Source organism: Tauraco erythrolophus, chromosome 19 (assembly GCF_009769465.1).
Source record: "Tauraco erythrolophus isolate bTauEry1 chromosome 19, bTauEry1.pri, whole genome shotgun sequence".
Classification (NCBI taxonomy): Eukaryota; Metazoa; Chordata; class Aves; order Musophagiformes; family Musophagidae; genus Tauraco; species Tauraco erythrolophus.
In genome coordinates, this window is record NC_141483.1 from 15,964,007 (window position 1) to 16,101,487 (window position 137,481).

General features: G+C 54.2%; 1 protein-coding gene across 2 annotated transcripts; it reads right to left on the reverse strand.

The window, feature by feature from the left end:
• Window positions 1-12,199: 12,199 nt before the first annotated feature.
• MN1 (MN1 proto-oncogene, transcriptional regulator) lies at window positions 12,200-117,225 on the reverse strand. 2 transcript variants are annotated; one of them, XM_086623627.1, is made up of 2 exons: window positions 113,790-117,225; window positions 12,200-12,387 (listed from the first exon to the last, which is right to left on the reverse strand). In XM_086623627.1, the coding sequence occupies exons 1-2, from the start codon at window positions 117,223-117,225 to the stop codon at window positions 12,200-12,202; spliced, it is 3,624 nt and encodes a 1,207-aa protein (XP_086479753.1). The 2 variants fall into 2 exon arrangements, with proteins under 2 accessions (XP_086479753.1, XP_086479754.1); XM_086623628.1 differs by lacking the exon at window positions 12,200-12,387 and adding an exon at window positions 82,485-82,906.
• Between the last annotated feature and the right edge of the window lie 20,256 nt (window positions 117,226-137,481).

Consider the following 137,481-nt stretch of genomic DNA (forward strand, 5'->3'; position numbering starts at 1 on the left):
CCAGCGCCCAAGCTGGTGTTTCATCCTTGCCTTTTAGAAATGACTCTGCTTTAAACTCTGCCCGAGAGCTGTGAGCTCTCTGTAACCAGCACGAAATGCCCTTTCTGTGCACGGTACCAGCTGCAGGAGCGTCTGCTGTCTGAGTGCTGACACGGACGGACGTGTTGACAAAGACAAACTTTCACCACGACTGGTTGTTAATACGACACAAACCTGTCTGCTGGACCTGCTGATAGGATGTAAAATATAAGGAGCACTTTCCACAGACAACTAACTTACAAGTGTACCGAAAGGAGGGAAAAAGCACCGTTCCGATGGAAATAGGAAGCAGGGGCCAAGCGCTGCAGTTTCCTCTTTCTGCCGGAGGAACCGGACCCGGAGAGCCTCCAGCCAGCAGCGCGTTCGCAGATACCTCCTGCTCCCGAATTGGCTCCTTGTCTGCGATCTCCCGCACGCTGCGAGGATGCGCATTAACGCGAGCGTTATCCCCGTGGTGGGGCTTAATGAGCTCCGTGTGCGGGGAGCGCAGGGCACCGTGCGGCAGAGCATGCCAGCCCCCGCCCGTGCTGTGCCCCCGTCTCCTCTGGCACCAGCTTTAACTTTCGCTGACAATTAATACCGCAGGAAGGAGCCCGCCACTGAGGCAGGGCAAAACCAGCGCTGTTTTACAGCACCATCGTTTAGATATTCATGGAACAACTACACGAAAATGCCAGCTTCTTGCAGATGCAAAAAAATGTTTGAGACTTTTCAACAGATCTGCTCCACGAGACTGCCCTGACCCAGCTTCACCGTCGCCAACGTTGCCTACGACCAAACTGCCGGGGAAGCCACCCTGCTCTCCCCGATCACAGTGGGCACCGAGACTCGAGAGACAGCTAACGCCTGCAAACACCCTGGCTGACTCCAAGGGGCTATTCCCTTGGCTGCACTTTTCCAGGATGTTTCTGGGTCACTTACTACCGTATGAGGCATTACCTGGACTCGTGTGAGCTGTGTCACCCCTAATCAGTCTCACACTGCGGCAACAAATAGAGTCCAGGCAGAGACAGAATTTTTTTCCATCCCGACGTCGGCGAGAGAAAGGGCTGCTGGAGTCGGAGATGGAGCATCACCTGCCTCTGGCTCCTGCGCAGCTCCCAGCCACGTGTAAAACTCCAGGCTGTAAGTTCACAACGCATATTAATCACGTAACAAGAAGTCACTGGGGATGTTAGAAAATAAAAGCAAGGACGGAAAAAATAAACTGGAAGTGGGGTGCAGATGCAAAAAGCCCACAGAAGGTGAAACAGAGGCATATGATCAGGCTCTATCACACTGTCCCGAAGTTTAGTAATGCCAGCCTTCAAAACGGCTTCACCTTTCCCTTGCAGCTGTTTTTCATCCTGCAGCTGCACAGGGATGTGGGGGCTGGCTGGCACGTGAGCCCCCCTCCCCGGGCAGCACAGCCCCGCGCTCAGCTGGGCTCTGCTGGCCCCGCAGTTTCCCGTGAGGGCATTCGGCATGCTCCAGCTCTGAATGGACAGATCCGGGGACAAGCGTGCTCCAGGGCTTTCCTCCCGCTCGCTCCTCACGTCACCGCTGGCACCGCTGCCCGGGCAGCCCGCTGCAGGTCTGGCTCCCCCAGACATCATCACTCCAGCAAGGCTCTAACCGGACGTCCTCGTCCTCACGCCAACACGTGCAGCATCTGCTCTTCTTTAGTGTCTTCGTGACGAGCCACGTTCCTCCCCCGTGCAGGCAGGTACCTCCCCAGCAGCAGAAACTGGCTCCTTGCGTGCCCCGGGGCCCGTGAAATCCCGCTCTCATCAGACCCTGTGAACCGTGCCCGTCTTCCCAGGGCTGCAGGAAACACGTCCTCTTTTCCTACGAGTTCCCATGAAATCACAAAAATGTTGGGGGCCTCGGGGGAGGAAGGACTGCCTTTCCCGGCCATTTGCTGTCTCCATGGAGGAGGCTTTAAAACAACTGTCCTTCTGTCCGTGCGCGACCCGCTGCCCGGCAGCCAGGGGACGGGTCCCCTCGCCGGGCTGTGCGGGGCCGCCGGCGCTCGTTCCGGGGGCGGCTGCGCAGAAGACCCCACGGTAAGTGGCAGGAGCCCCTTTCTGACGGGGCGACCCCAAGAAAGTCGGACGCGCTTCCCCGGGCACACGAGACGAGCCCAGCTCGGGCAGGAGCAGCACGGCGTGGCACCCGGCGTGCGCTCACTGGCATTTCTCCATGGCTTTCGCCGGCCAAAGCTCCATGACAAAAATGTCAAATCTGGAATTTTAACCCATAACAAACCCATGAAATTCAGCTGCGTTTCCATGAAAACATTCAGTCCCTTTCCTAGACACGCCTGGGCTCATGCCGCGGGGTGCCGGTGCCTTGGTGCCCACACCATCACCTCCAGCGGAGTCACAGAGTTGTAGCAACTGGTTCCAGAGGGGAAACTGGTCTTACTGGGCAGTCAGGTCCCAGGGAGGGGGGTACAGGTGGCACAGCCCTTCCCACCACTCAGAAGCCTTGCCAAGGGCCTTCTCCAGCCCTCCAACACACACGTGTGCATGTTGGTTCCTTTTTCCACAGAAGAATCATTTCTAATTCACACCAGCACAAAGGTGGGAAGCACTGGCCCTTGGAACAGCCCCTGTGGCAAACCCACCGCGGGGGACGGGCAGAGCCGCTGCAGCGCCCGGCAATGCCGTGCTGCAGATCACCCTCTGGCACTGCCAAGGAGCGATTTCAGCATGAAATCCAGCGTGTGAGACTACGCCGCAGACGGCCACGTAAATTAGGGAACAAAACCTCCAATAATTAATTTTCTTCTGTTAAAAATCACTCTTGCAATTGATTCAGAAAAAGCAAAGTTGTAATAACAAAAGAAAACATTAACCTATTTATTGTACCTCAGGCCCCTTAGAATAAAAGTGATTGCACGTAATGAGCGCCTGGAGAGCGGCGGTACCGGTGGGACAGCAGAAGAGACCCAGGTGAGCGAAGCAACAGCCTTTGAAAAGTTCCTGCTTTATTCAGGCTTCGAAGCGGCGAAAGCCGCTCTGCCCACTGTTCCCAGCCTCGGGAAGCAGCAGAGCTGTCGCCCATCACCGACAAGCCGCGGTTCCCCTCACTCCTGCCCAGCTCGCCCCGGTCCCCACGTGGGACACGGACCCACGGGCCCGACGGCAGCACCGAGCTGCAGTGCCAGCCGTGGGCTGCGGCCACAGACCCACAGAGAGACCCTTTGCTTGCAAAGTCCGGGGAAAAGAGCGAGTCTGTCCTGCGGGGTGGGCAGCACGTGGCCTCGCTCCCAGTCCTGCCCCAGGCGCGGGACTGACCTCACCTAATGGCACCGCTGGGCAGCAGCCGGAGAGCCTGGCGCGCTCGTCTCCCCATTCCAGAGCTGCTCTGCTTTTTTTATTTATTAGTTTCCTTAGGGAAGCTAAGCTCGACAGACACGGGAGCTGCAGCATGTCATCTCCGGCAGCATCCTGGGAAGCGGCGCAGAGCGTGGCCCTGGGAGGAGGCAGCTCTGCTGCGCGGCGGCGATGCTCTGATCTAACCGGGAGTGACACGGCGGCTCGGGGTGCTCGGTGGCGCCCGCCCCCCTTCTTCCCTGCTTCTGGACATTTTATTCGCAGCGCTGCAACGAGAAAGAAAGTCACAGCCTGAGCCCGGCTGCCGGGCAGCCCGGCAGGCTGCAGCAGGCTCCTTTGTTGCCGGAGCCCCACGGCACAAAGCAGGAGAGCGGGAACCCCAAAGATAATTTCCTTATTCTGATCGGGGATCAATTGACCGCTCGCTCCCGTTTGTTCCCCCTGGGACCGGCGGCCTCCAGCCCTGAATGCAAAGCAGTCGCTCCTTATTTCCAAATGCAAATGAGGGCTGGGAAAGGCCTCGCTTTGAAACCAGCATTATTCCCCAGGGTCCCGACCCTCCCCGCCACCGCCCTCACCCCAGCCTCTATCTCTGACTCCCCGCTCTGCCTTCCCAGAGCAACAAAGGTTACGGGAAATAAAAGCAGAGCCATCACCATCTGGGAATCATCAGGCAGGAGCCCAGAGGGAAGGAGGGGGCTGCAGAGACCCGGCTGACCCCGCTGCCCCCCACCCATGCATGCCTCAGCCCAGGCGAACCCCAGCAGCCTGGCAGGGGCTGCATGGACCCGGCCCTGGCAGCAGCTCTGCGGCATGGCATGAGGGGTGCTGAGCAGCACAGCAGGGGCACGACACCCTGCGTCCCGCTTAATGGGGCTGGGGGGATGCACGGCTGCCGCTCACCTCTGTGCGCCCCAGTGCAGCCGTCCTGCACACCCAGAGCCGGGCACAGGCAGCCTGGCATGGTGGCTTACAGAGATGGCGACAGCAGCACCGGAAAGTGCCCAGCATCTCCACCGTGCCCATTTCCATCACACGACCCGCTGCCAGCGCGGCTACAGACCTCACAGACGGACGCACCTCCACCAGTCCCAGCGCTGGGGGTCCCCTGGGCACAGGGCTGGAAATGGTGGCGATGGGGGTGGGAAGGGGACATGGGCAGGGCTGGCAGTGGGGATGGGGATGGGGATGGGGACAGGGACGAGACGGGAACGTCCCGCAGCTCCACCCATCCGTGTCCCCTTGCAGGCGGCCGCTCCTGCCGCTCATCAATCAATTCCTCCTCTGTCCCCTTCGGAGCCTGGAAATAAAACCGCCCTGTAAATCTCCGGCACAGCCGCTGTGTTTGGTGGCGGAGGGCCCCGCATTCCTGAGTTTCAGGCCGCAGCCACGTCTTCAAGAGCGGAGCCACAAGAGCTTTCTGATGGTTAATTGCTGGCACACTCTCACTGAAAACATGAAACACCCCCTGACAAGCCGTGTGATTTATTACTGCCCACTGCAAAACGGAACAAAATCAATTGGCTATTACCTCACTTAGCGAGGGCTTGTCACCGCCTGGGAGCCGGGCGTTAGGAATAAAAGCCAGGCACGGCCGCGGCAGCGAGCCCCGCGCCGGGGCTGCTCCACCTGCTCCGCCGCAGATAACACCGGGGCTGTGCCGGAGCCGGGCTCTGCTTTTCCTAATCGCTGGCACACTGGGCAACACCAGCTCGTTCCTGCTTTGCAGTTATTAATTACGCAGATGTCATCGCGAGCCCCGTGTACGGTAAATTGTGCGAGAGATGCAGAGCAATGACAGAAATCTATCCCATAATTAATCAGATTCATGCGACCCTGCCCTGCCCAGGCAGAGCAGACTCTCCGTGACCAGCAAGTCACCCCGCGCCAGCCGTGGCACCGGTGGCTGGAGCGGCACCAGCCCGGCAGGGGCAGGGTGCCGTTCCCGGCGGGCAGAAAGCGGCCAGTGCGCGTGCCAGGGAAAGGGACTGTCCGCCCGCGCGGCGGCCGCGGTTTTCCTTGGCTGTTGGCACGTCTCGGAGAAGACGACTTCGGCATGTCCAGCGGAGGCTGCTGCCCACCCACGCTGTGGCAATGCCGATGCAGCCAGCCTCCGCCTGGCATTTCCAACAAAAACTGGCGGCTTCCAGACACGCAGGGAAACCCACACATTGCCCTGGAAAACCCACCAGACAGAAAGCGGCTCGAACAGAAATCCACCTTTATTTCCCCACTGCCAGGTCTTTTCCTTAGCGGGAAAAGGGAGCGAGCCAGAAACGCACCACCGCAGGAGCGGCCGAGTCAGGAAGTGCCCGTGGTGGTCGCCGCCAGGAGGGCTCCGAGCTGCAGCTGGCACAGCCAGGGACGCTGCCACTCACTTGGCACTTGCAGTGGGTGCCAGTGGGAATGTGCCACAGCCAGGCAGCCCCGGTGCCATCGTAATTACAGATGAGAGGCAGAGCCGCGGAGGGGAGGCAGGGCCCCCACTCCTGCAGATGTTTTTATGGTCATTTAGTGCAGGGTCAGTGCCAGGGGATGTCCTGGTGCCCGTGGGCAGGGCGCATGGGGCACAGCGGCAGCGCCAGAGCTGGCCGTGAGTGGCTGAGGCACATCTGCGGGATATTTCAGACACCGAATGGTCTCTCTTTGCATTTCATCGCCTTTGTTTCATTCCCAAATCACTTACAGGCTCTTCCAGTCATAGCGGGGAGATGCTCCTCCCATGAAGCTCCGAACTGTGCAGAGCATAAAGAGGCTGCATTATTTATAGACTCCGGATAGATATTTCACACGCGGTCCGTCCCATTCCCAGCATTCCCTCCATTCACAGATCATTAAGTAGCACTTGCTGACATATAAGGCAATGCAAGTGGAGTGGTTAACTTTGAATATCGCCATCCAGCCCACTGCTCAGTGAGATTCAGGCAGCAATTGTCCGGAGAGAGGGGACAGCTTTTGCCCCGCCGAATGAAGCTCAGCTCACAGCACCCGCGAAGGTGCCCAGCAGTATCGTTATCACAGGGGCGCCGGGTCGCACGCCCCGAGTGCCGCCCTGCACCGCCGGGTCACCCACTGCGCCCGCCGCCGCGAGGCGACCCTCTTGGGCAGCAAGGCTGCAAACGCTCCGGCCGCGGGAGCAGCGCGGTGCAGAGCCCCAAAGAGCCGTGAGGGCAAAAGCAGATCCCGGTTGGCTCCGACGGAGTCCGCGGGCGCAGGAAGGGGTCTGCGACATGGGCAGCACGAGCAGACGGCTGCGTTCAGGGGCGTGTGCCGCGGCGGTGCAGCAGCACGGCTTGGGCGGTGCTGGGGGTTTGTGTCCCCACGACCACCCTGGCCCCTGCCCCAGCCAGGGTGCCGCAGCAGCCGGTGGCTCCGCTGCCGACCCCAGACCCCGCTCTGGGCAGGCGGACGCTCTCCCTGCCGAGAGCTCACGACAGCCACATCCCTGCCTGCGGCGGGGGGAAAAACCAGCGGCACGGCTGCCTCTGCCTCGGCGGGCAGCGTGGAGTGGCCGAGCAGAGACAATGGCAGGACGTGACTGTGGGGACATCTGTGTCTGATCCAGGAAATGTTTTGGCGTCAAAATAGAGGCAGTGGGTTGTCAAAAAGGAAAAAAAAAAAAAGACTTGCGAGCATGAAAAGATCTGGGATACATTCACAGACTGCAGCGGAGCATTTTAGAGGAGGACAAGGCTGAGATTTAGGTTCCCAGGTAGCCCGACACACCATTCCACAGACTGAGCCCACACCAGTCACTGGGCACTGTGTTGGCAGCTCGTGCCACCTCTCCAAGGCTCATCCCTTTGCTCGGGGGCTGCCCGGCAGGCAGAGGCAGAGCAGTGGCTCATGCTCCTCCCTGGCACCCAGCTGCTGTGCCGGCACCACAGGCTTGTGCCTTTCGGCAGGGACAACAGATTTGTGCCTCCCCTTTAGCCCCTGCTGCCACGGGCTTGCCAAGGAGCGGCACGGAGAGCTGTGAGCTTTGCAGCAGTGTCTGTGTCACCGTCCCCGGGGCCGGTGCCATCCAGTGCAGCCCAGGCACAAGGGTCAGCCGGGCAGAGCAGCCTCCCGCTGCCGGCACAGGGTGTGTTCCGTTTGCCTTCAGTTTGGGGACCAAACACGACCCCACAGCTCTGTACCCCGCTCTCATGCTCCAGTTTCCTCCACCGAGGCCACCGCTGCGCTCAGGGCCATCGAACCAGCCGCTGAGCGCAGAGCCCAGGGCTTGCTGGTGCACAAGAGGTTCGCAGCAGCTTTGCTCCGAGGAGAGCCACGGCTCGTCCGGCTCCCAGCCACCCCACACCACAGCACTTCCATTTCAGTCCATCACGCGGTGTGCTGCAGCGACGGGGACCGTGGGGCCAGTGGAAAATGGGGCTCTGAGCTCATGCATCTTATTTTAGCTCCCCATCCTCTCTGGAAGCTATCTCAGGCATGTTTTGGGAATACAGCAGGTATTTTTATGAGTGGGATTTGCAAGGGTATTTTCATCTTAGAGTTGGAGACAGCTGGGCCTGCTGCCAGGTTTAGGAAGCGCAGAGGCAGAGGCAAGAAACATAAAACCAGCAAGAGGCAGGCATCCTACTGGGGCTTATATTTAGCTGGGAGGAGCAGGAGCACTTGAGAATGTCCTGCTGGTGCTCTCTGTGCCAGGCGGTCCCTCAGCCAGTCCACGGAGGTCAACCTTGACCCAAGCTGGGAAAGGCAAAGGGAACGTGTCCCGGCCGACAGCACTTGTCCAGCCTGGCCCACCTGGCACCACCGAGACCCCGGCTGCCCTCCGGATCAACTGACACCGGTGCCGTGGGTGCGGCAGCGATCCAGCCGTCACCCGTGTGCGGGGGGAGAGCTGCTGCCAGGAAGCACTGAGCTGCGCTCGCCACACACTCCCGTGGACGAAGAAAACGTGGGACAGGGCACAGCGAGCGAACTGGTGTGCCGCAGGGGATGCTCACCACCACGCCAGTGCTTCAGGCATGCTCAGCCAGTGCTGGCACCGACGTGGTGCCGTGCTGCACGCCACACGTGGGTTGTCACACCGAGCTCACTGCACAGCTCCTGCGTGCCACGGGCACGTGCTGCGTTGCCCAAGGCCACCGTGAGCACCGGACTGACAGCAGCAGTGGGAGCCCTTCCAAGGGGCTTTCCAGGCGCACCCCGCATCGCACGCCAGCCTGGGGCCCCATCCCGCACCGCTGGCCTGGGCACAGCGTTGGCTAAGGGTGCTGGTGTGCCTGGGGAAGCAGAGCCGAGCTGTGCCGGGCTGAGGGATGGAGGGGCACGTTCGGCTCCGCACCAGCGCCCTTACCCAGGCTGAGCCGCAGGGCTGGCAGCCGGGCAGCACGGGCATGCAGCCCCGAGGCCGACCCAGCGCAGGATGAGCAGGGTCCCCGGGCGCCATGGCCGACAGCTGACAGCCGCGGCAGAGGGGCCGGGGGCCGCGCAGGCGGGAGCAGCACGACCTTGCAGTGACACGCGGAGCGCCACGCTGTGCCACGGCCGGGGAACATGAGCCCAGCAGCTGCGCGGGGCTCGGCCGGGGGGCACGGGCTGCCGGCGGCCAGCACAGAGCTGCTCTAAGCTGCCCCCAAAGACCCTTCCCGGCAAGCATGGCTGGCTCGCTCCGAAAACAAAATGCCTTCCCAGAGAAAAAAACAAATAAAAAGTCACAGCTTCAACCAAGAAATAGCCACAGGCAGGTTTTGTTTTTAAAGCATTTGTATTTTGTTCATTTTGAATTGAATTTTTATATGATTTGTTTCACTGAAAAGAGACACGTTTTGAAATACCGTGTGTCCCCTCCCCTCCGCCCGGGGGGCGGGTGGCCACCGACCCGGGGGACAGAGCTGGAGGGGCTGCGCTGCCGAGGAGGGACACGCCACAAACGCTCCATTTTCTGTACGAGCTTTGCACGTTTTCCAGAGTAAAGCCAGTCCTCGGCAAGGGGGAGCCTCAAGCACAACACCCACCCCTCTCCCGTACCTGGTATTGATGTTACTGCACCTGGCGAAGAGGAGAGACAAGAGCTGGGGGAGGCAGAGGAAGAAAAACAAGATTTCCTGCCACCTTTTTTTTTTTTTCCCAATAAAACTAAGTGCAATGTCATGCCCGCATCCAGTGCAGCCCATCACCCCGAGGGGTCTCAGGCTGCACTCGCTGTGTCTCCCCAAGGGCCTCCTGAACCACCACCACCTGCGAGAGCCCCGTTCGGGCCCCGGCGGCACCAGCAACGGGACCCCGCCGAGCCCCGGCTGCACTGTCGTGGCGCTGCTCCTGTGGCATCCCGCTGCCGCCGCCCTCCGTGGGCTGCAAACACGAACACCCACCTGCAGCGGGGGTCGCCCCGCGAGCCGGGTCTGCTCCGCCGCCCTGCGCCGCGCAGCACCGCGGGGCTCTGCCCCTCCAACGCCAGCGCGCCGCGCGCCACCATTTTGGCACCGTCCCTGCGCGAGATGGTGGCAGCCACAGCTGCGCCCGTCGGTGGCTGCCACCGCGCAGACCCACTGATTGCAGCTCAGTTGTCATGCCACTCAGCGAGAAGCGAAGCTAAATTAGAGCAACTAATTGCACCTCTCTCTGAAACAATCAGGATGACAAATCAGTGGTAATCTCTTCGGTTCTAGAGGGAAGCTGTTGCGGCTCCCTTACGAGGATTAATCAGCTTTTCATCAGTGTTATTATACCAACGTTGCCTCAGGAGGAGCCCCGAGGCCACGCTGGCTGGGCTCACACCACGGGGACACCAAGGCTCGTGGCCCTAGTGCAGAAGGCAAGCACCACGAGGCTGCCCTTCCTCCCAGCCCTCAGCCACGCCAGCGAGGCCGCCAGCTCGCCGGCTGTTGCATCCTTCGCTCAGCACAGAGGAGACCTTGCCCAGTGGGTGTTGGATGCTGCACCATGCTGGGCTCCACAAGCTAACGGAGCTCCGTGCTCGGCACAGGCAGCCCGCCCAACTGGCAGGGGACACGGGATGCAAAGGAACAGCAAGCAGGGTATCACTAGAGGGGCACCAAGGCCACCCTGCTGCCACTGAACCCATGCTGACCGTCCCTGTCAGCTCCGCCAAGGGCCCCAGGGCCACATGCTGCCAGGAGCTGGCAAGCACAGGATGAGCTGGGCCAGCAGAGGGACAGCGTGACAGCCACGGCAGGAAGGAAACCAGCACAGCCACAGGGCTGGTGTTATGCCCGGTGACTGCTTTGCTTCCCGTGGCCATTTAAGCTCTTTGCCAGATTTATGTGACCTAATGGGAAGCCTAAAGCCTCAAGTCTGGAGTGCCCCTCTATTCAAAGTGACTCAGTAATACACAAAACCATCTTAACTACTGCAGCAGCATGTTAGAGATCAGACAAGGAGAAATAACTATACAGTCTCTCTCCCTTCTACCTGACGAGTTTCAGGAGATACTTCCCCAGGGCACAGTGAAGGTTCGCTCCACGTGTCCCGCGGTTGGCACCACCAGCACTGCTCTGGGTCCACTGTTTGGGGCTGCTCCAGGGAAATCCCATGCACTCTGAGCCGGAGCTGTCAGCAAGCACTGTCGGCGCCCTTCTGCTCTTCACCACCTGCGGTCAGTGGAAAAGCACTCGGCAGCATCCCTCCTTGGCTGATGCTCAACACTCAGAGGACAGAGGCTGCTCGGGATGAAGGACCTCGGCTGGCTTCTCCCAGCCTTACTGCAGCTCCGTGGCATGACTATGCCCAAACAAGCCACATTCTGCTCAACAAAAGCTAAAAGAGCAGCTCTGCATTCTCACGGGAACCGATTCAACTTCTGCACTTCCACTGCACACTGTGGCAATCCCAGAGCACTCTGCATCCCACAGCTGTTAACGCCAACGGTGGCAGAGAGCTTTTGCTGAAAACGCCCGAGACCTGGTGCTGCATCAGGCAGTCGTGCCCCTCGGCCAAGGTCCAGGAGAGGACTCTCGAGGGAAGATAAACAATTCAGGATACAACTCCATGGACAAAACTAACCCACTTACTTTTTGTGGACTCATTTTGTTGCTATCAGAGGCCTACCCTGGTCCAGAAGGGTCCCTCTGCCAGCCAAGCAGGAACCAAACACACAGGCATGAGCACGGGGTGCATGCGGAGGAGACAGGAAGGCCACAGTGCTGCTGCAAAAGCCCCTGGAGACAAATTCTTGCTCTTTCATGCAGTCAGACGAACTGCCCCCAGAGTCCTGGAAGAGAGGGTTGAAGCCCTGCACATGGCTCTGCTCTGTCCTGGAAAACTCTCGCAGAGGGCATGTTCAGTCCCCATTTCAGTTTACGCAAGCGCAGGTCCCTCCGTTCCCCCCCCAGCACAGCCCTGCTCTCTCTGGCAACGGGGTCCGCGCAGGGCTGGGGAGAAGCCCTTGCCTGGCCCTTCTTGGGGGCGGATGTGCAGCTGGACCTTGCCCAGGCAGGTATCTGCCTCACAGACCCCAGCCCGCTCCTTCCCCGGAAGGTGAGCAGGGGCTTACAGAGACCTTCGCTGCTGCTGCCCCAGCTGCACCCCCTCTGCAGCCAAAGAGAGGGTCCCCCCTGCAGGAAGGGTGGTCAGTGCCTCCAGCCAGAGCCGAGTCCTGCGCTTCACTCCCTCGCTCCAGAAAACACCTTTGGGAGGCAACCGCTGGGAAAGCAGCTGGCCGGTGGCGTTCACGCAATTCCATCAGCCCTCCCGAAGCGGCGCCAGCCCCCGCACACCCCTACAAGCCCACGTGCACCCCACCTCGCACCCTCCACCAGCGTGACTGCGGTGCACCTGTCCATGGGCAAAGCACAGCTGAAGCTCATGTCCGTCCTGCCTCCCACCAGAGCCTGCCGGCTCTGCCAGGCCCGGGGCACGGTGCTCACTCAGGTGCAGGTCAGCGCCTCTGCCAGCGACCCTGCCCAGGGCAGCGGCTCCGAGAGGGAAGCTGCCCAGCCGTGCCATGGAAGACAGTCCTTGGAGTCCCGGAGGCAGTCGGCAACAAGGCTGGCGCGGTGCTGCGTGGGGGCACTCTCCAAGCGGGCGCCCGCATGGCTCTGGGATGAATCACCACCTGCGAGGGATGGAGAGCAGACAAGATCAGCAAAACGTGGCTGTGGTTATGGAAGCCCGGCTCCCGGCGGCTCTGTTCGGCTTCAGACCCTGTCCCTGCTCGGTCAGGAGAGACACCCTGCTAAGGGGTCCTGGACCAGGGTCTGCTGCAGCATATTCCACCGGAAAACTATCAGACTGCAGCCCACTGGCAGGGGCCGGTGAAGGGCCTCCGGGCCATGCCAGGATCCAAACGTGTGCATGCCAACGCACCAGTGCCCAGAGCAGTTCAGCACAGCTCTCCTGTTGCAATCTTGTGAACAACAGCTCTGTGCCAGCTCTGCTACGTTACAGCACTTGGGTTGCACCATAAAAATGCAACGATGCACTTGAGCTACATAAAGATCTAACTCTTGGAGGAGAAAGGGCTCTTGATGCTTCCCCACGGCGGGCTTTCCAAGATACATTATCAACGTTGAAACCACGGATGGAAAGTGCGCGGGAAGGTGAACAAGCCCGGGCCCTCCAAAACAGCTAAACTGAACCTGCTGGAAAATGTACAAGGAAATGGAAATCTGCAGCACATGCCTGCAACCAAAAGAACTCTAGAACATGTTTATATACTGTAAATGTACACTATATAGCATAATTATAATTTCACTTTCCCACTGGCATGTGTGTGGGCACACATCAAGTAGAACATGTACATAAAATACTACAGAGATATATTTAAGTCACCTTCTTGCGCACATACAGAAAGCATCCAGGCAACAAATTTCTCCTACTGAATTCAAAGCACCGAACCAGGAGCTATCCTCAAAAGCAGCAGAGCCCTCTTTAACTCATCGTCTCTCACACCAGAACGAGTACATCCGAATCCTTACTTTCTTTCCCTCTGAATGCCAAACTCTCTCCTACCTGAGTTATTGGAATCTGCCTTTCTGCTGCTGGGGCCTCGATGCGCACAGTTTACTCTTTGGCACGTTAAACTGCCCACAAAAGGCAGCGTGATAAAGCAGCCGGGTTACAAAGCTGTATCTGCTCCGCTCCAGATGGATTCTCTGCAGATCCCTGCTCGCAGCTCTGCTCAGGCCAAGTCAATTAGAAACGTCTGAAAGTCAAAGCATCGTTCCCGCGTGTGATCTCTGGGAGTTTCCCGGTGTGTTCCATAACTGGGGCTCACAAACACGATCCTTCCCTCACGCGCTGTGGTTATCGCCCCTAACAAAGACGTTTCAGATCAAAGGAAAGGGTTAACCCCCATGCAGTCATCGCGTTGAGTCTTGGAGGTCTGAGTGCTGCCAACTCCTGAAAAATGGCCACCAGGCAAGCTGCTGAGAATAATCAGAATAAGATTGGAAGGTGTCCACATCAATCAATCCCGTGTTGACAGATGACTGGAAGCCCCCGCTGTGACCGCGGACAGCTGACCAGCTCTCGGCTTCAGCTCAAGTCCCACATTCGCCTGTTTGTTTCGTGTGGGTGGCTTCTGCGTTATGACCTTAATAGTCAATCAATCTTGCAATGAGTGGTCTGTCTGGCAGAAACATTAATTATCCATACTATTCATGCATTGAAAAGCTTTATCTTCAAAAACTCAGCATCACTTAGGGAGGAATAACAGAACCCAGAGCAAGAAAATAAGCCCAGCCTCAGTTCCTAAGGGGGAATCCGACGGCAGGGACGAGCCCCTGGGGCTGCTGCAGCCCCGACCGCAGCCCAGGACTGGGGGCACTGGGGGCACAGCCTTGCTTTTATTCCTGGTACCTATTCAAGCAGCTCGGAGGCTGCTGCTCTTGCACCGGCAACTGCTGGAATCCGTGCCAAGAGGAAGAGGAGAGGGAGAGATATAAAAGGACAACAAACACACATCAATTAAACCTTGCAAGCTGTTAGTCACACTAGTTAATAAGTTCTTTCTATCTGTAAAGTGCTCTTGGTGACAAATCCTTTAACTGGCACTCAGAGCATTATTATGGCTTTCAAGATGCCTCTGTCTTTCATGTGCAGCTTCTTGTACACATGTGAGTGCTCCCCGTCGCGCAGTCTGTTTACACTAGTTGTGAGAAGACATCATCAAAGCAAACTGAAAGCAACACTAAATGCTTGAGAAAAACAGAATTCATTCACTGCTGCCTGCTCTGAAATCGCCTTTCAGCTTGTTTGGAGGCGGCGGCGGCGGCAAACCGCAGCGGCGTGGAGATGGGGGCCAGGCTGGCACAGCCGGCGTGCGGCCCTGCCGGGTCACTGCCACTGAACGTGGGTTCCCTGGCACCGGCAGAGCCCACAGCCCCTTCCCGTCGGCAGAGTCACGCCGCTCCTCTCCGCAGGCAAACCCTCCCCAGCGCTGGGCGGCTCTAACACAGGCCCCCGTGCACAACACCGCGCCATGGGTGCAGGCGGGGATCCCTCACCGACCCCTTGGAACCGAAGAGGAGCGACCCTTACAGGAACAGCACCGTGGGCTACAGATCTGCCCGTTCTGCCCGGATACGGGGATATGGAGACACTACTGCATGGGCGCACTGCACCCTACCCTGCTGCCGAACACTCTTGCGCTCAACGGCAAAGGCAGCCCCGGCTCCGCGCCTCGCGCTGGGTGGGCAATACATGGTGAAGGTCAACCCAGCACCCTACGGAGCACAAACCACAACCCGTGTCCCAGGAGAGCAACACGGGATGTGCCCCAGCAGGTGACCGCTGGCACGGGGGAGGCTGGGGACCCAACCCCAGCTGCCGTGCCCAGGGCAGCGGCCGCACCAGCACAGCGCCGCGGGACGCCCTTACAGAAACCATCTTCTCTTTAGTCAAAGTCAAAGCAATTAGGCCTCTGCAATGTTAGATTAAAAAAGAGACAGCTAATCGGAGACCGTCCATAATCTTTCACACCTGGGCTGCCAAGGCAGGCCGCAATTCAGCAGGCCTTGTCTGGACTGATTATATTTCCTGAAAAATGAACAGTAAGTCTTGTGTAGAAGCAAGTTATGTTTCTGCAAACTCTCTTCCGCACAAATTAAAGTATTAATCACCTTAATAAACATTAATGTGGAATGGTCATTCATTAAATTCAGGAAAACACACGCCCTCAAAGCAATCATTTCACGATTTCAGTGCCCAGCACGCTCACAACACAACACTTGACGCCCTGGGCCGGCGGGCACCTGACACCCACCCAGCTCCCCCCAGCACCCCCTCGCTGGTGAGCAGCACGGTCACATGCCGAGAGCTGCCGAGGGGGCCTGGAAAGCCGGTGTCCACGGCCGCCTTCGGGCAGCTCCACTCGTGCTGCACATGCAGAAGGAGCCACAGGGAAGGGAGGTTTCTCATGCCATAGGGCCCCCACACCTGCAGGAGCCAGGGCTGCCAACGGCTCTCCACCAAACATCCTCCACTGCTGTGTCACCTCTTTCCTGTATCACCACGTACCGCCACCGAGCCACCGCGCTTGGGGCAAACCCCTCGTGCCGCGTGGTGCCCGTCCCTGCTCCACATGGAGCAGCTGCTCCTGGACCAGAGCCCCCACCAACACGAACGCACAGCGTGAGCGAGGATCGCTCCAGAGAGCTCTGCCCGCGGACGAGCGACCTGCAGCACGGACCCAGGGCAGGACTCTGCCACGGCCGCAGACAGAGCCGGCAGCTCGGGCTGCGCCCCGGCCAGCTCTGCTTGGCCACAACGCACGGGCTCAGCACCTCACATCTGTATTTAAGCATCTGTATCGAGTGCCCACATCATCATCACGGCACCAGGTGACGGGTGAGTGGCACCGGTAAGGCCACGCTAACGGTGAACGTGGCCCGGAGTCTCCCAAAACATGGAACGCTGCCGGAGGCCCCCTCTCATCGAGCCTCCCTGTTTGCCGAGCGGCACGACTCGGAGCCTCCCTCGGCACAGCGCCTATCCGTGCGGCTGCTCCGGCGGCGTGCCCAGGGGCAGAGGGGGCCGCGCAGCCGAGATGGGGGCGGCAGCGGCAGCGTGCGGGGGCCTCCGGCTATCGGTTGCACGCGGCAGTGTTGGATCTCTGCCCCAAAAGGTCCTCGGTGCAACCTGGCCTCCTCCGGCCGGCTCAGGGCTGCACAGCCGGTGTCAAGTGGCAACTTTTTGGATTCTGACCTTGCTGGAATTTGCTCCTGGGGGGGAGCACGCCAGTCCATAAAGTTCCCATTAGCGTAAAAGCAGATGTAAGCACTTTGCTGGCAGAGTTCAGCAGCAGGGAAGCCTGCAGTTGATCAGTTCTGCCTCGCTGGTCACTGCAGTCAACAGGAATTACTACAGAGGATTTCTGTGCCCCCTCTCCCAAAGCCCACCCCTCTCCAAAAGAGAAGATTTAAAGAAACCAGCCAGGCTCAGGCACGGCTCCAATGTAACGCAATAAATCTGCGTGATGCATGCCGGGGAGAGTCGGCCCCATCCAGGAACAGGCAGCAGGAGAGCAGTGTGGATTTGTTTATTGTACAAAACAAATCGAACCACAGGGAGTGGGCACAGCTCAACGCAAGGGGCACACAGCTCCGGGGCGCTTGTGCCACGCAAATCCACGCCAACGGGGGCACAGGGGGTGGGAGCCGGGACTGGCCCTTAGTGCTGCCTCCCCCAGGGACATGTCCATCGCCAAGGAGTGTCACCTCCACCTTCCCACGGACACCAGGATGCCAGGGGATGACCAGGCAGCCCTGCCAGGAACTCAGCCACCCCGCGGGGTCTGCGGCCACAGTGCCAGGCCGGAGGGAGCAGGGAGGGTGGCAGTAACGACCACGCTGCTGCTGCTGCTGGCGGTTTGGGGTCACAGCGCTTCCTGCCACGGGCACAGCGGGATGGCTGGCACCGCGGGGTGTCGGGGCACGCAGCACCCCCTCTGCAGCTCCCGGCGCTCCCTCTCCATCACGTTGCACCGAGAACCAACACCGGCTGACCTGGTTTCAGCCAGTTTTCCTTCATGATTAACACTCTCTGGGCCCCCGCTCACTCTGTTATTCTCACCAAATTAAAGAGCAGCCCCGGATCCTCGTTAGATTTGCTCACATTTGAGCAGTGTCATGTGGTCAGTAGCCCATGGCAATACACTAAATTAAAGGCCTAATGCAGAATCCACCTACAAGCCTGACAACTAATGAATCGAGGGCTTCAGGCCCCAGAGGACCCGCGCGGGGATGAAGCCACTTCACGCCGAGCCGGAGCAGAAGTGCAGTCCCTGGGCTGTCATTCAGAAATAGAGGGTTGCTTAATTTTATTCACCGCAGGACACGGAAACAACAGCATCTCTGTAACTAACAGCTGGTTTGCCCGAGAGCCAGGCAGCAGCCACCCCTCTGAGTGTCGATCCCCAGAGCACCGCGGCTCCCGCCCGCGCGCCGAAGATGCCGACAAACTCCCACCTGGTTTCAGTGAGCTGGGTTTGAGTCCCCAGCACGGAGATGTCACCCACGGTCAAAATGAATACCTCGACCCATCCCTCCAAACCAATACTGGCTGCTCCAGAGCACACGACTCGGCCACCTCCCCGCACCGCCGGCCCCACACGGCCCTTCCTCTGCACCGGCACCCGCCACTCGCCGCACGAACGCGCAGCTGCCCCTGGCCCAGCACTCAGCCCTCAAGGTAAACATCGCTGCCCGCGGGCATCAGTCAACACCGACCCAGGCTACCCGTGAGAAAAACAGAGGCTACAGCTCCTGCTCCGGGCTTTTAGACCCTCTCCCACCCTCCAGCAGCGGCAGGCGAGCCCTGGATGTAAACACTGGGGCCAGTGCAGCGGCCATCAATTTTGCTCTGAAGCATTTCAGGTCGGAGCTGGAATCTGGAAAGGTTCAGCCTGTTGCATCAGACAGCTCCAGCCCTGCAAAGGTCAGGGCTGTTTCGGTAAGAAAATGTTTGCTGAAACCTTCCCCTCCCCCAGATCCCTGCTCTGGGCTTCACGCTTGCACACTCACACACACGCACTCGTGCTCTGCTCCAGCCTCCAGGAATGGAGACACCGCACAAACGACACAGCTCTTCGCGGAACACACACGCCGTGTCCCGGAGCCCCGAACGCCGCAGCAGCCGCGCAGCACTCCCACGGCACCGTGCGCAGAGCCGATGGCACGTTCGGGTTCGCGGTGTTTGTGCAGTCCCTCTCCCAGTGAGCAGCCGAGCGAGCTCAGGGCAAAACCAGCAGTGAAAGACAAACAGTGTTCCCAGCTGACCCTTTGGTCCCCTCTGCCCGTCAGCACCCCTGGGCACTGCCACTCCCCCAGCACCGTATCCGAGGGCTGCCACATCTCGGGGCAAATTCAAACCCCAGCAGACCAGACCCACTGTAGACCATATAAGAGGATGGGTAGAAATACCTGTCCAGAGGAGAACTCTCTCTTGTAACAGAGCCACATCCCTACAGGCAATCCATGATCTCTTCGGCGTTTCCTCGTGTCATCCCCAAGCCGGGAAGGCTTCACGGCACAAGGCATGCTGACTCCAGGCAGAGGGTTACCCCAGCACGCTTTGCCCACAGCTCACCCACGGCACTGCCACACAGGGCTGCTCCACTCTGCCTCTGGGAACAGCTGCCAGGGACAACCTCAGCATAACAACCATGAGGCAGAGAAGCTGAGAACAGTACAGCCCCCAGCAGTGGGTCAGACCGAGGAGGGAACCCCAAACAGGCAGCTCTCGGAGTAGGCATGACAGCGGCCGTGACGGCACACGCCTGCCTGGACAGGGCAGGCAGAAAAGGCAGCCACAGCAGCGGGCAGTGGGCTGCAGCCCAAGTGGGCACTGCCCAGCCCAGCTGGGTGTAACATTGGCTATTCAAGCCCATTCTGATTCAAATGCTTAAGTTGTTTTAAACGCTGACATTGCACATAAAACAACTTTGAGGAGCCCAGTCGCACCCCAGGTCCCCATCATGCCCCCAGTGCCAGACAGTCTTTGGAGGGCAGCGTCCCGCCAGCCCCAGCTCCTGCACTGGACCCACTCCTCTGGAAGCAGCTGCTGCTGGAAGTGGCTGTTTCCCAACTGCTGGGCAGTCTCTGATGCCCAAAGATCGAAACGCAACTTTCCAACAGGCAGCTCTCCTTCAGCTCCTCCCTGACAAACGCGGCTGCTTATGCGACGCTTGTAACTGCGCGTGCTGGACTCAGGAAAGCTCTGTGCCTAAATACTGTCAACACTGACAACATTTTTATTATACCAGTAAATAACTTGTTTTGTTGCTGCCTAATTGGGAATCAATACAGTGCCTATGTTTAATTACATTCTCTGTTTCAGGATGGTTGGGATCAGTCGGTCTTTTTTTCTCCCTACGGAGATTAGGGACTTTGTATTTAGGATTCAGAGAGCACAGTGACTGCCTATAGGAGTGAACAGCCCCCTTAAAGAAAGGGACACAGTTAGTAGGATCATTATTAACTATAAACAACCCAAGGTCAGAAGCACACTTACACTTTCCCATCTGTACACAACCACATATTCAGCTCATCAAACACAATAATGCACACGCGGTGTTTGTGCATGCACGTGCGTGTGATCAGGCGCATCTGGCATAGGAGAGGAAGCCCTGTGCTGGGACAGAAGCGTGTGCAAGACCTGGACAGTGTAACTCGGCACACAAGTGGCTGATGAACCCCCTTCCTCCGGTGGCAGACCCCCTCTCACCAAGGGGGGGAGGCAGCTGCCCTGCTGCACAGCTCGGCCGGGCACCTTAAACACAGTGGTGCTCACTGGGCAGCTCAGCCGGGTGCCATAACGCAGCGGTGCCCGCTGTGCGCTCAGCCGGGTGCCATAACACGGTGATGCTCGCTGAGCCCCGCTGCACAGCCCAGCAGGTGCCATAACACGGTGGTGCCCGCGGGCAGGCAGCCGCACTGCTGCTCTGCGCGGGGCAGGGACACACATTGGAGCAGCGTGCGAACGGCGGGGACATAAATAACAACACCCCGCGCTGCCTCAGAGACAGCTGCGTGGTAACTCCTGCAATTACTTGCTTGTAAATGGCAACCTTTACACGTGCTCGGCTCGTGACATCTTTACGCGCTCCATCTCCAGAGCGCTCCTGGTGTGGTGCGGCGGATCTGCCTCCCACGGCACTGCCGGTGGTCCTGCTGCCCAGCCAGGACGTGGGGCACGGCGGATCCCACCGCTGCGCTCTGCCATGGGGCAGCAGCTCTGCACCCACTCCTCCCAGCCCTGCTCCAGCCGGGCACCGAGGCGAGCCCCTGCCCAGCGAGCCGTGGTCTCCACTTGCCACCGCCACCGCCAGGTTCGGATGGGTGCGCTCACAGCCCAGACCATCCCTCCCCACCTCCGAAGCACAGGCAGACCCGTGGCATGCGGAGAAAGCCAGCACTGTCTGTGGCTGGTCCGAAACACCTCAGCGCATCCCTACAAGGAAGTGGCATCTGAAAACCCACCCCAGGAAGGAAAGTACCACACTGCAGACATGGGATACGGATCTACAGCCTTCGGGGGACAGAAGGCGGCTCCCAGTGACACCACACAGTGCCATAACAGGAGGGCTCTGCAGACGCGTGGCTCAGCTGCTCAGAGTGGGTGTGGGGCAGTGGGAGCAGCCAGAAACTGGGAAGGGAGAAGGCTGGGAAACAGCGATGGGCTGTGTCATGGCCACCCACCCCAGCCAGGGTGGGGGAAAGCTCCCCCCTCCTCTGCTGGCATCACCCCCCATACGCAAGGACAGCCGCGCACGGAGGAGCACTAGGGCTGAGCTGCGTTTATCCGACGCTGGCACCGCCTGCCCGCCCCACGCTTCTCCATCTGGACAAAGTGTGACCACTTCTGCAAAGCAATCCTTTCAGCCCTAATGCGAGAGCTGCGTTTCAGCATTAATTTTTTTTCCTAGACAGACTTCAATCTCATTAATTTTAAGACACTCTAAGCTCTCTTTAGCGGGCTCTAACATAATTCTCCTAACTTAAGATACACTAGATAGAAGCAGCCAATCCCGTTCATAATTGTATATATGGCCAGCAATTCAAATTCACTTCCCCTGATTTAATGTCCTATTTGTATTCTATCAATAAATGAAGTTCTCAGGACCATACTTAAATGGAAGCAGCACTATGCTCTGATAGCCAAAGCCAGCAAAAAAAATTTCATCACTAAACCAAAATGTCTTGTAGTGTATGATTCCTTGACTTATTGTTCTCTCCTCTTCACTGCACTTGAATATTAAATGTTGTATTAATAGCTCACTCTTAATTATCCATGAGTAATGTACTACAACCAGAAAATTAATGGAGGGAAGCACCACAAAAATGGAAAAAAATTCTCACTATCCCTGATATATTTTCAAACAGCCTATGAGAGGAAAGGAGACACACACACTGCCTTGGACACAGCCGGATAAAAGACCAGTGCTGAGGGGGGGATCCACTGCTGAACCCCTGTGAACGCAACTCCTCACCCCCCTGGACGTTGCTCACCGTCGGAAGGAGATTATGAGCAGGGGTACAATAATGATCGCATAAATCTGGGGGTGGCCTAGAGAGGGGAGGGCAGGGGCAACTGCAGCCTCTCTCCTGAAGCCCAGGATGGAGACAGGTGAGACCAGAGTGAGAAATTCAAGACTATTAAGGAAGATTTTTCCATAAACACGTAATTCAGCTCTGGACTTCACTGCTGCAGGAAGGTGTTGAAAAGACCAACAAAGGACTGGGTGTTTTTATGGACAACATGGATTCTGAGAGTTAAAGGTTACAGCTGATAAGTGTGGGAGGAATCACAGAATGGTTTGGGTTGGGAGGGACCTTCAAGATCATCCAGTTCTAATCCCTCCTGCCATGGGCAGGGACGCCCTCCACTACACCAGGTTGCTCAAAGTCTCATCCAACCTGGCCTTGAACACTTCCAGGGATGGGGCAGCCACAACTTCTCTGGGCAACCTGTTCCAGTGCCTCATCACCCTCATTGTAAAAAATTTCTTCCTATATTTAATCTGAATCTGCCCTCTTTCAGTTTAAAGCCATTGCCCCGTGTCCTGTCACTACATGCCCTTGTCAAAAGCCCCTCTCCAGGAGACACTACACCCCACATCTCATCACCATGGTTTAAAGTGGTCTCCAAAAGGGTACCCAAGAGGGAGGGCCTCTCATGTCTGCTGGGACATCTTCACCTCCCCAGGACCAAGGAGCCCAGCTCAGACCCTGAGCTCAGTGGGCAGCAGGACAGACCCATGGTGCTCACTGGTTCCCAGGGTTCGCATCCCATAGATGTGAGCTCATGGGCTGGATCAGCCGGGTGCATTTTGACCTGGTGATGCAGTTTGGTGCTCACCCACCTAAATCCCACCCTGGGTGCCTGGCTGCTATCAGCCTCCTGTCAACTCACCCATGCTTGGAGGCTGAGCCCTGTGAGATGCCACCACTGACACGCGCATAGGGCACGGACCGTATGTATCACCTCTCCCATTGTATTGCCCTACTTTGTCTTCATCTCCATAGGTCAAACCACAGCTGTCACATCAGCTGCACACCATGCAGAAGGCAACGCTCCTATTCCTCTCCCACCACCAGCACCATCTCCATTCACTGGAGCATCTCGGCTCTGTGGAAGCAGAACTGAGCTCTCTACATCGCACTCTTGGCAATACCGCTGCCGGTGACGGACACCACCAGGACAGACAGAGAGCAGGCAGACAGACAGACCGACCGACCCACAAGCAGGTGGTCTGCTTTGTAGGTAAAGCCACCAGCCTGCTGTCTGGAGAGCACTCTCTGGCTAGGCTGTGACGCAGCCTCCCAAGAGCAGACGACAATTGGCACCGACGAGGAAACAGGCAATAATATCCCTGTAACTCCATCACTAGAAATATCGCCTGAGGGAAGGAAACGCCTCAAGAGTTGTCTCTGCCCTAGCGTGAAGCACAAGAATCAAAGCTCTGCTACCCTGATCAGCTCCGAACTTTGTAAAGCTAATTTATTGAACTGTTCCGCACAGGGAAGGGAATTAGTTACTTTGTCTCTTACTCAATACAGGCATTAAAAAATTAACAGGCCATTACTAAGTTTTCTTTACGTTTCTGCCTATTGTGGTGTTATTTAACGACTCGGGGCTCTGCTCCGCACTCACCACTGTCGGCGGAAGGAACCCACTGCCGATGGCGCCGGCAGGGAGGAGGCAGAGCAGCAGCTCCAGGGAAACCCCCATCCGCTGCAGACCCTTTTGGTCTGAAACTGTGCCCACACTTGGTAGTCCCACACAGCACACGGCTCCCAGGGTCCCTCCCCACCAGCTGTGCGGCGGGCACCCAGCACAGGCTCCCTCCTGCCAGCTGTGCAGCAGGCACCCTGGCACAGGCTCCCTGGGACGTGCCACCCAGATCCTGGCAGAGGGCCAGCACGGACCCACTGGCCACAGCAGGACATTTCACTTTAGCTGATGGGCACATCAAGGTTTCTCCTGCACAGAGCACTGGCGTGGTCAGCCATGCAACAAGGGCCAGGCATCAGCTCCTGGTGCAATTCACAGGGATGGCACCAGGGCACCAAGTGCAATGGGCCCCTACAATGTCACCATGGCTTGGGGTGACTTGCTCTTCCCCAGCAGCATCCACAGACCATTCCTGAAAGCAGGCGTCCTTCAAGGACAGCATGGGCTGAACAGCTCTGCAGCGGGCTATGGCATCCTGCACCCTGACGTGGACCGTGCCACCCCAAGGGCTGAGCTGTCAGACGTCCCCGGGAAGTGCTGCACCACAAAGCCACAGCACAGTGCCTCTGCCACCGAGCCGGGACACTGGGGACACCCGCACAGCTTCTACAAGGCACGGGGGGCTGCGGCGGGCAGGGCCACCGCAGCAGCCACCTCCACGGGTATGATCCCGCGGCGGCTCAGAAGAGTGAAACGGTGAGGTGTCTAATTAAATATGTGCCTCCCATCGCCGGAGCCCTGCAGCAGCCATGAATTATGCAGCGGCTCACTTACGTGTCAGCAGGATCACAATATTGATGAGATATCCCGTGTGTAATCTGATAAAAACCAAGATAAACTCAGCAAAAATTGAGTGTAATATGATCCTTTCCTTTCAATAAACAATTTCCAGCCGAGCATCGGGAGCATCCCGCACTCTGCTCACCACGGGCGGCCCAACCCCGCAGCTCCTCAGTACGGCCCAACGCCGGCACCGACACACGCCGAGCCGCCGGCGCGAACCCACGGGCTGCACGGCAGCGCTGGGTGCCTGCGAGGTGCTACCTGGGGGATATTCCCGTGCCGTATGGAATTAGAGGCTGGTGCTCTCCGCAGCGCCGCTGCATTCCACAGGGTCTGCATTTTGGCATTTAGATTAATGCTGGAGACAGGGAGGAAGAAGTGGCCGTGTCTCACGCTGACTCCCTCCTCTCCGTCTGAGCGAGTGACGGATGGCAGAGTGCAACTCCCACTCAGGAATGCTTTCCAGTGCTCGCACAGACCCAGGTCCGACTCCGGCTCCCATGACAAGCCGACTACTTTATAACCCTGGTCCAGATGCTTTTGGTACCCTGGGAACAGCCGCTGGCACAGGCCCTCACCCCCGGCCAAAACACGTCCCGCAAGAAACACCACGAGGAGAGGGGAGATACTGGTGCTTCCAGCCATGTCTGGGCACCGGGCCCGGCAGAAGGCTGAGGGTGGCGAGATGAGGACCAGGGATGCTGCCCCTCACCCAGCACTCCCCTGGTGCAGCAGGGACTGGTGCTGCTCACCCCGAACTTGGCAAGACGTTCAGACCCTGAGCCCCCGAGGGAAGGCAGTGCCCACCCGCATGGCTGCTCCCCAAGTTGAGCCAAGCCCACTCCTCTTCCAGACAGAGACAGAGCTGACGAGAGCAAAGTGACTGTGCTCACCTCAGGGACACGCATCGGACACTCCTCCGCACGGTCTCGGTCACGCTGCCCTTGTGCTATCGGCTGCAGGAACGTAACGAAGCAACCACTTCATTAACAAGAAACAACAGATGAAGCATGGACACAGAAGTTATGCCAACTGCCAGGTTTGCCACCTTCAGAAGGTGGCACAGGAATACCACATGGCAAAGCATGAGCCAGAAGCAAAGGGGACTCTGGAGCCAGTTGGACACCACCAGTCCTGTGTCCACCCATAAACCCCACCACCAATAAGACAGGAAAACAAAGACAGGGAAAGAATCAAACTGGTGAGACAAGGGAAAGACAGGAGGAAGCAGGTCTGCCCAAGAGAACCAAGAAACTGCAGAAAGAGACCAGCAAACCTTAACGACTTCCATGAAGGCAAAAGCCCCAGTCTCAGAGCACGCACCCAGCTCTACCACTCTTCTCTCCAGACCTCTCTGGCACACAGGAGGGCATCGGCAGGGTGAAGCCCCGGCTGGAATACCTCCCGACAGTGGGGGGGTGACAATGCCGCACAGTCAGTACCACGTGCCGCCAACCGCAGGCGGCCCCTGGACTCTCCACGGTCACAAGCTCCACTGGCTCAGCCCTGGCCATTGCAGGAGGGGTCTGGATCCAGCCAGGTCCTCCCTGCCCCAAAGGCTCCTCTCCCCTTGTGCCTGGGGGGGGTCTCAGAGGCGTCAGGCTGATGCTGGCCCAGTGGGCATGGAGAACTGCGGCAAGTCAGGGGGCCTCGGGCTAGCCCAGCACCCTCACAGGGGTCCGCAGCCCCGCTGATAACCCTGCTGGGAGGGACAGGAACGCTGCTGCCTGGAGACGCTTCATTTCACAGATGTGTCTGTCTGTGTGCAAGAGAAACTTTCACAGTTTTACTGCTTTTCAAATATTTTAATGCAAGCCATTTGGTGTCATATTTTTAAAAAATGGATACCAGCATGAGCTACATGCGCGTTACCAAATGTCTCTATATTAGTATAAATACAAGGAGCAGAAAAGCACAGTCTGACTCCTAATCCATATGGTTATTCCAAATAGATTGCATGGTCTTAAACTTTGGCTTATTAGACTGGATCTTACATATGGAAAGAATCAAAACGCTGGATTTACAGTGCAGGCTAATCAGAACATGTTTAACTTACGATGCCTCAGAAGACCCAGAAGGTCACAGCCTCCCAGACACCTGGTGCAGAATCTGATTCTGCTCACACCGGTGTAAACCTCCCAAAACCCCAGCGTTACGCGGGCTTCACCGCGGCGTAAGGCAGGGCAGGATCCAATCTCCAGCGCTCTAACACAAGCGGGCTGCAAAAAGGAAATACCTCATTTCCCACTGACTAGTCCATACAAGCTCAGAGACAATAGGGCCAAGTGTGCGCTGCCGGCAGCGCTCCCACGTCGGAGTGCTGGCCAGCCTGCCGGCTGCCTTGCCACGACTCTTCGTATCTGAAAAAGCCATCAGCCTGCCTGTTCCTTCACTTAGAATGAAAGGTCACTTCAGGGCTTTTAGAGGTTTTTGTTTTTTTTTTTTTTTTAAAAAAAAAAAAACAAAAGCATTATCTTGATTATTTTATTTAAAAAAAAAATACTTTGCCCCAAAAGCTGTTAACAGCAAGGCATGATGCCACTGTTGAAGCCATAATGCATGGAAAGGTGGATGTACATTATTTACTTCTGCTAATTTATTTCTGGACAAGGCTAGACTCATCTTGGGTGCTTTAATACACACGTTTCCACCACCACAGATGTAAGCACACAACTTCCCCACCAAAGAGTCTCTCCTGCAGCAGCCTGAGCCTCATCCCTTTTGTTTTTGCATGGATTTATTCCACTGATGTTGTTTCCATGTGAGTCAGTTGCCTTTTTATTACTCCTCTAACTGTAACTTTCTCCAAAGTTGTTGGATTTCTGGACTTGGAGTGATGACAAAAGAATACACTGATTCCCCCATTTTCACACCGCTCTGTCTGCTCTCACTGTCTGACATCTCCCTACAGGGATCGTTTCATATGTTGTTTCCAGTTTGCTTGTTTTCCCAGTGTTGTTTTTTCTACAAAGAGCTAAATGGTTTGATTACGAGCACATTTTTAAGTAAAAGGCTTTGGGAGAAGCATTCTGCTTTAGCTTCGAACTGGCTCTCTTCCAAAAGCTACCTTTGCTTCATCTTTTACATGCAAGGGAATTGTTTGTTACCAGCTTGAACAAGCAGGCGCGCTGCTAAAACGCTTCAGCAAAGCTGTCCTAAAGCTGCGCAGCCTTTGTGACGAGGTATTAACAACTGATGGGGAAAAAAGTCCATTTTAACAACCCGTCTGCACACACACATCACACAGGGGCTGAGAAAAAGCAGAGAAACTTTCAGTCCAACAGGTCACTGTTTTCAAAGTCGGTACAAAACACGAAGCAGTCGGGCTTCGGAGGAGCTGCTGTGCTCGTGTCGGCGGCGGCTCTGCGGCAGCACTACAGAGCTCGAGTTCTGAAGAGGAAAGAGAAATTAGAAAAGAGAAAGTTTTCACTAAGCACCTCTTATCCTGGTGCTCTGGAATCTGCACAAAGCTGCCGAGTCCGGGAGCATTCGGCTCTGCCACATGAGGTTACTTTCATCATCCCACTAAAAAAATAAGACGTGGTTGCCAGTCCCTGGCGTTGCTTTGCTGAAGGAAAAAACGCAGACTGCGTTCAGAAGTATCACTGTGGAAATCTTAAAACTGTGTTTCTTTTTCTTACTCTGACCAAACTGAGGCACAACTGACCTGCCAGAGCATCCGAATAGAAGAGGAGAATTTATGGAGAAAAACCACTGTCAGTGATGTCACCCGAGTTCACAGCTCACCTGTGACCCGATGGCACAGCTCCAGTCTCAGCACATTTGCTGTCTGGTTTTAACCACCACACCTGCCAGTGACAGAAAACCCCTGGAAACAGCACGAGGCAAAGGGAAGCTCTGAAGGCAAAGCCAGGGCTGGCAGCGCCCGGGTGACCTGCCCTGCCCATGCTGCAGCTAGAAAACCACACCAGAAACTGCACCAAAGCAGCTCCCACCCCAACAGCAGGAGGAACAACCTGGCTTCTCCCCACAGTCTCCAGGCTCAGGCACTCTCACCACGGAGAGCTGGAGCAGACCGTGCCCAGAGCTGCTGGAGATGCCCCACCACCGGGAGGGTGGCCAGCATGAACCCGTACAAACCCAGTGAAGGAGAGGTGGGCTGGGGGACTGGCACAGCCCCACCCACGGGCAGCCTCAAGGGTACAAATTCTCCCGCACCCAGGCGCATCTCCAGCCCGCCTGGGTTCTGACCCTGACGATAAACCCCAGCCCCAGGGCTGGTCCCGCGGTGTGCCGCACTACCTGAGCTCAGCTCCATGTGCTGGAGTCGATGCCATCCACACAAGTCCAGCTCCCTCAGCTCCATCCCACGCCCAACATCATTAATCAACGGCGCTCCCTTTCCTGGAGGGTCACTGGAGGCTGTGCAGAGGCAGGAGGAGAGAAGGTTTTAGCAGCATAGCAGACCCCTCAGTGATTACGTCAAGTGCCAAGTCATTTATTAGTCTCCCTGACTGCCAGGAAACATCAGCTCCAAGAGATCAGAGTGCAGCGTTCAGTGTCTCCTCTCTCTGGTGCCAGGACACGCACAGCACACCAAAGGGCAGCTGAGGAGCAGGATGGCACCGCAGCCCACTCCTGTCCCCTAGCACCAGCACAGGCCGGGGGTGACAGCCTGGGCGCGCAGAAAGCCGTGTGCTGGGCTGAGCGCCTGATGAGCACCTGCAATTAGGCGCAGACAACAGCACCTCCGTGGAGCTGCACGGGGTGGCTCAGCAGCGGGAGCTGCGGCCGGGCCAGCTGGCAGCACCGCAGACGCTCCCGGGCACAGAGCATCGTCCTGCACAAGTCTGGAGAGTGCAACTGAAACCAGAACGGTTCCCCACATGGTCCGTACTGCCGGCTACGACAGGAGAACCTTATCTTTGCTGAAACCATCACCAGATCTCGCTGTCAAAAGATGCAGCGAATCTTGAAAAGGCTGTTGGATGAATAACCATGCTGGAGCCACCCGCTGCGGTGCTGAAAGTGGTTTTGCAAAAATACACATTACAGAATGACCCTGCACTAACTATGGCCCAACGGGCTCTTCCTCTCTCCAGCCTCGTTACTGAGAACCAGAAAAAGATAAGGAGCATGCTCTCCTTTCGGTTTTTAAGGAAATGATTAAATTGGGATCAACTTTTCATCTTTCCCACAAAAAAGTGCTCTGTCATCTCATGACCGTTCACCTACACAAAGATGAGATGACATCTCTGGCTAAAGGCCGACAGTTTTGCACCTCCTTGTCACTTTTAACAAGAAAATAATCCTGCAGAAACACTCGAAAAGCAAATCGGTGTTGACACTCCTCATCTGCTAGGTACATTTCACGAAAGGAAGGAAATACTGCATTAGTGTCTGACCTACTCACCTTTTTGACATTGGGAGAAAACAGAGAGAGAGGCTGAGAAAAGCCGATGCTGGAGTAACGAATTAAGCGGCTCTGAAGGCAGCAGCCCACCCGGCACGCGGGAGGCCAAGCGGGGCTGCAGCCAGCCTGGGCACAGGGAAGCTGTGAGCTGAGATCGGAGCAGCCAGCGGCACCACTGTGGACACCCTGCCAGCCTTGGGGCACCGAGAGCACTGTGAGGGGCACACAGGAGTGCCAGGGACTGGTGCTGACCCTCACATTCCATGCTCCCTGCCACTGCCAGCTCCTGGCTTGTACCAGCGGCACCTCGTAACCGGTGCCAAAGGCTGGTCCTGACTCAGATGAGAGCTGGAACCAGGGCATGACAAACAACCGCAGGGAGGTACCGCTGGGCACCACGTGGCTCCTTCCAAAGGAGCACAGTTCATTACAAAACAAGCTTGCCCCGCCAAGAGCTGCTTCTGCAGATGAGGGCATGAGGACCAGAGTCCCACTCCTTAGAAGAGGGTCATACAGGGCATCACCAAAAAGCTCCTCAATCCTGCAGAGCGCTGGGGCTCTGCACGCGGGCTGCAGTCCCCACATGCAAGTGACTTGATGTCCCCCAACCCCAACTCACCTTCCCCCGAGGAGCCCTGCTCCATCCTCACACCGTCACGTGGCTGTGCGAAGCCAAGGGGCTACTTGCACTCACAAGAGAAGGCTGCTCTGTCCTGCTCTAGATGTTCAAGAACCACCCAGCGTGCTTCCAGCTTCTGATCTCAGTAGCCTGTGGGCAGGAACAAGAAGGCTTCACTGGCTCCCAGCACTGCCAGCTGCTGCCTTCGGTCTGGGCACAGCAGACTTCACTAAGTCATACTAACCTCACCTCCTCTCCCTCGAGCAGAGGTTACCAAGAAATAAAACTGAGCTTTGTCTTCTGAACAGTCAGACGCTTTCTCCATGCATGTACTACCAGCACAGGCAGCTCTGCCCTTTGGACACAACACTCGGATGACTTTCCACGTACACGGGCACCAGATGGTCTCCCTGCTTCCCCAGGATGGCTGGGTACAGTGTTGCTGCTGCCTCGTCAGGCACAAGTCCTTGCCTGTACGAGGTGGGGGCACTCCGAGGAACTCGCAGAAATATTTTCCCACTGGTAGCTGTCGGCCTGAGCTAATGCAACATGACACGTACCTCGCCAGGAACAGCGCGCTGACATTCAGAGCCCGCTCGCCCTGTTCCAGACTGCACCAGCGTCACCGCAGCGCGATCGCGGGCAGGGGATGCGTTTTCCCTCTGAGCTCCTTTCCAGCACCCCTTTGAGGTGCGGGTGCCACGGAAGACCTGGCATTCCCTCTGTGAGACAGCTTTGTAACAGGTAGCACAGCGCCCGCGGTAATATCAGCTGGAAATGGGAGGGCAGAGCGCGGGGCAGCGCTGCCCGAACAAGGAGGCTCCTGCAAAGCCGCTCTCGTTGGCGCCCCCGCACATCAGCAGCTTCGCATCCTGCAGAGACAAACCTGGCCCCTACCACATCTACTGTCATCCCTAGAAAAGGCGCTGCTACACACGGGAGCAGGAGTCAGCCACGTGTGCCAACTGTCCCCAGCCTAAAGACAACCCTTCCACCAACACCACGTTCTGAGAAACGGCTTCGGTAGCCACCACCGCGATGCCGCCTGGAAAGCAGATGAGAAGTGAAGTCCCCAGGACAGATGCCCTCAGGCTGCAGGTGGGGAAATGCCAGGGGTACGATGGGGAGCATGGCTCTGGTGCCAAAACCCTGACACCCACCCGTGCCCTGCTTACACAACAGCGTTACACAACATGGCACTTCAGCAGATTGCATAAGGACGGGACGGGCACACCTCGAAACCCCAGAGCCAGCGGCGTGCTGGGATGGCAAACCCACCACTGGTCACCCGAGAGCACGTTACCCACCATGCTGCCTCCCCACCCACCCTTTCGGGCAGCTCTGGGGGGAAGCAGCATGGCACAGCACAGCATGGTACAGCATGGCACGGCACAGCCTGGTGGGCCTGAGCACCGGGAGGCAAGAAAAGGAGCTCCTCCTCCATGTGTTGGGAAGAGGCTGGTTTGACCCCAAATCACGGGACCAGGGGAACTCCTTGTTGGACAAAAAAATGTTTTACCTTCTAGAGAATTTAAAGTCGTTTTTGTCAGAGGCTGGCTGGAGGGACGGGCAGCAGTTTGAGGCAATCTGCAAATTTTGGCCCAGCGACAAAGGCAGCACCGTGCCCACCAGCAGTCGGTAAGTTTGAGCTGCTGCAAGAAGGAAAAGCCCTGCAAGGGGCTGCCATGCAGCAGCTGTGAAGTTCCAGTCTCTGCGCCAACAAGATTCACCCAGTACATCCCAGTGTGTAACAAACCGAGCATCCACCACACCACGCAGCACACGGAGAAGGCTGCTGGGAAGGATGAGGTTTGGGTTTTTCCCCAGCTGCTAAAGTTTCAATTTTCTGCACCCGAGAGATGCCTGCAGCCTGAGCAGGGATTTACGACCGGGTAGGCTCTGGAGTCCCTCTGCTTCTCAAGGAAGTATCAGGAAATAAAAGGGCAATTGCATTAGTCAGTCATCAGGACTTCAGGGTTTCTGCTTGGTTTCAGATGACAGCAGGTAAAAAAATGGCTTGGCTGCCTGACTGCAGCCAGCAGCACCCGCACGGGGCAGGACGGAGTCCCCATGGCACACACCACTTAACAGCTGAGCAGCACAGCACAGCAGCACCGCAGCAACACGCCTGCTTTCTGGTGCCCACCAGGGCCAAGCTGGGGTGATGAGGACAGGGCTCTCCCTCCTCCAGCAAGGCAGGGCAGGTCCTGGCAGTACCAGTGACTCACCCCGGGCTCCGCTCCAAGACTGCTGTCTGGGCAGAACGCAGCGCCTGAAGGGTGCCAGCATGCCCACGGAGGTACTCCCCATCTCGTGGGCTGGCGTGGGCACAGCTGCATCTCTACTGAAAACCCCACTAAGATCAGATTTGCCTCTTGCACAGCTGCATCCCACCAGTAGCTCTCGAGCCCGAGCCCTCGCCCTCTCCCCAGCCAGTGCAGCCAGCCCTCTTCTCCCTGGGCTCCTCGGTCCATGTTCTCAGCTATGGCCCAGGCACGCACCAGTGAGGCCGCGTGCTCCTGTGCCAGCCCCTGCCTGTTACCCTGTCGCCTGCTCACCAGGATGGCCATCCACGTCTGTCCAGAATGCTTTTCAAGGTCACATTACCAAATTTCATAATCAAATTCCAGTTTTTCTTCCAACACAGTTAACGAAACACTCTCTAGAGCCAAGAGTAATCCTTGAAAACCTCACTAGCATCCTCCCTTCATCTTCCTCGTGCCACCCTCCACACAGCTCTCAGTAGGTGACCACAGAGACAGTTTCACCCACCAAGCTGCCACCACTAATCTGCTTATCTCATGTAACAACTCCCAAAAGGCTACTGCAAACTCTTTCAACAAAAGCTGAGGTAGCCAAACCCAGCTCCTACTAGCCTCTTTTCCTCTCCTCCCCCCAGATATGAATTTTATACTTGAAACTACTAAAGTTGGCTGAAAATAATGATAACTGACAGATGCTGGGTTAAATAGGCCACAGTCTTTCCCTCGGGCCTAATTTAGACCGGATATCAAAATGATATAAAATATCATTGCTTGCCTTCACTCCATCAGGACATCTGCAGACAGACCGATATTAACTCTTTCCTAGGAGTGTTCTGTTTGCACTGTCACCTTGAAAGAAAAAGCATGTTTTATCCAAGCTCCTCCTGCCCTAAAACCCAAACTCCCAGGGAGTCCTCAGCAAAGACACTGAAGTTCAAGCTCAGTGCCAGGTGTTGGGCAAGTCACACAGGCCTGAACCTCCAAAAGTACCTGAGCACCTTGCCACGATGCTGTCAGGGCGAGATGTTCAGTGCACGTAGGGCTGCGTGCCAACAAATAGCCCACGGCAGGACTAACAGACCTTGAGAAGGGTTGCAAAATGATAAAACACAAGGAAGAGGAAAATAGGGTATTTTACACCCTTTTCCAGACAGACATTTCATCATTACATTTTAAAGTAAACATCTCCACCAGCGATTCCAGAGCTAAAACGTCACTATACTTCAGCAGGAGTGGGCACCGCTTCTGGGTAGGTACCACCCTGCGCCCCATCCACTCTCTGCGTGCCAACGTCAGTCCTGCACCGTGCACTGACCTCGAAAGCACGCTGGCTGTGAGCTGCTGCTGGACATGGGGCAATCTGGCAGCCTGCGACAGCCCAGAGCTGCTCTCGTCCCTATCAGCAAAGAGCTGATGCTCATGTCTGGCAGGACTCCTCTCAACTAACCACAATGAGACACCTAAAAGCTCTCCTCAGAAACAGGTAAATCACCTACCTCTCTGGCTGGAGTCTGTACCATTGGCTTTAACTGGTTTGAAGTTAATCAGGAAGAGGCCCCACCCATAACACCAAAATGCCAGCGCCATTAACTCTCTTACTTCTGGTCTCAGACTGGAGAAGCAAGAGAGCCATCACACAGCCATCCGCAGTTTGCTCTGAGTAATGTCTCATCCAGGCACTCCTGCAAGGAAGACCACCAGTGCCAGGGCTCACATGACAGATGTTCCTGTTCCAATTTTCAGTGTGTCTCCCCACATAGCAGGAGCTATCGTAACTTCTAAACCTAAGGAAAAGCCTCTTCATTGCACTGGTAAGTCCCCGAGCTGGTTGCACGTGTCACCTGCACAAGATGCTGACAGCATAGGAGCCAGACCTACCCGTGGGCACCACGGCAGAGCGGCACACGGCTCACCGCGAGGCACGCGCCTGGCCCGGCGGAGCTCACGCCACTGCAGCAGCCTCTAACTTGGCACCTCGTGCCCATCACCCAGCCGCAGCACCGCGGCGCACAGCACAGCAGAACTTTCGCTGCTGTACTTAAGGACACATGCAGCTCCGACAACTTACGACACGTAATTAGAGACTGTATTTTAATGAATATGCACAAGGGGGCAGAGTCAGAGTTGTGCACCTGAGGTTAAGTTTTGCATATTTTAACTTTTCGACACTCAGCAGTGCAGTCTTGCTTCATTAACTTGACCCTCTGCATCTTATTTCCTAGAAGGTTTGCTGGTTTTGTTTCTCTTAAAAGGAAAAAGAAACGTTACAGGAGAGTTTCCTCTGTTTCTACCAGGCACTCAGGATACAGCCCCCTGGACTTCCCTGGCACCCTGACCCAGCCTTCCCCAGCACTCAGGATACGGCCCCCTGGACTCCCCGGTGCCTCGACCCAGCTTTCTAGTAAGACAGTCTGAAACGTCTAACAAGAATGCCTCATTTTCAGTTGCTCAAATTTGCCAAGGGTTAACTGATCAGACTAATTTTTCATGGCAAATATATCAGCCAGATTGAATATATTGATCTGAAGATTTAATTCAGAGCTACTTGGTTATTTCTGAGATTTCTAACAAACGCCCCATCTCTCCCACTCTTTTCACTTTACTGGACAAAAGCACATTTCTGTGTTTTGAAAAAAGGTTCAAGATCCAAGAGGACTACGGATCCCTGGCAGGTTTAATACCTACAATGGCCTTTTTCTGTCATCCCATGAAAAACGGCACAAACTTGCCCACTTAGTCTTCCAAACACTTTTCCCTTCCTTGCCAGCTCTCAGATTTTAGCAGCTAAACTCCCCCAAGACCAATCCCGCTCTGAGATGCCCAAAGCAAAGGACAAGCAGGGCTCGCTCCATCCGAGCTGCTAGAACCATCCGGAGCACCATAGTCTGACACGTGATGGCTGGGGAAACACGGAGCAGTGCCAGTACCCAGTGCCCTGGCAAGGAAGCCATCCTGCTGCCACCAAGGGACAAAAGTCAGCCCAGAATCAGCCACCCCCAGGCAAGCTGCCCAGCTGAATTCCACCGCCTTGACCACTTGCAAGCACGTGCTGACTTTCTCAATCAGTCCGTCCTGGACTTGAGTGGTAAACCTGTGATATTGGCAGAGATTAAAAAGCTTTCTTCTTTCTTGGGGTACACTGAGCCAAAAAACAGGGAGGGGGAACTTTTGTCCCCTACAAACATAGCCATGGCATCTCAAACAAGACTTCGGTAAAGATGGTTGCAATGTAAGAGAAAAAAAAAAAAAGAGCTTTGGCCTGGGATCATTTTGAAAACAGGAGTTTGATTTACAAAGACATCACTGTTAGATAGTTACTGCACTAAAGATGCAGTAAAACATAGCTCAAGTCAAAGTGGCATCGTTACAGCCACCTCCACACCCACCTGCAGCTGGCTGCACACTTCCAGTCCTCGGCTCTCCTGCTCCAGCAGCTTGGAGCTCCTGAGGCCTCAGCGAAACCCGCAGAGCTGGCCAGGATCGAAGGAAACACAGTCAGTGCTTTAAAGTTAAGCTGAATTAAAAGAAAATCAGTTCATCGGTTTTAAAGTTATAAATGTTAAACTCAGCACGGGGACCGTTTGTGCTCCCGTAGACTCATAAAACTGTACTGCACAGTAAGTACTGTGTTAGAAGGACATCATGTCTGCGTTCGGATCCAACATCCGGAAGTTAAGAAACGCCAGAATTAGGGTTGTCCCTGCAACCTGAATTTGACCTTCTTGTTTGTTTGGATTGCAACAGACTTAGGTCATCCCAGTTTTCACCCCGAGAAGCCGGGTGCAGGCAGCACACGGGGTGCTGGAGCTGCTCTGTGAACGAGCTGCAGACGCCGAGTCGGGGACACTGCTGCTGTTAAATCCAGCTTTACGTTCTGGAGCTGGAAGGTGCATGTATGGGAGAAAAAATGGTTGGTTGGTCAAGGGAAGACCACGTGCCTCCCCAGAGCACGACCTGCCATACTCACCGCTGCTGGGTGGTGCGCATGTGGTGCCACTCAGGCACTGCTGCCAGGTTTCAAGAGCCCCACAGGGCTGGAGAGCAAGGGGCACCCCAAAGGCAGAAGGGGGGACGCGAGAGGCAGCACCCAGGGAAGCAGCTCGTTGCCCACGGAGCTTCCCTGGGAGGCAGACCGTGACAGCCCTGCAGCCCCAGCAGCTCTGCCCAGCCCTGCAGGAGCCCTGCCCCAGGCTGGGCACACCGCGCCGCGTCTGACCCACTCCAGAGCCGCAGGAAGAGGCAGCGCTGTGGGGCTGGCACTGAGCCCCGCCGGTGGGCAGCAGGCACGCAGGAGCAGCAGTGCTGGCAAACTGCACACCGAACCGGACACCGAACACGGCCGACCTGTCAGCACGGGGACTCCTAATCCCAGCCTGTGTCAGGGACGGCCAACAGCCTAAATATAATCACAGGGAGGCACATGCTCATGACCTGGCAGCAGAGATGCTGCTACTGATCTGACATGACGGAGCAGAGGAAAGCGGCAGCAGCCACCAGCACTGGGCACCAGACCATCCGACCCACGCACAGAGCGGAGACCCACAGCCCACAGAGCTGCCCCGTGTGCCCGCCAGCCCCCCACCAGCTCCAGCTGCCCCAGAACAGGCAGCTGGGGGCAGGTTGCACCCTGGCAGAGCCCCGGCACTCGCTGTAATTAAGCTGCTCTTCCAGAGGGCAGGGACACCAGTGATGCCACAGAGAGGGGACGGCCTCGGCCCGTGGGCAGCCAAGCAGTATTTATACCTATTTTGAAGCCACAGTGGGGTGTGCAGAACCCACCGCTCTGCCAGACGGAGCTCAAGGCTGCTCGTGCAGACATGTCATGTTAAAGAGCCAAAGCATGTCAGATCCCCCAACAGCAGCTATGGTGGTTTTACTCACATTATTAATAACTACACTTTGAGATTTGGAGAAGAAAACAGCACAGCTGTTTACTGGCACTGCCAGGCGATTGCACCGTGTCCCCTTGACAGAGTGCAAAACATACAAGACTGGGATCACCTCCACTCACAGCAGAACACAGCCTCCCCTGAGACGTCGTGTGGCAAACACCTCCCGCGGCCAGCTGCAACAGGAGGGAGAGGCAAGAGAGCAGAGATCAGAGCCCCAGGTTGTCCCAGCTCATGCAGATGGTTGCTGGGACTCCTAACACCCACAAAAGCAGGAACACAGTTTCATTGAATTGTTTGGGTTGGAAGGGACCTTAAAGATCATCTCGTTCCAGCCTCGCTGCCATGAGCAGGGACACGTGCCACCAGATCAGGTTGCTCAAAGCCTCATCCAACCTGGCCTTGAACACTTCCAGGGATGGGGCAGCCACAGCTTCTCTGGGCAACCTGGTCCAGTGCTTCACCACTCTCATGGTGAAGAATTTCTTCCTTATATTTAATCAAAATCTCCCCTCTTTCAGTTTAAAGCCATTGCCCCTTGCCTCGTCACTGCACACCCTTGTCCAAAGCCCCTCTCCAGCTTTCCTGTAGCCCCTTTAAGTACTGGCAGGCTGCTGGAAGGTCTCCCTGAAGCCTTCTCTTCTCCAGGCTGAACAGTCCCAACTCTCTCAGCCTGTCTTCACAGGAGAGGTGCTCCAGCCCTCAGATCATCTTCATAGCCCTCCTCTGGACCTGCTCCAAAAGGTCCATGTCTTTGTCATAAATTTGCCATCTTACCCTCCAAAAGAGAAACTCAGATTTCTGGAATTGATATTAACTGCAGCCAATTATTACAATGGGAAGTGCAGGGAAGAGGGTGCTCACCCCGCTCTCCAGCCTTGCATGGCAGAGCTCTGACCAGGGCGTGCTGAAGGGCGAACACAAAGCTGAAAAGACAGCCCATGGCCTTCAACCACACTGCTGCCAGGCACCTTCCCAGCAGGAGAGCTCGGGGCCGGGTCTGTGCTTCCTACCTGGTGTGGCAGAGGCTCAGGTTGCACTAGAGCACAAGGAATAAATCTCTCTTGCAAAATGAAGCACTGTGCATTGCACAGCAGGATGTGCCACTGAGCTGACACATCGCCACCAGCTCTCAGACAGCATGTCCATATGGCAGGCCGGCAGCACGCATGTTATTTCACTTACATTTCCCTAAAGTTTTGATATTACACCAGGAGCTGCAGCAAGGCAGTTTAATGCCTGGGCTGATCATGTAGCAGGATGACGGTGAGAGGGTTTTCCCCAACAGCAGTACCTGCAGTGTGAGACACGGCGTTACCCACAAACCGGGTTCCGTGAGGCTCATCCCAGAGGCACCTGAGCAAAGCCTCCTGCCTCGCTCCAGCCATGCACCAGGGGCACCCGCACACACCTTGCACGCTCCCACCAAAAGCAAATGCCAGCCCATCTCAAAGCCACAAGCGAGGCGGCTGTCTGTGCCAGCGGCTGCTCCTCCCTCTCCACCACAGCCCCGGGCATGGGCAGCTGGCGTGGGCTGCACAGCACATGGGTGCTCCCACCAACACCCAGGAACAGGCTCCCCACTGTCCAGAGGGGCAGCCCTGGAGCACAGCGGGCAGCAGCCCTTTCCCCAGACAGATGCCCACCAGCAGCCGGGCCCGTCTTGCCTCCGAGCACAGCACGGCTCCCTTGCTGTCTGCTTCCACCCAGCCCGAGCTGGGCAGCCCCATTCCTGGCTCCAGCCACACACCAGTGAGACTGAAGAGCCATCTCTTCTCCTGGGCTGAGTGGTCCCTCCTCTGTGAGCAGACAGAAGGCAACAAACTATTTCATTTTTACTATTTGTATTTGACCTTTTTATATTGTTTGCTTTTTCCAGCATAATCTCTTAAGAACATGACTCCGATGATTTATAACAAAAGAATATCTCTATAGTGGGTGCCTTGCAAGACCTCTCTCCTGCTGCTTTAGAGTGATTTACTCTTGGATTAGCCTCTGATAGAGAAGGGCTCGGCTGACGATTTGCCCTAGTATATCAAAAGGGAAATCCTTAAGACATCACTATAAAACAGCAGGAAAGAGCACCTGCCTGACTCATAAACTTATATGATGTGGTTTAGTCAGATAGGCCATCTGCTTCCTTACATACCCATATGTCCTTCGCTGCTCCCTGCTACCTCGCTGTTAACTTCAGTGATTTTCCTCTTCACTTCTGCAAAGCTAAAATAAAGAGAAATTAATCGAATGATAAACTTTCATGCAGATGGGAACAAGTGAAGTGGTCACTGTCTCTGCCTTCCAGTTAACACAATAAAGAACGACAGAGAAGTTGAGGAAACACACATCTTCTCTTAATTAGATCCACGTTATAAACTTAATGTGCCAAATCCTGCCCTGGCTTACACCCACGTAACTCAGCCAGCTCCGGTGAAGGGAGAGAAGACCCCATCCTTAAGCGTACCCTTGCAAACCCTGTGTGTCCCAGCACAGCCGTGCTCCTGCTCTGGAGCCTCTGCCCTGTGGCCGACGGAAGGTTCCCTGTCCAGGTGGGGTTTGCCTCAACCATGGCCCATCCCAACACTTAGGGAAAAAATACAAGAAACTGGACCCAGGAGATTTCTCCTTTGCCCAGGGCGGGATAACACCCCCCTGCCTCGTGATCACCTATTTAGGGATTGACTGAACCAAACCATGTATCAAACCACCATCACCAATAACCACAAATGGACTTTTATCCCATGAACTCACCTGTTTCCCTTTTGAATCCATTTCCGCTTTGGCTTCTACAACAATCCATAACCACAGCTTCAGCAGGACAGTTAAACACCACGTTACAAAAGGTACCTCAGTTCCAGAACTGCTGGCTAGCTTCACCACGTACCCCTAGCTCCTGCAATATAAGAAAGCAATGAATTGCTTTCTAATCCCCCTTTGCCTCCCACACACAACTCTGCATGGCCAGTATCCCCCCAGACCAGCATATCCCTCCTTTCCCAGCTGCACAGCCCTGCCCTTCCAGCCTTCCATGCACAGAAGATGTTTCATGCTGCCTTCTCCTCCTTTCACTCTCTTTAGAGATTTATTCTGCTGTTTTGCAAGATGCAGCTTGTCTAGGACAGTTCTCTATTTAAAATACATGTGCAAAGATCTCTGCAGCATCTTAACGGGATAATTAATTTTGCTGGTCCCCTATCCTCTTCGACCACGCATGGCTGTCAAACACTACAGTCCCTTTACACCTCTTAGGAGGAGACAATCAATAGATCCTGACCCCAGTCACCTCACCAAGGAGGATGCCAGTGTCCTTCCCCAGTCCTAGCTGGTCACTCACCAGCTAGACCAGCCTTGGGCTGAGAAAGGCACTGGTGGAGCAGGACAGGACCTCCAAGTCTTCCCCATGGATCAGCACTGGGGTCCACAGGCTTCCTGCAGAGAGGAAGCCCTGAAGAGCACACAGGAATCTGGGTAAAGACCACAGGGCTTGGACGATGAGCCCCACACAACGATGCAGAAGTTGATAAAAGGGCTGGAAACGAACGGTGCTGGCGCATATCGCTGGCCTGACTCATGCTGCACCCTGTGCAATAATTTCGAGTGATAAATGCACTTGAAGCGATCGGTCTGCTGGCACATACTGCGTGGCCAGCGAAAGAGGCAGATTCCCCCAGCAGGCTGCCTGCTCTGCCTGGCCCCTCGCCGAGGCAGGACCCGTCGAGCTTTTCAGCCCCTGTCTCCAGAGGGTCTGGGAGCAGAGCATCTGCAAACGGCTCCGGGAAGTTGGACGTGCCCTCCGCGGCAGCGGCGGGAGCTGCTGGCGAGCCCCGAGCAGGGCACTCGTTCTGCCAGGACGTGTCTGCACCCCCTGGCCTTGCAGGCTGCTGCAGCTCAGGGAGAAGGGGCTCCTGCAGACTGCCCCGGGGAAACCAACCCTCCGCGGCTCAGGGGAAAGGAAAAGCCTCCTGATATTTTTTGTTCCTTTTTAATGTTCATCTTGTTTTTTACTTTCCCAAGCCCAAGGCTTTGGGAGTTCGTTTTTCCCCCTCTGCAATAGGGTAAGGCAAGCAGAGGTTTTTCCGGCTCTCTGGAGAGCTGTCTACAGCCCACCACGGAGCGGATAAAAACCTGCAGAAAAGACCACCCAAGGGACTGGGGAAAGTGGTCCCCACAGGAAAGAAAGAGGCATTTTGTTTAGAAAGGCTGAAGCACAGACAATTACCCAGAGCAGAAAAACAACAGCATGAAATCCCCCGCTCAGCTTTCCCCTCCGAGAGCCCCGACGGGAGCACCAGCTGGTAAAGAGCCACTGGCACAGGAGCGGGTACCAGGGAGCGAACCTGGGTGCATACGTGCACACAGGTGTGTACTGGCACATGTCCCTATGGACAAACAGGAAGCGTCTCAGGCACAGGAAACACCTCCCTGCCCAAACACTTTACACCACTTTCCCCCTCAGAGACCCCAAATTATTGCTCATTAGCACTGTTGAGCAAACGACCCGGTCAAGCAGCTGATCTCTAAAGACACCCAGCTATTGCGACACTCCGAGCACGCTTCCCCAGGACACGTCCTCCCCGTCTGCTCCTCACACCCAGCAACAGTGGCCTTGCACAACTGCGAGGGCGAGAGCCCCCCCAGGCACCGCGAGCTGCTGGCCCATCCAGCCCACTGGCAACGTGGCTGTGGTGAGCGCCCAGCAGTCCTGCCCGGGCAGCGGGAGCGGGCAGAGCAAGGCTCAGGAAAGGACATCTCCTGCCCTACTCCCCACCAGCCTTCAAGGACATCCTGGAATTCAAAGAAATTAGAAGTGGAAAAGGCACCACATTAACCTCCTTAATTTTTCATTTCTGACACAGATTGTTTTCTCCTCATTTCAAAGAATTTCAAGTTAATGTCTGGAGGGCAGAAAAAAATCCATTTCCCAATACGCCTGCTGCAGCTTTTTCACCAATCGACTGCCCTTCCTGGTACAATCACTGGGACATTGATTTTTTTTTTTTTTTGCTAGAGCATCATCCAAAAATCTATCAATGCAAACAGCATCTTTGAAAAAAATACCAGCAATCCAAGACAAGCTGCTTTCTCCACCCCTTAACCCCCGTGCTACAGAAAACCCCTGCCCAGTACCCACCCTGGCAGCGCCAATCTCGGCATCACAGCGCAGCAGGGTCCGAGGCAGACCCCCGAAATGCACATCAGCATCAGACTGTGACCCGTGTTCCCTGCTCAGCAGGGATGTCCCACCTGGAGCGGTGGGCAAGGGAGACATGCCAGGGCCCTGGCTGGGAGCCACTGAGGCTGCTCGGTGCCCATCGGCTGCAAGGGGCAGCACTGATGGATGGCAACCAGGGAAGCCCACCGCAGGCAGCCCCCCACTCACAGACAGGCCAAGGGTGGCACTTGGCCATCACTCTCCGGGGGAGGGAGAGCTTCATCCTCCACCTCACTCAGGGAAGCAGCAGCAAGGTGGGCAGGAGGCTTTTCTGCCCATGCATGGCCCTCGACTGGGCAGAGCCCACAGCATACGCTGCCCAAGGTGGCACATGCAACAGAGACTGGGTTCAGGTGAGCCTGGCCAGAACTGCCTCCTATTACTATGCTAAATAAACACTTCACTCAACAGTCTTGGCACTTATTAAGCACCTGGGAGAGAGACTGCCTTGTGTTGTCCAAAACACTCTTAATTACTGTTTAATCAAGATCTCTTCCCCTCTAGAAAAAAAAAAGGCAGCTAAACATTTGCATGTATTTTCCACTGCAATCACATCACACATCTCTGTGACAAGCAAATTCTTGGCAGTGCTTCGGAAGGAGGCACTGCCTGTGCAGGAGCATCGCGGCACAGCGTGCTAATCCAAATAGCCTTAGGTCTCCCCTTCTTTAGGTAAGGAAAGCAACCAGGAGGATTTCCTGGCACATGGACTAATGCTATCAAATGCTTCTTTTATTTGTTGTTGACACATGTATAACAGTTGAAGAATCACTAAATAACCTTGTAATATCTTGATTTATGGATTATTCCTCCATACAAATAGCACACGGAAAGGACAACATGCATTGAGTCCTACGTTGTATCTCTGCTGGTACAGGAGCGTTTGATTCCTGCTTGAGCACCCGCAAATCCCGGGCAGCGCAGGGCTGAGCTGCAGCACTGCTCAGGCACCGAGTCCAACCGCCCGCCGCCGGAGTGGGTGGATGCACAGAACACCGTGTGGGCGTTTAGGCACAAATCTCCTTCCTTTTTGTAAACCAACTGCTGGAGCTGGATTTTCTGAGTGACTCCTGCACGCAGCTTCAGAAGCACGCCCAGCAACTTGCACCGGCGTTTTGCAGGGCCAAAGACCCGAGGAGTGCTCCATGGCACGGAGCAGGCAGAGCCAGCACCTCCGTCCTGACCTCTCCACACGGTGTGGCCACCGGGTGCGAGAACCCACACGGCAGAATCTCCCTTTTCTTCCACTTTACACCCAGCCCAGGCTCAGCTCTTAAGATAAAGGGGATTTGTCTCAACGGATTTAACTGGCAGTCACAGTGCTCAGACAACCCCGGCGAAAATGAACTCACATCCGAGTGCAGGCAGAGAGGAAGAGAAGGGCCTTAGAAACAGCATCACTGTGCTGCTTCGCACCGAGGGCCGGGCACCACCACCACCTCCATCACAGCCGGAAACGCACCGAGCGGCACGAGTCCGAACGCTCGGAAAAGCAGACACAGCGGGAAGGTGTCCAGGGCACGCTCCCTCCCAGCGGAGCCGCCGGTCGCACCCCGCGTTCTGCACCTGACGCGTGACATTGACCAAGTGACAATGACCCCGGCATCGCTGCTGGCGACGATTATCGACGGCGTGTGACTTTGCGTTTTAACAGCTGCTGATCCGCCTGCTAAACCCAGACTATCGGGTTAAATCACCCAACGTGATCTTTTGAGTGAGGCAAAGCAGAGCTCTATGTTGATAGTTACTCAAACATAGTTCCTGGTAAAATCACTCAAAAAAACGAGCTGCAACATTGATACAGATGTCCACGCTTTGTGCAAAGGGGACATCTGTACTGGAGAGACAGACAAACTGGCCCCCAGTGCCTTTGACACTGTGACTTCATTCCGAAGATCCAAAGCACTTCATAACAACAGGCTTTGGGAGAAAGGCAAGAGTTTTCAGAGGAGTGGGGCACAAAGGTTTGTTTCTCTGGGACACATTAGCAAGACACAGGTATAAGGATCCCAGAGTACACATTAAACACGAATTCATTTACCCATTTTTATGAATGACTGAATTTCTTTCATTTCTCCTCCCCCCATTCATGGCACAAGGGTCACCCGCACCCAAAGGCAGTCGGATGTGGCACATCCACGTGCACACGACAGCCATCCAACCAGGAGGAGCTGCACGACTGAACCCACCAGCAGACAGCTCCAAAGTAGTATCCAGATACAAACGGAGCCTGTCAGTCCTCGAGGGCAAACCAGACCAGTCTGAGGTTATCCCCGTTCTCAAGCCGTTTACCAAACAGGTCTCATGGTGAGCATGTGCTGACTCTTGATCTGGGGAAGGCATCCAAGGAAAACAGCTGCCAGAGGCTTCACTGCGAATGAACGCTGTGTGCTAAAGGAGTCCCTCGCCCGGCACGGAGCTGGAAAGCTGGCGAGGAGGTTTAAGTGGGGACAGACGAGGAGCCAAAGCTCACTCCCTCCTGTGCCATCTCTGAAGGAAGCCACACATGGACACACAGAACGGAGGCAGCAGCCTCAGAACCGTCCTCCGCAGTTTGCACAAACGTCTTCTGCTGCCCTGGAGCAGCCCCTCGGCCCAGCTGCACACACCTCCGTGCACCACGGCCTGCCCAGTCCCTGCTCTGCTGACCCTGGCCCTGCCAGGGCCATCCTCAGCTCCGAGGAAGGAGAGATCGCTCCCACCCACCGCCCCTCCGGCACCAAGCTGCCACCATCTTCCGGGCATCCTCCCACCTGGCACAGCTCAAGGACAGCACTGTCCCCTCTCCTGAATCAGCACTAACAGACCTACTAATTAAAAACCTCGGAAGGGCTTAAAATTAACTTTCCTGGGGATGGGGAACAATTTGAAAAACAAACTTAAATCTGTCTTTCATAACCAGGGAGCAGAGCCAGGATATTGGCATGCTGCAGCCTGGAAAGCCAACGCAGGGCAGGGGCGGATGCCCTGCCCGGCTCCGGCCCCCACCGATGCTCTGCAAAGCTGTATCACCACGGGCAGAAACACGCCAAGAGAAATGGGCCGGCTGCTGCTCTGCCATTTAAATGGGACATATTTCACATGTTTCCAGTTGTGAAATTAGCATCTGACTTCATTGATTTCTCCCTCTCTCACCCTCCAAAAGTCCATTTTTCTCCAAGATTTTGGGACCCTACCGCAAGGAAGACAGAAACTAGTTTGGAGTACGCAAAAGAAAGGCCAGCAAGTACATCTGGATAACTTTTAAAGTTTTCATATCCTCCTTCCATTCTTCTGGCTGGGAGCACCAGACACCATGCAAACAGCCTTTCTTGGAGTATTTTCTTGGCACACCAGGGTACCAAGGGTCTTCAAAAGAAGCTCTGAAAGCTTTCAGACCTGGGCTGCAATACCCTTGCATCTCATCAACATGCACGTCCCAGTCAAAAGCCAAAGTCTGGTGTAGAAGACATAACCCACAAGAGGATTACTCGAGGCCTGTTTAGTGAAGCCCTAGCACAATAGTGTTGTAAGGCCCTTCATCACGCTGTGCTTTAGCAGCATTCCTTGGCCCAGAAGAGTACACCAGCAGTATGAGACATGAACACCAGCCAAGCTTTGTTTCCATGCTCCTGTCTCCTGAGCCCATGAGGAACATCTGGTTGCCTTCCTTCCAGTGCAGAGGGTGGGCATGGGTGGGTCTCCACTGACAGCAGCAAGGCTACAGCTAGCAGCACACCCCGAGCAGCCTATTGATCAACACAAGATGAGGCAAGACAAAGGACGTGCTTGGAGAGGTGCCTGCAAGACTTTTGCCATGCTGGCAGCAGAAGCAAGGGACACAGAAATTAAGATCTGCATGAATGTCAGCACTGCAAAGAAAACCAGGACAATGCAAGAGAAAAGACATTTGACCATGGCCTGCAGAGAAAGCAGCCACCCATTCCCTTGTCTCCACAGACTAAAGCAGGAACCTCAGCACTTCGCTGCAAGACGCTTCCTGGTCCCTGCCAGGACATGAGCATCGCTCAGAGGGGCTTTAACCACATCAGAGGGTCAACTGCAGGAAGGCACTTGGGCTCACGGCTGATTTGAATGGGAAGGCAGGACCATAAACCAGGAGACAGCAACCCAACACCCCACAGTCTGTGCTTGGTCTTAGAAGGGTTCAGGAGGTCTCTTCCACAGAAGTTCCACAAACCGCCTGTGCGAACCAGAGACCCAGTCCTGTTTCTGAGGGACATTCACCATGTGGGATTCCCATCACCCAAGGCAGGTGAGGACACCACTGTCGCCCAGGAACACGGCAGCAGCCAGGACGCTCCCTGCTTCAAGTGAGTTTAAGCTCCAGCTTTACTCCTTCTCTTTGCGGGGTCAGGTAGGTGCTCCCTGGGACAGACAGACAGCAAGAGCACACACATTTCTGTCTCGGGGAAAAAAAAAGTCTTCTAGAAGATAAAAGATCTTGATCCTAGGTTGTTCTACAAGTAATTCATATAAAGTAACTCCATATAGTCAGCTTGTCTGATTTGAAAGCCAAGGCATAATTCACAGAGGTTTGGAGGCTACGAGATCTTGGCAGGAGACACCGAGTCCCAGAGATTCCAGACACAAGCCTGCTCCTCAGTTTTCTCCTGAGGAACTCCGGTGGCTCCCCTGCCATGCTGGCTTTTGCACGCCACACCTGCAGGGGCCCACAGCCACAGTGCCACTGGGGCTGGGACTGGGTATGCGAAGGCAAAAGCCTGTCCATGAGGTGTGACGTGCTCGGGGCAGAGACCTGGCCGCTGGCACAGGGTGGTGGAAAGGCACTGCCTTGGCACGCCTCCACTGATGCAACCAAGCAGTCTGTCCTGGGTGCTCGGGGCAAGTGACACGCTGGCTGCAGGCGCAGCAGCGCCGTGCAGCTGAGAGCCCAGCACAGAGGGAAGCCTGGATTAGCTGCTGGCACTGTAGGAAGCGCGATAATAGCAGAAGCAGAGCAGCAGGCAGCAATTGTGGAGCCTGAGCAAAATCCCTTGTTTTCACTGGCTAGTTCTGGTTTCATGTTTCTGATCTTTTAAACATCAGGCAGCCCCAGAGCCCAGCCAACAGCTCCCTAACGCAGCACTCCACTCTCTGCCAGTAGCCTGACCGGTGCCAGTAGGTTTCCTGCAAGCTGCCAGCTCTGGACTGGAGACGGAGCTCCAGCCCCACTGCGCACAGACCAGCAGCATCCCTTAACAGCAGGAGCAGCTGGGCTCAGCTCCCTGCAGGAAAGCAGCACCATCCCACTCCCCACTGGCCAAGGCTCACAACAGGCAAAGCTGCTTTTCCCAGCCTATCTCTGCGAGCGAACCCACAAGTATCCCAGACCGAAGCACAGGGAGCACTCTGCAGCAGCAAGACACAAGACCAGTATAAACCACTGCCAGCCACAGGCATTAACACATGCTCTGCTTTCAGCCCGGCCACTTAACCACACTTTTTCCTGGCTGTTAAGGCAGCCACTAACACAGACCTGCCTGTCGCCCCTTCCAAAGAAGGAACGGAGAAGGGAGCTTGTGGAAAATAAAACCACCCTCTACAGCCTGGAAAAAGCTGGGTGTTACAAGGCCACAGGAACGATGAGGGGTCATGCAGGTAGGCAAAGGGTTAACAGGTGGAAGTCAATGCCCCTCTACCAGGCAGCCAATATTTCTATCAATAAATTATGCATCAGCAACTAGTAATAATGACCGAGCAGCCAGAGCTATTTAAAACAAACCAATCAATGGTATTAACGTAATCCCCAGGAGGAAAACAAGACACCACACAGCACTGGGACAGGAGCAGATCAGGCCAAGGAGAAAGGGACCTTTGGCTGGGAGAGCTGTCGGCCGCAGAGGAAGGAGATGGCCCGGGGCGGAAAGGCCAGGCAGGGGCTCCAGCTGGGCCAAGAGCACAGAACAAACCACCTCCCGGCCCCTGCACCACAGCCACCATGGCCCCAGGAAAGGCTGGCACCAAGAGAGCAGCCCAGCTCGTGCACGCAGCAGCTGCTGCAGCCTGGCTCCATCTCCCAGGTCAGACCTTCCCTGAGCACGGAGGCAACGGCCACCCCACAGTGCTGGCTGCTGCCCGAGGGTCAGGGCCACCCCACATCCCAGGCATCCCGGCACATCAGCCACCCAGGTTTGGCCCCTTGGCGAGGACACGGAGCTCCCCTCAACACTGATGCTGCACCCTACACTCTCCATTCCATTTCTGTTCTTCCGAAACAGACTCAGGGTATCTCTGGTGCTCATCTGTGTGAGGATACGCTGATCAACAGCAGCCCGTGCCCTGCAGGCGCCAGCTTGTGCAGCGACATGTGCCAATGGGCAGGCAAAGGGCAGCAAGCTGCAGAGCTGCCCCGGGCAGGCAGGGGCCAGGCAGAGCCAAGCACAGCTCCCAGCTCTGCCTGCCCAGGACCAGCCCTGCGGCGATGGTGGGGAGTCCCAAGGGAGGGAGGACACCCACAGCTCCAACCAGCCTCAGCAGGGCACAGGGGCAGCGCCATGCTCACACTGTTCTCACCTGTCACTACATGCCATCCTGGCATAGAGGTGCTGAGAGGCAGCCCGGCAGGGTGACGAAGGCAGCTGAGCTAAAGAGGGCAGATCCAGGACCTTGCAAACACCCCTTCGGGTGCCACAAGGCAGGAAGAAGATTCACCATTTGCTCAGATTTGCACACACGTTCCCGACACTTACTGCCCCAAAACTAAAAAAAAATTACATTTTCCACATTCACTGTGTAAGTAAAAGCATTCTTGGCTGCTATTTGTTTGATCCTTTTCAGTAACTGGCCCAGATCTTTTCTCATCTGATCAGCAGATATGTATCACAGGGGATTCCTTTAAACACCTGAAAGAAATCCTTAGATAAGACCAGCACATAGGATTGCTTCCCACTTCCTTGCATCAGCGCTGTACTCTGTCCTGAGAGCACATCCCACGCGGGGACGCAGAGCGGATAGGCATCACGCTGCTAGCGCAGGGGTTGTGCTGCCTGGAGATAAGGCAAGGAGCTTGCTTGTAAACACCAAGAAGGTATCTAGAAATTGATATTCCAAGATTCTGACCTAGAATTCAAAAGGTGAAATAATTGGAGAAGTTACATTAGTTTGCACCATTTTCTTCAGCTCTCGAAAGCTGCCAAATCTTTTGCCGTAACTGCTCAGCAAGAGGACAGGTGGGCACCGAGTCTGCGTGCTGCTCATCTATAATGAGCATCTCTACCAGCAATTTGAAGCAAAAGCATTTAGTTTTTCTGTTGTAGCCCTTTTGAATACTGCCCAGCTCAGGAATTCAAGAACATCCTGAAGGAGGTGCCAACAGCATCAAGGCAGATAAAACGACAGCCATCCCACATGGGCCAGCACCAGCCCTGGGTGGAGGAGAGTCCCAGACGACAGGTCTGGCGCGTCCAGGCACAGAGCTAACTCGGAGGGACACGGTGGGGCCAGGGTGCTGGGTGTCTCCACGGCTTCTACTGACACTCGTAACTGGCTGTGAAGTCCCTGAAGCAGCTCTGGCAGAACTTTGCTTCGAACAACGGGTTCCTTCTCCCCTGGCATAATCACACTAAATAAGCTCCCACGTAACCCTACAGTAGGGAGACGAGGAGCACGGACGTACAGCCCGGTATAAGCAGGCACACGCAGCTCAGGGTCCAGAACACCGGCACATACCAGCAAGCGGTTCGCAGCCGAACTCCCACCTGCCACCGCACAGCACGTGTGCTCGCAAACAGCACATCTGCCAGGGCTGCGCCACGGAGAGCAGCAGGTGGCAGAGCCTGCCAGAGCACATGCCACCGGCCCCTGGGCCTGGGGCACGTTGGGGTCACCCTCCGGAGCAGACAGACACATTTCATCTCACTCCCTAGAAATACAGAATGTCTTGTCTTTTCCCTTCCTCTGGAACATGCATTTCTTCCCCCTCCAGGCCCACAGGGCACTGCCAGGGTGCACACTGAGCATCCCTCGTGCCGCACTGGCCCTCGCTGCAGGGCCGGGGCCGCAGTGCGCCCACGACAGGCACAGCCCATTTATTCCTGCTTGGCCTCAGTGCTGCTCGTCATGCAGAGACACCAGAACCTGGGGGGGCAACAGGGATGAAGGAGCCATGGCACCTTGACAGCCCCCACTGCTCACCTCCGCCAGGAGCACGGCACCCGTGCACGGACACAGGGGCTCACCAGCCCACGCTTGTAACACACTTCATGTGCATTCTCCATGTTAATAAATGGGGAAAGAAGGAACCATAAATCTATGAACTGCCAATTTGCACAGGACTAGCTCTTTTACTGGCTACGCACTAGCACCTTTTACAGCCCATTAATTACTTTCTCTAATAAAGTTTGACAAAATGATAACTTGCCCATGAAAAGTGTTGTAATAAATACATTTTCTCTAACTTCGGACCATTCTTGCATGTCTGGCTCATAAACCCCTCCCACGGTTCAGTAACTTATGGCCTACCTGTACTTTTCAGCCAAGGAGGGGGCCCCGGCATGACACCCCAGCATGCCGTCCGGCACGTCAGTGCCACGACTGGTGAGTGGGGTTCCTCCTGCAGACCAGCCAGAAGCCAGCCCTGGTCTGGTGAATACAGCCTCCACCAGCCTGGGCTGAGCACTGGAGACGCTTCCCAAGCTTCACGCTGCACTTCCACTGCACACTGGAGCCCCCACTTGCCTGGCAGGTCCCAAGTACCCCAACAAAGCCTGCGCCCAGAGCACCCCCTTCATTTTCTACTTCTCAGGTCACACAGAAAACCCCTCTCAGCTCAAACCCCAGCGCAGCAATCCCCACAGCAGGGTTAACCAGCCCCATCTCAGCCATGCCAACTCTGAGCTGAAGAGGGTCAGGGTCTCCAGAAGCCCAGAGTGCCATCACCACCTCCACGAGACCGCCGGGTACTAGGCTGCCACACACGCATAACACCTCACTGCATCTTTGTGCTCCCTCCATCCCACTTCTCGGACCAGGCACCAAGAGGTATCACACTTCTCAGCCTGACACTCACGGCTCGGGGTGCCCACTGCTCACAGCTTTTGTCTACGTAAAGCCACAGTTGAGCTCAGCAGAGAATACAGTGGCCAAAGCTGGTCCTGCCTATTACAGAAACAGGAAGCAATAGGTACGTGTTAGTCTAATAATTCCGAATTATAAACTGGTTAAAGACTTTCTCTTATTATGATTCAGAGGAGCACTAAGACTCAATTGACCTCTGGGCACAGAGATTCAGATCTCTTATCTTACCGAGTCAGCCCTGTGAATCTGAGCGTTGGAGACTGGCTCCAGAGCTAATGGTCAAAGCTGGGCATCGCTACACCACAGCACAAGGCACATCCGACTCTTGGTTCCTCAGCCTGCCTCTCACTCTCGCCCAAGGCTCACCAGCCACCAGCACCACTCTCAAGCCCCAGCACCGTGCTGCTCACTGCTGTCCGGGCACAGGCAGAGCTCACAGAGCCACCACCACCTCTGCAGAGGGCCAGAGCAAGAGCAGCAGCTTCTAACGAAGGCCCGAGCAGGCTCGTGCCACGCTGCCCCAGCACACCCTGGCACGCGTCCGCGCTGTGAGCCGGCTGCACGTACGCTGCGCTGCACCCCAGGCAGCCAAACGTTTCTTTCCCTGTTTAATTAGTTGAGTGACTCTGCTCTGCCCAATAAAATCATCACCCCCTCGGCAGTGCCATGCCATGGAAATTTATGATCATAATTTAGAGGCTGAATTACCACTGTCAGTACCTGTGCCATATGAATTACTCAGTCATATTAAATTCAACTGTTGATTTTGCAGGGTTATATGAAGCGGGAACACTTAGAGCCAATGAAATAATGGAGGAGAAAGAATTACGGTCAGGGAAGTTACGCTGGCTGTTCCAAGCGTCCTGCGCAGAGCCCACCTGCCTGGCCCCCGCCAGGGGCTGTGTGCCCACACCCACGTGCTGTGCCAGTGGCACAGGGGCTCCGCTGGCACTGCCCAAGCAGTGCTGGGACCCGCGGCGGACCCTCTCCCTGCTCCACCCTCCCGGCAACAGACCCTGCAGCCGGGTCCCAGCCACGCACGGCTGCTGCCACAGGATCGATCCTTAACAAAGAGTCAAGGAACTTTGGAGGCCTGCATTGGCATGAAGTCCTTCCCTCTTGGAAAACAGTGTTCTTTCCCCAGGGCACATGCTGTTAGAAGACTTCATGTCCATGTACACACAGGATTTGCCAGTCTGTAAGGCCCCAGCAGGCAGCTCCGGCACACGCGGCACAGTCCTGTCCGCACGACACCAGGGACCTCAGACCCCAACGTGACCATCTGAATCCAGCACAGACCTCACTTTCAGTCAGATACTTTTAGAAGAGTCACTCAGCCACTAGCCTACCCTACCAAATCAGATCAATTAACTTGAATTCCAGCCAGTCTAGACACACTTGGTCCAGAACTTCACATCCCAGCAGCCCACTGGCAGTACGGCTCGACTCGCATGTTGAAGACGACCAACCTCAAGCCCTGCAATGCCACAAACTGGAAGTTTGCATCAGACACAAACTAAAACCCTTGACTTGAAAGCCTAAATACAAAGCAAGCCGATTTGGGAGCGATGACTTTACCAGCACGTCCAGCCGGTGGGCAGGCAGGATTCCTAACGCACAGGCAAAGCCGGCAGTGTGCGCTTGTACACGGAGCATTAAGCAGCCACTGCAGAAAAAAGTCCAGCAACAAAAAAGGGAGCACAAACATTCTCACTTATCTCCACTCACAGGCAGCTGAAGCTCAGAAGGATGGAGAACGAGGGTGTTTTCTCTCTTGCTTAACTCACCCAGTTTACAGTGGGTAGTGCTGCAGGGGAAAGTAGCTGAGCCAACTGCCACAGAGCAAACGCGGCGTCGGAGCTCCCGCTAACCGAAGGCTGGGCACTCCGTCCAGCCTCTCCCAGGTCCTTACGCAGCCCAGCTCTCCAGCACTGTCCTCACCATTCCCAGCATGCTGAAGGATGCTGCTCTCCCACCCCACCACCAGCACTTGCCAGCCCCATGTGAAAGCACTGGAGCTGCTCTGCACAGGAAGCTGGCATTGTCCAGGCTGGCACGCTCACCCTCTGCCCTGCAGTCTCCCCAGGAAAGCTGTGGGATCTCAAACCTTTGCACTTGCAGGGCAAGAGGTGTGCACCTTCGGCAGCTCTGTGCAGTGGGAGCTCTGACCCGTGCAGAGGACCTCCTCTTCCTCCCACAGGCATGGTCCTGAGCCCGGGACTCTTCAGCGTAATCCTGAGGGTCTTGCTATTGGCAAAATAATGTCCTTAAGTAAAATCATCCAGGGCCTTCCCCTCAAGATTGCAAATTATATTTGTTATGAAGCCTCATTTTATACCGATCTAATGTCCATCCAAGACCTCTCTAATCCTGGAAAAAAGTGCATATAAAAATTCACATGCACGATTTCGATCAAGTGCATTTATCTGTATAGATGGCCCTTTTTTTGCCAAGATAATGTCATAAACTCTACACAAATCATCACAATTTACACTCTCCTCCTCTTTAGTATAAGGCAGACTCTGCCAAATCAAGGGCTAATATATCACATTATTTCTAGTAATCCAAGGGCTGCCTCCTGCCACACGCTTTATGAAATACCTATGTCTTTGATTCATTGATTCCTGCCTCACCTTGTGGGCAGAAAAGCTTTTCTCCCTTCTTGTACAACTTCCAGCTTAATGTGCTATGTACCGTGCTGCTTGGCTGACATCAGCCCTCTCCAGGATTAACCCCTCCCATGCTAACACAGGACCACATGTATTATGGAAAGAGCTCACCAAAGATTACTTTTCCCCCCCCCTCAAGAAAACGAATAGGGGTTTTCCACCTTCCAGAGGACAGCGTGAACACATTTCCTCACTGCCACAGCCAATGCGGTCAATCATGCACTTGAGGAAATTGCAGAGGCGAGCACAGCTGGAGGGTGTCCCACCACCACGGTGTCCCCCCTGCTGCCACAGCTTCCCTGCTGCAGCCCCAGCCAGCACCCCTCTCTTTGCCTAGCAAGAACGTACAGACGGCAGGACAGAAACACCTTCTGTTCTGGCCACGCAACACTGAGCGTGGTAACAGCAGCTGTCACTAGGAACCTGATTTTTTATAAACCTTCTTTTCCAGTTTATACATATGCAGTCATTGAAGTTGCCTCCATAAACCCAAAGAAAAACACTGAGCAAGAGCAACCTCCAGAGAGTCACACTGAAACCAAGAACCAAATCCAGCTGACCCCAGCACCCAAATCCCTGCTCTGGAAACTTCACAAGCAGTTCCCAGGACCCACAGCAATGCCTGGCAGAGCGCAAGCAGCAGCGCGGGCACGGCTGCAGTGGCACGCTGAGCTGAGCGCTGCCGGGCACCCCGCTTCTGTGCTCTCACCAGCCCCATCTCCAGCAGAGGGGAACCTCAGTCCCTCGGCCAGCGAGCCCCAGGCCTCCCACAGCCGCAGGATGGATGGTCACAGCCGAAAGCATTCGGGATTTAACAGGGCCTGCAGGAGTGGTGCTCATGCTGTTGTGACGTGGGGCCTCCTGCAAGAATCAGCCATGCTTTGTGATGGAGTCAACTTAGCATTCCAGCTGTGCATCTCAGCACCACACAGGAGACGGAATATGCATCGGTAAATACCGCTTCTGGTGCAGGAGTCCACAGAGAAGTCATCAAGAGGAAAAGCAAATGCGTTCAGCAAACAGTAAGCGCACTGGAGAACACAACTGCAATACAAAGCACGTCCTTTTCCTTCTGACGCCAGCTCCACGATGACTAATTCCATGCAAGGATGCCAGTCACTGAAAGACCTTAGACGCCCTTCTTCTGCAACTCTGGAAACCAAAATGAAACTATGAGACTGTCTTGTAAATGTGATGCCTGCAGACCCAGGTGCTCCTGTGTACCCTCTCCCCACGCAGACCTGTCACTGCTCTTCACACTAACTCAGCACTCGCCCACCTTCAGTACAAGCACCCACCAGCTCTCACCAATCCCCACTCCCCATCCCCTGCTGCACCTGGTGCCCCAGGTTTTCACAACAGCAGCAGATCTGGGCTCCTTGTCCAGACAGACTGGTCCTTCTCCTTGGGCTGCCACTTCATCCCCAGCTTTTGGGAAGAAAATCCAGATGCTGAGATCAGTTCCCAGCCAGGCATTTTGCACATTCTGTGTATTTGTCCAAGTTACCAATAGCAGCCTAAAGCTCTGTGGATGGAGAATAAAATCTCTGAGAACATCATGGAGATTACACCAGAACATAGACTAGCGATGTCTTGTAAGGAAGGACGGAGCTTTCAAAATCAACTTGGATGGAAAGCTTCCTCAGGTGCTGGCAAGCTCCCACTCCCTCCACCAGCTATGCTCATGGCTCCTAGAGATTTGCTGCCAAGAGCCCACATCAGGCTGGCAGTCAGATCAAGCTTTGTCAGTCCACCTTCCCCAGGGTCTCACTGGCCCTTGTGAGGACGTGGCCACACAGTTATCAGACCAGGCTGCCACAACCAGCAAGATTTGCAGCATGTTCAGATCTGGATTTCAGATGGCCCAGCACCTGGGAAGATCCCAATCACACAGGTTCCTTGGTGTCTCCTGGCTCCCTGTGGACTCATCATGCCTATGCTCAGCACCTGGGGTAGCCCAGAGAGTGGTCCCTGGCTATGACCACTGCTGTACAGCACACCTGCTCCCACCCCTTGCACTGACAGCATCTGCTTGCAGGGCTCTATCCAGCCACAGCCCGAGACCATCAGCCTTTTGGCATGCTGAGTGCCTGCGAGCCTACAAAGGGTCCTTTTACACATCAACAACAAAGTACATGACAATGTGAGCTGCAGGGAAAGGCTGTGAAGGCTGAGCATCTCCCAGCAGACAAGGGAGGCTATGGCCAAATCCTAAGGAGGTGGGAAATGAATCCTTCCCCTCCAGAACCAAGGCTGCCTCCGCACAGCCCTCCTGTCCAGGGAGGGCAACGGTGGCTTCCCCTCCAGAAGGGGCGAGGGCTCCTGGGTAAGAGACACGGAAGAGAGTCTCAGAGGACTTTCTGCCCATCCACAGAGAGGCCCTTCCTGTTGAAGAGCGTTTTCCATCTTCCCTGTCCCAAGTTCACCAGTCCAGCAGCACTGCCCCACACACAGCTGCCCCCCAGAAACCCCCATGCCGTGCTGGAGCTGGAGCTCAGCCCTCCCCAGTCGCTCCCCACACACCCCTGCACCCAGCTGGGATGTCCCAGCCACCCAAGGCTCCAGGCACAGCGTGCTCCTCCACCTTGCCAAGGCTGAAGCACCACTTGATCCTCCTTCAGCCTTCTAGCCCCTCTTCCTCCACAGATTGGGTTGCAACCTGGCGACAGGGCTCCTGAGCTAGCAGGGGAAGAACAGACAGCATACTTCATACGGTCATTTCCTCAGGAAACGAGGCTAAAAAACCCTCAGCAGCTTCCAAAAGCCTCTTCAACATCCCCCAGCAGGACCCTCCTTGCTGTTAAGAGCTTCAAAGGAAAGTAAGCCAGGCCCAAGCCCGGCCACCAAGAACCAGCTTTCTCACCTCCTGCTTTTTTACAGGTGTCTCAGGTCCCTTTCAGCTAAAACACTTTAAATGTGAGTCCCTCTCTGGTCTTCCTAAAAGGACCACAGCCCCTCGCCTAACAGCTTGCTGGCAAACTGCTTCCTTGTGCTGTCTGATGTAAAATGCACTCTGCCCACCCGCAGCCGGGCAGCACCCCGGGGGGCAAGGGTGGCTGGTCTCCTGCGAGCCCAGCGCGAAGGCACTCTGGGAACAGGAGAGCACACGAAGGATGCACTTTGTCCACTTACAGTCTTTATCAAGGGCATAATTTCAGATGATTTTTTCAGATTAGAGAAAAGAGAGTATTTATTTTACAGGAAGCAAGTCCAGGGCCAAAATTTTCCCTTGCATCTCATGTCCAGTAGCAAGGTCTCCTCTGTTCATTATAATCTTCAGTGTAACTTCTGCTCTGCAGCTCCTTTAATCACATCAGATATGGGAACAGAAAAATGTCATTGTTCCTTGGCCATGAACAATGCCATTCGTGGAGCCATGAGAAAGTGCAAGATGGATATAAAAAAGGCAGGCTCTTGTCTCCCCATAATCTCTTCTACAAACTGACAAAAGAGGGTTTTGTATGGAGAAAATTGTCACATACAGAAACAAAACAAAAATAGAGCATGCGAGCTGGGACCACTTTTATCTGGAGAGGCACCACAGGGAGACATGCCAAATGTGATTCATTTTAACAAGTTTAGCCCTTGAGAGACAAGAGCAGAGCCCCTGGTTAAGAACGGGGAGGTTGGCCAGGAGGGTCGGGGGCAGACAGCGCCTGGCACCGCCAGGGAAGGTAAGTGACCCTGGAGGCTGCTGCTTCCCTTTGCACAGGGGCAAGGGGCTCTGGCATGGGACAAGTGACTGGTCTGAGGTGGGGATAGGGGTGTTCAGGGTCTTTTTTACCACTGTTAATTTTGTTAGGTTAGCCTGCGCAGCGGCTCGTTATCAGCAGAGTAATTAAAGTACATGAACAGACACAGAGGTTCTCGCTGTCCCCTGCGCGACGGGCAGCAGCGATCAGCCACACAGCCCTTTGGGGAGCCTCTTCCCCTACAGGGGCACCCGAGCAAACACCCCAGAGCTGCTGGGCAGCTGTTTGCAAAGCACCAAGAGGCTTTGGTGAAACATCACACACGCTCACACGTGTTGGAACAGCCCCTCGGCTCCGCAGGTAGCGGAAGGACCCCGATCAATACAACCGCAAGACCCTTGAACAAAATCAATGCAGCTGAACACGCGTGTAAGTCTTGGTGTCATCACATTATTTATCCCCCAAAGTCCCCATCCCACTGCAGTCAGAGGAAGTGCTCAAGCACATTCCTGCCCTTTGCTCTACAGCATGCAAATAACTCGGGATCTGCTTCCCGACCCACAACAGGATCACGAGCCGCCGGCACCAAGCGCCCCACTAACCGCCATCAGCCCAGGACGAGCAGGGGTAAGCAGGGTGGTGGCACGGGCGCTCCCACCCAGAGAAGGTGAGGCCCTTCCCACGGGCTGCTCTGCACCTGCACTCCTCGCAGGTTCTGCTCCTCCAGCTCTCCACTGCCATCCTGGGATGTCGCTCTGTTCACTGCCTCCTTTCAAGCCATTGTTAGCTTTTTGAGTGATGGAATTTGTGCCCCAGGAGAACGAGCTGCAGAGAAAGAGCTCCCCAGTCCCAGTGGTCTCGCAGCACCAGGCAGCCGTCACACCCGGGCCCAGCGGGCAGCAGCATGGAAGCAGCCAGGGCCGTCCCCCACCGTGCCCCTGAAGAGGTGAGAAATGGGCACAGCCCCACCGCTGTGCTGCCCACCCTCCGTGGAGAAGCCAGCATCGAGCTGTGGCACCAACAGAACCGTGGGACAGGACAGGAGACAGCCACAGGGCCAGGGGGCCGAGCTGCCTCCGGAGCAGGATGGAGAGGTGCAGAGGTGCAGTGTGCCCAGCCCGGTGCGGGCACCGCCGCCCTCGAGCAGTGCTCCCCCCGCAGCCTGGCACCCTGACCCCAGCACATCACCACAGCCCTCCGCTTCACCCATGTCAGCTCAGACCTTCCTCGTTCACCCTCCCAGGACCCTGTGGGCCAGCAGCACCCCCAGACCTCAGAGGGAGGGAAGGCTCCCTGGAAATGGGTACTTGCTGCCAAGGATCACGATCGGCTCAAGAAGTCCACAAGCTTGCCCCATATAACCATGTGCTCTGCACACTTCCGTGCAGTTTTCAACTCATTGCCTGAAGGCTCTGGAGGTGACTCATGTCTCAAAGCCTCCCATACCAGGAGCATCTCATACACTTCACATGTGTTTGCTTTTTCCAGGTTAATCCGTATTCCCACCTATGAACAGCTGACAAGCCTCTCGCTTGCCACCTTCACCCCGACCGAGGCAGCCAAATCCCCAGTCAAAACCCACATCACAAATTAGGTTATTTAGGATTCCTAACCAACACTATTAGCTAAATCCCCAACACTGTTAATTATGTTTCCTATCACCAATTTACAAGGCGACTCTATTGATCTTGCCCCTACTCTGCAAATGACAAAGAAATGACCAGAATTAACAAACACACACCCAGGAGGGAGATGCCCCCCAGCAGAGGAGGGCTGCCTGGGTTCTCACAGGCAAAGCACCACGGACAGGTTTGTCTGCAGGCACCAGCTCCCACGGGAGGCTGTCCCACCAGTCGCCCCGGGGAGCTGCGACACAGCTAAGGAGGAGGCTATGAAAGCAAGTCAGGGCCAGCTGAGGAGGTAATTTCAAATAAAAGGATGCATCAGAAGAAACACAGAGACTATGCCCGCTCCATCAAGGTGCCAGCCATGTTCCCACAGTGCCCAGCCACTGCTGAAACCCAGCCAAGCTCCAGCTCTGGCTTACCTCCGCACTGCACTCCCCTGCCATAAGTCTCCCTGGAAGAAAGTCTGCATGTTGCCATTTTTTATTTGGGCAGTGAAGCAGAGGTCTAAGGAGCAATATATTTTTTAGTTATGGCCATAGCTTGATATTAATGATCTTCCCACAAGCATGAAGCTAACCTGAGGTAGAAGCAGCATTTTCCATTATCTTATTGATAAAAATACCACAGAAAACATCACTTTAAGTACACATTGCAGGCAGGTAGCCTGGGAATACCAGGGAAATGATAATTACTTGTTCAGAAAAGTGAAAAAGTTTAATTTAAAACTGGGGGGAAGCTTCCCCATTTCTCAACTGGGCGAACTCCCACCACGATCCCCTCTGTGACCCCTTGGGGGCAGGCAGATGGGCCGCACGGCCAAGGTCGGCACTGCCCTCGCTCCACTTCCTGCCAGTCACAGCTCCATGCGGCACGAGGGCTGAGGACCTGCAAGTGCTCAGCTCTCACCAGCACCTGCCAGCAGCTGTGGTCAGCCCTAAAATCTAACACTAATTTTCACATCGTTTGCTCTGGTAGGAAAAGGCATTCTTGGTGACGAGCTCCATCAAACCCTTGTGCACATCGATCTCATTACAGCCAGAAAGCTCATTTAGAGCTTCAACAACAAGGGGGAGCAAAGAGTAATTCTGAGCACAGCCCACCAGCAGATCACAAATCCTCTTGCTCTGAGGATACGGTTCATATTACAATCAAGCAAGAGATCTATCAAGTCACTTTAATTAATTCCCCTCCTCCAAAACACTTGTGTGCAAATTGGAAAGGTCACACCCTCCCGCAAGGAAGCACTGTCTGCTCACCTGCCCCACACCCCAGCACCTCCAACTCAGAACCTGGAAGCCATCCAGCCACAGACACAGCAGCGAAGATCCCCGTAGCTGCACCACCAGCCCAGCACTGCACCCCTGCAGCAAAGGTGGCCAACGGTGTCCCGGCTGCATTAGGCAATGCCTTGCCAGCAGGTCATGGGAAGGCGAGTGCTGCCACATGGCTCACACCACATCCCTGACCAGCAGCTCCTGGCCACAGGGTCACAGGGCACATGGCCACGCTCATGCCCTGGTCTATCACTGCCTTGGCCACAGGGACCATTTCAGGCTGGTGAAGACTAGAGCGAGGTGGGGGCTCTCCCACACACCTTTCACTGGGGATGGCTGCAGGAACACGTCAGGGCAGAGCACGTTGCACTGAAGAACACCTACAGAGGATCACTGCTCCCTTTACTAGACCATACAGAAACCTGCCTGCATTTCTTTCACTTTTTTTTTATATTTCTGCATCTACTTACAGCTGCAGGTAGCAAAGCCTGCAAACCATCACAAGACCACTCACCCAGACTTGGGAAAGATGACCCCAACCAGAACAGGGGCAAAGCAACTAGGATTGACAAAGCGCTGCAGAACCAACCCCACGAGAGATGCCAGCATTGCCCAGCCTCGAAAAAAAGCGTGTTTGGATGCTTCGCTGACAGCACAGAAAAAGAAAACCACTGGGAAACAGAAGCCTTATCGAAACTGAAAGGATGGGAAACTGTCATGGGAACACAGAGGGAGGAGCAGGACAGGAATAAACCCAGACTAGAGATCAGCAGGAAGCTTCTAGCAACTGGAACAAGAACGTTCCAGAGCAGACTATCATCTTTGCCCCTTCTTTCCACAAAGACTTCGTGCAGATTGTCAGTGGGATCTACAGACCCACGGCAGCACCACCGGACTCGTGGGCTGAAGGACCCTCTGAACCCCCCGGCACACCCCAATCCTCAGCCCCATCCACCTTCCTCCCCAAGTGCCCCTCCTCTGCCTCGTGAGCAAACGCACCCTTCTGCTCTCCCACCTGCCCCCCCGGGCAGCGCACCCCACAGCCCCCCCAGCACGGTGGGGCCAAAGCCGGCGCCCACCCTCCCCACCGCCACCAGCGGCCGTTCCGCCACGCCGCAGCCCCCGGCACGGTCCGGCCGTGACACCGGAACGTCTCTGGGTTAAGCGGCACCGACCCCGACCCTCGCACACTCCCGCGCCGCCCCCGCACGCCCCAGCCCAGCCGGGCACCGGCCCCCGCTCACCTGCGTGCGGCGGCCGCGAACACCCGCCCGGGCCGGGCCGGGCCCCGCGGGGCCGCCGAGCGCCAGCAGCGACCCCCGCCCGCCCCGCGCCGCGCCTTATATACCTGCCGGGGGCGGGGCTAGCTGCGATTGGCCAGTGCGCAGCCAATGGCAGCCCAGGAGCGCCCTCCCACGGCCCCGTGCCGCCGCTCCTTCGCCAGGCGCGAGGCAGACGCGGGGCCGGGGCGAGGTCCCGATCCCCATCCCCATCCCGGTCCCCATCCCCATCCCGGTCCCCATCCCGATCCCGGTCCCAATCCCCATCCCCATCCCTATCCCCATCCCCATCCCGGTCCCCATCCCGATCCCCATCCCCATGCCCATGCCCATCCCCATCCCGGTCCCCATCCCGATCCCAGTCCCAATCCCCATCGCAATCCCCATCCCCATCCCGGTCCCCATCCTCATCCTCATTCCCATCCCCATCCCCATCCCGGTCCCCATCCCGATCCCCATCCCCATGCCCATCCCCATCCCCATCCCCATCCCGGTCCCCATCCCGATCCCCATCCCCATCCCAGTCCCCATCCCGATCCCGGTCCCAATCCCCATCGCCATCCCCATCCCCATCCCCATCCCCATCGCGATCCCCATCCTGGTCCTGATCCCCATCCTGATCCCCATCCCAGTCCTGATCCCAATCCCAATCCCGGTCCCAATCCCAGTCCCAGATCCCAATCCCAATTCCAGTCCTGATCCTGGTCCCAGTCCCGATCCCAATCCTGATCCCAATACCAGTCCCGGCGGTCACCACCGAGGCTCCCCACGGCACCGCCCGCCCCACCAGCCACCCCTCAGCCCCCAGCAGGTGCTGGTGCCATGCCCTCAGCATGGCAGCTCTGGGAGGCAGCTGCAGTAGCCCGGGAGAGGCCCAGCAGCCCCCAAAGGTGCCCACCAAGCACCAGCCCCTCATCACCTGTAACACCAAGAAACACACCTTCATCTGACAAAGGAGCACCCAAAGCTCAGCTGAACGAGGCCTCTGGAAAGGGAAGCATGCAGAGCAGTCTTTAGAGCCAGGAGTACTGGAAAACTGCATCCATCTCAGACAAGATAAACTCAGACAGCCCTGGAAAATGTGAGGGGATGGTGAGGTGACTGACAACAGAACAGCCTGGAAGAGGAATTCAACTCCGCTACCTTCTCCTTGAAAAATCAAACCCCTTCATTAGCACATTTATCTTATGGGCATCCACTCAACACGATAAGAAGACAGGTAGGGCAGACAGAAACACCTGTGATTTCACAAAGGAAAATTTACACAGTAAATCTGTCTGTCTGGACATACAGACTGTGTTCGGCACCATAATACTCAAATGAATTCCCAAGTGTCTCAAATTAATATCAACTGATCCCAAAAGGCTGACAGACACTGGACAGGAGGAAGCCTGGGAGATGTTTTGCCAGATTTTAGAAACAAAACTTTCCTAAATGTCACAAAACATTAAAAAATCCTCATGGCTGCTAACATATTTGCGGAGCAGAGAGATTACGGCAGCCACCAAACTGCTACCCTGCACACTCAGCCGGTTGGCTTTTCGTTACAAATCCATTCAGCATCTCATTACTGTCCATCATGAGGGCTCCAGCACCAAGACCAGATTCACTTAAGCAGTATGAGCCTTGCACTGCGCTTCCTAATGCAGCTGGATTAATGGGAACAACATCTTAGGGAACATCCTCACCAAACAGAGGAAAACAGTAACACCCTCTGACAGTTCTTAGGCAGCAAAGCACAGATCCCCAAAGGGAGAGAAGTTCAAGGAATCTCAAGACCTGATGGGGCAGGGACCTCGCGAAAGACTGTTGGCGACGTGCCTTACTCTCTGCAAAAAGATCTCACGGCTTGAGCTGCAAGAGCAGGAGGTGCATTTCCACTCCGCAGACGTGATTCCACAAGACGAGAAGACGGTACAATGTCAAACCCTCCGCACTGCAGAGCAAGAACAAAAGTGAGGTGGAAAAAATACAAGTGTAAAATACAAATACAAGAACTAAATTACAGTAATGCAGTATGCTAGAAATTCTTAAGAAAAGAAACCCCTGTTAGCTGAAGGACCAATATTTACTGTCATTAAGAAAAGCATCCAAAATACAGACGAAGGAGACAGACTGCTATCATTGCGTTACAATCTACCTTTACGCTTTCTTAGAGCCATGAAAAGGACTTTAGGGGCTCAAGTCAGCTGTGTTAACCAAAAGAGATCTAATTTTTAAAGTTATTGTCTTGTCTCACCAGGCGCCTTCTCGCAAACATGAAAAGAAAAAATAAAATTAACTGTTAAAGCACAGGGTTTGGAGCCAGAGCCTCCAGCTCCCAGTCTTCTGCGAAGGCGCAGCAGCAAATGTGTTTGATTGCAATGGCTGTCGATGACAAGGTACGTCAAACTCACACCTTACTGCTCCACTCGTGGCGAGAGCAGCAGGGCCGGAGGGCAGAAGATTTGCTCCACTGTTCACTGCCTTTCCCCTGACATTTCCAGAAGAGTCTGGCTCTGATACCAGACACCCGTGTCCAGTTCTGGGAAACGTCCAGCTCTGATCCTTCCTTTTCCTGAAGGCACTTCGCAGCTCAGAAGCAGTCTCTCCACACCTGCGCTGTCCTGCTTTCTAAATGGAAAATTCCTGCTTCAAAACAGGTGTTTTGGAAGACTAAAGCAGTGACTTTTGTGCAGCATACAGATGCCTTTAGGTTGAAAAGTCATGGGCGACCACGTGGAAGGCCCCTAGCTCTTTGCAATTTGGAAGTCTGGAACACGCCATCGCTACACCATATATGACGGCAAGATCCTGTCACGGGAGGTAAAAACCCCACAGCTTTCTGCTCCTTGCTTAAACACTGCCGGGTACCACAGAGGACTGGCACAAAATATGAGGGAAAAGCAAGGCAGGGTTCAAAGCTCAGTTTCAGACAAATTGTCTGTTTTGCCCCTAGATGAATCCCACAAGCTCGGGCTGGCAGAGACAATGCTGTGGCATTGCAGTTTGTTCCTCTGGTCTTCCTAAGAGGTTGGTGTAAATGAGTAAGTCAGGGTTTAGACCATAAGTTTAGCTTCATAAAGGAACAGCAACGGGAGCTCCTGCTGCAGTGCCTGGGAAGAGGGGAACCAAAGGATTTCATTTCAACAGGGGCAAAATGAAAATCTGGTCCCCCTCTTCCTTCTGCAAAACTCACGAATTATATTCTAAGTATTATCCTTTATGAAGGACGAGCCAGGCACTAAGATGGCGAGTGACGGACAGGCAGCCTGTGCACGCAGAGCGTAATGGCACCAGCAGCACCACCCAGACAAGCCGCCTAGGTGAGTCACTGCAGACTATCCCGTGCAATTTCCTTAGATCAGCGTGCAGCCTTTAGCTGCGTGCCTCCCACGTTCTTCCCAGATAAGTTTCCTCTGCACTCTTTGGACCTTCTTATCAGCCACATGATCCACCAGGTCTTACGTGCAGGATGTGAGCCAGACTGCCTGCTGATTCCGCCCCCGGAGAAGGCATGACCCTGCCTGAGGGATGCAAAGCAGAGCGGTCAGCCACACATGGTGGGAGCGCACCAAATCTGCTCCAAGGGTGGCAGCTCTGAAGGGGCATTTCCATAGCTTGCATTTCCATAGTGTCACGCTGGCAAAGAAAGGAGAGAGCTGGGGGAAGACTGGCTCGGCAAGGTTGAGAAGAAGGCTCTTCTCCACCAGCCTTTCAGATACAGAGGTCGCGGGCTTGCAAGGGTCAGCAACCCCTCTTAATATTCACCAAAGCAGCAACAACAAAGGCAAGCTGGGGAAAGGGAAGCGTTCCTGTGGAGTCCCATCTTCACTCTGGATACCACTCTACAATGAAGTTATTTCAAACCGCCCATAGGTTAAGCTACGGCTTTCATCCCAATAGCAAAGTTCCCGCTGAGCTCTGCCTGCAAAGGCACATCAAGCAGAGACACTCAGATGACATCTAACCTCACCCAGCTCGCTACAGCAGCCACCTTTCTCAGCCAGGCTGGTAATTTAGATAACAGAGAGAGCGTATCAAATGCATAACATTTAATGAGACCAGAAGAAGGTCAGCAGCCCTGTCTGAGCAGCACTTTAAAAGCTCCCATCTGATATAAATGTTATCTTGGACATCAGCAGTGCTTGGTAAATAAAAAGACAAGTTCCACCTTCCACAGCAAATTACATGAATGGTGCTTGGCTTTGATGATGATTCCTAGGAGGCAACTCTCTATTATTTCCCTTTCATACACCTGGGCATTAACCAGAAAGCCAAGGTCACTTATTGCTTTCTCATTCAAACAATCTGGATTATGTCTCCCTGAAATCATTACCACGTTGTGACAGCAGCTGGGAAGCCCAGTGAAAGCACTTCCCTCTGCCGTTGTACAGCTGCCAGGAGCACGCCTGTGATCCGAGTAACAGCCGCAGCCACGAGCAGCACGTTGGGACGCTGTGGCAAACACGGTGTCTGACCATCCCAGCAAAATGGTTAAATTCTCTCTTTCAGGTTTGTTGCTTTCCTGAAGTCCGAAGCTCTTCCAGGTCTTGACACGACGTAACACCTGCACTTTAAAGCCTGGTGTCAACAAAACCACCGAGAACTGGCACCCAAGAGTATTCCCTTCCCAAACCGTGTTCCTCTAGAGCCAAAGATGTGGCTGTCACTAGAACAGGTCACCTACCTGTTTTCTTCCGTTGGGTTTCCATGGTGCATCGAGCCCTGGAGAGAGGGACATGGCCAGCCCTTCACAGCTCCAGCCCATGCCAGGCCTGATGGAGCATGGTGGAGGGGGCAGTGCTCCTGCCCCTGCACCCTCTGTCCACCGTGTCACACGTCACCCACATTGGCACCATGTCAGCAGCAAGGTCTGAACAGCAGCAAGCACTTCGTATCAGCCTCATGCCTTGCTGAGGCAGGCAGAGCTGGGAGAGCACATGAGGAGTTAAGCTTTTTCTTAAAAAATGCGTAAAGATGTGGTCTGCACACTTGGTGAGCTGCAGCAGTTGTGGGCCAAAACATTTTGCTGCATATTTCTGAAATTATTTGTCAGAAAAGAACGTCAATGACATAGAAAATGAGTTGCAGATGTAACCTTTTCAAGCATCAATAATAACTTAAGACATCTGAAACGAAATCTTAACTCACAAGTGACTACATCACACGGGGTAGTTTCTGAGACAAGGGCTAGCAAATCAGCTGCAGAACTGGAACAGATCTCAGCAATGGTGCCCCCCTCCAGCTCTCCCACTCGGCAAAGAACAATTAAATTCTTGCATTTGCCAAAGCTGCTTCCCTTTCTGGGACCTTTTTTCCTGATTCCCAGACTGCTCCCAGACTCAGTAGGCACTCCTGGGTGGGGAAAGAGGCTTCCAGAGCAGGTTCAATAGCCAAGTCCCTCAACGCGCTGAATCAGGATGGCCAGAGTGCTCTCTGAGGTCCAACCTAAGGCAAAGGCACTTCACAAGAAAGTCTCATGGTTTAACACTTCCTCACTCACCCACCCCGCTGCCACAGCGGCCGCTCGGGCTGTGCAAGTATTGCTTCCTCGGACACAGGAAGGACGAGGATCCCCACCAGGATGCACGGATGTGCACGCTGCAGCAGTGCTACCGACAGCAGAGGACATCCGTGTGTTTCAGTACGTGCAGCAGTGTCCTCCCTTCTGCACGCCCGTGGCGTGGGCACAGCTGTGGTCTGCAGGAGCTTTCCTGCTGGCTCAAAGTCCGGCAGAACCATGGCTGCTCTGGGTCTCCCGACATGGCCAGATAGCCAGCGCTGCCACCACACTGGTGTTTCTGTAAGGAATATCACCGCTGTGTTCTCAGAGGCACATGCTTAAGGAATTTAACTACTTTAATACAATGGGCTCAAATTGCCAAAGAATGTTTGTGCATCAGTGTGAAATCAGAAATTCAGGGAGGGGGGGCTTTATCTGTCAAAGGCCACCGTCAGGGGGCTGGCAGAGCAGGCAGTGGGAAGCTGGATTGCATTTGATACGCATCAGCCCATCAAACACAAACAGCCGTTAAAGTGCTGGAAGGACGAGCCCGCCCCGTTACTGGCCGTAACGGCCGCGCCGGGGTCTGACCGGGAACGCTCCCTGTGAGCTGCGCTGGACCCGCAGGGGTCTGCTGGCCTCATCTTGCACCATAAATCACAGAGAAAGGGATACTTCTTAGCAGCTCAAATTAAGATAAAACGCCTTCATTGTCAGGCCAGCAGCTACCCGTGCCGTCCCCTGACCATGTCTGAGCTGCCAGGCCCGGGCCGTGGCGGGCACAGGATGCCCTGCCCAGGGCAGTGCCGGCCACACAGGTGGCAGACCTACTGCAGCCATGTGTGGATGGACACACAAGCTGGGAAACAGCACCCAGGCTGGCCTCACACCCAGCCAGGCCAGCAACTGGGCCAGTTACCATCAGTTAATGACTGTTTAACAACAGCCTACGCAGGATGGAGAGCAACAACACCGCAGTCCATGCCACGGGCATTCAGCACTGCCAGTCCATGAGGGCAACCAACCCGAAACCGGGGTCCTGCCGAGATGAGCAGACATCAGCCCAGCGCGGTCGGGGCCGAGGCTGCGTGTCCGTGCGGCCGTCCCCAGCACGGGCAGCGCTCCTGCCGCCAGCGCCCGCGGTTGGCTTGGCAGCCCTGGGGCCGGCTGGGCAGCAGCCAGTACGCTCCCACTGCCTCACAACCATCCTGCTGGAGAGTTACCAGTGTCTGAAAAGAGCTGAAATTAAATTATTCCAGGAGAAAAAAAAAAACACAAAACCTGTGCCTTCAGATTAATCCCCCGACCTCCACCCTGAAAAGCCCCTTTCTGCAGCCCCCCGCTGCCGAGCCCGGCCCGGGCACCTGGGCCCTGTCCCTCCGGCACAGGCTGCCCTCGGGGCTTTTCCAAGGGGCTCCGCAGCCCACTGTGGAGCACAAACACAGCCGAAGGGAATGAATAACAGAGCCTCAACATGTGAAAAATAGGCTTTTCTTACAGAGCAACATTTCAAATAATAAGTGAAGGAAAAGGAAGGGGGGGAACATGCCTGAGCGACCCCTTCTAACCCCCTCCAGCGCAGCACAGCGTCACTCGGCTGAGCAGGGTGCACGGCAAATAATACCCGCTCTGCCGTCGCCCCCGCCCCGGCACCAAGACCCCACGCACCAGGGAATGCAGGGGAACAGATGGATTTTCCATGGGAAGGAGCTGCGACTGCTCCTTCCAGTCAAACACGTCAGCCTCGCAGAGCCGTGTGTGCAAAACATCACACGCGCTGCCTTCGCTGGGGTGGGAGGGGGCTTCTTGGGATCTGCAGAAGGAAATGCCCCTCGGCCTGGCACGAGGCGAACAGGCAGCGGCTCACGGGCACCTGCAGCCGGGGCCTGAGCCCACCGTTTCTGCATACCCAAACAACCAGGTTTTTCCTCTTCCAGGTGCTTCTTGTCAGTGAGATGGAGCAATGGGGAAGTACTAAATTGCGTGGAAGCAGCAGTAACCTCCCAACACAACGGGCTGCCGTCACTGGGGCTTGTAGGCAAAAGCCTCAACGAGGTGCATCCCGCTGACACGGCCAACGCCTTCGGGAGGTCACTCACGGCAGCACAAGCCACTGGGGCCATTTCACGCCAGAGCGCGGCGCCAGGCGCACCGGCATCTCGGAGCTGGGGGTACCAGCCGTACAAGCGAGTGCCACGTCTGCACGGGATTTCAGGCTGAAATCATCGCCTGTTTCCCTGGCACCGCGCAGAGCCGCCGGCCGAGCAGGTGAGGAGCACAGCGCAAAGCCTGCGGCTCTGCCAGGCACGGGCAGGGGCACGGGCACTGCCGCAATCCAAATCCAGCGTCTCCCAGCCACGACATGACACAGCGGGAGCCCCAACCTCCCTGACCCGAGATGCTCACACCCCCACCCAGCCTTGCCACCCTCTGGTCCTCCCCACGATGAGGTTTCTCTGGAGCTGCAGGAATGGCTCTGGCACACGTGGGCCTGCCCATGAGCAGGGCAGGGGGCTCGCAGGGAAGGAGAGCTCATTCCTTACTCTTTTCCCCAGGAAGGTTCAGCCACGTATGTGCGTGGTGTTTCCTTGCACTTATGAGAGGAGGTGCCGTGTCAATGGGGCCGGGAGTGGAGTTGGGTCTGGAACACCTTCAGTTCCTCTAAAAGAGAGGAATTATTTTCCATGGAAATTAACAAAATGCTTCTCTTAGCAGCAACAGGAAATAATTTGAAATTATATATGACACGTAAATGAAATTGCACAGCACAAAGCAGCGTGGGAAGGCGGCTGTGTGCGCAGAGTCGGAAGGCAGGAGTTGCCAGGGCTGGTGCTGCCCACAGCCCGCAGCCTGCAGGGCCCTCGTGCAGAGGTGCTGTCCCAGCCGCTGGCAGCACACGCGAGCGGCCACGGTCTGCAGGAGGGGGGGCACAGAGCGCAGCTGGTGCTGTGCGCGGGGGCGCCGCGGTCCCATGCAGAACACCCGGGTTTGTTCCCAAAGGACGAGATCCACTTGACTTGGGCATAAGCTGCTCTGGGAGCAGCTTGGAGCCTTCAGCAGGCACGTCGCCGCTCAGGGAGACGGGCAGTCTCGTGCGGCAGCAGCCTGAGCGAGGCACAGCAGCGCTACTGGCAGGCAGCAGCAACCTGAGACAAACTCATGATTTTTCTGGGTTTCATCCCAAAACACATTTCTTTGGGCTGAGTGATACTCTGAGTTGCTGGGCAGACCAAGACTTGAGAGCACAAGCCACAGATTTTAGACCATTAAAAAATGCAAATATTCTAACAAACAACCCAGAAGACCTTCCTAGTATGGGAGGGAGGCATTTTTGGGGATAGGTCTCCACGAAAACAAAATATTTTCCAAGCAGGCTTTCTGCTCAGAAAGGCATAAAACAAGGAAGGTTTCAAAGCCTAAAACATTGCAAGAGGTGCAACACACACACTGTGGACACAGCCCGTGTGCCCTGGCCCCTCTCCCCAGTGTCAGCGTGCTGCAGAGCATGGTGCAGCTGGCCGGAACACTGGTCATAGCTGGGACACCAGCCGTAGCTGGGCGGCCACTCTCGGGGTGCCTCCGAGGCACAGCAGGAACACAGAGGGGTGCCAGGGGCACACGGGTGCGGGGCTGGCATATGCGCAGGGGCAGACAGCCCAGCTCACCTCGTGCCCCGCAGCGATGGCTGAGGAGGGACACAGCTCTTCTGTACAAGCGCGTTGGATGGGTGAATGCCAGGAAGAGCAGTTAGTCCAGCAAAAGGGCAATCCCGGTGCAGGAACAAATGGACATACGCTTTCCCAAGCATTCCTAGGTGGGCAGCAGGATTGCCAGTGGCAGCAAGGAGGGGACCTGAGCAGGAGCAGGGACACCAGCCCAGCTCGCCACATTGTGCTTGTGGGCAGGAGCGGTGCAGGAGCGGTGAGCCCCCGACCCCCACCAGCCCGCCGCCACAGGAACGTGCCGCGCTGGACCGGCACCCTCACAACTTGGAGTCTGCCGGAGGTAAAAACAGCCTGTTGCGAAAGAATGAACGAGGTAACGCTCAAACTTCACTTTTTGGCCCAGAGCACCCGTGGATGCTGAGTGGCACGAAGGGACGCAGCAGTGCGGTGGCGGCCCTGGCAGTGCCAGGCCGCGTGCCCAGTGCCGTGCGCAGGTTACCGCAGGAGTCCCACGTGTGTTCACGCCTCCGTGTGTCCCCGCGCGCCACGTACTAACGACGCTGAGCGTGTCCAGCTCTGTGGTTCCTGCCATACTGTAGAGGCGCCTGTTTACTTGGGAATCAGATGTTTTCTGCCCTGGTCCGCACTGTATTCAGAACAGTTACTCAGCTTCAATAAGCCCCTTGTTAAAGCCTTTTCCCTTCTGTAATCTCATCAAACTAAGCAAAAGGAGTTTGTTCTGAAATAGAGTCCCATTTTGTAACCTGGCTTCCTATAGCAGATCTCCCCATGCCCACTCGGCCCCTCCGCCACAAAAGGGGTCTGCTTGTCCTGGAGCGCTCACAAAACACTGCCGTCTGTTTGGGTTAGTCAGCAGGGGGTTAATGAAAAGCCCGGCCCTGGGGACTCCCACCTTATCTGCAATCATGAATTTATTGAAGAATGTGTTAATGTGCTGGATTTTATTCATCAGGGGTCAGGGCTTTTCAAATTCTTCCTCCCAGCTCCCCCTCTTTCCATCCCTCCCCAGCAAGCTCACAATGCTGTTTAAACAAAGGACTCCCAACACAAAGAGCAAATTTACACAGTAAAGTTTTCTTGAGCCCAGAGCAGAGTCTGGAAGAATTCCAGCTTTATAAGAGAAAAGGGGGTGGGGGGGGAGAAAGGGGGAAGGGAGAGAGGGGCATTTTGCAGAGGATAAAAGGAAATTGAGAAAAGTTCCCACCTCCTGAAGCTCAGCACTGAATATTCTCTGCCAGTTAACCCGACACATTACAAACCCTCGAGGAGGTTTCTGCAGGACATGAGCCCTCAGAACGCCAAACTTTTCAGCCTCCTTCAAGAAGGAGCCTGAAATTAGTGTTTTAACATCGAATTTAGGGTGACATTTCAACAGCTTGTTTGTGGATTAATGACATTAGCCCCTAAAAGACACAGCAAACATTAACCAGGGCTCCCAGTTCTTGCCTTGTGCCAGTTTTACAGGTGGTGATACAAGCAGGATATAACCGGCAATAATGAGGCTACGCGGCGGCTCACGGGCCTCGCAGGGACCGCGCGTCCGAGGCCGAGTGAGAACGTGAAGGGGCCTCTGTTCCCACATCCGCATCCCACCCGTGTGCCACGCACCGTCCCAGGGCCAGGGGCCGGGGGGCCTGCAGGGAGCTCCCCACGAGCGCTGGGAAAAGGGTGGCGCGGTTCCAAAGCAGCCTGTCTGGCCAGAGGGCTCCCTTCCCCTTCCAGCACTTCCAGCATTGTCCCCACTCTACGGCTGGGCATAAAGGGTTGTTTGGTTGGTATTTATTTGGGTTTTTTAACTAAAAGGTTAAGACCTCCCCACTGCTCTGTCGATTTTAGTTGTGCTGGTCAGAGCTCTGGGAATTCAAGGACAGGGAACAATCCTCCACTAATTAACCAAAGATGACCTAAATGATTTTCTTCAGGTCTTGTCACCTCCACTTTCTACACTGTCATTAATAAGCTCCGGCAATGCCTCAGAAAGAAGGAGAGCTCCGAACAGGCATCACCACTCCTTCCACCGCTGCCCAGCGGGCACAGTGTTACAGAGTTTACCTGAGCAAAGAGTTTTCAGGCATTTTACAAACAAAATACATGTGATGTTACAGGCCATAAAGCTAAATCTGCTGGGGAGGCTACAAGCTCTGCTCACCGGGCAAGGAAGTAATGGCTTCAGACATGTAGCTTGGAGACTTTTGGAAACGATTCGTATTAAAAGAAACTCATCATAATTCCATTTTCCAACAAGTTTCTCAGCCAAAAGGATGTCATTGACCCAAATTTTCCTTCCTCACAAACCCAGCAGCGGTCTGTGAGCAGCGAGCACAGACAGCCCCCAGGAATCGGGGTTCAGATGACTCGGGAGTCACACACAGACACGCACGGCTCTGTCCCGCGCGGCTCTGCCCTGCCTCGGACACCGTGTTCCTGCCACGGCCCGAGGGGCTCCAGGGGAGGCTCTGCAGGCAAACAGCTTCCAGCTCCGAATGGCCAAACCCATGGGAGAGCCATGCCGAGCGCTCTGCCGCGCTCGCAGCCGCCCCGCTGCACGCTGGCGATGCGGGGGCAGAGCTGCCCGGGCTGCCACGCAGCCACTCGTGCTCCCGGCATCCGCGCTGCTGGGCGGCTGTGGAAGGGCCGGGCAGATCTCAGCGCACGGGATCCAGCTGCGCCGCCGATGGATCCCTGACTGCTGAACACGCAATACATATTTATAGGGTCTCCTCCGTGACAGGAATTCCAACGCCTCATGCTGAAAATAACTCAAAGGACATAATTAAATCAGTTAAATGGCTTGGGAAAAGAGACACGTTACAGCCAGATTTCAACTCTTGGCAGAGGCTCGGGGCACGGGGAACAACGATGAGGAGAGCAAGAACTATAAAAGCTCTCTGACCAACTACTTGCTTTTCTTTAGTTAATAAACCATAATCCCTGCTTAACACTGACACCGACCAGAACGAGCCTCTGAGCACAGAGCACCAGGCACGGAGGCGAGTGTCCGGGGTGAGCAAGCACCGTGCCAGCATCGCCAGAGGTCGCAGATGTGAGCAGACGACAAGCAAAGCCAGCACAAAGAGTAGGAAACCAAAGATCAATTAGTTTATTTTAACCTGCTAAGGTGATGCACAGCGGCCAGCGAGCTCTGCCTTCGCGGAGGCAGGAGCAGCTCCAGCGGAGCGTTGCTGGGGCAGAAGGGGCAGCTCCGGAGCCTTCCCACAGAGATCCGGCTGTCGGGAAACGGCCACCGTGCATCCCAGGAGCTGTGTGAATCCAACCATTGACAGAGCTCGTGGCCAGTTTCACTGGAATAACCAGGGGGACAAAGGGAGCAGCGCTGCGGCACGTGGGTGTGGGGCAGGCGCTGGGGCTGCCCCGCGGTGGCCGCTCTCACCACCCAGTTGGCTGCGCTGAGGGGCTCAGCCACGGCCGCGCCACAGGAACGTCCGTCCCCTCCAGACAAGCTCCAGAGCCAGAGGTGACAAGAGCAGAAAGAGAAATGCTGCCCAGAGAGCGGGCACACCGGGGCGAGCAGGGCAGCCTGGGGCATCCCGAGTGCTCAGGCAAAGCGTCTGAGACTGAAGCTGCACTGAACGTCCCGATACCCACCAGCTGAGAGGGGCCGAACGGTCTCAACGTACGGGTCACCATCATGCACGTGTCTCTTGGGGCGGGCTGGAGCAGGGCCAGGAGCTGTCAGCAGGAGTGAGGAGCCCAGAAGCCACCAAATGGGCACCAGTCCTGCCAGGGGACGGGGCGAGAAGAAGGTCTCATCTTCTGGGGGCTTCTGCTGTGAAGAGGAATGGTGCAGCTGCCAGGAACGCTGCTCGTATTTCTCTCTCAGGATCAAAAAGTCATCCAAACTTAAAAAAACACCAATACTGAAAAAGTAATTTCAGTAATTTCAATGGTTTTGAGCTGAAAGCTGGAGAAAAACACGCTCGTTACTTACACAGCAAGGAGCAGAAAGCTGTGAAAACAAAAGATTTGCTCCTCGGTAGGGTTGCGTACAGAGAAAAAGTAACAAAGTTATTTATTTTAAAAGCTAGAGTTACAAAGTATCCAACATATAATCACCAGATTACCAAACCAGAACGTTTCAAAACAAAACAGCTTCTAACAGCCGAAATTGGCAAATTTGTCTGTTACCTTTCTGCCCAGCCAACATAACGAGGGGCAACCCCCATCCTTGAAGCACGTTACACCTGACTGCGAACACTGTTTTGGCCCTTCGCAAACATTAAAAGCGTCGTTTGAAAATTAAGCAAAGCTTTCTCCCTCAACTGACTTGGAACGGCTCTCAAAACAGTTTATTATATTTTTCCATTTGTGCTTTCCGTGTTACAAACAAGTGCAGTCTGGTGCTGCTTCATTTGTGTTTCGAAGTGCTACGTGTGAGTTACCGGTACCCAGCGCCCGGCTCCGCGGCGGCAGCGGCTGCTCCCGGAACCGCGTTCCGCCCCGCCGCGTGCTGGACGAGCGGAAGAGCACAGGTGAGGCTGCGCACCGCTTCCCTGTTTCCTGCGAGCGTGAAAGATACGGAAAGTTGGTTTTTCAGTTCAGAAACAATGTTTGAACATCATCTGGGCTGTTGTGCTTTTTTTTTTTTTGCTTTGGAAAATACTGTGCAACATTCCTCCTGTAAGACTCCTTGGAAAACTTGCAGGAATGCGAAAGGATTAAGAGTTTGAAATTTGAGTAAGAGAGACAAAGAGATTTTTAAGAATCTTAGTAAGAGCTCTAGCGCTTACCTTTTATGCATAGAGTTCAGCTCAAAAGTCTTGCCAGAAGCGGTGCAGTGGAAGATCCAGCACTCCGGCTTGCAACGGGGCCAGGAGGACCCTCCCCTTGGACCAGGGATCCTCCGAACCCAGGGAGGAACCTCCTCAAAACTCAGCTGCAGCTCCAGGGAAGGTTGGTCTTTCCTCATCGAGCCCCTTCACCGCAGCCGGAGGAGCTCAGCAAACCTCATGGACTCTGTTGGTCCCATCACAGGAGAAACGACTTTGGCGAAACACACCTTTCCAATCGCTTGGGTTAGTTCCAACCGTCACAATCTCCGTGTCCGTCACCGTCTGAACCAGGGCTGAGGGGCTGGATCCGGCTGCGGGGCTGCACCATGGGCTGCCGCGGCCGTGCTGCCGGGCTGCCGGAGCAGGATGTCACCCCACCGCAGGCACAAGGCATCTGCTGTGACAGTGAGTTTTTCTTTGTAGCAGCTGGAAGAGCTCTTTGTTTTGCACTTAGTATGGGATTTGTTATAAGAATGTTTTTATAGCGCACTGGTGTTTACAGTTGGCACTGAGACATCACGGGCCTTTCAGCTTCCCCTGTTCCTGCCGGTGTGCGGGAGCACAACGGGCTGGGGGGCACGGCCGGGATGGAGGGCCACAGCTCCCCTTAGGATGTGACCCGAGATTTAGGATTGAGGGCTGAATTGGCCGATGGAGCATTCCATACCGTGCAACATGCCCAGTAGAGAGACGAGGGGTGGCTGGGAAGTTCCATCTCTGCTCGGTCTCTCGGAGTTGTGTCTTTCACTCTCTTTTCGGGCCTCTCACTCTTCCAGGACTGCAGTTTCAGCACTTCCCTGTTTTCAGGATCGCTTCCCAGGACGAGATGGGTGCTGGTCACCAGGTGGTGAGCAGTTACACTGTGCATCACTTGTTTGTATATATTATTTTTTATATGTTATCATATATTATTATCCTTCTAATCATTATTACTTTTATTTCAATTATTAAATTGTTCTTATCTCAGCCCCCGAGTCTCCTTCCCTCTTCCCATTTAATTCTCTTCCCCTTTCCCCGGGGATGGGGAGGGTGAGTGAGTGGCTGCGCGGCCGGGTGCAACCACCACATCTGCAAAGCCCAGGAGTTACGGGACGGAACTGCACCCCGCACCCTCCCGCAGGCACCCGGCTCCACGTGGCAGCCCTCCCGGCGAGGGAAGCCAGTGGCTAGTGAGGATTTCCCCAGAAAACTGGCAAAATTTGTCCTGATCATTGTGAGGTCCAAGGTTTACCTGTATGGGAAGAGCATCGTTTCGCTGCTTCGCATCTTAGAGGACAAAGGACTGACTACAAAAATCAACAAACGTGGTATGAAATATACAATAGCCACCATTAACATCATATTTATTGTTATTTAGTTGCTCAGTAAAACATATACAGATATGTACAATATGCATGAATACAGAAGACTGCACTTTACATATTTAAAAAAAGAAAGAAAAATAACACTCAATTTCATGAGCTATTGTCACAGTCTTCCAACCAAGCATTTAAGAAATGAATTTAACAAGAATCAAAGAAACAAAAAAAAAAGAAAAAAGATTACAGGATTGCCTAACACACAGCAGAGTCAAGTTTTCATATTTTACATGTGCAATAACATTTTTCAGAAGTTTGCTATGCAGTACGGATTACCAGTGTTTTGAGGGTTTTTTTTTTTTTAATTTTCCATGAACCAAATTTAGTACAAAGAAATAACATCCTTTTGCTTAAGGCTGTTTTAAAGCTGTAATATTCTTGGGTAGTGAATAGTGATAAAGTTATAACTGCTGGAAATCACAGCCTGCAGTTTCATCAGTCAGAATCTATGAGCGGATGGACTCAAACCAACAATTTTAATAGAGAATTTCTAAGACAAAATTAGACTATTGCCTCCATTAGCCTTAAGCAATAAAGGAGAAACAATTCTATAAAATGGGTTATGCTCTTATACACCATCCATTGAACAGCTGTGAAGCTGGTAGCCGAGAGAACCTTACACTGCAGCTTAACAAAAATAACCAAAATTTACCAGTTTTGGTTTTGCCTGCGGTTCCTCACCCCCACCTCCTCCCGCCGCCGCCACGCCGTGACGCGACGTGTGCAGTTCTGCTCCGTTCCGCTGCCCCGTGCCCACCTCACCCCTCCCCTCCTGCAGCCGCTGCCACCGTTTCGCCCTACCACTGGTGCCCGGAGCCTCGCACTGGTCCCGGCTCGGGAACCGGAACGGCCACACGGACATTCGGTATCTGAGAGTTCCCTGAACCACAGATGCTGTAACTGCGACGCTCGTTCCCTTCCACCCGTCACACGACGAAATCCTGACCTACCTGGGGAACGTCACCACAACCAAAGCAAAACGAGTCTGAACCCCCTCTCGCCGATGCTCCAGCAAGGAGCTCCAGCAGCAGCGAACTCGTACCCCAGGGAACAACCACCTGGAGAAAACTCGTCGGAGTATTTAATGAACACGGGCTGCTCTTCCCTTTTTTTGGCCAAGAGACGTTTTGTCGCTCCTCCCAGTTTGAACACAAGAGATGCTGCTCAGTTGGCTACGACACGTTACCATGAGGACTAAGGCAGTTCCTTTTCACGAACCCCGCGGGAGCCGGGAGCACCCGAGCCCCCTGCGCGGCACCCGGGGCCGGGGACAGAACCGACCGGCCGGGCCGGCGGGAGAAGCCGCCAAACTCCGCAGGACGCCGCGTTTTAGCTGCTGTTGACAACACAAAGCAAAGATTGTGCGTGTCGGAACGGCACGGGTACCGCAGATCTTTGACATTCGGGGACAGCCGCGTCCCTGTCCGGAGGCCCTGCGGGACACGCAGGTACAGCTTAAGTCACTCCGGCTTTACCAGCCGTTTGGGGAACGCGTCGCTCATAACACGTCGCCCCTCTAGTGCCCTGGCTCCTCCTCCGAGGGAAGCGAGCCTGGAGCGTGCGGCTCGGCAACGAGGGCTGCGAGCAGAGGTCAGACCTTGGATGCGGCTCAGCTCCATCCCCCACGTGCCTTTGACCCAGCTGGGGCTGACGCTGTCTGTGCCTCAGTTTCCCCCTCCACAAAAGACTGCAACTTACGTCTTGCACAACGGGCGTTTACCTACAGCGCTCAAGCATGCTTCAGTTGGAAGTATTATTGTTCATAAAATTAAATCGGTTCAATTCTTACCATGTAGGGCTATGCTGATATTTTATATATGTTAAAAAAAAATCAGTGCATTCAGTGTCAAATTAATGGAGACAATGAGTACAACGAAACTACTGCAGGCAACACAAGCTGTGACAAAGCTCTGACCTCCTGCATACGCCATCAGTACCAAACACACCAGGTTATGAGCACGAGGCGGTGCCTGTCCTGGTCAGTCACATGTACCATTTCTGGTCTGATCTGTGGCAAAAAAGCAAAGAAACCAGAAAAGCGCAGGTTGGTCCCGGCACTGCCAACAGCTGCCCCGAGCAGAGCTCGTGCCACTGCCTTTTGCTCAGTTGATAACATCCCTTAAATCAGGCGAGATCGAATAAACAGGAGGTTGGCAAAAGGACTGCACGTGACTGGACCATTCAGCAAAACTACCCGGACAGCAAGGCCCAGAGGACGCTCAACCACTGCTTCTAACTCCTCACTACCTACAACCACGTCCCCCCGCTGCATCCGCCCCGGGGCCAGCGGCGACACGCTGCAGCTCCCACGCTCCCGCACCGTGCAGCTCAGCAACTGAAGACACATCCCAGCTCCAGTACAGCCCGTCCTCCGCACTTCGCAGGACTTCGAACTGTCAGTTCATTGGTTTTAAGGAATTGCTTCCACCTCGCACTTCTACGAGCATGTGAAAAAGTAAGGCCCAAGCGGCTGAGAACAACTCCGGGGCGAAGCACCAGCTGCAGGGAGCAAACCAGAGGAAAAGGATGGGTGGCACCAACCAAGTCACGGCACTTCTCCGTAAAGGAGGATTTCTCTTTAAACGAGATCTGAAACGCTGGATGCAGCGTTCACGGAGAGGTCTCTTCCTGGTAGCGCAGGGCGTGCATCCCTGACCTCAGGAAGCCTGAAAAACCTGTTCTCTTGAATGCAGCTGGAAAAAGTAAAAACAAAGAAGCCAGCCACTGGGCCTGCACGCCGGCACAGGAATGCCATCGGACCGTGAACGCTGCCTAAATTTTCAGCCGTAAGCGCTGAAGCGCGGTAGCCTGTGTCCAGGCATGTGTTTCGCTGGGGTCACTCCAAGACCCTCCCGCGGGAAGGGGCAGGAGCTGCAGGAGGCGGCGGAGCTGCGGCCGCAGCCACCCCGGCAGCGCTGGCGCCCGCTCCGGCAGGCGCGGCACCCCCCAGCTCAGCAGCCCCCACGAGTTTGCTGGACAGGAGTCAAAGCTAAACACGCGTTTAGCTGAACTGGGACTTCGGGAATCGCAGGCAGAGAGGCATCTCCTGGAGCGGGGGCTGACAATTACTGTTCTACCAGGAGATGTTTTACTGGGGACGGTGATATTTTTTGCAGGGACAGGGGAGAGCTCCGAGCTTTCGGCAGCGCACACCTACACAGGGGACAGAACATCCCATCCTCGTGCTCCAAGCCAAGCGAGCCAACTGCTCCAGAACGGGCAAAAATCCTCATGCTCGTGGCAGCTCCAGCTTCAATACAAAGCAAAATAATACTAAAAACCAAGGTTCAAAACTCCCAAATTTATCAAAGTCAAGTCACTGGCCAGACCTGTAAGAGAAAAATCAATCCATGCACGGTTAATAAGAGCACATTCAAATAACATTCCAAACACTGTGAATCTCTCTGAAGCCACACATGATCGAGGGTGAGGATTTCAGACCAGCCCCTGCTTCGGCATTTTAGGCAGAGTTCCCTCTCTCTTGGTGTCTACTGAGAACGTTACTTCAAAATAACTAAAGGCCCAGCACAACCATCACAGATAAAATACAAAGCAGTCTCCAAACTCCATCCCTTGAGGAGGGACACATTTTGTGAATTCACGACAGCGGTAATAAATAACCCTAGAGAGGCTGACCTTTATTTCACAGCTAAAACCTCAATCTCCAGTGATGTTATTAAGCTTCAGGGAGCAGAGGAAAGCGAGCTGGCCGAGCGGGTGGGACGGCTCGCACGCCCTGCACACAGAGGATACACAAATAATGGGCAGCGTTACGCAAAACCACAGGAGTGTCGGATCATCGTGTCAGGCGTGGTTTCATCTGGTTTGCTTCCAACTTTCTTCTCGAATGAGCATTATCTATCACGGGCAGGAAAGTATGGTTTTCCTTTTATTGTGTGCACCTAGTAACACTGTTCTTCAACGCATGGCAAAAACAGGGCCTCGAATGAGGGGGTCTAGCACGGGGTCTCGCTGCCCTGGCAGATTAGGAAACGGGGACCCTGGGCATACAGTCCCCCACATGCCTCTGCTCGGGCCGTGCCCTGACCACTGCCACTGCACCAGGACGGCCGCAGCGGGAGCCAGGGCACCCCGCAGATGTGGGCACGGGATGCTGCATCCTGCTTCCATCAGCAGCGTCTTCCTTCAGCTAAAAACAGGCAAAAAGGGCAGCGTGTGGCAGTGCCGCCGGCTCCGGGGACACCACTGGCGATGGACCCAGCCCCAACTGCGGGAGCGCGGGCACGAGGCTTGCGGTGGTCTGGGGGATTTTTTCCTCCAGCAGTGATACAAAAAGAAAAGGGACCTGTGGGAGCACCAGCAGGAGGCTGCGGCCACGCTGGGGAGCAGCCCCTGCTCCTCCCCGCAGCAGAGCAGGAGCCCGGGCGTTCTGCGCAGACCATAACGACTCTGAATTATTAAGCAAACTTCCTGTTAGACTTATTTAGAAAAACATCTCTAGACCTTCCCCGGCTGTGTCTGAACCAGCCCGTTCATGACAGAGCTCTGTCTCTGGCCTTCCCAAGGTAAATACAGGAACGAGCATCCTCGCCGCACGGGGGGAGGTGGGGAGCAAACGAGGCTGAACGTTATTAACGGCAGAACATCATTTTCTCAGGAAAGGGCAGGCTCATCGCCTGAATATTCAACAGAGCATTAACGGTTTCGTTTGTATGTGACTGGCAGAAGCTGGGTGTCAATATAATATATAATATAATGATGACCATTTCGCTTTAACCGGCATTTATTCCTGAACTGCTGTTCTTCAGGATCACCATTGTAATAAGCACTGAACAAAGCAAAACAGAAAAAAAAAAAAAAAAAGAAAAAGAAAAACAAAGCAAATGAGGAAGAAGAGGAGGAGGAGGATCTTTGTCTTATTATGACATACGTGACTTGGACATACGCTGAGATGAAAAAGGAAAAGGCCTCATCTATAAATGTATGCCAAGGTTACAGAATAATGGGAAAAAGTGGTCTAGCAGGAAAATCTTAAGCAAAAGTGTGCTAACTGCAGAAGGGTTAACACTGGTAACATACTGTGGCAGAAGATTAAAAAAAAGTTGAGGTTTACTTTAAATTAACCCTTTCCAGTCCATATGCCACTAAGCAGGTACCAACCTAGAAAAATAGTCCACCTAGCAGTAGCGGCCCTTTGAAATTAAAAAGAAGAAAAAAAATAATAATTTCTTTTGTTCAAGTCAGGGCAGCCACAAAAGTCCCAAATCTGTTGGAGATGTCCGAGTGCAGGGACCTCCACGTCGGCACCGCAGTCCGGCCCTTCGCCTCGCCCACGTCGTCCGTGCAGTGGACCGAGAGGCACTGCAGGTGGCTGCCCGTCTGCGCCGCGGCCGAGGTCTTGCTCGGGGGAAGGTCGTGGGCTGGAAAGGGTTCACAGAGAGAGCGTTAGAGAACCGCGCCGCGCAACCCCGGCACCGCACACGACACGGCCCGCGCACTGCGCCCGTCTTCGCCCCACCGGCCCGTGCCCCGGCTCCCGTGCCCACGGCGTCCCCGTTACAGCTCCCTCTTCCCACCCATAGCGAGCTCCTCCGGCTGATTTTCACCATGCCAGAAAAACACCAAAACCCCTCTTTCACACGCACTTGTTTTACCCAGCAGCACGTTCCAGCGCTGGGGACGCACACATGACTGAGTTCGCGTGTCCCGCGCTGTAGCACAACTGGGAGTTTGCTCTCCTCCTGCACCCTCCACTACCTGAAATTGGTACTGAAGCTTCCCCAAGCAGGAAACCAGCCCCGCACCCTCGGCGTCCTCCAGGTCATTCCCATCGTCGGTCTCTTACAGGCACAGATCTCCCTGTTCACCTCTTTTAATGGTGTATCACAATAACATTTTTCTTATCATTTCTCCATATTAAGATTTTGCATCATCTGTAGCCACCGTTACTTTTTGCTAACCACAGAAATTAAACACTTTAACCAAAACATCCTAAATGACGTCCCAGGCCTTTCTCCTCTGTGTTTTACAGTTAATAGGAAGCGTAGCTAGAATTGTTCCTTCCAAAGTACACTACCATGTACTCATGACTCACTCCCACTGTCACTCCATTGATTTTCACAGAATCATAGAATCACAGAATGGTTTGGGTTGGAAGGGACCTCAAAGATCATCCAGTTCCAAACCCCCTGCCATGGGCAGGGACACCCTCTACTACACCAGGTTGCTCAAAGCCCCATCCAACCTGGCCTTGAACACTTCCAGGGACGGGGCTTTCATTCTTAATACTTTCAGTAATCTCTCTCATCTTCAAAATTTGCCTTGGTGCACGCACCCTCTCCCTGCCCGGCGCAGCCAGGCACATCTTCCTTTCATCACCTTCTTCCTCGCCAAGATCAATCACTCCTTTAGTTCTTCTCCACCGCTTGTGGTCAAATCAACAAAAAAAGCCCGAAGACAAAGCCCCCCAAACGTCATCCCTCTCCTCGTAACCCCGTAGGCCCTCGGCAGCCCCTCCGCGGGCCCTTCTCCCCGGCTCCGGAAGGGCAAGGCAGTGGCAGAGCAGCCCGGTGCAGGCTGGGGCTGCCTCCCCGACCCCCGGGAGGAGCCGGCCCGGGAACACGGGAAACCCTCTCGGAGCGAAGGCACCCTGGAACCCGCTGCTTCTGCCGGGAGGATGCCCAAGCCGATGCAGACAGCCCCCCCGGCCCTGGATAAAACCCAGTGCGTAAACAGAAGGGTGCAAGGTGAGACGAAAAAAGCCAACAGCACCCTGACCGACAGCCCGCGCTGCCTCTCGCCACCGTCTCGTCCGCGTGCGCCCAGACACCAGCGGCAGGAGCAGACCCCGACACGGGGCCGTACGGGCTCCGACCGACCCCGGGAGCCCGCTTCGCGCCGGGCTGAGGGCGATGTGGAGTGTGGCAAACGTGCCAAAGAATGGCTGTGAACATTGAACCTCCTCAGGAGTTTTCTTCACATCATCTTTCCGCCGCCCCACGAGGCCGAGCGCTGCGGGTTCACCACACCTCCCGGAGCACGTGGGATCAGCTTCATTTCATCAGCCGCTACACCCGAGACAAAACAGGAACTCAAAAGCTCCATTACACGATCACAGTGACATCAAAAAACAATGTTAAACCAGTCTGGAAGCCCCTGATTTAAACTGGAAAATGCTTTTAATGCTTGATTATAGGATGTCAAGAGATGCTCGTATTCAAAACAGTATCATAACACCACACAGAGAAACTAATTAGAACCTGGGGATGTGATGCCGGGAGCGATGGGAGAAGGAACGCAGCTCCAGAGCAGCGCTGCCGCCTGCTCAGCCACGCACTGCATCAGTGTAACCATGTGCAAACCCAACACAAAGCTCCGTTGCACACCTCCGCCTGGCACAGCCACGCTCGGGGCGTGCGTCTCTGCACGACGCCCTCGCCCGCCGCGCCAACAACGAACCCAACGTCAGCAGCTCACGGACGCTCACCTTCTCTAAGCTCCAACGCGGGCCACAGTCCTGGTGGTTGGCGTTGGGGTTTTTTGGCAGTTTTGGTCAATAAGCAGCACCGGAGCAGAGCTGAAGCACAGCAGAGCTCACGGCGTACTGCCCACACCGGTGTTGGTGCACAGAGGCAGCGCTGGCCCCGCTGCCTTCACCCCACGACGCAACTTCTGCTCGTGGTTCCTGCTGCCCCTGAGCCTCACCACCCCAGACCCGCTCCCTCCCTGCACGGTCTGCGCTGCCTCTGATGACCACAGGCGGTTTTCACCGGCCCGCAGGGGTGATTCCACCTTGGCCCAAAGGAGGGACATTCCTGCGGCGGCGCGGGGCACCGGCACCCGACAGGGCGGCTCCACCAGCGCAGGGCTGCCCACTGCGGGGTGCACACCAGTGGATCCCACGCTGGCTTTATGGTGCTGCTTCAGGAAAATCACAGGGCAAAAAAAGACTAAACAAATGCTACTTGGTGAAGCATTCAATTTCAACTTACTATCCTAAATGTAAATGTATCTGAATAACTTTTTATTTGTAAAACGCTTAAAACTCCAATGAGATTGCAGAGAATTGAGAAAGGGAAACATTTTTCTTACTGGTATGTGCGCACATCCCTCACAGCGCACACAGTACCCAGTGTGTTTTATTCTTAGGTCTCCCTGAGCGCACAGGACATGCTGGTCTCGGCACAGGAAAAGCCAGCGCCGTGAGATTAGTCTTTGTGACAGCAGCTTTCTTCCTCTGCCGCAGAGAAAGAGGAAAGAGTCCCTCTGCTGAACTGCTGTCAGCAGGGGCCAGGCATCTCCGCGGCGGTTCTGCAAGGAGCATTTTCCGCAGGGCCCAGGGGACCGGCCCCTCGGCTCAGGACACCCACAGAAGAGGCAGAGACCGCACGTTCCCAGGGCAGGACCCAGCACCCGGCTGCGCGTGCCCGGCTGGGATCAGAGCCGGAGCTCGCCACGCTGTGCTGGCGCAGGCAGCGACGTCTGCATTGGCCGTGCACGCACCGCCGACACCCAGAAAGGATCGGGTCCTCAGCCAACGCTTAAGTGAGGAAGGTCACATGCCACAAGCATCTAAAGAACAAGCTAGGCTCATCTACTTGTAAATCGGCAAATTATTTCTAAAATATTTGCTGTGGATCCAATTCATGAGCAAACTACTGATCAAGGAATCAATGCAGAATCTATCGCACAGCGATGAACAGGATTTGAGGCAAACCCAGGTAAACGAGGTGAGCAGGACCTGATCCTAAGGTGGTGAAGTTAACGCTAATTGCCACTGTTCCCACGATGCCGAACTCCACACCACGGTGTGGGAGCTCAAGCTCTCTTGGTCTATTGTTAAGAGCACAGAAAACGACACGTTGGAATCCAAAACAAAGAGGCGAGAGCTTGCAGTGAGGCTTGCATTGGCCAAGCGTTCTCAAAGCCAATCTGGAGGGAAACATTCAGTGCAATTTATTTCTTCTAATGTTTCTGTCTTGAGAAAGCTACCATGCTTTTCTGAAAAAAACCTTTGTATTGAAAAAATGAAAGTTGCGCTGACCCACCTGATGAGAATGACGGGTCTTAAGCATGAGATAGTGCGTGATGCTTGCCCAAGACAGCAATACTCGCCCAAGAGACCTGTTTCACCAGCCCACCTCGCTGCCTCGCAGCCTCCCTCAGCAGTGGTGCCCCAGCATCCACCTTCTGCAGCGCACGCAGTCCCCAGGGGTACTGGCATTAGAGACTGAGGGGCCTCTGCAGCTTAAAATTAGTCACGTAATGCAAGATGGTGTCATCATGTCATTGCCTCGCAGTTGCCAAGTTTCAGACAAATCACTGTCAGTCATGAAGTACACCTAATTGAACGCAAGGAATCTTCAAACAAATTATGCTTTAACTGCACAACTGCCTCTATTAGCAACTACTGCAAGAGAGTTGTGTTACTAATAAAAGCAATACCCTTGTAATAAGAGCCTTCTTCCATACCCAAGATCTCAAGATGGTTCGAGTGGAGACTTCTCCAAACCAGAGGACGTGACACAACAGAACCTTGGGCAGATGCAAGTAAAACCACTCGGTTTGCAGGATAGCGTGTGCCACTTGGAAATGGCACGTGTTGATGTAGAGACAGGAGATAAATCGCCCTATGTAAGCACACGTGTTCCCTCGGAAGGCATGAAACTCAAAGCAATAAAGTGACCAAAGACCAAAACGAGTCTGAAAACGGCTCAACCGTGACAGTGTCCTCATCCCAAAAAGCTGCGATTAGTGCACATCCTGGCCGTGGCAGCCTCCACGACTCCCGTATATGATGGTGGGTGTCACACCAGGGAGGACAGTCACCTGCAGAGGAAAAGCCACCAAGCTGCCTGGGACAGTGGCAGGGCTCCTTCGGTGCACCCGGCGCCCACCCGTCGGCAGCAGCACCTCCTCACGCACTGCAGCCGGGTGAAGTCGCAGTGGGCCTAAAAGCCAGTTACTGCATGGATCGAGCTTAAATTTCCAGCACTAGAAACTACTTCTTCCTTTTACCTGGATTACAGTGGCCCATCCTACCGTTATCCCGTCCAGAGCAGCAACCCATAGTCCGTATTGCAGCGGAAGGTAAAGACGCGGAAAGCCCGGCACCGCGTACTGTGCCAAACTGCTCACAGCACAGAAAATTCCTGCAATAATCGCTGAATGCCCTGGAAGTTAACACGAGGTTTGATTAATATTATTAGCTCAGCTTGCATACAGGCACTTCCAAGAGCCAGCCACAATGTCTGGAAGAGCCAGGTGGCTATGGCAAAGGAATACCTGCAAACGTTCATCGGAACATGGAAGTGAATCAAGTCCGGCCGCTCTCACAGCCCTCGCACGCCTGCTCAGCCGATATTCCAGCAAGTTTGTTTATTGCGGTTCAAGCTGTATGGTTTAGGCAAATATTTCGATGCATTCTCTGACTAGTTTGCTAACGTTCATCGATCACAACGCAAAAGCAAAGGGAAGAATCATACGGAAACACCGGGCTGATCCCGGGGCAGAGGCGGCTGCACACACGGACAGCTTCACATTCCCAAAAGACTCAAAAAGCTTTTTGTCTTATAAATAATATTAAAGTTTGCTTTCAGGTAACAGCTCTACAGGAAGCTTTTGAAGAGGCTTTCCCCACACGAACACGCTTCCATCTCCAGGTCCCAAACGGGCTGCCAGCCCGCGACAGGCTCCCCCAGCCTCTCCCGCGCCCGACTCCTCTGCTGTGACCCCCCGTTTCCGAAGCCTCTCTCCCCCTGCCCTGCGGTGCGCAGGCACACACGCCTCCGCGGAGAGAAGGCGGCTGTTTGCTCGTTCGCACAGCGCTAGCGGCAGCGCGGTCACTCACACGGGAGCCCGCAGCAGGGACACAGGGAGCAGACGAGGGGTTCTGCTACCCCCAAAAATTCAAAGCATACACCACGGACTGCTTTTTCACACCAACACAGGAAAACCACATTTCTCTCCAGGAGATTAGATCCTGACTCTCCTCGCTCCTGCAGACACCATGTCTACACACTTCCATTCCCTCCAGCATCCTTCTCACTCCCGCTTTCTCCTTAGCCCACATTAAGCCGCTATGTAAAGCCTCTTTCCTCATGTGGCATCTTCACACGCACTCTTTAAAAACAAACATGTTCTCTTAACTGTGACGACCCCACCAAACACCACACAAATCCAGATGTGTCCTGGTTTTTAGGTAAGCTAATCCCATTAAAAACGAGTTCACCTGCAATGCTAGAACGCATGACATGCATCATCTTGTGAGAGAGGAGATGAATTGAGGGAGGGATGATGGGTAGTCAAGGCAACCGTGGATGCTACACAGAGGCACTGGCAGTTTATGCTGCCCTTCAGGTGCTGCTCATGCCATTCCTCTTGTTTTCGCTAAAACCACCGCCAACAAAAGGAACGGGAGACAGCGAGAAGCAGGAGCGAGAGCGCAGTCACAGTCTGGTAGGGGTCTGGTTGGGAATGGGTTCCACTCCACATTTCAGCGTTCCTGCGAGATCGAAGTGACAAACAGGAGGTGAAGATCCCTGGAACGGCTCCTTGCCCCAGGGCTCGTCCCTTACACTTCTTCACCGGCTCTGACAAAGCCTCAGCCGCCCGCGCTGCCCAGGGTCCGGCCGCCCGGCACGGCACGGCCCCACCGCCACCGCCCTCGATGGCCAGTCGAGCGTGAAGCCCCCGGATTGCTACTGATCCTGCTAAGGCTAAATCAGAGGATTTGGCCAAAACCACTCTATTCCCCGATCAGAGATCAGTTTCCCTTCACCATCTGATAACCACTCTGAAAGGATGCATTAATAGGCTTCTGCTCATTCTGTGCCCGTTAAGTAGAGGCCGAGCTACCGTAAGAGGGAATAGATTTGAGTAATGATCTCTTATGAGGCAGCAAACCTACATATAGTGTTTAAAATTATTCCCTTAGGACAAGATGTTTTTCACCAAATCTCCCACATGACAGTTTGACATATTGGTTCAGGCACATAGCTCTGCATTTGTACACACTACAGAATCATCTTTTTCAGTTTTCAAGAAAATAAGGTCTGAAAACATTTCATGTTTCCCTGCACACTGGACCTAGTCTCCACAGATTAATTTACTCCTAAAATTGCATTTTTAAACACATCTAGTCCATTGGTGTTGATCAACACATGAGCCACCTCCTCCCCCACCGAGGCACCACTGACAAAATCCTGGACAAAAGCATTTTCCTGACCCGGCAGCGCATGGCAGTGCACCTAAGCACACGTTTTGCATTTGTTTATAAACACAAATGTGTCACCTGCCACCTGCTTTCTCCCTGAAACTTGCACTGCTGCCAGTTTTTTTCACCTCCGGCATCCTGTACCCACTCTGGACTGGATCTGTCTCTTCTGCTCTAAGTCTCTCGGGGCAAAGGCTGTCTCTGTCTCTGGGCTCTGTGCAGCACCGAGCACTCTGCCCACACTCCCTGAAAAGCTCCATGACTGAAACCTTCCTCTTACTCTGATTTTACTTTTTCATTTATTTTATTTAAGTCATGCAATTTTTAAAGCCCATAACATGCTTAAAGGTGCCACCCTCCTCAATATGAGCATTAAAGGAAAAGTCAGAAGCGTTTGTCGCTACGAACAGCTGGTGCCAAGGACTCGCAATGGTGAGCACAGCCGAAACGGGGACGAGGTGATTCCCCTCTTGGCTGACACGGAACGCCGTGCGGAGATACCCCAACTCCAGGGTATCGGCCACCTCTCGCTCATTAACATTTCAAGAAGCCCACAGATTTATTGCTGAGACCCAGCCAGCTGAGCCGCGCTGCCAAAGCCCTTCTCACAAAGGAGGGAAGTAGTCGCAAACTTGTGCACACACTGAGCACCGTCCCGCAGCACTGAGCACCGTCCCGCAGCACTGAGCACCGTCCCGCAGCACTAACACAGCCCGTGAACCACGACTACGGCGTTTGACTTTGCCGCGTATAGACCAGACACCGCTCACCTGAAGGCACGGCATGGCACGGCACTGCCGTCCCCACTCGCTCGGGCTGTGCCCATTTCCCCTTAACGCTGAGCGGTGCCCACCCCTCCATCAGGTCTGGCAACATCCCCTGATCCTCCAAGCCTCTTTCCCCACAGACAGCGCTATGAACTGGAGGTGCCTGCGACTCTAAAGGGAGCGTGTATCAGCCCTTGCTGCAAGGATGTTTATTTTGCTTTCAGAGGTCTCAGAGCTGGCACAGAGCTCCTTCGGCACTTGCTGCTCGCACAGGATTTAGATAACAGGAGACAGAGAGCTTGCCGCAAATATGTGGGGTTTTTTTCCTCCCTTGACCTCTTTTCATGCTCCTGTTTCACCAGGAGCAATGGAAGGATGCGCATGGCACGACGGGGTGGCTGCCCAAACCCAGCGACAGGGGTTTGTTGTTATGGCCATAGGGCTACAGCCAGACTGCAGCGTCCTACCCCGCAGCTCCAGCAGCACGCCGGGGTGGACATCGCCTGGGGACAAACCCAGGCTGTAAGCCACATGCCAGCGTCTGAAGAAACTGGTGGAAACACCATTAAGTAGGAAAAACACTAGCTCTATCAGTGGAAAAGGCAGCAGTCATCTTACACGTAGCATGACCTTGAAGGTGCAGAATGAACGACGTGTGGATAAGGAGAACAACATCGCTGTGTTCCCTCCACCCTGCCAGGATGAGACAAGAAAGGGGGGGACACACAGCTCCCCACTTGGCTGCCCACCGCCCAGCAGAGAGCAGCACGCCTCCATGGCTTTACAGGAAAGGGTGGAACTGCCTATACCTATTTATTTCTCTGGGAGCCACCGTTCAATTACTGCTTTCCAACTCCACGACTCTTTGAGAAGCAGCATAAGCTCTGCGTCTGAGGGGGGGAGCCAGAAGCTCCGTACCCTGGGACAGCCCTCGCTCCTGTGCCCTGCCTGACAGCCGCGGGGACAACGGACTGGGTTTAACTCATATCCTTCCTCTCTTTTGGCCACCTCCAGTTCCTCTTTTCCGCTTAACACACGAGTTCTCACGCTGGCTTTACTGCGAAACACGCAAACCGCAGAGGGGAACTCTGCCTGCCCCCCTCGCAACGGGGCCAATGTCGGGGTTTTGGTTCTCACACAATAAAAGACCGTTCTGGCAAACCAGGGCCCATCACAACGGCAGCGCTGCAGGGCTGCTTTCTGCTAGCCGGGTCCTGCCCTCCCCGCGCAGGCAAACCACGGCTCAGGTGGAAACCTGAGCTGATGACAGCCAAACCTTCAACCATGGTCTATGCCAACCCAATCAACCCAACCACCCGGCTCTGAACTGTCTGTTGGGCTCCCCAGTGCCATTGCTGATGCTGTGCTCCACTGAGCTGTGCCGTACGAGGACCTATGACCCTGCCCAAGTGACGAAAACTGGCCGTAAAAATCAAACCAAACCAACTGCCACCAACGCTTAGACCGTTTCTGGCCGCTTTCAAGAGAAAACAAACATCAACTTCAATCCGTCCCCACACAGCCAACTTGACGCTCCCAATGTCCACGTGCTGCCATCCAGGACAGTGAATCCTCTGGGAGCTCTGAGTTATTTTCGGGCCCTGTCCTTCTGCCCCTACAAAAAAACCAAGCTCTGCGGCTCATCTCGCAGGAGTCAACTGTCTAAATCCCACCCCCCAGCTCCATTGGATTGACACTCGGACCTGGCACTGGGACCAACGGCTTCTCCGAACTCCCCCTCCAAAGGACTGCAGCTGTCTCGGCCATGTCCCTACCGCTGCATCCAGCACGTGACGCGAAAAGGAGAACTCCACAGTGGGAGGGAATATTGGCTGACTGATCCCGTTGGCGTACATCACTCACTCGCACTAACTAAATGCTTTGAGCCTATTTTCACCGAGGGCAGGAGCCCACACACCCGTGATGAGTACGGAAATGCTGGTTTTGCACCTAGAACTTTCACATTTATTTCATGTGCACGCAAATTATCGCATGGCAGCTTTACGCACAAAACCAGCCCGTGTGAAATCCATCTCTCGACAGCCAGAACGCGCAAGCAAAGGAAAGGTTTTTTATAAAATCCAAAGTGGAATTTTCTGCCTGCACAGAAAATACCAAATTGTCCAACACGCCCTCATGTAAATAAACCAGTTCCTGGGCACTGTCCAGTATTATTCCAGGACAGGCCAAAATTGAGAAAAAGACGCTACTTAAGCGTTGCGCATTAAACTGCCACTTGACATCGAGGAAGGAGCTCAGTGGATTAACGGTGACTAACGTCTGCCGTTCCCCCGTGCGGGACGGCCACGCAGACCTGCATCTCTCCCTGGGCACCGCACAAGTGGCCACCACTGGCCCGCGCTCCCCAGAGCTCCTGTTGTCAGACTGCCTTCAGAAGCGTCCCGGGCTACCGGGTTTTATCGATCCCCAAGCTGTTTTTTCCCAGCACGACGGAACCTTGTCACGCGTGTTAAATACAGAAGAGCGGCTGGAGCTGGCCTGAGCTCCGCTCTGCTGCTGCACCGGTACCACCGGCTCCACTCTTCGCCAGGGGATGGTGCCCAAAAGAGCAATATTTACTTTACCCATCAATTCATTCTACGACCCATCGTATCATTTTAGTAAGTTTTGCTGCAGCTCATTTCTTCTTGAGGACACACAGGTCAAAAGTACCAGCAGCACCTTCAGCCTAACGCCGTTCCGATGCACAGAGCTGGCCTCCGAAAATAGCATGGAAATGCCCACTCACGCTGGCGAGGGAAGTGGGTGTATTAACAGAGTTTGTAGAGGCAATGAATAGATGGTGATTATGCACAGCGAGCAATAGAGGAGGAAACATGTAAATTCCAGCTTTCTCTCCTCAGATTTGTGCAAGAGCTTCTACATAATTGCTGGGGAAAAAAATAGAAATGACAACAATAAGTAGGATATTTAAGCCCTGCATATTATACATGGAAATCTCTATTTTCCTTAAATGAAGGGAAAACAGAATGAAAGAAGAAGATTCCCTTCAAAGAACTTTGTTTGTAGTCGCTTAGTTTCAGGATGCAAATTAAATGAGTACTTGTTAGCCAAGTGTAAAAAAGGGAATTTGTCCCTGAAATGTTATCAGTCTCTTGTGAAGCGAAGGCTTGGATACAGCCAGCCAAAGACTTGTATGTGTTTAGTAGCCTTGTTCCCAAAGAAATCAAGAGGAGCCACGTCCTCATACCCCAAAGCCAGACCCACACCCAGCTCCAGTGCCAGGCCGGGGGTGGAGGGTCCTGCAGCTGCCCACCCGTCGCCCCATCCCCGCTCCCCCCAGCTCTGCCCGTGGCTCCTGGAGGTGCCTCTGCCCGATCTATAACTCACAATTACGAGGGACCGTAACACAAAACTGCCACAGGCAAAGTCAATCTCTCCCAGGGGCCTCACACATCTGAGGCTCTTGCACGCCGAGAAATGGTGATCATGTACATTAATGCTCTGGGTTAAACCACACCAGTTCAAGGGTATTCGTGAAAATACAACTGGCGTTTACCAAAGGCTAACAGTAAGCAAGAAGAAACAGCTTCCATGATCTTCAGCTCTTTTATCTCATTTATTTATAGCATTACCTTGAAACACGTCCCTCTCCTCTCTAGGATATCTCCAACTGCAGTTCAGTGTCTGGAAAGCAGCAGCCGGTACGAGGGGACCTTGGGAAACAGCCACCCTGACATCAAAAGGGGATCCAAATTTCACTGCTCACGGCGTAAGAGAAAAGGCAGAGCAGAGAGCCCAGAACAAAGCTGGGACTCACCAGGGCACCCATGGAGACACGGTTCGGAGCTGGACACCCCTCGGCCCGTGCTGTGCCGGGGAACACACCTCTGCAGATGTGCCACTCCAAAAACAATGGTTTTCAAATCACAGTTTGCAAATTCCTAGTAATTCATGGACAACTTCTAAAGAGCGACAGAAAAGTATTTGAAAAAGTTGGATTGTCAGGAAGCCTGAGTTTGTTAAAGAAGGGTCAAAACCTCTGCTGGAAAACATTTAAGTGTTTGCAAATCAGACTGATATCTGATGCTATCAGTCCAAAATGCACTTTCTGGGTAAATTCTTGCCAGGTCTTTTCTGCTACAGAAAAATCCCAAATCCCGGTATGCCCAAAATTTTGTTTCGGCTATAAAAAGAGATGGCAATGTTGTTGCTGTAAAATGGATTTGGCGCATTCAGAAACATCCCATAAAGCAGCGGAAAGGTGCGGAGATTCAGCTGGGGGTCACAAATCTGATGGAGAACCACAGTTTGTTTGAACAGCATGTTTTGAAATTAAATCTATCTGAAGGAAAAGCAAAACAAAATCATCAGATAGAAGAACTACGCAGCCATGTGAAGGAAGAATGGCAGCAAGGGAAATTCACCTTAAAAAAAATCAACCCCCCACACAAAGAAACCTGGATTTCTTCGGTGCGTCTGTAAGTGCCACTATTAGGAAGGGAACAAATACAAGCTCATCGTTTCCTTCCAATTGTCACATCACTGTGGAGAGTCTTCACGAAATTCTCAGAATAGCAACGAATCAGGAGCAAACAGCTGTTCCAGCAAGAAAGTCACGGGCAGACAGACTTTCACTGCTTCGACGAAAAATTAACTCTAAAGTTTCACAGGCCAGTAAATCAACAAAATGGGCCAGCACAACACAGGACAGACAGTCTCATCTTCAAACCCAAACCTGAAATATGGGCCCGTGTTCCCTTTCTAGCCGCGTGCTCGGGTGATTTATGGCCCACAACAGTTTCAATATCCCAGGAAAATGAAAGAACGGCAGACAATTAGCTCGCCCCGCTGTGCTGGCAGTGGTGTGGGCTCTGCCCTACGGCACTCAGGGAGGGGACATCCAGAAGCACCCGCTCCCCCTGGCAAGGGCCAAGGAGCCCGGAGAGGGCACGAGGCCGAGCCGAGCCGGAGCACCGAGTGCCAACACACGGAGGCATGGCGTGCCCTGGGGACCTCGCTGCAGGGGGACTCCACACCGGAGCAGCACACGAGAGACCGGAGTTCTTTCCTGCCCCAAACACAACTACGGCTGTTGGATAAAACCGCTGTGAACCTGGTTCAGATTCATCAGCGCAGAAGCACAGACCATCCTACAGAAGGGCTGGTCCCTTCGGTCACCCGGCTCCGGGGACAAAGGCTCCTGCTCCCACGGCAGCGACCACCCCTCCGGTTGCACCACTTCCCAAGAGCCAGGTTAACAGGGGAGCGCTGGAGGAAGCGGAGGTGAGAGCGCAGACAGCGTGCACAGCTCCCAGTGAGCGGAGCACGGAGGAGGCGGGCAGCTCCTCGCCCGCCGCTGAGCCCCGGCCTCGCGGGGTGCAGCACGAGGGGCGACAGGAAGCGCACCCGTCCCCTGCCCCGACACCGCAGGGCCCGTCAGAAGGGAACGCTGGTGAAACGGCCTCATCCTTCCAGACACAGACAATGTAGCTCCTTAACACCCCCAAGTTACAACAGAGGAACGTGCTGCAGCAGTCGGCACCGCTACGCAGAGCAGTTCCATGGCACAGACAGCGCTGTGGGTGTGCTGCTGATCAGGCAACAGTCAAACAACTTTCCCGCACACATGGGCTGCGTGGCCTCGAAAGCTTACGGACACGTCCATGGGATCAGAATGAACGGACTCTGTTTGCAAACACAACCCTGACCGCCCCCGGGTGACCACCCCCTCGCCCCGCAGGGGCCGGTCAGTGCCACACGTGCACGTTCCACCCAGGCGCATCGCTGCCGGAAAAACACCAAACATGAAGAAGCTGCTACGCAGCAGCGTAAGGACCACCTCCTCGAGAAAACGCGTTGAGAAATACAGGTATCCATAACACAGATATCCATAAGAGCATCACGCCACCCTCTGTCCCTCTCCGCAGTTTGGACCCACGCAGCCTCCACCTCCAGCTGCACAGCTGCTGAGGCAGATGGAACGTTGGGCTGGTGGGCTTAGATCAGAGGGTGGATGAAATGGCAGCAGCAGCACCCATCACCAACGGGACTGCAGGGATATACGCACCGACAGAGACGGGAATCCGTGTCCTAACATACCCACCTTGCCTCCCGTCCTCCAGGTCTTCTTCAGCAGAAGGCAGCCGTGCTGAAAGAGTTAAATCTTGCCTGGAACGCACATATCGCACATATCTCCGGTTTCTGGGAAAGTCAAAGGCTGCAGGAGCCAGGCTGCCCATTCCCTGCAGCCCGCTCCCTGCAGCCTGACCCCTGACATTTCCACTCTGCTTCTCCCTGGCATGGAAAACTTAACCGTACACAAACAAACAGGTCGGGAGGACAGACACATGGAAGATGGGAGGAGGAGAAGGGGAGGATTTCCCAGATTCCCTGTAAGAGCCCTGACTGAATACCTGCAGCCACTACCAGTCGTGGGCGAAGGGCTGGTGTTACCAGTAAGCCCTGAAGTCTACAGCAAGACATCTCAGCTTAACTAATCCTGAAAGGGTCCCTCCCCTCTTCTACTTCCCAGGGAGGTTTCGAGGATCCGGAATTTTGAAGATGAGCGAGGCCTTTCTCGCTCTTTTCCTTCCAAGAAGAGCAGAAGGCGCCGGTTTAAAACCACGGCCAGGATCTACAAACTGTATGCCAAGACTTCCATCGCGTGGAACCACGCAGGCGAACCCCACGGAGAGGTCAGCGTTGGTGCAGTCGTACTGCACCCTCTGAAGCAATACACCCGTCAGGTAACGCTGGAAGCGTGCACACGCGTAAGCATCGCCAGACACGGGTCCGCAGGTTTCACCTGGGCTGGGGGGTCTCCTGCTATTCCAGCAGAACATCTGTTTTCCAATGGATAAATCTGTTCAGTGCCTGATGTGGTTTTGCTGTCCCCCATTTTCATCCAGTTTTCCCATTACCCCCGTGGCATCAACACCATTCAGTGATGGAAGTGATTGCACAGACACATGGAGCAAGACGATTGCAAACGCTCCTGTCCCTGGGCTTTCCCTTAGCTCGGGGAGGCTTGGGAGGACCTTCCAAGGCCCCTTCCCTTCCAGAAGGCCCTTGCCCTTCGATCCAAGGTGAACACCACACTAGTGCAGAGCACCACCACCATAAGTCATCAGCCATGAATTGCCACAAAGTTGGCACGTCCCTCCACGCCAATCCTGTCCTTGGCAGCAGCAGGAGAGGAGCTCTGCTTCCGGGGCACTTTCATCCCACCACCGCGCTCGGAGAGCCACAACACACCAACGCGCACCCACCAGAGCAGCGACGGAAACTCTCGTCCCCGGAGAGCGGACGGACCACGAGCAGACATCGTGTAAACCAGGAAACGGCTTCTGGCGGAGGCGGCCTCGGAGAGCGCTCGCCGGGGCTCGGAACCAGCCCTCAGCGGCACGCGGGGCATGGAGGCTCCGGCAGCAGAGCGCTCGGCGCGAGGTCAGACAGCCGCCTTCAAAACACGCCGACCACCCAACCCGCCAGCTCGCTCCACCGCGGGAGGGTGGTGCGGCAGCCGTGTCCCCTTCGCACCCACCAGCCACCCCTTGCCCAGGCGCCGCCGGGAGCAGGGGTGCCGCGTGGCAGCGCCGGCCGACGGAACGGCACCGCTAACGCAGCTCCAGCCTACTCGTTGTTCCAAATGGGTTTTGATTTTCACATATATTTTTTTAGAGTTGGCCACGAGAGTTCATCCTTTCCTCTCTTCCTTGTCCTCAGTAACCATAAAAATGAGTATTAATGCTTATTTAATCACTTATCTCCCCCCATTTTCTTTTCCAATATTTCTTTTCTAAAGCCTTCCCAGCTTCAAAGAATAGCAACACACAAAATGGAAAAATCCAGTTTTCATATTCTTTTTTTGGTAAAAGAATAAGCATTATTTAGTTTTCTAAACCCTCTTTTCCATTCTCTCTCCTTTTTTTTTTCTTTCCAAAACTCGTCTAAAGCTGAAAAAAATGGTGGCAGAATTAGAGATTTATTCTTTTTGTGTGGTGTAAGTTTCAAAAACAGCAAATAAAAAAGTGGAAGAAAATCTCTGAAATAATGATTTCTGGTACAATCAAACACAAAAAGAAGGGGGGGAGAAAGGGAAATTTTGAACGTCTAAGTTCAAATTGTAAAAGAAAGCTATATTTCACATCAGCTTTATAGAATTCCCAGGAAAATAAAAAGTCAAACCCAGTTATTTTCTTGCAGATCTATATTCTTAAATACCTGTTTTCAACATAGTCTCTCTTTCTTAAACAAGTACTGGGATGGGGGATGAACTGTGATGAACTGAAAAATGTCTCTGTCTACCCAAAAAAAAAAATCATTATGCCATGACAAAAGACAATCCAGTATATAATCAAAGACAGAATCCTGACATGTTCAAAGAGAAAATTATTTTAACAGCAGTGACTTTGAAGATGAGAAGGGAGGGTTTTTAGGGAAACAATGGCCATCAAGATTTTTACTATCGCAACCAATGCTCAAACGCACAAGTGAGCCTGCGCTGTGCCTGCCGGGTACGCTGAGCACCGACAGCACAAAAAATATTAAAAAATAATAGTGATGCATGAGAAATTCACACGCAGAGCGGGATCGAGCAGCACCCTTGGAACAGTTAACCGCTCACCCAGGGTCACAAACCCTTCCAGTGGCAGGCACTCTTGTCCCGGGGCATGGAACAGCCAAGGCAGGCGGAGCAGCCCGCGGAGCGGCCGTTGCACTGCGTTTTCCTGCTCAGACACCGAGGTTTGCATTTCCCAACAGTAAAACCTCTGCACGAGACCCAGGCACCCCAGTTTAGTGGTACCTTTTCACCCGGAGAGCCAGGGAAGCGCCAGTCCTGCCCGGTGACGGGTCCTGCCCGGCGGGTGACAATTGGGACCCCGCGGCTTTGCCCCGCATCCGTCGGGATCACGGAGCGCTTCCGGGCAATGACGAGCCAAGCACTGGCTGTAACGCCATACGCCACACGGCACCTTCTCAAGGGCCACGAACGAGAAAGCAGAACTACTCAGAAGCATTTGCCTTCAGAGTTACTTCGAGCAATCGTTTGGGGGGGCTTGTTTTTTATTTCATTTTACACAAACACTCTAGAGCCAACATCCCATTAACACGAAACTTGCAAGTTACCGAAAACTACACTGAAATATTTACATTTTCAACATTTGCTTCCAAGGAGTTGCATATTTGGCTGTAAAAATCATGATTTGCAATCTTCACTGAACTACTGTGATTCACAAAAAGTGAATCACAAAAGGGAAATTTTGTGACTGAATAAATAGCTATTATGTAACCCACCTAATGAGGAGCGTAGTATTTTTCTGTTCTTTGATTGGAAGACTATCGGAAGACGACTGTAAGTAGTCAAAGCCTCACTGACTATAAATACCCCTTTCAAAAGCAGAATTTGGATGAAGCTCAGTGTTAGGAGAAAGAGTCAGAAAGAAAACAAGCGGGTGCCAAGTCCCTTCAGTGAGGTATCGGCACGAAGGGAGCCACGCACGTGCACCAACCGGTAGGTATTTGCCGAGGAGCTCGAGAACACATTCCGAATAACGAATCGCAGAACTTTGCGATCCATTTCCCAGCAACCTGCACATCGGAGGGAGGGAGAATCCACCAAGGCCGTTTGTTTGTGCAGGAACCGGCGGCCGGGCAGCAGCAGACCCGGCGTGTGCCCATCCTGCAGCAGCACCGGCTGCCAGGGCACCTGCCCAGGGCTGTCCTCGCCCCGCAGCGCCCGTGGAGCTCCGGCCTGTGGAGTTTGGAAAGGACACGCGGGTTTGAATGGATCGCTGCTGTCCTCCCAGGAGGAGGTCTGTCGGAAGACGAGCTGCCCCTGCCCGACCTGGGCTCGCCATCCTGCTTGCGGCACGTGGACGGGCCGGTCGGGCACCCGGTCATCGCCCCGGTGACAAGTGCGTACGGTGATTTTTCAAGAGTTTACTTGGCAGTTCTTCCCCAACTTTCCAAACACACGCACGCGGACTGCCACAAACACCGTCTCCTCCTGTTGTTTGACCGTGCCCACACCACGGTTAAGGCAGCAGCAACGCTTCTGCTGACCGCAGCCAGCCAGATGTGCGGGACAGACCCTCTGGACGCGGCCTGGGAAACAACAGCTGGGTAAAAAAGCCATCGGAACCCCAATGCAGGACGCCTGTGACAGCCCAGCTGGATTCTGGTTCCAACTAAGGTGTCCAAAAAATACATTTTCAGACAGTATTAGAGAAGAGCTCCAGAGCGCTTTCACAGGCATCAGAACTGCTGTGAGGAAATAAGGTCTCACATTTTTCCTGTATTTCACATTTTGGGGGAATATCCCAAGCACAGAGTCCTCTGAAGAGCAATTTGTCACAAAAATGATGCAAAAGGCTGCTCAGCGTTACTGCCAAAGTAATTTTTATTTTGACCATGAAGACTGAGTTGCATCAACTCCTATCCGTGTCTCCACTGTTATGAGTATTCCTTATACGTGGGAATCATTTTACTAATACTATGAAAACACCAAACAATTTATTTAATAAAAGCATTTTCCCCACTGCAACTCAGCACTAAACAGCTGCTTAAAGCCCTACTCCTACAGTAGAGTTTTGTTCTCATCTCTATAGCAAAATCCTTTCATTAAAAAAACCCCAAAACACTCTAAAAGGCACCAATATGTGCTTTGGTTTCCTGCTGCCCGAGATGGCAGCCCCTGGCTGTGGGCTGTGTCCCATGGGGACTGAACCCCCCACGCCGACAGCCCACCGGGACGCGCCCCACCAGCGCACTTGGCAGCAGGGCAGCGGCAGCGCTGCTCCTGGTGCCACGGGCCGTGCCAAGTGTCGGAGAGTTGCCCCAAGCGGGTCCTCCACAGCGTCCTCAGGGAAACCCAGTCTTCCAGGGGCACCCCTGCTTGGGTTTCACTGCCACCGCAGAGGATTCCTCCTTCTAATTAGGCATTTATTGACTTTCTAGAGAAAAGGGACGTATTAAAAATAACATCTGTGTGTTTTTGCAAGCGGTCGCGCAGTGCTACCAGGTCATGCCGCGCTCTGGCTCACCACCGCTGCTCCCGGTGCGCAGCAACAAACCGCGCCAGGCGGACGCAGGCAGCGGCCATGACGCGGCCGTGTAACCCTGGGCTTGGCCGTTCTCCCTTCGGGAGTACTGCTGGCCAAAACAACCTGGTAAGCGCCGCATTCGTGCCTCTGTCGCGTGGTGGCCGCAGGCTGAGCAGCGGAGCCAGCGAGAGCACAGCTGGCGCGCACACCGCCCCATCGGGGCACACAAATCCAGATGTGGAATCAGAGGGGCGAGAAGCGCCCGGTGACGCGCACCCCGCGACGGGCTGCGCAGCCGAACCGTGACGCTGACCGTGGGACCCAACAACTCTTCTCCATCCAGCGCCCGGATCCGCCCCAGGCGCTCCAGTGAGGTTTAACCAAAGCAGGAGAAGCACTAAGGATAAAGACAGATCAATTTTGCTCTAAAATTTTAAATGAAACACTCCTGTTTTGGAAAGAATTTCATTAAGGTGAAAATATAATATAGAAGTACCCATTTAGGAAGAATGTGCTATTAATTCTTAGCAGTGTATGTGGAGGGAAAATTGCATTTTTATCTAAATGGTTTTTTCTGCGTAACCCATTTACAGTATTCTTTTACAGCTCAGTAATGGGAACTTCTCACATGTCTCTTTGGGCCAGACCACTGTGGAAGGCAGGAGCAGCCTTCAGGAACGCTTCAAATATAACCCCTTAAACTGATTCCAAGAGAAGCTCCACAAAAAGGAGGAGAAAGGCCCCTACAGCACGTCTTAAAAGATGGTAGGAAAAGGGAAGGGAAAAAGCCCTCCATCTTAAAGACGTCAGCCAAATTTTTGAGGGGGAGAGGAAACAGGATGCGGCTGAGGTTGTTTTTCCTTAGGGGACAAGAAAAGGTTGGGTCTTCCCCCTCTTCTTCCTCGCGTGAACCAGAACCGGCTCCACTTCAGGGCGGCGCGCAGCCCCGAACGCGGTGCCACAGTGCCGCTCCGAAACACCGCGCGGCAACGTTCCGAGCTGCAGCACTCGCTGCCGTGCACGGTGACAAAAAATGTAGGCTGTGAAAAACTATTTTTATCGTCATAGACAAACGCTCGTTGCTCGCTGCAAATAGTTTCATACCGTTTGAAACTGAATATAATCGAAACAATAATTTCAGACACTGTGATCCAAGTTTGCCGGATCCATTGCCATCAGGCAACAAGAACAAAGTCAAGCAGAAGCAAAAGCAGACTCAGGACTGAACCACGGTTTACCAGGTTTGCTTAATCTACCACAAATAAAGGCAAACATAAAATTCAAAGTTTTTCAATTTCTAAGTTTTATCACCAAATATCTCACACTCACGTAAACACAAACCAAAACAGTATACTGGCCTTGTGTTTAATAAACAAACCAACTGACTCTCCAAATAATGTAGCAGGGCTCATGAAAGGACTTAAAGCTGTCTATTTCCTAGACATTGTTTGTTTGATGTTCTTCACTTCTCTTTTTTTTTTTCCCCCTCTGTGTTGGCTTTTATTAGCTCACTTGTGAAAATTAGTGTAAAAAAAAAAATTTATCTTTCAAAACAGATGTTTAAAAGTGCAGCAGTTATGGAAACACAATTGGAAAACGACTAGTTTTTATTCCCTTTACCTAGCTGTACTCCTCACTGCAAAGCAGTAATTACAGAAATCTACTTCTGCTTTAAGCTTCACAGTAAGCTCTTTCCAAATTTAAGGCCAGCAACCAACCCTTCATTATGCTTAATAGACAGACATAAAAACGTAATTGTATCACACTCTCTCCAACTGCCTGTTTCTCCAGCTCCCGCTCATCTGACGCAAGGAAGAGGTTTTTAGTCTGTTCTCACCTGTAACCAAAATATTTCGGCACCTCTGGCATCAACCGCTCTGGAAAAAGCTACACAAAATACAAGAGGATTTGGGTAACTATTTGGAGCAAACCCTCATGCTTTGCTCGAAACCCCACGTCTCCCAAGCGGCTTTCCCAGCCCGACTGCCCCAGCACGCCGGCAGCCCGGCACCCCGCGCCGCGCTCGGGAGCCCCGGCAGAGCCGGGCCGTGGCAGCCTCCCCGGGGAGCCCGGAGCACCCAGGAATCTGCAAGCAGCAAATTCGTTTCTGCAATTCCCGTAAGCACCTCAGCCACAGCCGGCAAAGCCAGGACGCAGTGTGGGAACTTGATTCATCTGCAGGACAAACGTCTTCATCTTGTAACGCTCAACTACGCGGCATGCCCAAAGTTTAAGCACTTTTAAGGGTAGCCCAGGCCGCCCCGAGCTCCCCCGCGACACCTGCCCCGTCCCAGCAGCTTTAGAGCCGCCTCAATGCCGACCCAGTTCGCAGACAGCTACAACGAATTAACAGACGATGGAACGAAACTTCCCATTGGTGGCAAATAATAATAACAAGAACTGGAATGAAGAAATCTTTGCTATTCTCTCTTTTTTTTTTGTGATCTGCCTATCTCAAAATCGCTAGTACGAGATTTTAATTCTACTTGAAACAGCCCTATTTTTCCTCTGCCTCCAGAACGACGCGTGGCAGGGAGAGCACAGGGAGCTGGGATGCGAGCTGCTTCTCCCAGCACAAAAAGAACAGCATGTGCCTATATTTAGAGGTAGAGAAGGGAACTACAGCATCCAGGGGAAAAAAAAATCATACTGATTTTATCTTCAGAAAGCACTTGTGTGTTTGGTTTGTTTAAATCAAGAATGTGTTGCAAGTGTTTGACCCTATATCCAGCAACAATAAAATCTGTTCCATCACAAAATACCAGCTGCTTTGCACTTTGAATGATAATACTATTTTTAAAGTGTTTCAGAATTATTGTTTCATAGATCGTGGTAATTTTTATTTTGATTTCTGGGGAAGTCCTTTTTTTTTTTTTAGAATACAAACAATAGGCAGGTTTATTATTTTCTCCTTTTTAAAACTGCATTTGGGCTGAAGTTTGGGCTACTCTTCAGACCAGGCAAAAAAAGTTTTTCAGCCTAACATTTCGGCACTAATAAAAACTAACAAAACAAGTGAGTCACACCAAAAATATCTGTAACATTAGATGCAAAAAGTTACCTGACTGCCTTACACATCTCAGGAGTACCCTGTTTCTAGCAATATCACATCGGTACCACTCTAGGTGTAAGTCACACCAGAGCGCTGGGATGTACTGGATAGCTGAAACCTCAGGGCCAGGTCCTGGTGGGGGAGGACCCACCCGTGGTGATGTGTCCATCCCCAGTTATCTGCAGGAGGTGAAAACCCACCTCGACTCCAACTACTTCCACATAATTTTGGGTTTTTTTTCCTGTTGCTCAGACTGAGAATTAGGATCTCGGTCACACGCTGTATCAGAAATGCCTTAACTGTTTTTTTAGGGTTTTGTTTTGTTTTTTTCCAGGAGAGGAGAAACACTGCACCAGGGAGGGTGTATGGCTGCACCGTCCCCACCCAATGCACCAGAGGAAGAAGCAATCAACACAAAAATGAGATCACCAAGTGGGACAAGACGCTCTCACCTCCTCCTTCCCCCTTTCCATGCACTACCTACACGTACTTCCTAACCACAGTAGCCAGACCCCCGGCTGCATGCTCCATCCCAGCACTGTTTGGTCCTGGCACGCCAGCCTTCCTTGGGCATCCAAATGCCCAGACTTGTCCCCAGGATTCCTCTGGCTCTGTCAGTGCAGGATCCCACCATGCACCCCACCAGCATCCCCTCCCAAAGCCCAGCTCCAGATGCTGGTGGCACCACGGTCGTTGAGCCACACGGCTGCCGGTTTACCGGGCACTGGCGAGCCTCCTCTCGTCTGTTTTATCTCATCTGGACTGTAAATCTTTAGTAGCAGTAACATCTCTCAGGTTTCTACAGCACCGTGTCAATTTATGGTGCAACAAGTATGATCTTAAATAATAAAAATAATAATAGAGTGGGACCTGAAGACAGACTCCACTGCGATCTAAATCGGACACAAACTCAAGTATCCATCGGCGCAATGGCAATGACTGGACCGACTGTGCCATCTAGCCAGGAGTCGGGAATGCTCAGGCTGATGCTCCCTCTCCGCCTGTTTTCACCCGACGGACAATCGGAGCATCACCTCCAGCAGTGGGTGGGGGGACGCTCAGTCCTGGTCCTGGGGGACCCGGCCCTGCTGGTGAGGCACTCGCATCTGCGTCTCTCAGGTGTCCTTCAGCCACGGCGTCCCCGGCTTCCCGTGCCTTCTCTTACCCAAGAGAGAAAGGCTCTAAAATGTCATTACAGAAGAAGATTATATCCCCTCTACCTCCCAAAAAAAATTAGTAGATTTTTCCAGGAAAGAGATCCTAAAATTCTGACCAGATAATAACCCAGTCCAGCCTTCCTTTCTTATGTTAATAGATCAATTTACATCTTTCTAGCAAAATGGTTTCAGGCTACATTTAAAATAGAAAAAAAAAAAAAAGTTGTGCCTTTCTTCTGCATTTTGAGAGAGGATTAAGAGGAGGAAGGAAGGATGTGACTGTTTCCAGGGTTTTTTAGTGTATTTGCTTCACACGGCGAATTAATATTCTCAATTTTAAATCAAGAGTATATTCGTAATTAGGGTATGAAATGTTTTAAAATTTTCTTCACTTTACAAACGGCTGCTTTTTCAATTAACTGTGCTTCCTCAGCCTCAGGATGATCTTTCTATTAGCAATACAAATGCTTTCTAATATTTTGTGAATACTAATTCACAAAATTAATTAAATGCAGACTTAGCTCTGAAAACACGTATTTTACCACAAAAAAAACCCGCTGTCTCCCAACTACTGACTGATTAGGGGCTTTTCTGCGATCAAGAGTATCCAGCAGTCCTAAAGGCCCAGCGGTCAGAACAGAAGGTAAGGGAGTTAAAAGAAAAGAAGGTAGGAACTCAGTTTCCTCATCTCGCTTTTTAAATGCTCCAAACAGAGGAAGGGGAAAAAAAAGTAAAGATAAATATTCAAAGTTCAAGCGACGTGGCCGTCAGAGGAAGGCTGCAGCGCCGTCCCCAACACAACGCTGCAGAGAAGAACTATTGTCGCCCTTTGGAGAGCACACACGTGTTGTCTGTCTTTAAACTCAAATAAATTGTATTTATTTTAATGTAAAAAAAAAAAAATCTATCACAGCAGCACTTAAACGTAACCAGATTTCTGCTTACCAAACCAAAAAAAAGCTTCTTTAAACGCATTTTAAAAGCTAATAAAAATTTAAGACAGCCCAGTGTCATGCACTGCATTTTTACGTTAATACACTAAACAGACACAAATAGATTTCCTAAAATTGAAAACAAACAGACATAAATTGCACAACTAAAGACTCCCAGCAGAAGTGATGCATGCAGACGAGAAACAGTTCACTCTCAGGACCTTCCCATGACGGACACGTATGTGCATCGTGGGCAGTGAAATCACAAGATGAGATAAAACAGTCATTGTCTAACAGGGGCAAGACAAAACTCAGAAAAACTTTACTTAAAAATGGCCAGCACAGATCAGACCCGATCCCACGGGAAAGGGATGTGCTCCAGGTTCACACCAGGTGTCTGGAAAGGGCACAGCCCAGAACAGACTGGGCTGAACACGAACGCTCTCACGCTAACGCCTGTACTGGTACAACAAACAGCTCGAGCGCGGGGCACAGGACCACTAGCAAAGCAGCAGCCACAGTATTTTTTGCATGAGTACATGGCTTAAAAGCGCGAGACTCAGAGAGTACATTTCTAGATCGTCAAGTCTTACAACTTATTACATCAACTAAGGAAAATGCATTCCCCACATACACACGCCTTTGTCATCTGCCAGATGAGCAGAACATGAAAACTCAGCAGAGAGGGCACTGGGGGGGAGACGAGAAGAAGGGGTGCTGAGGAGGGCAGTAGCAAAGCTGTATCTTCTAAGATGTTCTCTTTGAAGTATTGAGAAAGTCAGCTTGTAAAAATTAATGGATTAGACCTCCAACTGTTCAATTCCCAGCTTTAAATTTAAAAGGTATTTGACTTGGGAACATTGGCACATAATCCATAAAATATATTTAAATTCATTAAAAAAAATCATCTTTGCATTAAAAAAGGTCACTAATAATTCATCATGTTTTAACTGCACCAACACAAAAGTGTTCTGCAAAGGAAAAGCAGCTAACTACAAGGAGTATCAGTATTTTTACAGGAGCTAGTCATGCTATCACTATGTGCAAACCGGGTCTATCTACAGAATATCAAAAATTCAGATTTATGTTTTAAAAGTTGAGAAATCTAACCAAGAGCAGGAAAGTCAGGGCAGACCTTGAGTTTCCTGGAAGATTCCACAGCTTCACCTATGTAATTTCCATAGGGTTCCTGCCCTGTGTCCCTCACCCACGAACCGATGCTGAGGAAGTGCACAAGCAAGCCATGTTCTAACTACACCTCGTTAACGGAAGCTCCCTCGTTTAAAAACACCCTTTGAATAAATGAAACAAGAATAATTCCATATTAAAAAAAAAAAAAAAAATCTCCTGCACACTATAAACATGCACGTACAGGTGCAAACTGCTCTTTCCAAGCACTTAGATTTTTCAGTGGAAGGAACAGAACAGTGTGACCGAACGCCGCTGCCGGCTGGAGCAGCGGCCGCGACGCACAGGCGGCACCGGGCGCCGGACGCGCGGGATCCAAACCGTCTGCACACAGTGTCCAGCCCGGACCACGTTAAGGAGGATCTATTTCATGCCAGTGACAAAACAGGGAAGGACCCCACTAACCACGAACTGACTGGTCTCTGTTGATAGTCTCAATGTGCTCTAGGAATTATGTGATTAGTTTATGATATTTCAGTAAATTTAGCATTAAAAAAGCATATGTGTTAGGCCACCTGAAGATTGGTTTTAGAGCCGGCTTTACACGTTCTGTGGATACTTTACCCACACTTGTATTTAACAGAAATATACAAGAAACCACAGACTGAAAACGTACAGTAATTTGTCTAGTACTAAAATTTTATATGGCCACATAAAGACATTTTGCTGTACCAAAACCTCTCCCTGGTACAGAACACTGAGGAAGCTGGGAGTCAGCTGTTACAAATAAAAGCAGCCTGGCTACTCTTAGCTTAGACTTTGGTTTAATGCGTTATCCTATGCTCCAGGCAAGCAACAACAAACTGTATCCATAGGTATTGCTGATTAATAATTTTTTTTAGAAAAAAATTTTTTTTAGAAAAAAATTATTTGCAGTTTTATGGCACAGCATTCCACCAGATCAGTGGTAAAAAAACAGGTACTGCACGTTAAAAATTAAGAGCAGACATAGTGTAATACATCACAGATCAGAATAAATCTATGCTCTCATCTATGCCCATATATAAATATTAAGTCTCATTCATTTGCTTTTACAACACATGTAAAGATCTGAAGCACGTTCACACACCAATTTCACAAAATGCATCCCCCAAAGTCTGCCTGATGCACTCTCCCACTCTGTGCAAAACAACCCGGTTCCAACTGACCTCGGCACTAGACGTGCCACTAGAAAATAACAGGCTGTGGCAAAGGGAGCACCACGACACAAATCAAACCTGTGAGCTGCATTAACAGCCAGACTGTCCACTAAAAATGGGCAGAGCAGGTAAATCTGAAGACCAAAAATTAACAGACAGACGGATGGATGGAAAGGGAAACAGAGTGGTTACGGTAGTTACTGAAATGCCAATAAATTCACACGCTCTCTGCATCAAATATTTTAGTGCATTACAGCAGCAATAGCAAATAGTATTGAAAACTCTGCCCTTTGCCTTGTTTAGTATTTGCCACAAATGTCTACAAACACACTGCTGTAGAATGTTTCTAAAACAAAGGAAAACATTTCTAAACAGAAATGTTCTACTACATTTTCTAGTAGAAAATATTAAAAATGATGGTCAGTCGAAGTAAACAATAGAATATTACTGTCATTCCCAGGAAGCCAAGCCTGGGCAACGTCTTGATTTTTTTTTTAACAGGTCAGAGTTTAAAAGATCATATTAAACCCGACCCTAATGCACACTGAACTCTCTCCTACGATATGCAACGGGAGTACTCTTTCTCATAAATCTGCATCCTAATCCAGACCATTTGTTAAGGATGTGTATTCCCTACCTGTGCAGTACATCTCGTAACTTCTTGGCAAACCTAACAGCGTGTTTTTCAGTAACTGTTAAAATTCCTGGTGTAAGTTTAAGCAGCCCTTTCGAGCAAACAAAGCAGCATCGGCAATCGCAGACCCATCGCAGCGAAGCACGCCGAGCTTCATCAGTGAACTCATTTCCAACAACCCTTCCTGCAGCACAAACCTGTTCCAAATCACACGCTGCTTTCAATGATATTTAAGTGCTTGAAATACCTCACAGGAGGGCTGAGAAACTCAGTCTCAGTAAACAAACCGAGTCCCCTGGTGAAGCCTCGAGAAGAATTTCGCAGTATTTAAAATAAAAGCACGCAGCAGAACGTACTTGGAAGAGAAAGAAAACAAAGGCTCCCAGCTGCATCTGGACCAAATTTGACCTTTGTTAATATATGTGGTGGTAATTTACAGACGTTACACACTGCTTCGTCGAGACTTTCGGCCTGCTGGCTCACCTAAATGACAGGGCCGGTGTTACGGTGAAACACTAACAAAAACTCAGAGATGAGAACTGACCGCGCTGCACCGCACGTGCCCGTCGGCTCGGACGGACGAGCCCAACGGCCACCGAGCCACTGAATATATTCTCATTTTTCCAATCGACACCTGCATGGTTCTAGGTTACATACCGGTGTCTTCACCTGACATCTGTAGTATGGGACCTTCAACATCTCAATTAAAAACTAAAACCAAAAGCCCACCAGAACCTAACTACTGGGTTTCCAGAGAATACTAATGAACGTTTCACTGAAGGGGAAATTGCGCTGGTTCAGTCAAACCAATCAAAGCAAAAACCCATTAAACTGGCCCTGGGTGTTTAAGACAATTTCATCCAGTGACTCTTTGTTAGCTAGAGCTGCCGTGTTGGAAGTCAACCGGACCCCTCTAGGCTCAGTATTATTATATCTCTAGCTGCACGGCAGAGAAAAACATGGAATTCTAGAAAGCATTTTGGGGGGCAGAGGGGCAAAAAAACTACCAGCCACTTCACATAAAACATGCCAGTGCAAGAAACGATGTCTCAGAGAAAACTCCTTACAGAAAATTGCGTTTCAGCAAAGAGCGACGTCCAGCCAGCACTAATAATGTCAAATTCAGAAACAAAACGTGAACACACGCAGAGAACTCGCTAAAGGCTATCACTAAGTGATGTAGGTGTGGACGTGTTACACGGGCACCCACAGCACAGGTGTCTGAAACAGCCTTGTCTGCTCCCATCTGCCTGCAAAGCCCACAGCTCACCCAGACTGCCGGATACTCGAAATCACTGTAATGCCATTACCAGAAAAAAGAGATGAGCCATAAGGAATCTGACCAGCCATTAAAACAACTCAAACAAGTTGTTTCCCTCCAGTAATCTGAGCATTAAGTATTTGAACAGTTCCCAATTCCGCCGCGTTTTGGGGAGCCCCTCCATTTCAAAGCCGCCCTTCCACACTGGCAGCGAAGCCAGAGCCTCCGCTCCCCGGCGCTCGCCCCACGCCGCAGGAGGAGAGCAGCGGGAACCCCGCGCTCCACCGCGGGGGAACGTGCCCTCCGACACCCGCCGTCCCTTCCTGCGCCCTGCCCGGAGCCTCTGGAGCTGCCGGCGCAGGTCGCGGCCGTGCCACAATAGGAATAAATCACGGAACGCCTTCCCTCCCCTCTCGGCAGGTGTAATTAAGAAGCCCACCAACAATGCCTACGTGTTGGTGAGGGAGCCTGGGTCCAACGAGTAATCTCGCTCTTAATACTAGTCCACGATACTAGGAGATGGTGAACAACCCCCCAGCGCAGTATTAAGCACGTTTAGGAACTGCTCGAGGTTTGGAGGAGGGCTGCCTGCAGCCTGCGTGTTCACCGGGGAACTACTGGAACAAATATCATGGACGCAAATCCCAGTCGACCAAAAAGGTTTAAAATCTCCATCACTGGGTAAATAAAGCCTTTTCTTAAATACAGTTTCAAACACTCGAGGGTATGGCAATGTGAAGTTAAATTATTTCTACTAACTGAGGAGAACAGCCTGTTTTGTCTCACCTATTGTACCTTTATCACTTCCAGTTACAAAGTTAAATTCTCTGCTGGTCTACATGAATTTCCTCACGCACAGAACCAGCCCATTCAAACCCTTCAAGTGACTCAAGTGTGAAACGAAACGAGTGCCTCCATGCATTGTTGCAAAACTGGTTCACTATTTAATGTTAAGCCTCTGAAATCCTGAAACATATCCTTATATAGGAACACTGATTACATGGCTTTCCTTCCAAGTGATGAACTGCTTTAACAGCAACGTTGTGGTTATCGCGACCAGAAAGCAATTACTTATTTCGCTAGATGTTACTAAGAATAGCGGTGATCAAAGTGAATGTAGGAGTGTTGTTAAAAATGTTAAAGAAAGCATCGCTCCATATGAGACATATACACAAAATATACATAATTTTAAGACAAATTACACTTTTAATAAACGTGCTGTTCAGGATTAAATCACTGCTCAGGATTTTTTTTTTTAACCCATGAAATTAAGATCCACAGAATGAGTTACTCTTAAAATCTATCTCTAAATGCAGCACAGCGTGTAGATCCGCGTATCCGTACGCGTGTGCGAGCGTGCACACATAACGGGGGGTGGGTGCGTGTGTGCGCCGGGAGAGAACGCATATATGTGCTGGAGTCTGCCAAGGTAGAAGTGACAGGAGCTGTGATTTGTGCTAACTAGCTATTGATCCAGTCAGATCTAGATGTTGTGTACAAGAAACAATAAAAGAGAAGGGGCCAGGAAGGATGCTGTGTGCAACTCCATTTAAAAATGGAAAAGAAGGGCCCCAAACAAACCAATTTATGTCCTTGCCTGGGTGAAGCATGGAGAATGCTGATGGGCTTCCCAGGCTCCGCTGTGCATGCTAAACACTCCCGCGCGCAATGAGAGTCTCCTGCGCTGGGCATTAAACATGAACAAAGAGACAAACCGTGGGGGTAGGATTCACGCTTCAGAAAGCCAAAGCTGCAAAGCCAACCAGAACCGGGGGTAGGAAATCGCCCAGTTTTCAAACCAGCTCCCTTGTGATTCTCCCAACACCTCTCTGAGCGAAATTACTGAACACAGAGGACTGTAAAAAGTCAGTCCGTACAACCAGATGTAATTAAAACAATTTGAACTACACTGGCGGTACCAAGACATCAACTTTCCTAGGCACGAATAACGAGTTTATATTGTGTAAATTGCACACGCGTACTTTACAGCACATCAAAAAATTGCCTGCGCGCATTCATACACGTACGTGCACGTGTGCCTTTTGTAATATTCACACAGAGTCAGGCGGCTTGGAAAATACGGCTTTGAGAAGATAAAATAGAAACCAATTGAATCTATAATCATCTTTATCTTAAACAGCTTTTATAATAGAGGGCTTTCCATTAAATATTTTTTTCCTGAGCTTGGGGAATTACGATGCCCTCTGGACACAGGGAAGGATCAAAAATGACAACTAATGTCGAAATTAAACATCTGTCAACTAAGCAAGTTTTATACCAGGAGACCCAGAGCCTTATTTTAAATTGCCTTTCTATTAAAGAAAAAAACAACGTGAAGAGCCTTTCAGTTCAGTACCGCACTGCCAGCAGGCTCCTACCGCAAGCAGGGAAATACCTGGAATCGAGGGACAGCACCACTAACAAATCCCTGTTTTCACGGTTTAGGGAGGGCTCTGTGAGTTTGGGGGAAGCGGCTGGAACACTTGGCCAGCATGGGGCTCCGCGGCAGCCCCCTCCTCAGCACCCCACGGCCGGCGGGGCTCCGCAGGAGCCCCCTCCTCAGCACCCCACGCCTGCAGCTCCCCTTCACAGCCCCCCAGTAGCCCGGGAGCAGGGCCAGGGCTCTGCTGGGAGCCCCCTGCCAGCCCAGGCTGCCACAGCCCTTGGCAGCTGCTCCATGAGAGGCTCCCCAGGAGCATGGCAGGCCCGGCCGGGCAGCAGCACTTTGGCCGCCGGCTGCCCTGGCAGAGCCACCCGGCATCCCACAGCCCCAGCCCGGCGTAGGAAGGTGCCTGGCACCCACTGCAGTGCCTGTCAGGGGTCTAGTGTGCATCTGGTGTGTGCCTGGCGTGCGCCTGGCGTCCCAGGACCGCCACCCCCACCACCCCCCCAACCCCGAGCAGCCCACCATCCCCGCCACAGACCAGCACCCGCGCGGGACAACCAATACCTTCTTTGCTGGGGTTCGTGGGCTTGGGCTTCTCCCAGGGCACCATGGGCTTGTCTTCCTCCTGCCCCTCCATCAGGGCCTTCTCGCCGGGCAGGTACCAGGTGGAGTTGTGCTCCGCCATCAGGGAGTCCAGGTCGATGGTGCTCATGGCGCCCTTGACGCCCTCGGAGCAGCAGCTGCCCAGGTCGCTGTCCCCGTTCTGCCCGGCGCACTCCCCCTTCTTGCTCTTCAGCCCCAAGGGCTGGTCTTCCGAGATGCTGAACTGCTGCCGCTGCAGCTGGATCTGCGCCTGCAGGATCTCCAGGGGGTGGATCTCGTCCTGGGCAGAGGTGCTGGTGGGGGTCCGCACCTGCTCCATGCCCGGCGTGCCGGGGTGGGCGCCCGCCGTGGTGCTGAGCCCGTAGCTGTCGGGGGTCGAGGTAGACGTGCTGAGGAGGCCGAGGGCCAGGGGCTTCTGTCCATTGAGCAGTGCGTGCTCCCCGCGGGGCAGCTTGGGCGAGCCGCCCAGCAGCGGGCTGCGGGTGGGCTTGGAGGCGGCGTTGTCGGAGCTGGAGGACACCTCGTCCTCGTTGCCGTAGCTGGTGCTGACCTCGTCGGGAAAGTCCACGTGCGGGGAGCTGCCGTCCGACTTGGTCACGCTCTGGATGCCGCTGTCCAGGGAGGACATCAGGTCAGGCTGCTCCCCCAGCAGCAGCTCGCCGCCCTTGCCCCAGGAGGGCGAGGTCAGGGGCTTGTCGTTGGGGGTGCTCCCGCCACGCTCTGCGCCCGCGGCCCCCGGCGGACCCCCCGCCGCCGCCGGCACCGCTGGCTGCCCCGGGCTGACGCCAGCCCCACCACCCTCCGCGGCAGAGAACTTCTCGAAGAAGGTGCCGGGGCTGACGTGCCCACTGTCCCGTTTCCGACGGCCCCGCCCCCGCCCGCCACCCGCCTTCCCCTCGCCCCCGGCCGCCGGCTCCAGCGCGTAGCCAGGCGAGAGGCTGCTCTCGGCGGGCAGCAGCGGGGCAGTGCCCACCGCCTTGCCCGCGCCACCCCCACCCGCCGGCGGCCCCGCCGGGAAGTAGTCCGGGGCAGCGGGTGGCGGCGGGTCAGGCTCGGCCTGGCTGAGCTTGCGCTTGGCCTCCGCCGGGCTCTTCTTGTTAAAGGTGACGTTGAGGTTGGGGGCGCCCAGGCTGGCGATCATGTTCTGGCAGGCGGTGGAGAGGGCGGCCAGGCAGCTCTGCCCAAAGACGTTGTCCTTGCTGGCCGGCTTGCTGAAGGAGCCCAGCGAGAGCGCGCCCAGCTTGCTGGCGGCCGGCCGTGGCGGCGGCGGCGGGGGAAACTCGGGCGGGGGTGGCGGGTAGGCACCCGGCGAGGCGCTGAGCGCGGGTGCGGCCCCGTGGGCCGCCGGTTGCCGCGCCGCTGCCGCGAAGGGGAAGCCGGGCTGGGTGGCAAAGTCGGCGGGACCGCGGCGCTCGGCGGGGGCACTGGGCAGCGCCACGCCACCACCCGGCGACTGCAGCTGCGAGAGGCCGCCCATGGCGGGCGCGAAGGGCGGGTGGACGCCGGGCGAGGGCAGGGCCTGCGCCGGCCCCTCGCCCGCCATCCGCAGCGGCTCCTGCAGCCCCAGCCCGCCGGCACCCGGCCGGAAGAGCACGGCGGCACCGCCCGGCTGCAGGCCCAGCTCATGGGGGGCCGCCTCGGCCGGCAGCCCCGGTGCCGCCATGCGCCGCGGCAGCAGCTCCCCGGGCGGCGGTGGCCCCGCAAACCAGGCGCTGTCAGGGGCCAGATGCGGCGCCGGTGGGTCGAAGCCGCGGCCACCGTTGCCGGCCTCCCGCTCGAAGGCGGGCGGGGGCAGGCTGCCGGGCGGGCCCACCTCGCCGTGGTGCCCCAGCTGCTGCAGGCTGGGCGGCCGCAGGCGCTGCTGGCTGCGCGAGGCCATCTGCTTCATCACCAGGGCCGCGTTCTGGCGCTGCGCCAGAGCCGGGTGCTCGGGGCCGCCGTGCGGCAGCGGTCCCCCAAAGGCCTCGGGTGCCGGCGGGGTGAACTCGCCCGGCAGGCCAGGGTAGGCCGTCGGGGAGAGGTGGCTCTCCATGGCGGGGCCGTGCATACCGCTGCCCCAGGAGGCGCAGCGCTCGACGCCGGGGTTGCCGGGGAAGTCGAACCGTGGCCTCTTGGCGACGCTCACGTAGGGGGCATCGAAGTGCTGCAGTCTTTGATTTGGTGGCTGTTGCGGAGGAGGGTGCTGCATATTAAACACGGGGTCGGTGTAGGGATGCATATTCCTGTTCTCCAGTCTGTGAATAGGGTATTCAAACTGTGCATGCTGGTTCTGCATTATGGGCCCATTGTCCTGCAGGTTGGGGTTGGGAGCGTTGGCTTCTGTTTGCTGTTGCCTAGGGATGGCTGGCGGGCAGGAGTTCTGTCTGGCCAGCAAGCCCGGCGGCTGCTGCGGCGGCTGCGGCGGCGGCTGCTGCTGCTGCATCAGCGGGTGCCTGGCGCTGGCCCCCGGCTCCAGGCTGGCGGACATCTTCCGCGCTCCCCCAAAGCGCTCGAAGAAGACGCCGTGCTGCTGCGGCGGGTGCGCCTTGGCCACGGCCATGCCCGGTGCCCGGGGCAGGGCGGGCGCTCCCGCGAAGCTGCCGCTCGCCGGCACCTGCCGCCCACCGCCGTAGTGTGGCAGCTGCCCCTCGGGCTCCGACGGGGAGAAGACGGGCAGCTCGAAGTGGCCGGCGGGGCCGTCGCCAGGGTAATTGTATTCCAGCGAGTCCACGCCGCCCTGCGCGGGGATCCGCCGCTGCTCCAGGCCGTGGGGCTCGGAGGAGCCGGCCGCCGGCAGCCCGTGGAAGGAGGCGGCGCGGTTGGGGGACTGGTCGAGGGGCAGGCAGGGCGCCGGCACGGCGTGGCTTGAGGCGCCGGCACTGTGGTGCTGGAAGTCGGGCAGGTTCCCGGGGCGCTGCTGCCCGAAGCCCTCGCCGCCCTGGCTCTCGGCCATGTGCTCGTAGCCGTCGGCGAACGCCGTCTGCCCGCCCAGCGCGCCGCTGTAGCCCAGGAGCCGGCCGCCGTGCACGCAGGAGGCACCGGGGTCGGGCCCGAAGTTGCCGCCGAAGTGCGGGGGGTGCTGGTGGGGGTGGTGGGCGCCGCCGTGGCCGCCGTGCGGCTGCTGCCCACCGAAGAAGCCGTGCACCGGCGGCTGCATGCCGCCGCCGTGCAGCTCGGCGGGGCCGCGGCCCGGGAAGCCGTAGGCGTCCCCGGCCAGGCTCATGTTCATGCCCAGGAGGGGCGGCTCGCCCAGCGCGCCCAGGGCCGGGTCCACGGCCGCCGCCGCCGGGCCGCCGCCGGGGAAGGCCGGCGCCTTGAAGTGCGCGCTCATGCTCAGTCCGGGCTGGCCGAAGCCCCGCTCCGCCTGCCCGCCGCTCCGGCTGCTGCTCTGCGGCTCGAACTGCTCCAGCCCGAACATCCTGCGCGGCTCCTCAGAAGGGCATGGCCGCTCCGCTCCGCGCCGCTCCGCGCCGCTCCGCCGTCCCGCTCCCCGCCGCGCGGCCGCCCCGCTCACATCCTGCCGCGCCGCCGCGCCGCTGGCACCGGCCGCCCGCCCGCGCTCACCCCGGCGGCTCGCCGCTCGCTGCCGCCCGGCGCCGGCCGCGCTGCGCTGCTTGAGAGCCGACGGGGCGGCGCGCCGCCGCTCATAGGCTCCGGCGCCCGGGAGCTGCGCGCCGCATCGTCGGCCCGCCGTGCGCTGCCCGCGGCTCGCAGGGCTCCGGCGGCGGCGGCGGGGCCCGGGCGGGCGGCGGGGCCGGCGCTGCGTGCGGGCGCTGGGAGGGCTGCGCCGCGCTCCCCTGCGCGCTCCCTCGCTCTCGCCCGGCGCTGGCGGAGCAGCAACAAGTTTTGCATTTCAGCGATGAATTTCAGCCATCGGGGCTGCGCCAATGAGCGCCGCGCGGCCCGGGGCGGGGCTCGCCGTTAAGGTGGCTCCGCCGCACCGCCCGGCCCCGCGCCCCGCCCGCCCCGCGGCGCGGCTCGGCTCGGCGCGGCTCGGCCGGGCCCGGCTCGGCTCGGCTCAGCTCAGCTGGGCTCGCCTCGGCTCGGCTCGGCTCGCCCCGGGCAGCTCCCGGGGGCCGGCGGCGCCGCTGCTCCTGCGGAGCGCGGGTGGCCGGGGAACCGCGCGGAGCCCCGGGGTACCGGCGGCGGTGTCCTGGAGCGGGCGGGGGCACCGGGGCTGGAACTGACCGGCGGGACAGAGGACCCGCGCCGCCCGCCGGGCACGGCCGGGCCCGCGCTCCCGGCCGCCTTGTACTGCCCGCCCGGGCGAATCGCGCCCGGCAGTCGCGGGCTGGGAAAAGCAGCGGCTCGGCAGACCCGGCACCGCACGCGAACCCCGAGCCGGTCCTCGTCGGGCCGCCAGCAGGAGCTGCGCAGCGGAACCGGGCGGCCCGGCGCCCCGGTTGCGCCCGGGCGTTAGCGGGCGCGAGGTGTCAGAGCCCGACCTCCCCGGAGGGAAAAACATCCATCACGTCCGGGGGGTTAAAAGCAGCCGGCAGGATAAGGCACTTCAGGTGCTCGCGGCTGGCACATGTCGATAGTTTAAAAAAAATAAAAATGAAAATTACTCCCACCAAAAAAATGAGATCTATAAATAAGCGGCAGAGAAGTATTTGTATATGGCAGGAGAGTTTTAAAGGGATTTTTTTCTGCAGGATCAGGATGCTGCGCTGTGATTAAATATTGATTTTGTGTAATTAGTTTTCATGTGAACTATCCTCCTTGCTGATGGCTTGGAGATTTCAGAACCAGAGAAGAAATGGAATTGGACATGGAAATTATTACTTAGCAAAGTGACAAGGGAGGGGGGAGGCGCAGGGCCCGGGGTGCGGCGCTGGCACCAGGGCAGAAAGCGAACTACGCGCGGCCCGACAGCGGCACAAAGGGATAACGGGAAACTCTCGTTCGCTACGGGGACGGCGGCCACGGCGGGAGGGAGCCGCCGGCCCCTGCGCCCGTGTCCCTGCAGAGCGGCAGCGGTCCGGACCGCTGACCGCCCGCTCCACCGCGCCGCGGCCCCGCACCCCGCCACGGGGCAGGGACGGCCCGGGGCTCCGGGGCTCCCCGCCGCCGCCGCCGCCGCGCTCCCTCTGCGCCTGCGTGCGCGCCGTCGGAGCCGGCTCTTCCGAACGGGCACAGCGCCCCCTGGCGCGCGCCCCGGCCCGGCCCCGCCGCAGCCCCGTGCCGGGCGGGCGGTCCGTGCCCCGGGTGCCCCGGTCCGTGCCCCGAGCAGCCCCTGCTCCCCCTCCTCCCGGGGGAGGCGCCGGGTCCGGCTGCCCGGTGCTGTCCGGGGGCACCAGCGCCGCCCGCCCCGCGCCGCGGCTTCCCTCCGCCGTGACCCTCCCCGGGCTGCCCTGCCGCCTTTTCGCGGCGTCGGGCGGGGAGCGTCCCGCCCCGGCGCACGGCCCGAGCTGCCGGCTCAGCCCTGCCGCGCCGAACCGCCCGACCCCGCCGCCGGGCAGGAGCTCCCCCCGCCGGGCCTCGGGGCAGCCCCCTCCGAGCCTCCCCCGCTCCTCGTGCTGCCTCCGCGGGCGCGGACGCGGTTAACGGCGCCCGGAGCCGGGTCCTCGAGGGGTCCCTGCTCGGGCGTCGGGGCTCGGCCCCGCTCCCTCCAGAGCCGCTGCCGGCTGCTGGAGAGGGTTTGCCTGCCCGCGGCCCGCCCCAGTTCGCCCAGAACCACTCCTCTGTTGACTTTCATGCGTCCCAGTGAAGAAACCAGCTGCGGAAGGACACGAGCCCCCCTTGCTGCACTAGGCCCCGGGAAACGTACCCGCAGCGCCTCGTGCCTCCCTCTGCGCACCCTGGGGTCGGGCTCTGCCCGCAGCGAGGCGGGCAGGCGCTGGGCACACAGCTCCTGGTAGGTGTAACGCCGCTTCCTGAGCGCGGGAAGGGCAGGACGCTACTCGTACTAGGATGGGAGCGATTTCTCTGTCACACGTGTTTTTTGAAGTGGGTACCTCATAGGAGCGGCATTAACATGCTTTGGCTCCCAAGGAGGCGTTTTCCAAACAGTGACAGCGGTGGGTCTGCGGAGCACGCAGCTGTGGCTGCCAAGGGCAGGGGCATGGAGGTGCCGCGCGGAGAGGTGTGACCCCAGCTCGTTCCCTCGTACAGATGTGACACGCACTCGGCTCTTCACTGTAACTTGTTACTGCCTTAAAACGGGAATAATTCATTGTGTAAACTACAATTCACTGATTATCCAGTATTTTTCTGGCCAAAATAGCATCCGATTTAAAAACTGGATTATTCCAAAAAACAGAAAAAAAAAAAAAAAGCTGGATTAATTTTAAGAGTGCCAAGCAAAACAGTGAACACAACAGAACAAGAGCATTGTAAACCAAAACAATATTGGTGGTTTAATGCCAGTCCTGCCAGCACAGAATCGCACAATAGGGCTGAGGCTCTCCGGCTGGTGAGTCTTTAACGTGGGCAATGAACACGACCAGCCTGGCTAGGACAGATGGCAAGTGAAACATCCACCTCGGAGAAGTAACACCGCTTTTATCTCAGCTAGAATCCATTTCTGGTTGGTGTGTCTGCTCTAGGGTGGCATAAAGAGATACTTTTCATGTGAGGTAATACATGCCAGTTGGGCAGTGTGTGTCAGGAGTGTTACTGGGGATAATTACTTACTGTTGTAATCATGGTGGGTTTCTTTCGCAGTTGACCCTTTTGTCATGGCTTTATAGTTGTATTTATACACAGGTACTCCTCCGGGGAGCGCTCTGTTCTCTCTGTACCGCTGATACGATGAAAGTTGTATCACAAGTGGTGTGGAAGAAAGTTAACTTGCTCCTGCAAGGTGGCTCGATTTCTGCTGTGAAGAATTACTTTTGCTGGTGTAAAAGGACCTCAGCCTCTCTGAAGCTGCAGCTCTTTTCTAAAGCACGGAGTCGTGCCTTTCGCAGGTACCTCCTGTAACGTTGGCTTCTGCAGAAGAGAGCAAATGCTTCAGAAAAGGCAGAATTTTACTGATTAAGATTTACCTTGCATTTCCTGGAAGATTCAGAATCTGTTTGTTCCTCAAGCAGAGCACGCGCAGTCTCCCTGGAATTGCAGAATGATGCTGTGAAGGAGAATACAAATAGAGAGCTAGAGATTTCCTTAGTCTGTGGGCTGACCATCTCAAATGCTTCTGGGCAGGCGTTAATCCTCCTCTCCCCTCCTTCCTGGTCTGTGCCCACCAGCAGCAGCTGCAGGGTCCCTGCCAGGGCCAGCGGCGAGGCGTTCTGCAATCGGCAGCTGACCACTCACTTCTTCCCCAAACCGCTTCACCAGAAGGCTTTTCTGCTCCGCCACTGCCGGCCTGGGCATCGCTGTCTTCCACGAGCAAATTTTAACGCTGAAAGCTTCAGCACGGGAACTCGCCGGCAGCGCTGCACAGATCCGGCTGTGGCTCAGGAGTTGTATGTAACTGGCGGATGGCAAATGTGGAAATAATATCAGCCTAAATATTTTGACAGTAAGAACAGTGAGTTGACTGAAGTGCTGAGGTCCTGCCCTGGCTGCAGTGTTCCACAGGCTCGGGGTGTAAACATGCACTGCGTTAAACGACAGACAGCAGCTCGACCCTGGTTGAACAGGTCCTAACTGGGAACCTGTCCTGGGCCAAACGTGCCCCGGGGCTGCCAACTTGCTGTGCTTCTCCCAGCATTCTGGTGTGGTGCTGGGAGCGCCAGCAGGAGGCTGCCCCTGGACTGGGACGGGCACAGGCGGGAACACTTTGGTCACAAAGGGTCCCGGTCACCCAGCCAAGCAGAAGGAAGCCTCTCTCCAATTGTACGGAGTAGTGAAAAGTATATATTTTACAAAACTTATTTTTACTTTCAGTCTTTGGGTTTTGGTCATCTTGGGGGAAGCAGGGAAAGGCATTATTTAAATAGTTGTAGCTGGAGGGGATTATTTTCTAAATTAACAATAGTAATTGCTCCTGCCAAATCCAAAGTTGAGGAGATTAATTTATTTCGACTCTCAAGACAATAGTACGATTTTGGGTTTCATATTGCAAGCTCTGAAAACCAAATGGTGGGGTTGATGTTTAGGAAAAAAAAAAATTCAAATAACATCAATTCATCAGACTTGAATTCGGCTCTTTCCACTGTGCCAGTTTAACTTGCGCTGAGAAAAGTTGCTGCTCAGCAAAAAAAAAAAATTCCTTTTTAACAAAATGAATGCATCATACATAAAACATCACGAACCATACAATTAGTAAGCAAATGTAAGAGTTCAGCTCAGTTCATAATTATTCAGCAAACCTATTCAGAATGATTTTTTCTCCCTGCAGCAATCAACTGTGTGGGCTCATTACCACTGAGAATCTAACGAAGAAACCACCACATAAACTGTACAAAACAAGCCCATATGCTTGGAAAACTTCAGCCCAGCTCCCCATTAGCAATTCGCCTTTTAAACCCTTCCATCGAGCACAACCACATCTTACTTCTCTGTCACGCTTTTGCCCCCAACCCCATTAGATGCCATTGAATTAACACGTCAGGCTTCAGGTATATGAATTTTGGCTACTAAATAACCAGTACAGCATTCGGTAGTGCAGCCATCTGGAACAATACAAAAAAGCATTTGGTTGCCGCTACGTGTCACATACCAGCCGAAGTGATGAGTCCCGTCTTTAGAGCACGGGCTCCCAACAGTTACTTCGCCAAAAATCTGATCGGTTTTTCTTGGCAATGATTTCTGCTCCTAGCAGGGATATTCAGTGAAAGGAATTTGAATATTTGAAGGACAGGTCTCTCAGTCTGGCAGCTGACATTATCAGGGAGGTTTTCAATATTTCTCCCTGGAACGGTTAGGGAAACTATTGCATCTCCTCCCTTGCAAAATTACAGCGAGCGCGGTGACGGGACCGACTCAGAAGGCGAATATGTAAAGTCATTAGATGAGCTCGACAGTGCAGCAAATGCAGAGCAGGATCAGGAGGGAAGACGTCCCTCCAGAGCAGACGATGCTGGTTTGTGTGCACCTCCATCAGCTCTCCAGAACGGCAGAGAGTTCTGGGTACGGACGTGCTCTGTTCCGGCAGGGGTGCAGATCCCTGGGCCCCGCGTGGCACGGGCTGGCACGAAGGGCTGCGTCACACGGGGGTCTTGGGGGCTGCCAGGGGGTTGCTCCGGGGACGATCGCACAGGAGCCAGACGGTGCCGGGGACTGCACTGAAAGGCAGCACGTGAAGATGTTCGGGGATCCGATCTCCTGTGACGCTTCTTGTCCTTCCCTACTCAAACGTCTGGGGGTGACTATTTTGTAACTGAGATTAAAGACAATTTCATCTGTAAAACCTGATTTGCATTCAGTTTCTGAAATGTTTACCTTACCAATGTAAATATTCCATGTTTAGTTTTGCCAACAATGTTGTTTTCTGGAAAGTCTGAACCAAACTCCCTCAGACACTTGACTGCTTTCCATTTGAAAAAATGTGTAACTGAGTAACAGGAGTTAAGGGACCAGAACTGTTCCAGTCATTTCCAGCAGAGATGGGCAGCAGTTTCAGAACTCAGCCCTTCACAAGGATTTTCCTGTTTGTTTCTGCTGCAAGGTTGGTTGGTTTAGTTTCTTTACATCTCTGCAACCTTAAGCTGTATACTTTTCCTGTTTGGTTTGTGTGGATCAAGATGTTTTTCGCAATATCGTACGTTTTTCCATTGCTGCAAATAGCTTTTTTTCCATCAATTAAGTACTGGGTCCCATTTAAGTCAGTTACGTGAAAATCTTCACGGTATATAGGACACTTAGAAAAATTTAAAAGTGTTCAGCACGTACACCTAATTTAGATCTCTAAAAAACAGGATAGTGCTAAAATAACACGACATGGAGATTATGCAGTTAGTCTTAAAAGCAGTAGGAAATGCTAAAGCAAATTTTCCCGTCTATGATAACTGTACTACAGTATGCCTCTTGGGCTTTTTTTTTTTTTCCTCTCTTAAATTCCCGTCCCTAAAACACACATTACAGAGTTACACATTTGATTGGAGCAGCAGAAAGAAAAAAGAAATTAGATCATATATGCAGCACAAAAGAATTAGTTTGGCTGCAGGAACTGTAAAAGTTTTATATTTCCTAAAATAACTCAGTGAAACAAATAAAAAATAGTACCTCTTTACATGGATAACTGGTATTTAACTCTCCTCAGTGTTTTATGATGGAGTTTGTATGATTGACTTTGTTCTGTTGTTTTTTTAAACTTGAACCAGGTGGGAATTTATGTAAGCTTGGTGGAGCAGGTGATGCCAGCAAACCACTAAAGTTAATTCATTTTTCATCATCTTATAAATTGAACTATTGTGAAAGGAGAGAACCACAGGCTGTTTTGTAAGGTCCTGATGACTTAATTCTCCCTAAGCGTTGGCTCCACGAGAGCCTTCACCTTGGCGCTTCCTTTTTACGCCCTGAAATCCCGCGACATTTTACACGCTGTGTTTGCAACTCCTTCCCTTCTGTCACGTGCAAGACAGCGTCCTCCTGCCCAGGCGGAGCTGGACGGCGCTGGGGGGGCTGCAGGGGCTGCCACATGCGGCTTTAGATGCTGCTGTTTGGCAGGAACTCACCCAGCATGGACCAGGTTGGCCTCTCCTGCAGAACCTCCCACGGGGCCGTGCGTCTGAGCATCCCCCACTTTTCACTCTCGTCTCCTGCCCGCTGGATGCTGCCAGTACGTTCCCACCACCAACACTGCCAGGCTTTGGTAACACTCCTGTTCTGGTGCTCCCTGTGTAAGGGTCCCGACGCCCCAGTCTCGGCTGAAGCGCAGCCGCACATCCTGCGGGCGAGAAGAACACTTGGGAACGTGGTGCCCTGAATTCAAAGCCACCAGGCAAAGAAAGATGATCCTGTAATTATTATTTATCATATTACTTCTCAAGATTTTACAGAACGCTCACGTTTCTGAGCCATGGGTGAACCTTAGTGCATAGTCCTGATTTCTCCAGTTTAAAAATAAAAGAAAGTGCCTCAGCCCACAGGGGCTTGTGGAGAGCCATCTCAACGGCAGCGAGCGCCTGGTCCGGCGGCACCCAGTGGCATCCCTGGCGGGTTGGGAGTGGGGCAGGGGGGTCCGGTGCTGTGGGAGGTGCCCGTACACCCCCAGCCGGGGACCCCAGCTCCGCCTGTGCCTTCGCTCGGGGCTGGATTCGCCCGCTCCACGTGGGGCATTATTTGCTTTTTGGACAGGAATTACTCAGCCGTACGGCCGATCGGGACACGCTGCAGGCCTGGCTGCCCCTGCGCCGCGCCGGCTGCTGCCTCCCCTGCGGACCCCCCGGCTCCCTGCCACAGGCACAAAGGGTTAAAAATCTCCTGCCATCCATAGCCACCCTCCCGCGGGTGACGCGGCCCCTCAGCATCCCGTACAAAAGCCCGGTTTAATCCCGGCTGCAGACGACTCGCATTGTAGGCGCAGCCCTCGAGCCGCGTCAGGCGATCGGGTTTCCAGCTAATATCCGAGGCGCAGCCCGAGCGCGGAGCGGGAACAAAGACTTCTTTGTTACCGGGGAAAAAAAAAATCCCCTGAAGATATTAGCAGTGCAGGAGAGTTCAAACTGTTAAATGATTCAAATATTATTCAACGAACACATTTGAACCAAGGTCTCACAACCCAGAACACTTTTTAGATCATCACTTACAAAGCGCCCGCCTCTGCGTTTACTTCTTTATGAAGTCGTTGCTTTCAGGTTTTAATTATGGCCATTTTGCTTCCAGGCTTTTTCAGGGGCTTCGCTTGTTGGCGCAGCTCGGTTCTTTTTGTGATACAGTTTATTTGGTGACTACTGGATCCTTCAGAAGCCCTTACAACCACATTCCCTTAAATTACCTCGGGCTGCATTCTGCGGCCCTAAGAAACAAGGGAGGCAGAGAGCCCATGGCAGAAGCAGCAACAGCATTAGGAACTGTTCTAGAGGGTGCTAAGAACAAGCTTTAAAAATTAGGAAAACTGTTAAATTAGACTACTAAGATTTTAACTGGGGTTGGAGAAGCACTGCAAAGTTCAAATTCAACAAGTATCTTGAATTTCTTATTCATGTCTTGGATATGCAGTTCTAAAAGAGGAAGCCACATAATTCTAGAGAGAAAAGTTAAAGAAAGAAAAAAGGTAGATGGCTTTCTAGAAAGAAACATGTCTCCAAACTGAGGAAATAAAGTTTTAAAATTAAATTTGAGTTTAGGGTGCTTACAGCAATGAGAAAGCCAGGGCTGCTCTGAAGCATGTCAGGCAGATATCTCACCCAACGGGTAACACTGGTACATCTGTGCCTGTGCAGGTGCATGCTGATATCTGCATTGTGGAAAATTACACCATATCTAGGAAAAAATGGAGGAAAAGGGCAATAGAGCAGAGTAAGTACAAGAACAAGTATCAAAACAAGTAGAACAAGTGCCAGAAAACAAGGCATAGGGCAATAGCAGAGCTGCTTCCAGATCCTGTCAGCAGAGTGCATCGCGAAGCAAAATGTAAAGCACGTACCCTTACATCAGCAAGTCATTCCCGTTTCTGTTGTGGGGGGGGTGTAGACACTGAAATAGCCACTTCAGGTGCTTCTCTATGAGGAAAGGGGAGGAGCATCAGAGCCATAACCCACCGTTCGAACAGAGGCGGCACAAGCGACACAGGACGCTGCGGGCACTTAACAGAATTTCCCTCAAGTCAAACCAAGGGTCCAGCTTGTCCTCGTGGAGGCAATGCCTCAGGTGGAAGTCATCGAAATCGTGCCTCCAAGAGCTGGTTGTGACATATTGTTCTTTTGAATTATTGCAAGCTCCAGAACTTTGTTCTTGGTATGGTTTGCACACAGAATTCCGCCTGCAGCAGGTGACAAAAAGAAGAGCAGGCTGTCAAGAGGAACAGTGGATGGAACATTCCCAGGGCCTAAACGCCCTGGTGACACACGTGGCAGTGATTGCCCTCTGGATTGTCTCCATTTCCCACTCAGAGCTTAGAGACACCCTCTTCTCCTCATGCAAAGGGCCACTTCCCTTACTTGGGCAAGTTCCTTTAAAATTGCTCATTTCCAGCCGAAGTGCGAATAAGGCCAAGTCAAACCCGGCAGGGCAACGTTCTGGTCTTGCCAATTAGCTGCTGTTGATTAAAATTCGTTTGCCATTTAAATTCACGCAAGTAGAAAGTCTTTCATAAAAAAGGTTGCAAAACTACAAAGAAAATATTTTTTTCTGATGTCTCTATTGAGACATAGTCCAGTAGAGAAGACTCTCTTGACTTGCATGCACTGAATAAAAAATTGCAGTTACAGCCCAAAGTTTCAGACTTTGCCATGAAACCACAGCTCCATCCCAGGCGCACACACGCGGCCCATGTGAGAAACAGCATTCCCAGAAGGAAACTCATAGGAGGAATAATTAATGACAGAGGCATAAATAGCAAATTTGCATGATATTCAAGTGCTCTGTTTTACAGTAGCAACCTGTAAACCCTGCCTGGGGCCGGGGGGCAGAGTGGCAGGCGGCTCCCCGAGGCAGGGGTGGAAAACAGGGACGAGAGGCAGAGGAGAAGGGAGCGTCTCCAAGAGCCTTCGCTCACCCAGCAGGACTAAGCCCGAGCTGTCTTTGCAGCAAGCCATTCGTTTTCTCTGGCCACCATGTTAGCTGGGACCAAGTCCTTTGTGCAGGATCTCAGAACGACCCTAATTTTTGAAGGGTCTTTAAAAAAAAAAAAAAATTTATTTGTCAGGTTAGTTTAAAAATACTGATAGCAGCCACTGAAATTTTTGCTGTGGTCAAGAAAAGGGTAGCAGTCACTACCACTATGTTTTGGTGGTATTCATGCAGAAATTTTGTAAAAATACAAAATGGGAAAATGGAAAAAGCCTTTAAAGTAGTTCTAGTATAGTTCCTAAAAACAAAGACCCTTGGGAAAAACATTACTGCTACAAAATGTGAGCATATAGAAAATGACAGATTTTTTTTTTTGTGTCAGAAGAAACAAAGATACGCTATAAAATCATCCATTGCCTCTCCATAGACCGTTTCACCCCAACCACCAAATCCACAGGCTCTTCCCCGACACGAATCATCCATAACTAAGAGGTGCATCCTGGCAGACATCCTGGTACCTGGGAAGCTGTAAAGCCGGAGCCAGGCTCTTCCCAGCAGTACCAGCAGACGCAGTTGCAGCACGAGAGATCCCGACGGGCACAAGGGCAGAGCCCTCGCCAGGATGGCTGCCAGCCGGGCACGGCCACGGGATCCCTGGCCTCGGGAAGATGTCCTCTGCCCACGGAGGGACACGGCGCTGGATGACTTGGTCCCGCTCCAACCCCTTGGCCTCTGCCCAAAGCATTCGGTGTGTCCGTAAAAGCTTCACAGGCTGCCAAAATATCGGCTCCTCTTCCGACGGAGGAAATAACGGCCCGGCTGAGGCAGGGCTGTTTGCCACTGTGGCCACCAGCACTTCAAGGCACCCGAATGTGTCTGACAGCCGTTCGCTACTGCGCGGCTGAAAACGGGATGATCCGTTATTGGCTTTTCTCTCCCCAAGCAAGGGGAAGCCCGGGACATCAGGGCTGGCGTGGGAGTGCTGGGAAAAGCAATAGGATGTCAGAACTTCCGCAATGCATCATCATTCGCCAAAGCTAATGTTAACTTTGGGAGATGGCATTATCTACAAATTAATGGAAAGTGAAAATAAATGTCTGCCTTAGCTAATTGCCCAGCACAAATACTGCATCATAGAGCGAAAGGCGCCATAGATGAGGCTTTAGCTGAATTTGAAGACTGCGCAACAAACACTCAGTTATTTTTCCTCATCTAGCAGGAGTTGCAGAATTACAGCCCGTATTTCATTTTGTCAGCCCTGACTGTTTGGAAACGCTGGAGTCTGTCCCCATGAGATACTTGGTCCTAAAACTTACATCTGAAAGGTTTTTAAATGTTTTCTAGCAATTAAAAGTGTATTATGTGCAGTGAGCAAGTATTTCCTGGTTACAATTTAAATGCTTTCAAGATAAGGAGATGCTCAGTTGACTGAACACTATTTATATTTTTTTCTGTTGCGCTAAAAGTTTATGATGCAGTCTCAAAATTGGAGCAGCCTGACTTCTGCTTGCTCTGGCTTCTGATACAAACACACGCAGAGAGGGAAAGTTACAACAAGAAACTAAGGACAGATGCTGTATTTGTAAACATAACGTAGCTAAAAACACATGAAGGCAAGTCAGAAGAACGGTGAGTAGCTTCACTGAGTGGTACATACACATCCCATATTGTCATAATTCTGTATCAGCAAATACAGTTCACCCAATTTTACCAGTTTCTTCTAAAAAAAGCAAGTTTACTCTTTCAGAAAAGAATATTACTGCCAATGGAAATCTGGAAAAAATAGATAACACTTGTTTACTTGTATGAAATATACTGAATCCTGAGACACTTAAAAGTACTCATCATATATGACTGTTTTAGCACTCATATGAGGAAATTGTCCAATGCTTACCTTGAAATCCTCCTTCCTTCAGTTGCTGGAAACTCACAGAATAGATCATGTTTGTTCCCACCTCAAATGGAGCAACAGAAATAGTATTTTTTACATAAACAGAATAACATAAATTGCAAAAAAGATAGTAAATATTCATTTGCTACCAAGAGCTTCAAATTAAAGACCATTTACTTGTATAAAGTTTCAGGAATCAAATTTTTTAAAAAAGAAAGGATGCATTGAAATGCAGTGACAAAACGAGTACGTGCTACAGCAGCTCCCAGGAGGGATCCACCGCTGCATGCTGCTCCAGCCCAGGTGCAGCTGGGACTCGGGCTTTGCTGCTACTTCCTCAGGTAGAGCTGTGTTGCTTTTAAAGCACAAGTAATTAGCAAACACTCCACCCCAATTAACGCTGGCTACAGATCCTTCTCAAGGAAGCTGGCAAATTATCAGACACGTGAGGAAAAGGTTTTGCTGATGGGGTTATGGTGATTAGAGACGAGCTGGTGTTCTGATTCTCTTCCAGCCCCCCATTCCAGCTGCAATCTGTCAGTACTTTATAATTGGGGCTGCAGAGGGAGATATTTACTGCAGGAACCATGGAACCAAGACTGAAGTTTAAGTTGTGTGTGAGTGATATAAAACAAAACTTTTGTCCCGTTCCACACGTTGTCCTGCGGAAGGCTGATTTAGAGCACGTTGACTGTAACAGAGTTTTTCACACTGCAGAGATTCTGAGGCTTTCAGGAAATGTGGCAAGAGCAAAGATACCTCTGTCACCGCGGCCATCTGAGGTGCCTCTCTCTCGCTGCAGCAAGTTTTACCACGTCGCAAAGGAAACGGGGAAGCGGCGTGGCTCTGCAGCTGCAGCGATGCCGTTAGCGCCGCGGTCACAAAACCGAGAAGCGACGGGACCGCGGTGGCCGTCTGCTCCGCGAGGAGGACACAAATGGGGAGTTGCATCTGCAACACAGAGAACACGTTGCAGCTTTTTGAAAAGGAAATGCCTTTCGAAATCTCATGAACATTGCAAATGACATTAATCCAGTACATGACTTTGTAGCCCTTTTCTTGAGGAGCTTTGCCCCAACAAAAGCACAGCCAGTGTCACCATCACCGGGCGGTGACACCTGCCAGTGGTGAAGGACCAACGAGCCCGGGGAGCCACAGGCTTCAGTCTCAAACGCTGCGTCTGAACCCAACGAGCCGCTGGCGCTGCTGAACTGCCCCGAGCGCTCTCGGCAGCCCTGGTCCGAGTCTTGTTCTCCCCAGCCAGGCTCCGTAGGAAGGGAGCTCCCACAGTTTTCCACCTCCCAGCTCAGCCTCCGCTCGGTGCCGTTCCCAACACGTTCCTGCACCCGCTGCACGTCGTGATGTAGAAAGTGGCTAATCCCTCCGTAGGTCACTGAAAGGCACAAGCACTCGTGCACCACAGGCTTGACGGGGAAGAGCAAACAAAAGCCATTGGGAACTTGTCCACCAACACGCAATGGAACAAAGCACAGTTTCAGCATCACCAGGCTTTTCCACCTATCCCTGGGGTCCAGACCCTGGCACACCTTTGCAGGGGTGAACACCAGCCATGCACAGACGCGTTGTTCACCAGAGTAATCGACACAGGCATTTAATTTTTAATGTTCAATCACTTCTGACCAAGAAATTATGATTTAGTGATGCATAGAAACGTCAACCGCTCCAACCACAAATCAGCCACAAGTTCCTCCTCTCAGCTGAAAATGCGAAGAGAGCAGCTGAGAGCAGGAGATGCAGGAGGCAAAGCCCCACGGGGCCGGCACCAGCACCGACACCAGCACCCACACCTGCCTGTGTCTGCCCCCCGGCAGGGCAGAGCTACAGCAGCCCCCCGGGATGTCCCTGAGCCCTGGGCACGTGGGCTCCAGCCACGTGCAGTATCTCCAACTTGCCGCAACCTGCAGGGTCTGCGCTGTGCACCCCACCGCCCCAGCCCCCCCACAGCCCGCGGGCCGGCAGAGCCCGTTGTGCCTGCAGTGGCCAGGACACCCAAAATGGTATTCTTAGGGTCTGGTCAGAAGGGAAGCAAGAAGAGGACAGAGACCCCCGAGTGCTCCGAGGGCTCGGGGAAGCAGCGGTGTCTGTAAGACACAGGTCCCTGTGCATCCGGGGTGGGATGCGGTGGGAAAGGGCCACGCAGTGCTGCGGCAGCGCTCCTGCGTTCAGCAGGCTGGAATCAGATAAACAGTGATGGCCAACAAAAGGAGCTGAGACCGAAGGAATCTGGCATAAGCTAACGAGCTGTTCCTGCTGTTGTCCGTAGCGGGACGGAGCCTGGCTGGCAGCCACGGGCACCGCACACCCACCTGGAGACGAAACCTCTCCCCAAGCCCACCTTCGCGAACACCAGCCGTTCTTCTAAAATCACAAGTGTCAAGTGAGGGTGACAGCACCAAAATTTAACAGTGGTGGTCAGCGGCGCTTGCCTGAGACCAGCTTGGGTTGCACCTGCATCATTTGTGCCGCCAGCCCGCGATGCCAGTGCGCGTGGCAGGCGATGGAGCTCTCCGCACGCTTCCTGACACAAACAAGGCTTTATTCCCACGGACCCTCTGTGGCAGCTCATTCTGCAGGAACTCGTCCTGCTGCCAACATGCCCAGCACAGCCCCTTGCCTCTGGGGCTGCAGCCCCCCACGGGCACACACCGCCGGTGACCTCCCACCTCCGCTCTGCGGGAGCAGGGGGCCCCAGTGCCCGCTCAGCCCCGTGTGTCTGCTCCCCATCGAGTGCACCTGCAGACCTCAGGCTTTAGTCAGCATCCAGTCTCCTGCCTTGATTAACCCCGAGCAAAATCTGCTCCTGCTTGTAACGCCTTCTCGCCTCGGGAGCGCACGGGGAGCTCCTCTGGTGTCACAGCCGACGTCTGCAGAGCTGAGCGCTGTGGCAAACAAGTTGCAAGCTTCCTACAAGTTACAAAGCTGTTTTATTCTTCCTGACAAGCCTAATCACATTATTTCAATATTTAAAGGGAAGCATGCACTTAGTCCGGCTCCTTGAGGAGAGGTCACCATGTTAAAATCCATCTGTCGGGCACGGTTAAAAACAAAGTGGGGAAAAGGCCTTAAGGCAACATTGTTCAGTAGCTCTGGGGTCCGAAGGATGCCAAGCAAAGCCACGGAACCTCCTGTGCATCACCACCAAACCTGACGTAGGTTCATCTGCCCATTCGGCGCACCGTGACCGTGCCGAGGCGCGTGTCGGTGTGCGCTGCTGCCCGGCACACGTCCAGGTGCTGCGAACACGAGGGTGACTGACAGGAGCAATATTAATCCTCCGCTTTTGCCGGCGGATGCTGGCAGATAATAGCAGTGCGCTGAGGTGTTAAAGCTACAAATCCACCCACAGCAGAGAAAACAGAAGCTGCACGTGGCAAGATAAGGTTTTAGACCAGTATCATCCACAGCTGCAGGAGCAGCCCCGAGCCGGGAACGGGGATGGCATGCCGTGGGCGGGAACATTCCCCTCTGCCTGCGAACAGCCCACCGCCTCCTCCGACGATGGTGCCCCTTGGTTGCTGAACACAGACAAGGTGTTGAGTATCTCAGTCCCAAGCCGTTGACGGGAAGTGCTGATCCCTGCGGCGCTGGCCGGACTGGGCGCCCGCCTGGCTGGGGAGCCCGCGCTGCCCGGAGCCGTGCGGCCGTGGCAGCAAAGTGATGGCCAACGGCTCGTCGCGTCCCGCCAGAGAGCGCGACTGCTGAAGCTGCCGACACGGGACACCAGTGGTTTTAGCACAATTCACCAACGCTCAAGAGAACCACACAAACCTCTCTGGAGAAGCTGTTCCAGTCCCATTTAAGGGGCAGGGGCAGGATTTGGTCTTTCAGCCTCGCGAAGCTGTTCCGGGGCAGGATTTTGCCCTGCGCACCAGTAGTGTAAGCACAAGGGGCACTGAATTAGTCTCAGTTTTTAGAAGTGCTATGGAAATGCAGCACAAAATGCTTTACAGCTGTTTTTTTCCCTTTTACCGAGGGTTTCACATGGCCTGTGAGAGTCCAGCCAGGAGAACTGCATTTCGGTGGGTGATTAAATAATCCTCATTAAATCATTGGACAGAGTTCTTTCACGGTGGCAAACAGCGACAGCCAGGCCGGGTCTCTCCGCAATTCCAGCATTCCCGGCCCTCAAGCTCCCACGCTGGCACGTGCCCTCACTCAGAAACCCCTTCCTGTCTCCCACATATCTCAGATGTGTTTATTTATACACTTTTGTGTGGTCAGGTGTCCTAAGAGAAACAAACACGTTGAACTGCTGCAAACAGACACCTCCGTGAGTTACATTTAGAACTTTTAGTGTGTTTCCACTTTTTCCTTGTTCAAAGTTAAGGTACTGTTGGAAAAGCACTTACAGTTGCTCAAAGACTCTGCTGCCAGTTCAGGAGACTGAGAAAAGGTCCTGTGACCCAAACAGGTGACTACACGAAGGAACAAAAGGGCTCTAATACCTGCCCTCAGCTGCCAGGGGTTCTGCTACATCAAAACGAAAATCAGGGGGCTGCATCCTCCAGAGGTGACCAGCCAGGAGCCTTGCTTGCCTCGCACGGAAAATCTCCGAGTTTGCCTCTGAAATGCAAATTCACAGTGCCTGGGAAAAAGCTTTATGAGCTCAGTTTCACAGGGACACACTGAGGCACCAGCCCAGCAGTCGCCACCCGCTCCCTGCGCTGCCGGGGGCCACAGACCCTCCCCTCTCCGGAGCCTCCGAACAGCAGAAACCGCCTTCGCCGCGGCCGAAGCAGCCAGTCTCCCCGCACAGCCTCACGCACGGGCAGCCACGACGGCCCTGGGAAGGTGCCAGAGCCGGTGCCCGGCTCACGCCTGGTCCCCAGCGGCACCGTCCGACGGGGATAGCGGGCAGGTACGGATTTCTCTGTGCAAATACACATTCTGGGATACCCCTCCGTTCCTCGGGCGAATGTGGGCAGCTCAGCTCACACGTCTGTTGCCCCAGGACTGCGGGCTGAACCACAAGTGGGGCTGCACAAAGTGCCGGGTGGTGTCGGACACACAGGCAGGGGGATACGGGGAAGGGGCAGCTGGATCTGGCTCCCCTGGGACATGCCAGGCAGGGGCGGCAGCCAGAAGGCAGCGGCTTGTTTGGAGCTGTTTTTTCCTGAAGGTTAATTAAATGCTGGGGGTTTTCTTTCTTGCTCAGCATTTGTCAGCTCAGTGTTTCGCACCCTCACCCCGTCCCTCCGTGTCTGTTCCTCACTGCAGCGTGAGGTCAGGGCCACGGCCCCGGGCCGTAGGCAGCGATAGCGCGTAGCTGGCGGTTTTGCAAGGGCACGTTAAAAATAACCATTTCTGCCCAAGCCCTTGCTTACGCTGAGGACTGGCCTCGCCGCAGTAACGTTCCGAGGGGCGCAGCGTTCGCTTTGATTGAGAATTTGATGAGAACATGAACTCGGTTCTCTTGCGTTATGGTTGCTGCAGTTGTTGCTGCAGACATGAAGCATCAGACCAAAAGCATTGACCGCCGTCTGCACCAGAGCTCGACACCAGCGGTCCCCCGTCCAAACCACGCCCGGCCTCGGATCCTGCCAAACAAACGTAGTGGCCAAAGGAAGAGAGAGCGCCACGGCGTTTCACTGCAGGAGACGCGGCAGTTGCCGACCAGAACAAGGGTGGCACCCGCCTTCCTGCCTAAGAAGCTAAAAACGAGGAGAAATGACACGGCTCCCAGGTAGCCCGGCACTAACCCCCACCGGTCTTCATGGAGACCAGAGCGGACTTGGTCCCGCGGGGAGATCACCTCGGCGCGCTCGGCACCTTCGCACAAGGGGGACGCCTGCCCCGTTTGTTCATGGAAACGGTGGAAGTGTTGTTCCGTGGAGTGACGAGGAAGAACGACTTTATGCACAGGTGCTCACCTCCAGAAATGCAGATTTGGCAGTGACGGACATGGCGAAATGGATGATGCCGGAGTCAGGAATCCCAGAACGGTGGGAACAGCCGAGGACCTGACTGTGCTCGCTCCTGCCAGCGGCATGCGACACAGAGGAACAAGAGCACTTCCAAGTATGCGATGTAGCTCCTAAAAATGGCTGAATCAAATGAGTTTTGGGAAATTGATAGGGGGTTGTCTTATCAGAGACGTTTTCAGACTGCTCAGAAAGGTGTTAGGGTGAAAAAACCCAACGCACCTGAAATCCCAAAACACAAACCTCAGCAGATTTTTTTCTGACATTTCCCAGTCCACACATGAAGGCAAAAGACAGAAAACGTTCCCTCTTTTTTCAATTATTAAAAAAAATCCTCCAGAAAAAAAACAAACGCCTTACAAATCCCTTTCAGACCACACTTATGTGCAGCCAAGTGATGGATTTAAAAGGTTACTGCTGGAATATGGTTCACAGCAGTCTATTGCAGTGAATAAATATCACGTTTACATATCCATTATAACAAAACTGTGTTGCACTTCCATTACTTCATGTTGGTTTGCCATCTGGAAGCTAAACAAGCTGTGTGGTAGAAAAAAGAACTCATTTTTGCATTTATCAGAAGGAGCCGTACAAGTTTCAACTTACAGCGGGCGCTGACACACTCAGCAGGCAGCGATGTGCCCGCGGAGCCGCACTTCACGCCGCCGCGGGGCTCAGCCGCGCCAGGCGGCCCCTCAGAGAACCCATCTCACGCGGCAGCATCGGCCCGAACTGGAGAGCAGCCCAGACCGCGTTGGTGGGAGACTCTTCCCGCCCGCAGAGCCGGATCCCATCGGAGCGGCGCGGCTCCGCTCGTGTGCCAGGCTGTGCTGTGTGGCCAGACACAGCCCGAGGACGTGGCGTTTCCTTTCTCAATGGTTTCAGCCAGCGTCAGCCAGCTCCGCTCCTGCCTCGGCGCCACGTACCGCACCAGGAGACGTGTCCGACCAGCGCCGCAGCCAGGAACGGCCAGCGCTGCCGGCAGGAACACGCGCCCCTCCACCAGCCCTTCTCAGCTCAAGCAGCGCCTGCCTCCGACAGAGCCCACCGCGCTGCCCTCCCGCACACGCCTGGCAGCCACCAGTCCCCGAAGCAAAGGCAGCTGCCGGCGCTGGCCGGGCAGGTGAGAGTGATGGGGATGGAGGATGGGACCAGCCAGGGAGCAACACCACCATCCTCATCAGCACCCCCCGGCACCGGGCGCTGCTCGGGAGGCACCCACTGCCCACAGCCCCCTTCTCCCGTCCTTGTTGCTCTGAGCAGCTTCACCTCTCCCAGTCAAATACACCTCTTTATTCTTCTGGTACATAATGCAATCATCCGGTGCAACCTACTGCAGCCACCTCTGTTAATTTTATAGTACTTATTCCATTCCTAATTATTTCTCCAGAAGTCTGTTCTGAAGCTTTGCGTGTCATTGACACGACTAAACAGGCCTGGAATGGCCCAACTGTTCCCCCACACCTACATATTCTGTACTCACACCATCTTACCCCAACTTCAAACGCATCCCAGACATCCTGGCCAAGAGACCCACGAACGACCGTGCCGCTTCCCCAGGTGTTCTGCAGGAGCGGTTGTTCGCTGCCTCAGTCCGAAGGAGCCGCGCTTTGGGAACCAGCCTGCGCCGGGCAGGGCGACTCCCACGGCTCCGTCCCTGAAGGCCAACCCGGCCGCGCGGCAGCCTCCTGCTTACACCACCCGTCCTCTCTGCAGCACGGGCCAGATGTGGAGCGAGCAGCAGCTGTAACACGACAGCCGCAGAGAGCCCAGAGCCACTGCAAACCCGCGGGGCCGGCACGTCCAGCCATACACCACAGCAGCACAACGCCTCCCTACTCCAGACAGCAGCAAAGGTCCAGCTAAGTCTGTGTTGCTCGGCTTGGAATCCTAGAATAAAACAAAAATCCGAACAAGCCCTTCCCTCCCCGATTGCTACTAACTGGAACCCAGGTTTCAGCGCTCCGCCACTGGAGCGCGTCCTTAGCGGGCTTCCAACCTCGTGCAGCTCAACAAACCGAATGCCAGCTCATCAGCAAACTGCAAATACTAACACCTAAGACAAGAGACAGAGCATTTTATGATCAAATTTATTTAATTTTCATAGACTGTTTTACTGTAGGTCACACCAGAGACTGCCAAAGTAAACTAAACATTTTACATTCACTACAAGATTCTCTGATTTTCACAACTAGTCCAAAAAAAAAGAAAGCTGTAGGGTCCCTTTCCCTCAGTTTGCGCTATGACTCCCATTAACGACAGCAGGACGCGTGTTCCA

Excerpts from the sequence above, each read along its gene's own strand:
- MN1 (XM_086623627.1), bottom strand. The coding sequence starts at position 117,225 with ATGTTCGGGCTGGAGCAGTTCGAGCCGCAGAGCAGCAGCCGGAGCGGC. Across the intron at positions 12,388-113,789 it reads CACGAACCCCAGCAAAGAAG|GTGGTGATTCATCCCAGAGC; the intron begins GTATTGGTTGTC and ends CATCCCTCGCAG.